This window comes from Amblyomma mixtum, chromosome 3 (assembly GCF_055824585.1).
Source record: "Amblyomma mixtum isolate Tamu chromosome 3, ASM5582458v1, whole genome shotgun sequence".
In the NCBI taxonomy this organism is placed as follows: Eukaryota; Metazoa; Arthropoda; class Arachnida; order Ixodida; family Ixodidae; genus Amblyomma; species Amblyomma mixtum.
In genome coordinates, this window is record NC_143014.1 from 229869912 (window position 1) to 230014090 (window position 144179).

Here is a 144179-nt window from a genome sequence, read left to right on the forward strand (position 1 = left end):
GTTTTCTTCTTGGTTCAGTTCCTCATGTTCGATGTTCGTTCTTGTATCTTTATTTTCGACTTTTTTACCACACCCTATGTAATAACCTCGTGACGAGGGCCTTTAGGGTTTTAGTGGCCTTTAGATATAAAATAAATAAATATCCTCCCACCGCTTGGAGAAAAATAGGGAGGGGACACTTAATACCCACCTTAAGGATATGACACCATAGCGATAATTGAGTTAATGACCATAATATCCAGAGGTCCCTGGCAGTCTTTCCTTACATTTTATTTTTCGTCCATTCTGTCCTGCTGCTATGATAGTGAACGGAAGTTGGGGCCAGTCAAAGTGGCTTCATTGCAGCTTTCTCCGCTTGGTTTCCATCACAACCTTGTACCTCCTTGTTTATGGAAATAAATCAAATCAAATTCTCACACCACTCCTTCCGCAGTGGTGCAGCGTTTACGGGATGCACGCTGCCCTGCTGAGGCGGGTGCTGGCACCGGTGGGGCTTGTTCTGACCCAGCGTTTCCTCCCAAGCAACCTGTCTCGATCGACCATTAAAATTAATTTCCAGCACCTAAGTGGTCCACCTAGGTTTCTTCTCCTAGATGTGGCCACCTGGGCCACCTACGCAACATCATTTTTCGCTCACAACGCCTATAAAGCCGGCTCCGAATTTTCTGGGTAACGACGCGTGTAACGTTATCGCGTTCAAAAGAACGTGCGCGCGAATACTAGACGGCCGTTCCGCCGGAAATGTCTGGCTTCAAACCTTTTATAAGACTTTCTACTAACGTGTACCATTCTACTGTGAATAAACATTTTCTTGCGCCCGCAATATCCTCGTTACAACTCTGCTGCGGATATAAGGGCATGTAGTCGATGGCGAGGTGCCACTCAAGCATTGGGACGGGGAAAAGCAGCCGAGAGCCCCGTCCGAGAACGAGCGTCCGGCATGCTGCGTGTCCTCTTGGTCGGTCAACCTCCAGCACCTTCGTAGGGGGGGGGGGGGGGGGGGGGGGGGTGCTTGCTGGCAAAAGGCTCAGGCGATGTCTCGTTCGCTGAGATCGCGTAGGCGCAGGCAGTTGTCCGCGCAGTGCAAGGCAGACGTCCTACTCCGCCAGTGAGCCGAGCCAACGTTGTGCGCTGCTCGAAAAATGTTAGAGCATGTAGTGTAATGCAGCGCTTGAGAGATAGAATGCAAAGGAAATGTGCACATGGTAAACACACATGTTCAGGAAACAGAATCTCATTCATGCGGCGCAAAAAATATTAAAAGCGCCATTTTTTCTTTTGTCATAAAGCAGTACACTTTAACAACAAAACAACAGTGAATAAAAACGAGAAAATGCATGGCACTGTTCTTAAATATGATACCAGTTGGTACTTCCCTGTGCGTTAAATCTTTCAGCTGGAAGTCAAATAAACGGCGGTGCGTTCAAAACGCTGTTCCCGGGCTCAACACTGTCGGTACAAATATATGAACAACCTAGCACTGCTGATTTCATTTTTAAAATTAATATTAACCGAAAATTACCACTGAGGCTGAACCGTAAATTCGGTGAGGCTTAAGCGTAAATTTGGAAGTGTAAGGTTAGTGTTTTACATTGAGAGCTGCAGCAGCGTTATACAAGTCATTCTGTACAAGCCATGTAACGAGCAATGTAGCGAAAGCCTGTTAAGTCGCAACGTGAGTAGCGAGGAGGACTGGGAGGAAGGGAAAGATGGGGAAGAGCGCCGTGGGTGCAGGCAGGGGGTCGGAGAGAACGAAGAGAGAAAGCTGTACCGCGGCATGCTCGTTGCGGAGGCAGGGTAGATGGAGAGGCTAGCGCGGTATTTAAACGAGGTTAAAATGAGGATGCGTAGACATGGCGGTGGAGTGCATCGCGTAGCACCAGCCGCATGAGGCTTGCGAACGCTGCAAGAAGTCAGCTGCGGAGATCAGTGCCATGTTCAAGAGATGCGAAGCGGAGACCTCGACCGATGTTTGCTAAATGTGCGGGCTGTGTGTTCCTCGAAGATTCGCCATGACTGCGGAAGTGACACATCTCCATTCCGACGGGAAAGTCAAAAGCGGCTTGATGTGCCAGCTGAATGTTCCGCCACACCACTAACGGGGTGGCTGGTTCATAAAACGCAGAAGCGCAGGGGCTAAACGTGCTTTACACAGAGAGGTTAGGGTGAGTACCTAAACGTCCTCGAAACGAACAAGTGAGAGCCAAGTACCTAAACCTACCCGAAGAGAGAGGTGATGGCAGGTAAGTAAATGTGCACAAAACAGAAAAGCGAATTAGCTACCTATGCGTCAGAATGGCGCATGACAAGCATAGAATATCTATCAATATGCTTTTGGCAGCGCTGCGACCCTCGCTACATGCATGCGCCAGAGCGACCTTACCTGCCGGAAAAGCTGCTGATTCCAACTACCTTCGCTGATTAATGTACTAAGCCGATAACTTTAGCTCTATTAATTTTTTCTAATGCAGCACGCAAAATATAGCTCTTTTGCCAATTTAAACCAATGTGAAATTCAAGAAATTCTGTACCAATATTAGAAGAATTTCCTCGATATCTCAATGCTATTGTCTGTGCATAAATCTCACCTCTGAGGTCTCCGATGTTAAAGACCCGAGATGGTGGCCAGGAGGACGGCTGGCGGCCCTGCCAGGCTGGGCGGTCTCCCGCGCGAGCAGCTGGGGTGCCGTGTTTACTGTCGGAGAGTAGGACCGGAACAAGGGGTACCTCGGCGAGCTCGATGGCGGTGGGACACCCATAGGACGGCTGTGCAGAGGGCAAGCTGTGCCCTGATTTCCTGCGGTTGCAGGGCAATTTCTGTTCGGTGACGCTGCGCCAACGTTTTGCAGCCAGGAGTGGCAACGCTGTAGGTGGTGGAGAGACCGGATGGTCAGTTGGAGGTGTCTTGGAAGGGGCACAATGCGTGGCCACACCGTGCGAAAGTAGGAACACTCGGTGGAGTGTTCGAACCATCGAATGATGGATACGCAGGCAGAACGAGTGTGCACGAGTAATTATTCTTTTTATTCTACCTCATCTTCTTCTTGAAGGTGGCGCATATAAAAGTGCTACTAGGACGAGATGGTCAGCGCTAACACTCCAAATGAAATTCCGCAGCTGAGATGGACACGCCAAAGAGTATGGCGTGAAAGAGAAGGCCCGATTTTACAAGTAATAGAAAAACCAAAACAACCCGTGTCGTTATTGTGTCACATGTACTGCTTTTTGACCACGAAACCCAAATATCCTGGCACCTAATGCGTGGTAGAAATCATAACTATTATTTTCTCTAAAACTGCCTTCATTCTAAGCAGTTTTTTTTTATCTCACATAATCCCAGGGGCTCTCGACCTATTATCGGTCATAGCGCTTCCGCTCTCCTTGACCTCAATTTCTTCAGCCTGAACTTTCTCAGACGATGCCAAAAAATATTAGTGTTTTGAAGACATGTTTCTGCATTTTACTCAGGCCAATGAGAAATTGGCATAAAATTGCTCACCTATTCGTATCGATGCCATTTTTATACTTTCAAGTTCATTGTCGAGGTTGAAAACGGCCACTAACACAGCTCATGAAGGAAATCAAGAACGCCCTCTAAAGTCAAAACCAGCGAAATTTCGGTCCTTAATTATTTAAATAAAGTTGATGATAATTTTGAAACTTTCTGAAGACAATGATCAAACTAAATCTTTTTTGCCTTGATTATAATAATGAACAGACGACACCCTTTTTTTTAAGTGTTCCATTCTAACAGTTAGGGCTTGATAAAATTTGAGGTAGAAAAGTCTAGTTCTTAAATTTATTTCATATTATTCCGCAAAATTATTCCTCAAACCCTTTTCGTTGTGAAAACATGCTGGTGTAGATCTTGATCGACGAAGCTGCAAAACATGAACAAAGGTGTACAGGTCAAAAAGACGGAAGGAATAAATGAAGGCTCACAGGTTGAAGCACTAGAAGTTGAAGAAGGGAAATCAAAAAGTTAGCTTTCTGATATTCAAAGCGTCCGTAGAGAACGCGCTGGCAACAGTTGGCATTAACTGTCAACATAAAGACAGCGAAAAGCTAAAACATCTGCACCTCACATAGGACATTGCTCTTCTTAGCGGCCGTGCGAAGGGGATGCTTTGTTTGACCGAATCGACCACTGGCTCTTGCTCCTCACTAAATTGTAATGGTGCAGTGTTTAAAGGATATATGAAATAGAGATCATTCCGAGGAAAAGATGATACTGATAGATTCGTGCTTCAAGTTTAAAAAAAAAGTGTTTCACGGCTTTTCATGCCCACAAAATAGTACTCTAAGCAGCAATCTCGCTCACTTTAAAAATGACGTCATTTTTTTCACATGAATACATTTGTGCGCAGGGCGATGCAGTTAGAACATCTGCCGAGTTTATATGGCAACCCCTAGGCCCTCGGTTCCCCGTGTGAGTGCGAGGTTGCATTTTGAGCAACCGCGCATACGCGTGATATTCCTTTTTTTTTGGCTCCCTGGCTGGAATATGAGCTTCATAAGCAAACAATACAGCTCAGGATTGCGCAGAAAAATTCACGACAATACAAGTTAACGTACGGCCGCTTATTTTCGGCACATAACACAGAGACGGGGCACCTACTAAGAAACGCTGGCGTGTGAAGCTAGTAGAGTGACACCATAAAAATAAAACGATTTAGTGTCCACAAGGCGTATATCTTGTTTGCTGGGCTGCACTAAATCAACCCATGTGCTCTGGACCGTTAGAAAACTTTCTCACACTGCCAGCAAGCTCGGCTGGCCACGCCTCTCGTTTTTCGTAAGGTCTAGGCCTGACTTGGGCGTTTAGTTTTTGTCCGTATACTACTGTACTCGGGCTTGAAACCGCCGTCTCAGAATGAGCTCTTAATAGGGCCTGTTCCAAAGTACTGATTCCAGATTAATAATAATAATAATAATAATAATAATGCCTTTATTTTTCATCACAAGGATGAGGGAGGCAGACAGAAAAAGCTAGGGGTGTAGCTTGACGAGCTCTCGCCTCCCCAAAAATAGATATAACTTGTACAGGGAAAATATGCAGACAACATAACAGCATACCGGCAAAACTTAAAAAAAGAAAGAAAAAAAAAGAAAAAAAGAAAAACGTGGCAGTAATACTAACGAAATAAAGGAAGCATGAACAGAACCTATTTTCTGACACAACTGTAACGCTTTGTAACGCGTAAAAATCAAACGTAAAGGCAAAATTACACAAAAATTACAAATTGCAAAAATTGTAATAACATAAATTTAAACACAATTACAGGAATTACAATTTAGAAGTTACAAAATAACAACCACAAAAATTATACAAAATTACAGAAATTACAATTCAAAGTTACACCCGGTTACATATACTTGAAACAAAGTTTTGCAACTCTTTTTTTTTCGAGTGCTCAACAGTCATGTTGTGACTATGGCAGAGGTTGAGATAGTGCGGTAGACTATACCTAAGCATCTGTTTGCCATACCCTGTTCTGTATGCATAAATGTGCCATATTTCGTTGTTTCTTGTTTTGTACGATGCGTGTTTTTTGCATAATGAAGCCAGTGTGGCAATGAAAGGAGTATTGTTTTTATTTTCGGTTTTGTATTTAAAGAGTAAGTAGTATGCATATAAATCATTAATTGGCATTATGTCCCCTTTCTCGAAAAGTGGTTTGGATGGGTGGTCATATGCTACATTATATACTATTCTAAGAATTCTTTTTTGTTGGGTAAGTAATTTTCGGAGGTTTGTGAAAGATGTATTTCCCCATACCAAGTGACAGTAATTAAGATGCGAGCAGAACAATGACTTATACAAAAGCATTTTCACATTTACAGGGAGAATGTTTTTGTGAGCGTAAATTGTTCCTATGACACGGGATAGTTTAGATGCTATGTAATTTATGTGCTCGTCCCAAGTCATTTTCTCATTGAAAAATACACCTAGTATTTTGAAAGAGCTAACAACATCTATTTTAAAATTATCAAGAAATATACCATCATTATTTTGGATGTTCTTGTTCTTGGGGCGGAAAATAATAGCTTTAGTTTTTGAGGTATTAATCTTGAGGGCATTAAATCTTGTCCACTTTTCAAGTTGAGTAAGCGTTGTGTTTGCTTTTGCAATCATAGATGAGGCGCATGACCCGGAAAAAAGCAAGGTGGTGTCGTCTGCATATATTACAATTTTTGTTTCTTTGTCTATTTGTGTTATGTCATTCACATATATATTAAAAAGGAATGGGCAAAAGATGCTGCCTTGTGGCACACCAGATAAGATAGGTTTGACATCTTATCGGTGACCGTTTAATTCTACATACTAATGTCGATGTCTTAGATAACTGCTCAAAAGTAACAAGGATTGTCCACGGAAACCATATACCTGAAGCTTTTTAAGCAGTAACATGTGGTTAAGATGATCAAAGGCCTTCGAAAAATCTACATATATTCCTAAAGCTAAGCATTTGTCATCGAAAGAGTTTAAAATGAATTCTTTTTGTTCTAACAAAGCGAGTTCCGTTGACAGATTTTTCCGAAATCCAAATTGTGAAGGTGTCATTATATTATGCTTATTACAGAAGTTATTCATCCGGGACAAAATTATTTTTTCAAACCCTTTGGAGAAAACAGGCAATATTGACAATGGCCTATAGTTTGCAAAGTCATTTTTATCTCCCTTTTTGTATACAACTGTTACCTTCGCAGTCTGCATCTTCTCTGGTTGAAGTCCCCTTGGGGCCCTCTAACGCTAAATGTAGCCAAATAAGATGAAAGTGTGCAAATTTTGTAAGCAAGGAGAAAAGTGAAGTCTTTGTTTTCTTTAGTTTTGCGTCTCAATCGTCACCTAAAAAGAGACCACGTTAGAGCTACTTTGTCTTCGCCTGGGCATGGACTTGGTTCTCAATCATACTCCGCCGCCAACTAGGTGTTCTCTGCTGTGTGACTCCCCTGCCGCCCTTAGCCGCCTGCAGACTCCCGGCCGTGGCACCTTGTTGCTGTGCGAGTTACTCGAGCGCATTGCGCGTCTCGCGAAGTGCAGATGCAGTATTCGCGTGCAGTGGGTGCTGTTGCGACCCGGGTAGCATGGCCGGGGACAGGTGATGGGACGAGTAGGATGGGAGACTGAATTAGGAGGAAGGTAACAAAAAACTTTAAACACTTATTTACATTATTTACATAGAGCGACTGAGAAAGACTCTCAGGGGAAGGGGGACGTCTTCGTCAACCCTAGTCGACTGGAGCTAGCAGGCTTCTCTCGGCCACACTCACAGCCGAGTTAAATAGTGTTCGGATTCCCCAGATCCCTGGCTGGGGAATAAAGTTCGAAGAGCACTGTCCAATCGGATGGACCGAAGTAGACGCTGGTGTTATCACCCACGGCAGGGCTGTTCCACTCTCTCGCAGCTGGGTCGATGGGAAGGGGGAGATGCTGACTAATCCAGCCCGCCTGGAAAGAAATCTCCCGCAGTCTTCCAGCGGGTGAATGAACTTGCTTCCCCGCCGGGTGTCGAGAACACGAGTCGGAGACACAGAAGTCTTCAATTAACAGCCAGCGTGACTGGCGCCGCCACGTCGCCTCTGCTTCCGCTGTGGTTGCGCTGACAATACCTCCTGCGCATCTCCTGCCTTCGTCGCTGCTGCCATGGTGACCTGCACTCCGCTGCACTAATCCACTTAGGCTCGGAGGGAGGCATTCCAAGCACCCCACTGCACCACCGCCGTCGCGAGGTCGTCGGCCTCGTCGACTGTTCACGGTAGCTGCTTGATCGGGCCCACGTGGCCAGAAGTACGGTCACGACAGCTCGTCCGCCGCCAGGTAGAGGCCACGAAAGGGGCTACAGCTCCTCGCTGTCCTCTGAAGAGGCCGCATCAGCGAGGCAGGTCCTCTGTTTCCTGGGTCATCCAAGGGTCGGTGTCTGCAGGCGAAGGGTCTCAGGTAGAGCATTAGTGGTCAAATCTGCACAATGCCCCCACCCCGGCAAGGCAAGAGCACCACCCTTCTCCCGAGTGGTGCCAGGCAAAACAAAGAACAAGGCCTCAAGCTGTGCTGCTCAATTAACTCCCCTTTTTGGCTCCCCCCCCCCTCAGGCGGTCTGGTTGGGTGAGCTGCGGACGTGGCCTATGCGGGCGATTTAATGCCACCGCATTTTTCAATTTTGAAACAGGTTTTGTTCTGGAGAAATTACAGCTGCCGTTGCGATTCACAGACAAACGGCCCCGATAGATCAGACGAGAAGATAGTAGAGCTCCACTACTGCTCACGTAATCTCAAGCGCTAATCTATACAAAACACACAAAACCCACACACTGCAACTATCCATTCCAAAACCTCCAATGCTGTCATACAAAAAAAAAGCTCTTTTATGCAGAGAATTAACAAGCTTCTTTTACATCATTACGGCTAGAAAACACGAAGTACAAAATCCCGCACAGGCATAAAAGCTCAACACTTCGTTTGCGTTTTTCTACCGTACATGAATAAAAAAAAAACAGTAACTACAAGAAAGAAGTATTCCAAGAATACACCTACTTCATCCGCGCCCGGCGCGGTCGGGCTGCCGTTCTACTAGCTACGGTTTCCAAAAAGCTACGGGGCTGATTAGTTCCATCTCTTTGCGACTGGCATGCAAAGCCCGGGCAGCGCTGAAAATGCTTTACACGAGAGAGGCGTTTCCTCCTCTCCCGGTTCCCTGCATGTCTCGTCTCTTTCTGACCCGCGCGCGCTCTACGGCGCCCTTTTGTCTGGCTGCCGCGCGCTTCTTTCTTCAGCCTGCAGCAGGTTTCACATGTCTCATGACAACCCCTGCTGCGGTCCCACAATGGAGCAGGTGGTTAACATCCAGACTGCGCACGCCCAGTTACCTTGGCTTTAATGCGACGCCTATGAACTCTTGAGCGCCGCCGTTGCAATTTTGCAAGGTTACAAGGTTGGCCGGTCCTCAAGCTCGCGTGCTTTATGACCCGTACCTTTTTCATTTCAGCGCAACCGTTCACCTTAGTTTTCCTTGCGCGCCGACGCTTTCTCGAGGCTACCCTAGAGCATCTGTATCGTGCGTTTCCGGTTATCGCGGCGCCGTCGCGTGTTAAGCTGCCGGCACTCGCCGCAGCATCAATTTCCAAAGGCCCGTCGTGTTCACGATTTTTCTCGCCGTTCAGCGAAGCCAATTGCGCTTTCCTCGCAGTGCTAGGCGACGGTCTCTCCGAAAAATCCACCGCTCCTGCGATTTCATTCGACCACAACTCGTTTTCGGGTGTTCGGTCGCGAGCGCCCGTTATTCCCTCATCCCTGAAATAACCTTTGTTTTGATGCAGCGCTGATGCGCATTCCTCGCTTACAATCGATCTTTCACTTGTCGCTTTCAGTGCGCGACTGCTTTCTGTTATTGTGGTGCCGTCACGTGTTAAGGTGCCGGCCCTCGCCGCAGCGTCAAAAGCCAACACAGTAATTCCCGGAGGCTCGTCGCGTGCGGAATTTTCCTCGCATAGCAAAACTACCTGAGCCCCACAGTCAGTGCTAGGGAACGACCTCTGTGAAAATTCGCACGCCTCAGCGATTTTGTCTGAGCTCGGTACTTTTTTTCTGGCGTTCTGTCGCGGGCCGCTGCGACTCTGTCGTCATCTACCTTCAAAGAACCTTTCTCGGGTGTCTCACCAGCTGTATTCAGATGAGATTTTTCGCAGTCTACCTGACCCTGAGCTTCCTTTGCCTCGTCCTTCCCATTCAAATCGGCATGGCTCTGAGGGTTCGATATTGCCCTGTGGCAGATTTCTTTGTTTCCAGCGTGTTCAAACAAATCATCGCTAGTGCCTTTGTTATGGCTGGTAGTGCTACCATCCTTTTCCTCTGCCTTTAAATCGACAGATCCTGCCGCTGTTTCTACTGAACTGGCACTTCTCTCTACGCTTATACCTGCCTTCTCTTTCCTGTCTTGCGCAACTGTTGTGTCCCTAGCTGCATCTTCACTTTGACGTTTAGAGTCCACCACCATACGTGTGCCGAAGAAACGGAAGAGGGCACCTTTTGCTATATCATAGTTGTGGGCATCCTCATCGGACAGTCGCGCTAATACGGCGCTGACCTCACAAGGGAGGATAGCCAGCAACATCATTGACCATTCGCCCTGATCTAGCTCCTCTTCCGTACAGACTCGCTCAAAATTCTCGAGGAAAGTTCTGAAGCTCTCGCCTCTTTCAAAAGTCCTCAAACGATCTTGAGCCCTTCGCCATTTGAGAAGCCTTCGCGTTTCTCGCTCCGCTTTCGCTGCTTCTGCCTGAGCTTCAGCTAGCCTCACCTCTAGTTGCTTCATTTCTCGCTCCACCTCTTATTTCCTCTGTTTTCCGCTAATTCCAATTCTTCTTTTCTTCTTTCCGCGAGTTGCTCTTTTCTTCTTTGTTCCTCCAATTCCTCCCAGTGCTCCACTATCTCCTCATCCTCAAAACCGAGGGCCTCTATCGCACTGACAACATGGAGTTTCTTAAAATTTTGCCACAATGAATCCCTAATTCCCCCGATAAGAAGATCAGGTCCATCTTACGCAGCTTTCGCCAATCCATGACCGCCCTTAAGTGCTCGTTAATAATGTTATCGCAAGTCTCTCAAGGATGTTGGTGCAAAGCAAGGTTCAAGTCCGAACAGGCTACTACAACCAACTTACATTACCAGGAAGAGTAGTACAAATGCTAAGCCTGGCAATACTCAAGGAGAGAAGGCAATACACTCACCAAAACCGGAGCCAGGACACCACGCAGACGATCTCACCGCTGCCAACCAGTTGTGCGACCCGGGTAGCATGGCCGGGGACCGGTGATGGGACGAGGAGGATGGGAGACTGAATTATGAGGAAGGTAAAGAAAAACGTTATACACTTATTTACATTATTTACATAGAGCGACTGAGAAAGACTCTCAGTGGAAGGGGAACGTGTTAGTCAACCGTAGTCGACTGGAGCTAGCAGGCTTCTCTCGGCCACACTCACAGCCGAGTTAAATAGTGTTCGGATTCCCCAGATCCATGGCTGGGGAATAAAGTTCGAAGAGCACTGTCCAATTGGATGGACCGAAGTAGACGCTGGTGTTATCACCCACGGCAGGGCTGTTCCACTCTCTCGCAGCTGGGTCGATGGGAAGGGGGAGATGCTGACTAATCCAGTCCGACTGGAAAGGAATCTCCCGCAGTCTTCCAGCGGGTGAATGAACTTGCTTCCCCGCCGGGTGTCCAGAACACGAGTCAGGGACACAGAAGTCTTCAATTAACAGCCAGCGTGACTGGCGCCGCCACGTCGCCTCTGCTTCCTCTGTGGTTGCGCTGACAATACCTCCTGCGCATCTCCTGCCTTCGTCGCTGCTGCCACGGTCACCTGCACTCATCCACTTAGGCTCGGAGGGAGGCATTCCAAGCACCCCACTGCACCACCGCCGTCGCGAGGTCGTCGGCATCGTCGACTGTTCACGGTAGCTGCTTGATCGGGCCCACGTGGCCAGAAGTGCGGTCACGACAGTGCCCGGTCACCGTGGCATCCACGGCAACGAGCAAGCTGACGACGTTGCCATTGCCGCACGTCAGCTTCCTCCCAGAGACGAACCGCTCGCCCTGAACGACGTGCGTGCGGTGACCTAAGACCACCTCAGTCAGCAACACCCGGACAATCGCATCGCGTCAGGAACGCGCTGTTCTGTCGCCGGAGTGGGCTCATTGTCGCGCCTCCAGCGCGCAATGATCATCCGAGTACGCGTCGGCTGCGTGTGTCCCGGGGAAAGACGGGTGCGCCTCGGACTTTTGGCGAGGTACGCGTACGGTGACTGCGGCGCAGTGGAGACATTGGATCACATGCTTCTTTGCTGTATCGCTTCTCCAGTGCCGCGTGACGAGATGCTCGCGGCCTACAGGGCGCGGGGGCTCATTCCGGACGGTCTTGCCGCGCTCCTGTGGTAACGCGGCAGTTCGCGGACCCGTGATTGAGGAATGATGAGCCCATAGCGTTCATTGAGGAGCTGGGCTTGACTTCACACATGCTCTTTGAGGGGTAGTGGACGCGCGACATGAACTCTCCGGGATTGCTACCTCGGACGGTACGTGGCCTGGCGCCCCACTCCTGCCCCCCGTGCAATGTGCATCGCGTGCTATTAGTTCCACACAGGACACTACGTGTGCACGGCTACGTATGTAGTGTTTCTCCCTTTCTGGAAATGATTATGCATACTGGCAGCTCGCGCACGGATATTTTCGGATAGAACCTGTGTGGTGTTCGTCCGTGCAAGCAATAACCACGAAGCTGCAGCAAAGTGCGTCGACGGAATTTCTTTATTCCATCTAACAAAGTTACTGGCGAGCGCCAGCAGAGCTGGGCCGACGTCTATGACAAGCCAGGAAGAAGTGCCCGCGACAGCGCTCGGTGCCGCGGTATATAAGCTCTTATCAAAGGGGCGTGTTCCAGTAGCGCGCGTGTTATCAGTAGGCGCGCAGCCACTACACTCCCCCTTTCTTATTTTCATTCGGGTACATGGAAATGAAACACGAAAACATAGTTCATGGCACATAGCGGTCTGGAGGGCGTCGGTGCCTCTCAGGATAATGGCGCTCTGTCGTGGCTGGCAGTGGAGATGAATCTTGCTGCACCGCCGTCGTCGCTGGATGCGGCTGCTCGGAGTCATGCTGTTCAGGCGCAGAACTCGAGTCCATGCTCATAGCCTGAATGATGTGGTTCTGGTGACGGTTCCAAACAAACACACCTTGAGTGGTTTCCACTCGCAGTCTGTACGATACAGGTCCAGTTCTTGCCACCACAGTCGCAGGTAACCACTTTTCACCGCGTCTGAAATTTCGCACCAGAACACTATCACCCACAGCAAATGCACGTGTACGCTGCTTGCGACGCACTGTCTGGGCGCACTGTCTTGTCGCAACATTCCGCTGCAGCGATGGCTTGACTGCGTCCAGTCGGGTGCGCAGGTGCCGCCGTAGCAAAAGAGTGGCCGGCGCCTCGCCCGTGGTCGTGTGTGGAGTGTTCCTGTAAGACAACAAAAACTCTCCCAACGTTGTGCTTAAGTTTGCGGCGGTACTTTTACGTAATGCCGCTTTCAAGGTTTGGACAAATCGTTCAGCTTGTCCATTACTGCTGGGATGGTAGGCTGATGTGCGCACATGCCGCGTGCCAATGCTTTTAAGGTAATTTGAAAAAGCAGCCGAAATGACTTGCGGGCCATTGTCGGACACCACCACTTCAGGGTAACCAAACCTGCAGAAGATTTCGCGTAGCCGGTTTATAGTGCTTTCTGCGGACGTGTCACGCATCTGGCACACCTCAGGCCACTTGGAGTGAGCGTCGACCACAACCAAGAACATGGCACCCTTGAAAGGTCCTGCAAGATCGATGTGCAGACGTTCTCATGGTCTGGTGGGCCATGCCCACGGGTGCAAAGGAGCAGGGCAAGGCATTGTGCGCTGCGTTAGACATGGATTGCACGAACGCACATGAGCCTCAATGTCACGATCGATTCCTGGTCACCACACGTAGCTGCGTGCTAGTTCTTTCATTCTAACAATGCCAGGGTGTCCCTGGTGCAATTCTTCGAGCATTTGAGGCTGGTATTTTTGAGGAATAACAACACGCATTCCAAGAATGAGGCATCCTAGTTGCACAGAAAGTTCACAGCGCGTGTGAAAGAATGGCTTCATTTCTTCACTCACGACGCGCTCAGGCCAGCCGTTCATTACGTGCTGGCTGACTTGTCTTAGAAGCGAATCTCGGCTCGTTTCACGTGCCACCTCACGATAGTCAATTGGCAGGGACTGCATGCGTAGGAGATAAAACTGCTCATCCGAGCGTTCTTCACTGTCACTCAGCAAAGGCAAACGAGATAAGCAATCTGCGTCGGCGTTTTGAGACGACGGTTTATACTTCAAGCTAAAATTGTAGGCTGACAGAAGTACAGCCCACCGTTGTAGTCTAGCTGCGGCAATGGTAGGGATTCCCGTCTTGGGACCGAAAATTGTCTGCAAGGGCTTGTGGTCCGTAACAAGAACAAACGAACGCCCAAAAAGATAGTAGTGGAAACGCTTGACGCCAAAAACTAGAGCAAGTGCCTCTTTTTCCAACTGACTATAATTTACCTCTGCTGCAGATAGTGTACGCGATGCGTACGCCACCGGATGGCATTCACCGTTTGGCTGCACATAGATGACGGCTCCTATACCGTATGCGGATGCATCACACGTCAACTGCAGAGGTGCACTGGGGTCGTAGTGCGTTAGAACCGGTGGTTGTGAAAGCAGCTTCTTGATGTCCGAGAATGCTGCTTCGCACTCGTCGTTCCAGGCCCAGGGGACGTCGAGCCGTAGCAATCTGTTGAGAGGAAAAACAACGCTTGATAGGTTGGGAACAAACTTGCCGTAGTAGTTTATCAAGCCCAACAATGAACGCAACTGTTGCTTATCCGTAGGACGAGGAGCTTTTGCGATAGCTTCTAGCTTGTCAGTAGCTGGTTCTACTCCGTGCCTGCTAATGACATGGCCCAAGTACTGTAGCTTGTCTTTGAAAAATTCGCACTTTTCGTTCTTTATTCTGATGCCTCTCTCTCTGACAACCGTTTCAGTACCGCCTCCAAATTCTTCAGATGCTCCTCTTCCGTCCTACCGGTGACCATTATGTCATCGATGTAGCAAGTAACTCCGTCAAGACCCTTCAGGACGTTGTCCATGATCTTCTGAAAGATCGCGGGTGCTGAGGCTATGCCGAAAGGCAAACGATTAAGCACATACAAGCCTTTGTGCGTATTCAAAGTCAGGTAGGCTTTCGACTCTTCGTCCATCTCTACTTGCCGATAAGCCCTATTGAGATCGATTTTCGAGAACTTTTGACCTCCTGCCAACGCTGACAAAAGTTCATCCAACTTTGGAAGCGGGTAAGTCTCGACATCTAAAATCGGGTTCAGCGTGAGTTTGTAATCGCCACAAATTCTAATTGACCCGTCGCGCTTCACTACGGGAACAATTGGCGTAGCGTACTTGCTACTGGCGACGCGAGAAATTACTCTCAAATTCTCGAGCTTTTGTAGCTCAGCCTCTACCCCTTCTACAAGAGCGAAAGGTACACTCCGTGCCTTCAGAAAACGGGGCACTTGGCCATCCTTGAACCGGAGGCTTGCCTGCTCTCCCTTTATGGTTCCTAGCTCGTCCTTGAACAGGTCTTCGTTTTTTCGTAGCAGAGTTTCTAATGCTGCCGGCGGACTGCCTGACGTAGCGGACACCTTGCAAAGGCGTTGGAAGCCTGCCCAATCCAGCCTGATATGCTGTAGCCAGTTGCGACCAAAAAGTGGTGTCCCGTTTTGCGGTAGAATGTACAGCGGCAGTAAAGCCTCTTGGTTGTTGTAGCGTACGAGCACATCTATTACGCCAACAGGTTTCACAGTTTCCCCTGTGTACGTCTTCAGTTGCATCTTTGTTCGCTGCAAACGTATACCGGGAAAGTAGACTTTGGCCTGACGATGCGACATGACCGATACTGCTGCTCCAGTGTCAAGCTCCATTTGTGAGATAGTTCCTTCCACATTAACTGCCCGCGAAAAGTGCCCGCGACAGCGCTCGGTGCCGCGGTATATAGGCTCTTATCAAAGGGGCGTGTTCCAGTAGCGCGCGTGTTATCAGTAGGCGCGCAGCCACTACAACCTGGAGATTTGCGTGCGAGCGGCGCGTATTTGATAACTTTTTGTATTTTGTAAATAGTGTACAAAGCTCTACCCTGTTCTATCTTGCTATCGCTCCCGTCTATAATGCTCGATGCCTTCTTTTTCTCTTTCACTTCCGCCGCCTGCAGCTCAGGTTTTAGGATATTAGCAATTGCCGCGACTGGCAACTATCCTTTCCTTTTTTTTTCGTTTTTCTTTAAAATAAACCACTTCCACCCCCACGACCACCACCAACTTTTTTTTACTTATTCTGAAAATGCACTCGCTGACTGTTTAAAAGCGCGACCACAACAAATGCCTTTATAAATCACTTTTAATGAGGTACATCAAAATTTTAAATACGCTATTTTTAATAGCACCACAAATTTCTGGATGAAAAAGCTCCAAAGTGCCACCTTCACCCAAGAGGAAAGCCTATTAGCTTTAAAGCCGGGTGGTGGTTCCTTATGAGAACTGCGTAAACAAAAAAAGAACGCATGACTATAGTTATACACAATCATGATTGCATTGGCAACAGCCGCTCTACGCATGTTTTCGGGATGGACCATTTCGTCATTTATTGTTTTGCAGTCTTGGCTCCTTGCGAAACCTGTCTCTTGTTGTCAGATATCGCGGGATCTTTGGTGTAAGAATATTTATAATTTAGCTCAAAGATATGTACACAAACTGTGCATGTTTTCAATGGAAAAGACGATGTGGGCACAAAAGAAGTTATGAAGGAAAGCGGCCAAAAAAACGACCTCACATTTTTTCGTCAGTTTCGTCGAGCCCTACGTCCGCATCAATGTTTTTGTCAACGCACTTCCGATAGGCAAACAATCATCCCTATTCACCTGCCGTGACAGCTGCTAGAACGCTACGGGAGACCCACCTTGGTCAATAAGCGTTGCCAAAGTTCAAGTGATTACACTAAGATTTCTGGCTGCTCCCGTGGTAGCTCCAGTTCGATGAAGACGTCATATCATAATTTTGTCGATTTTAGCTGACCCTTATGAATTACCAGAACTTAGTATATATACAGACCTACCCCCATAAACACCCACGGCTGTACAGCTGTAGCTGCGAGGCTCAAATGTATACTGCTTTATCTTCAATATTACGTCATAACTAACTCCACAAGCCCCTACTCTTCTCTGCGAAATAGCTCCACATTTAAGTTGTTTTTTTTTATTTCAGTGTGATAGTTTAATTTTCAAACTCACAACAGCTCAGATTTTCCATAAATCTTCAGAGAAAAAAGAAAAAGAAGCGTTAAAAGGTACGAAGCAAGGTTCCAATCCTATTTATATGGCGCACTTCGTTTGGTCTCCAAATCTGCACTCCCTGAGTTTTCTTATCATGCCCAGCTGATTATTTTTTTTCGGTACTTCATTGCAGTCGGAGAAGACACTTGCTCCATTAGCATCTCCAGACGTATTGGACGGATCATTATTTATATCACCCAGTTATTTATATGGAAATAATCAGTGTTATGGTCATTTTGAAAAGAAAATAAGCAATTGGATTTCCTTCTTATCTGAGTTAAAGCGCCCTTTCGTCACCCCTAACGGCCAAAACTTCTTCAAAGCTGCAGACAAGGAATCTGCGAACATAACGCCGAATTAGAGCTGAAGAGGTTTTGTTAAGTGCTTCAATACAGACCTGAGAGAGAAACAACCGATGCTTGTTTGCCACTGGAAAGGAAGGTACCGTAGCTTGAGCGCTTGAGGGGCACATTAACGAGCAGAGAAACCTGGCCGATATCATGTCGTATTGGCACAAAACGGGATAGCGTGTTTCTACGCAGGCACGGCTAAGGGATATTGGAAGTGGATGCACGCCATTTAAAAAAAACTGACAGCGAGTGAAATTTGAGTAAATAACCTGCACCAAAACTTCTAGGTAACTGGTTCTCCGCGAGAGACAAAACGAAACAGCTTCTTCTCCGTCTTGTATTCAGTCGAAAGTAATACGAATGGGAACACGCCAGCGCCGCGGCAGGACCTGCCGACGGCACAGGCTGGCATACCCTGGGCGTTTTCTGGCGTATTGCTTAAGGCACCCACGCTGACATTCTTCGAAAGGTGCCCTGTATTCGCTAGGCAGCACATGGGGCGCGGAGTTCTCGAGTGCTCTCCCTTGTACATCCTGCGACTGCAAGTGCAACACCGTTGGATGCTATTCACGCAGCTTCACGGCGCCCAGCAGAAGCGGCAGCACAGGAAACAGCCCCGTGCCGTGAGCCCTGTGCAGAGCGTCGAGACCCTCCACTGGACAGGACCACTGCCAGCCTGCTCGCAGAGGTGGTGGTGGAGGAGGCGAGATCAGACGATGTGGCATTCCATGGATTAAGAACGCCGCTTGTGGCTATCAATCGACGAACACACAGGCCTCTGCCTCGTGCACCGGTGAACGCCGTCCAGGAGTCTACCTGCATGAGGCAGATTAGGAGATACCGCGTACTGCACCACCTTTGAAGAGCAAAACAGAAGCAATGGCCGTATGGCTAACACTCGTCTACTAAACACAGACATCAGCTCCAGACCGAAAAAATGGGCGCAGTAACCTTCTATTTCATTAAGAGGGAAATTCTGCTGAACGAGGAGAGATATTAGAGTAAAATTATGTCGAGGACTAACCAGAAAATAGTACACACTCTTCTTTTTAAGGCCAGCCGGTGCACACTACTATGCGTGAACGCTTTCGGATGCAGGTAAGCAATTCAGAAAAGTCGTGGGGTCCTTTCCGTGCCAGAAGAAATGTACTCAGGTTGAACACTCTGGCAAGGAGATTAAGGACATTCTATCCTTAGTGAATTTCATTTTACTTTAAATTCAGCACGGCATAGCAAAAATTAAGATTGCACTATTAAGCGGAATGGAAGCAAGAATTAATCAACTTTTATTTACCATTTTATTTAGAGAACTAAATTTTTATTCTAAATGGATATCACGCCTCTGCGGTGGATTGGCTAGAGTGGTCGGTTGCTGACCAGAAGGACGCGCCTTGTATCCCGGCCGCGTTTGCCGCATTTCGATGAAGGCGAAATGTTTTCGATTTTATCCGGAGTCCTCCCCTACTGCTCCCGTTACAACCTGAGTCGGTTACCGACGTTAAGCCCCAAAACAAAACGATAAACCAATCAAGGACGGTAATCAGACACCTTGCTCAACCCTTTCCGGTTGATCACAGATCGATTCTTTGCGTGTCACTGATTGGTTCCCTGTAACAGTTTTGGGGGCTTGGCGTCTACGGAGGTCATCACCTGAAAAAATTGATGTTGGAATGGATCAACAGGGCACCGCGTTGTAATCCCAAAGAGATTACAATAAACGAAAACGGTAAGCCGAAGCTAGAAGACTCGAAGACACCAAATACAGGTGGCGTCATCGTCTGCCAATTTCGCAGGTGAAATATGTGCGTGAACACTAAAATTTGAATTTTGTGCTCGGATCCTAAAAGCTGCCCTACACCGTAATTCTCCTCAACAAGGTGGGTGACAACCCGAACGTTTTGTAAAAGATACTTTGAAATAAACGGTGGGAAGATAATTAAGGCGTGCTAACGTGTTAACGTGTTAACCACAAGGAAAACGTGAACGTAGCCAGAAAAAGCAAAAGAATAAATTTTTACGAAGATAACATTTGCATGTTGTTTTCCTCAGTGCCACTTAAAAAAAAACCCAGCTAGCCGCAATTATTCCAGGGCACTAGACAACGGCGTCTCTTACATAGCTATGTACAAAATTGGGACGTCAAATCACCAACGCAGGACCGTATCACAACATACCACGCTACACCGTACCACATCTCACCGATATATACCATACCAGCTTTTTACTGAAATGCAATCATGGGAAGAAATTAACTCCGCTCCTAACGTTACCTGCTCCCTCTAGGAAAGGCTATACGGGGCAATATCAAGCACACCAAGCTACTTTGAACTTCAGAGCGAGCGGAGTTGAATACGACGTTTCGTCCTGCACCTATAATTGGTAATCAAGTTTAGTCTCTTCCACCACTGAACCGTTTGGATTTTCTCTGCCGTATGCCATTCTCTACTGTTCACATCTTTCTTACGTGAACATGTCGCTGACTTTTCTCAATTAAATACAAGACTTGCTGCATCCATCACACTGTTTCGTACAAAAACTGAACTGACGGCTCCGTGGGTTATTCATCGTGATGAATAACCCTGCATACTTCGTCACATTTGGCCGGGCACAGAAAAGAGATGCTTTTGCAAAGGCACCACTCATTCTCTTCGTCCAATGCATAAGAAAGGACCTGAAGGCGCATTCATAGGTGCTGGGAAGTGCGTGAGACAAGGTCCCCGCACAGTAAAGTATAGAAAACTGCACAGCGTACAGTGCTGAAAAAGTGCTCTATTCAAATGGACTTCCTTTTCTGCAACGTCTGCATAGGTTAGGGTTTGCTAAGCGGAAGCTAGAAGTCATTCTCAAACATAGCCCATAACTGTTTTAACATCTGGAAACTGCTACTAGTCCTTCGCAGCCAAAATTCACTGTTCTGACTGAAAAAAATTCGTAATTACACAAAACTCACCGGAGAAGTCTTCAATACCAAAGCCCTGCGTTGGTAGCTGGGAGGATGGAGTACGGCTCTGCCAACCTGGGCGCTCTCCCACGCACGCAACTTTGTTAGCCACCGCGTTGTAGCGCTGCGACAACGGCCGTCTCCACCTGCCTGTTCATCGGCTTCGCTGCCGCGGAGTCGGACCTGCACGACGAGGCCCTGGACGAGCTGGGTGGCTGTTGTACTTCGAGACGACCGCTCCGGGCACGTCGCGCAGTCACCGCAGCAACCGCTGCAGCAGCCAGATCCTTGCACAGCGGCGACCTGCGGACCCGTGGACGTCCGGAGTCGAGGCAGCGCAGCCGGCATCAAGAGTGTATATTCGGCAGGGACACCGCCCACACGTGCACACTGCATGGACTTTCCTGGAACAAGAAGGAATTCTTCATGTGGCGTCTACGTTAGATTAGTCCAATGCTGTAGGGAGCTGGCAGAACGCGTGTGCGCGAGCAATTCTCGATTCTATTCTGCCTCTTCCTTTTCGTGGGCTTTGGCAACGGTTTTTTTTCTGTTTTAATTTTAATATCTTCAAAATATCTAAAAATTCATTAATAGATTTTCCAGATTCCTTAATTTTCTTGTAAGAGCCGCTTGAGATAAATCTGGATGAATTTTTCTCCTGTTTAGATCTGCAGAAAACAATAGCCAATCCCTCACCGTGTGTATGTACTCTCCCTTTAGAGGCAAGAACAGCAACAACTCAGCTGTAGCAGGATGTCGGAACGACAGCTCGTCTGTCCAAGTCTATGACAAACGCATCTATGGCTGAGAAAATGTCTTAGAACCGGAAAGGAGATTCTAATCGCAGTCGTAAAAACAAAAAGGACTTTGCCTAAAGGTACCAGCCTAAACTTAATGAATCGACAGCAAGACATTTACGGCTTTATATGCTAACAAGTCACACGTTGTATATTTAACGCTTTATAACCACCTTATTGTTTTTCTTGATGAGCCCTAGCAAAATGTAGAATACCGGCAGGTAGGATTGTTGATACATGGAAGAAGTTAAAAGCCGGACAGTACCAAACAGACTCTCAGCAAGGGAAAACTTTAAAAAAGCACTCCCACTATAGTCAAGTCTTTTGGTATATACTACTTAGTACTCAACACGCACGCTGTGCTTCAACTTTTAAAGCAAGGCAGAAAAGCGCGAATAAAATGGCACGGAAGCTGACTGGAGTTCCTTATTTTTTTTTCCTACGTTGCACTAGAGCAAGCAGATACAAGTACAAAAAGGTCACCATTAAATGATATCACTACAGAAAAAACGCATACAGCTGTGTTCATTTGTAACGAACCTAAATGTCGTGTGGAATGCGTTGGCAGAATCAGAAGTTCGTGCTCAATGTGCTTTTCAAACGAAAGCTACAATATGGGACATCGTGCTTCAGTCGCCGGGTGCCTAGATTTGGGTTTCAGCTGAGTTAGAGGGCAAAATATGAAAAGGAGAAAAAGGAAGGTTTGGTTTGGTTTGGTTTATGGGGTTTAACGTCCCAAAGCGACTAAGGCTATGAGAGACGCCGAAGTGGAGGGCTCCGGAAATTTCGACCACCTGGGGTTCTTTAACGTGCACTGACATCGCACAGTCCACGGGCATCGAATTTCTCCTCCAAAGAAATTCAGCCGCCGCGGCCGCGATCGAACCCGCGTCTTTCGGGCAAGCAGCCGAGCACCATAGCCACTGAGCCACCGCGGCGGCAGAAAAAGAAAGAAAATCACAACCAAGGACCGGCACTTGAACCCGCGGCGGCGCGCACAGATCTCGTTTAAGAGCCGCTCAGCGAGACCACTTAAAAAAAAATTAAAAATTAGCCTATCGCCGCAGCCGACGCGCTTCGTGTTAAACTGCACCACACTCTCGCGCTGTATACATCGGAGAGCGACGTCTTCAACAACTATCATCTGCTTCGTGCCGCGGGGACTAAAGCTGGGGACACATGTGCGAAAACGTGGCCGGCGCGCCGCACCGATCGTCGCAAGCAGGGACACACGGAGCGGTGAGCATCGCTGCGCAGCTCTAGCCAAGCTCCGCCCACAACCGAGTTCGCAGTTCGGCACTGCGCAGCAGTGACTGTGCGATCCTTGGCTTGGTGCACAAATCTCGATATAAAATACAAGACTGCCTTCATATCAGAGACTGCCAGCTATATCGAGCAGCGACAAAGCATGCCTGGCTATGCTGCGAGCTTTCGGTAACGGCACGGCTCGCGGGCGCTCCAGGCGACGAACTCTGCTGCTGCCTGGCTGCCCTAGCGTCTGCGCTATGATAAAAGATCTACTCTTCCCATCGCTTTATTGTCAACAGCAATATATCAAAATAAAGTAATAGTATAGTCAATTTCAGTGACGCTTTTGGCAGCGGAGCGAGCGGGCGCCATGCGCCACCTCTACCAGCTAGCAACTCGGTTCAGATATGATGCATTTTGACTTTCATCCAACTCACGGCTTGCTGTATGTGAATTGTCCGTCGGACTTTCTATTCTTTTTCCCATTTAACTTTTTGTATATTACTTCTTTTCATGCCATGTACGCCTTCTTGTTCTCTGTAGTTGGATTTGTGTGTTCTTAGTATTGTTCTCTCTTGCTTGTCGCGTTTTGTATAGTTTTTCGGCTACTCCTCTGTTTGTTTTTACATGTTTTTGTGTTTCCCTGCATGCGATTAAATATTTGTTTTAAACCCGCAACCCCTTGAGTTCATTCTCGATGACTGACGCACCGACACACGTGCACCACGCACGGGCTGACCGACCTCAAAAAAATAAATGTTGCACAACGCTCGCTTTTAGGCCACAGGGGAGCGTAAAGCGGCCCCTGTGCCTCGACGGCTTGCACCAGGCAGCCGGTTGACGGGCGATAGTTGTGACAATAATTGGCCGTATGAACGGGAACAAACAATACTAGCGCGTTTTTCAGACGCCAGCGACCGGCATCAACGCTGGCAGGAAGGCCCGGGTGCGAAGAACGCGCCCTACGTCATCATGACGATGCCGCTCTCCGCTAGCATTGGCTGCCGCTTCCCGTCGTTGTGTTTTCCGCGAGCTGCCCGCCGGCCGTCGTAGCAGGTTGGACGCACACGACGAGCTCCGATCGGACGTTCCGACGCCCATACAACTGGATTTGGTAATTCTATACTTTAGGTTCTTAGATTGCTTGAAGTGCTTATACCACACTTGGAGCTGTGGTACAGCGGTTAAGCGATACACCGCTCCTGTACAGCTGTCTGTTTCAAACGAAGCAACCAGCGGGGCTTACGGGGCCAAGGTTACACTTCTGAGCAACCTCTCACGACCAATCTTTAACTGAACTACCACCTGCCGCGGTGAGCAGCTTGCTCAAAATCTGGTGGGTAGGTTGTGATAACGCCACAAGGTCACATGAGCTAGGTTACACTCCTGCTACCTTACTGTCTCCCTAGGCTGCATTCCGTAGGCAATTTTCGCTCAATCCACCCCAGCAAATAACGACGCTGGCTTTTCCGCATTTTCAGGGTTTTTTCTTAACGCTTTAACTTTAAAACGGACGCCAAGTATCGGTACGTTAGCACGCATATATATTTCGATAGACATACTTATATTGCAACGCTTAATCCCACGGATACTCATTGAGTACACACTCGTAAGCTGCCAAATCATGTGAAAGACCACACGATATATGTAAAAAACTCTGCTTTAACCATACAGCACGAACGTGTCTGCGTGGCCTGGGGATAGTGTTTGGCTCGGAATCTCAAAACTCAGGGGTTCGATACCCCGTTAAATATGCCGAATTTTCTTTCAGATCAGATAATTTACTTTATGTACTTACAAGTCGCAATGATGTTTTATTCATGTTACGACCTAGAGAGCAAAATTTATGTAATATTTTGATCACTTTCGATTCTGCACATCTAATTGTGACGTCACAGCTTTTCAAACAACCCTGAGTATCGCGACTCACCACCAACGCCGAGAGCCTGCGGGACGCGGACAGGACGCCGCCGGCATTTCCGCTGGACGGGACCCTTAACCGGTATCGCGTTAAAATGCACATCCAATGGGACGTTCCTCAAGATTTTCACATAGTCAGAGGTAGTTGTAGCAGCAGAAGTTAAATATGCTAGGCTGGGTTGATAGGTTGAGGTGGGGAAGCTTCCAGAGGATGTCAGCCTGGAAGACGCAGGCCTCATGGTGCGGTTTACACAATAAAAAAATTGAGGTTATCGGTGAATTAATTAGAGACGGCCAATCAGCCCTTACTCCCACCCTGGTAGTTTTCTTTAGCTACTATTTCAAAAGCAGGGCTCACATTCACGCCACTAGACATGCTGCCGCGATCGACCCCTGCGTAATTGAGGGTTCAGCGGTCCGCGCCTTCTATTGGTGTCGCTGTATTCATTGTGCATGCACATGCCTTTAAATACCGGAAGACACGCAGGAGCTCATGGATGTCGCGCAAGCTGTGCCTGGACAACCTATATTGGAGGCAATGGCTGATACCTAGCTCTCGTTCCTCTCCTCAACCTAGTTGTTAATGCTAATTTATTCGCGGTCGTAATGAGTTGCAGACTAATTTTCTTGCGCGTGTGAGATAACGGTCATCCCGCTGAATTCCTGTTGCGCCCCCCTAGTGGAAATGAATGTTGTGTTTTTTGACCGTTTAGCTATAACTCAATAAGCTACAGCCCACTATCGCCCCGGCGCCTCTGACACTTCCCTGTATCACGCAGTTCGTTTTGTACGAGTATTTTTACTAGCAGGAAACATTCGTAAAAATATTGTGTTTATTATCGATTCAGCTTTAAGCCAAACTTACCTATATACATGTGAACTACAATGTAGTGCGATTCTGGTGCGCATCTTTTGCAGAAAATCTAGCTGCGCACGACGTGCACGAACATAAACTCACGCTCGCCAACCTCTACCCTGCTTGCAGAGTCAGCCTCAAACCGCGGCGAGCGGCCAGACTATCGTTGCAGCTGCAGCATCTGATCGGATTTCAGTGCCATTCTATACGCGGTGCGCACGGCGTATACTGTAGCAAGCATTAATTGCAACGAATGATTTTCGTTAAATGCGCCTGTGGGGCTGTTTGCATACAACGGGCTTGGTTACACCAATGCACCGAGTTCCAAAGTCGACACTTGGAGACAAATACGATTAGAAAAATTCTAATTTGAAAAAGAACATTTATAGGAGATTTTAAAGAACAGCGGGCCTCGTGTAAACGCTCATGTTTCGCGGAAAGCGCGCACTGTCACTACCATTTGTCTCACTGTCACAGTCCTAAGAGAGATTAGCGGCACCCCATCGCATGAAGGCTATTCACAACATGACGCACGTAGCTAAGTGGCGTCACTCTGCTTTTAAAAGCATGGCTTGTTACACCATCGGATTCGATATAAAAAAAACCTGAGGAACAGCCTCGATGAAAGCTAATCACTGTATGATGATTTTCCACCATACCAATCATACAGAGCTGGCGCTCCTAAAAAAAATTCGCCCCTAGACTCGGCTACGCGAGGCCTCCTTTGCGACCTCCATATTTTCAGGACAGGAGAAGAAGGAAAGGGAAGCAACAATTCTTGGCCTTCTACAGACTGTTCAGAAAACTGCGCAGTACTATAGAGTGCACCGACTCTGCACCATAGCGCTATAAGGGGGCGGGTGATTCTGGGCAGAGAGTAGAGCCTCACAGAATCTGCAGTTTTGACAGAAACTATTGTCTAATAGAACATGCATGTAGCGCACGCCAATAATTCTAAGAGGAACCGAAAAATGAAACTCGTTTCAGTCCAACCACGTTTTATGTTCAATAAGAGATAATCATTCGCTTCGAAATTAAATTTTAATCAGACCAGTAATCATTTTAAACACGCTTTTTTGTAGTGATAATAAAAAAGATCATGAACAAAAACTTCAAAGTTCCCGCTCCAGAAAGCAGGCTCATCCGGGTGCCGTAGGGAGTTTCCGAAGAACCAAGAGGTTCACCTCGTTCGCACTGCGCAGAAAAAAATGGAGGTCCATCAGGCGACATAAACATCGCATGGGCAGTCTCAAATTAGTTGCCCTCAGACGTTCTCACACTGCGTTATTTATGGCCTATATCATGGAACTGCTGATTTTTGCGTTTTTTAATGCGGAAGCCTTTAATGTCTCATCGTTGTAAGCAGCAGTTGTCGACAGAAAATGTCACGCTTTTCAATTGGTCGAAACGGATGTGACGTCTCAGTGCGCGAATTTCAAACGGGGCCAATTGTACTTTGGCTAGTAACCATGCAACCAATTGAAGGGATCGTAGAGTGATGCTCCAAGTAAGTCGGACTGAGCTTAGTTAATTGCGTAATTACCCAATTAGCCTAATTAACTTTTCTAGTCAGGTCATATAAATAAATAAAACCGAGTGGGAAATTGGTCGAGCTCGGGAATCGAACCCCGGTCTTCGGCGTGCGAGACGAGCATTCTATCCACTCCGCCATGCCAGCTCGACGGTTCGCAATGAACAAAGGCGCGTCTAGTGAATAGGGTGTCTTCGCTCACTCCCATCCTCCTCCCTTCCCTTCCGGCGAGGTTTAGGTGTCCACCGAGATATGAGAGACAGATACATTTCCTTTCCTCAAAAACCAATTTACAAACGAGTGAGGCATAGAACCGAATGGGCAATGGCGTTCTATGGACTAATCTTTACAAGACGCTGTCGCGTTCCACTCCTACAGGCGAAGCTTAACATCTTAACCACACATCAGTGACCACACTCTAGGTCAAAAAAGTGCCCCCCTGAATTTTGACGGGTGTCCACCATGATATGCGAGACAGTTACTGTGTAATTTCCTTTCCTCAAATACAATTTTCATTTTCTTCATTACGGGCCCTCTTTGTCTTCTTTCACTCCCACTTCCTCCGTTCATCTAAGGTGCAGTTCAGGTGTACACCGAGATGACAGAGAATTACTGCGACATTTCCTTTCCTCAAAAAGCCTTGCAGTGGTGGCGTTCAATGGACTCCCTGGCGGCGCTACAACACGCTATCGCGTTCCACTCCTTAAAGCGAAGCGTCATTAATTATCATTTAATTAGTATTCAGGCATTAATCAATAATTAACCATTAATTAGTGATTTGCCATCACTTAGTAATTAGTACTCAATTATATGTGACGCCACCAGTGCCACAGAGGCAGTCAAAGTGGTGCGGAAAACGCTTCCGCCTCTACGCACTTTACACAGTCAAAGTGCCCCCTGAATTTTTTTTTTGTCAAACCACTTTTTTTTAAACTTGACTGTTCAGGTATTGCACTTTTCTTGTTTTGCTTTTTGTTCAATTGCTCATGTTTGATGTTCGTTCTTCTATCTTCATGTTCGAATTTTTCACCCCACCCTATGTAACATCCGGGCCTTTTGCTATTGCCTCCCGCGCTAATTTCTAGTTAATTGTCTCAAAGAAAAAGAAAGAAGGAAAGAGAAAGCAAGAAACGAAGGTGGAAAAAAAAAAGAAAGGCAGAAAGAAAGAGAGAAATAAATAAATAAATAAATAAATAAATAAAGGAATGAAGGAAGGAAGGAAGAAAGAAAGGACTGAAAGAAAGGAAGAAAGAGAGAAAGAAAGAAGGAAGGAAAGAAAAAAGAAGGAAAGAAAGAAAGAAAGGAAGGAAGGAAGGAAGGAAAGAGAAAAAGAAAGAAAGGAAGAAAGACAGAAAGAAAGAAAGAAAGAAAGAAAGGAAGGAAGGAAGGACAGAAAGAAAGGAAGAAAGAAAGAAAGAAAGTAAGAAGGAAGGAAAGAAAAAAGAAGGAAAGAAAGAAAGGAAGGAAGGAAGGAGGAAAGAATGAAAGAGAGAAAGAAAGGAAGAAAGAGAGAGAGAAAGAAAGAAAGAAAGGAAGAAAGAAAGAACAGAAAGAAAGGAAGAAAGAAAGAAGGAAGGAAAGAAAATTGAAGGAAATAAAAGAAAGGAAGGAAGGAAGGAAGAAAGAAAGGACAGAAAGAAAGGAATAAAGAAAGAAAGAAAGAAAGAAGGACGGAAAGAAAAAAGGAAAGAAAGGAAGGAAGGAAGGAAAGAAGGAAGGAGGAAAGAAGGAAAGAGAGAAAGAAAGGAAGAAAGAAAGAAAGGACAGAAAGAAAGGAAGAAAGAAAGGATAGAAAGAAAGAAGGAAAGAAGTAAGGAAAGAAAAAGAAGGAAAGAAAGAAAGGAATTAAGGAAGGAAGGAGGAAAGAAGGAAAGAGAGAAAGAAAGAAAGGAAGAAAGACAGAAAGGAAGAAAGAAAGAAAGAAAGAAAGGACAGAAAGAAAGAAAGGAAGAAAGGAAGAAAAAAGGAAGACAGAAAAAAAGAAGCAAAGAAAGAAAGGAAGCAAGGAAGGAGGAAAGAAGGAAAGAGAGAAAGAAAGAAAGACAGAAAGAAAGGAAGACAGAAAGAAAGAAAGAAGGAAAGAAAGGAAGAAAGAAAGAGAGAGAAAGAAAGAGAGAAAGAAAGAAAGAAAGGAAGGAAGAAAGGAAGGAAGACGACAGACTTCAGGGGTTTACGTGCCTTTAGGGGTATAATAAATAAAAATATTCAGGGGCACTTTGACTGTCTAAAGTGCGTAGAGGCGAAAGCGTTTTCCGCAACACTTTGACTGCTTCTGCGGCACTGGTGGCGTCACATATAATTGAGTACTAATTACTAAGTGATGACAAATCACTAATTAATGGTCAATTACTGATTAATGCTTGAATACTAATTAACTGCTAATTAATGACGCTAGAGCTTCGCCTTCAGGAGTGGAACGCGACAGCGTGTTGCAGCGCTGCCAGAGAGTCCACGGAACGCCACCACCCGTTCGGCGCGATGCCTTTCCCTTTGAACGCAGTGCTTTTTGAGGAAAGGCAGTAATTCTCTGTCATCTCGGTGGACGCCTGAACCGCACCGTAGAGGAAGGGAGGAAGTGAGAGTGAAAGAAGAAAGACAAAGAGGGCCTGTAATGAAGAAATGAAAATTATATTTGAGGAAAGGAAATTACGCAGTAACTGTCTCAAATATCTCGGTGGACACCCGTCAAAATTCAGGGGGGGCACTTTTTTGACCTAAAGTGCCGTCACTGATGTGTGGTTAATATGTTAAGCTTCGCTTCTAAGAGTCGAACGCGACAGCGTCTTGCAACGCTGCCAGGGAGTCCACAAAATGCCATCGCCCATTCGGTTCGACGCCTCGCTCGTCGGTAATTTGGTTTCTGAGGAAAGGAAATGTATATGTCCCTCGTATCACGGTGGACACCTAAACCTCGCCGGAAGAGAAGGGAGGAGGATGGGAGCGAAGACACCGTATTCACTAGACGCCTTTGTTCATTCCAAATCGTCAAGCTGGCATGGCGGAGTGGATAGCGTGCTCGTCTCGCACTCCGAAGACCGGGGTTCGATTCCCGAGGTCGACAAATTTCCTACTCGGTTTTATTCATTTGTATGGCCTGACTAGAAATTTAATTCAGCTAATTGGGTAATTAAGCAATTAACGAAGCTCAGTCCCACTTATCACTGTACGATCCCTTCAATATGTTGCATGGTTACTATCCAAAGTACAATTGGCCCCGTTTGAAATTCGCGCACTGTGACGTCACGACCGTATCGACCAATTGAAAAGCGTGACATTTCTGTCGACAACTGCTGCTTACAACGATTAGACATTAAAGGCTTTCGCCTTAATATGCTCTCACCGCTTATAGAAAAATAGGGAGGGGACACTTAATATCCGCCGCAAGGATATGACACGATAGCTATAATTGAGTTAATGACGATAATACGGGGTATTCGTAACTGTCAACTTTACATCCATAGGTCCCAGGGAGTCCTTTCTTACATATTATTTTTCGTTGATTTTAGCATATTTAAAATGGTTTATATGATTTTGCCTTCGATCTCTCGTTCCTCTTTCCGCCATAGTTTAACAAGTTTTCCTGCCCTCGTGTTGCTGTCATTGTAAACGGAAGTAGGGGCCAGCCAAGCTGCCTTCATTGAAGCTTTTTCCCGTTGTTTTCCATTACAACCTTGTACCTCCTTGTTTGTTGAAATAAATCAAATCATATCAAATCCTCACACCACTCCTTCCGCAATAGTGCAGCGGTTCAGGGATGTATGCACCGCTGCCCTATTGAGGCGGGTGCTGCCACCGGTGGGGCTTTTTGGGACCCAGCACTTCCTCCCAGCATTTTTTTGGGCCGGCCACCTGGGCCACCTGCGCCACCATATTTTTCGTTCACAACGCCGACAACGCCGGCAACTGATTTTCGGGGTAATGCGGCAGGCAACTCCACTGCATTCAAAAGAACGTGCGAGCGAATACTGGACGTGCGAAGCTCCTAAAATGTTTGGCTTCAAATCATTTTAAGGCTTGCTGCTAATATACCACTCCACTGTGAATAAACATTTCCTCTTTGTAGCCGGAAATCCCTCGTTTGAAGCCTGATGCGGATTTAAGGACATGTAGGCGACTGCGAGGTGCCACTCACGCATGAGGACGGGGAAAAGCAGCCGAGAGCCCCGTCCGAGAACGAGCGTTCGACATCCTGTGTGTCCTCCTGGTCGGCCCATATCCAGTAGCATGGTAGTTGCGGCGGTGGTGCTCGCGGAAGGCTCAGGTGAGGTCTGAGGTGAGGCGTGTGTCCGTGCAGTGCAAGACAGAGGTCCTGCTCCGCCAGTAAGCCGAGCCAACCTTGCCGGCTGCGCGAAAAATGTTAGAGCGTGGAGTGTAATGTAGCGCTTGCGAGCTTAAAGACAAAAGAAATTCGCATATGGTAAACTCACATGTCCAGGAAACAGAGTGTCAGTTGTGTAGCGCAAATATATTAAAAGGGCAACTTTTTTTTTATCAGAAAATGGTGAGGTTTAACAGCTAAACGACAGATAATAAAAACGATACAATGCGCGGCACTGTTCTTGAATCTGATACCATTTAAGTCTGCCCTCTGCGTGAAATCTTTCAGAGAGAGGTAAAATAAACGGCAATGTGTTGAAAACGCTGTTTGCGGGCTGAACTTTCTCGCCAGAACAAAATAAACAACCTAGCGTTGCTGGCTTGTTTTTTACAAATAATAGTAACCGAAATTTACCTCTGAATCGTAAGCGTAAACGTTGAAGTGTAAGGTTAGTGTTCTACAGAGAGAGCTGTCGTAACTTTATGCAAGTGATTCCCTACAGGCTATGTAAAAAACATTTTATCGAAAGCCTGTTAAGCCGCGGAGTAAGTTGCGAGGAGGGCTGGGAAGAAAAGAAAAAAGGAGCACAGCGCCGTGGGTACAGGCAGAGGTCGGAGAGAACAAAGAGAGAAAGCTGAGCCGCGGCTTGGTCCTCCCGGAGGCTGGGTAGATGGCGAGGCTAGCCTGGTATATAAACGAGGTTGAAATGAGGATCGCTGGACACGCCGGTGGAGTGCATCGCGCAGCACCAGCCGCATGAACCTTGCGAACGCTTCAAGGTGTGAGCTGTGGAGTTCAATGCCGCGTTGACGAGGTGTGAACAGGCGACCTCAACGGATGTTTGCTAACTGCGTGCGCCGTATGATCCTGGAAGACTCGCCATGCCGGCGGACGTGACATATCTGAGCTCAACATGCCGCCACACTACCAGCGGGGTTGCTGTGTCATAAAGCGCGAAGCGCAGTGGCTAAACCAGCTTTAATCATAGAGGTTATGGTAAGTAACTAAACGTGTTTGAAAGAAACAAGTCAGGATCAAGTAGCTGAGCCTGCCCGTAAAGAGTGGTGATTTCAAGTAAGTAAATGTGCGCTAAACAAAAAACCGAAGCCCAGTAGCTATTTGTACATCAGAATGGCGCATCACGAGCATAAAATGTCTGTCAATATGCTCTACGACCCGTGTTATATGCATGCGCTAGACCGACCCTCCCTGCCTTAAAAGCGGCCGATACCAACACCTTCTTGGATTAATACACCAAACTAATGAGCTCAGCTCTACTAATTGTTTCGAATGCAGCACAAAAAGATCGCTGTTTTGCGAATTAAACCGATGTGCAATCAAATTACTTCTGTAGCAAATATTACAAGAATTATGTCGATGTCTAGTGCTATTGCCTGTCCATAAAACTCACCACAGGGACCTTCGATGTCAGCGCCCCAGGATAGTGGTTAGGCGGATGGCTGACGGCTCTGCCAGGCTGGGCGGTGTCCCGTGCGAGCAGCTGGGGTAGCCACTGAGTCGGAGCTGCGTAGCTGCGGGCGACTTTTGTCCCCTGTACTCCGTGTTTGCTGTCCGAGAGTAGGGCCGAGACGAGAAGTACCTTGGCGGGCTCGATGGCGGTGGGACACCCATAGGACGGCTGCTCAGAGACCAAGCTGTGTTCGAACTTTCCGTGGTGGTAGCACAATTCCTGTTCAGCGACGCTGCGCCAACATGTTGCAGCCAGGAGCCGCAGTGCTGTAGGTTGTGGGTAGTGCGGATGGTCAGTCGGAGGTGTCTTGAAATGGGCACACTCCATAGCCACGCCTTGCGAAAGAAGGAACACAGGGCTTAGTGTCGGCGTCCGAGCCATCGAATGTAGGATGATGATGATGATGATGATGATGATGTCCTCGGGCTGAGAGGGAAGCAGAACGAGTGCGCGCGACCAATTCTGCTTTTTATTCTGGCCTCATCTTCTTCATGGTGCTTCCGCTAAAAAAGCGCTGCTCGGACGGTGTCGTCATTGCTAGTACGCGAAAGAAATTCCTGAGAGGAGGCGGACACGCCAGAGAGAATGGCGTGAAAGCGAAGGACAGATTTTACAAGTAATAGAAAAGCCCATAAGAACATGTGTCATTACCACGTCGTGTGTACAGCTACTTGACCACAAAACGGTAATATCCTGGCACATAATGCGTGGTAGCAATCATAGGCTTTTTTTATTTCTTTAAAACTGTCTTCATTCTTTCAACAGCTTTTTTTTTCCTCAAATCATCACTGGTTTTCCCGACCGAATGTCGGTCCTAGCAGTTCCGCTCACCTTGATCTTAAATCTTAAATGTGGTTGAAAACGACGAAGAACACGGCGCACGAAGGAAATGAAGAACGACCTGGGAATTCAGAACTCGACTGCTTTGTGTCCCTCAACTGTTTGTAATGATGCGATGATTACTTTGTAACTTTTCAGAACACAATAACTCAATTAAAATCTTTTTTCCTTGATAATAATCGTGACTAGATCAAATCTTTTCTTGCCTGTGCTCAATTATAACCGTCAGGGCTTGATAACAATTGTACCTAGAAAGGACTTGTTCTGAAAAGTATTTCACATTATGCTAATTTGTGAAATTTTTCCTCAACCCTTTTCATTGTGAAAACAACCTGGTGTCGATCTGCGTGGCAAAAGAAGCAAAACATGCAGACAGGTGTAGAGGCAGAAAACGTACGTGGAATAAAAGAAGGCTCACAATTAGAAGCACGAGTAGTTGAAGAATTGAAAAAGTGGGCTCCCTCATATTCAACGCGTGTGTAGTGGACGCAATCGCAACAGTTGGCTTTATCTGTCAAAATAAAACCGGCGTAAAGCTAAAATATCACCTGTGCTCCCTGGCAACAACCACGCTTTCCTGAGCGGTCAGTAGACGGGGATGCTTGCTACGACATAATCAACCACTGGGCTCTTTCTGGTCATGACGCAGCAATGGTGCAATGCTTAAAGCATGTATCGGGAAAATAATCGTCAGTCTGAGGAACAGAATGGGTGGGGATAGAGTCATGCTTTCCGTTTTAAAAAATGTGTTTCACGGCTTTTGAAGCCCGCTAATTACTGTGCTAAGCTTCATTTGTACAACAAGAACTGATGGGCAGGTTGGTCTGACATGATTCAATGCTGATTGGAGGAGGAGGCACAAAAACAATGTAAAAAAAGGCCGCCCACCACATCAGAATTCGCTTCCGCGATTGTTCCTTTAAGCTGTTGTGTGAAAAAACCCGAACTGCAGATAAACACAAAGATCAGCTCACAAGAGAAATCGTCGAAGCACCTGAGCTTATAAAGTTAGGTCTTAGTTGCGTAAGCACCTAATCTGTTACTATCACTAAGAAAGAGCCAGAGTTTATAAACCGGTAGATTTGGCTCATGGCACAATTATGCATGCTCAGAGGTATGTACTGTTGATATTCTGCACGCTTTTCTGTTTTTTCAGTGCTGCCGCGCCTTTATAAGCTTTGGGTTCCTGAATGAACTATCTGCTGTTAGTCAGCGCTGTGTTCTGTCCCTTCTCTTTTTGTGGCCACGTACTGCTGCGCTGTTGGACTACAAATTATCTTCATTTGCGCTCAGTTTAATACAGACGTCATCTGCCAAGTTGATATTGCTACAATTACACCCTGGCTTCCCCGTATGGGGGCGTGATGTCATTTTGAGCTCCGGCGCATACCCATGTTATTCCATTTTTTGGCTTTCTCGCTGAAAAAGAAGCTCCATAAGCCAGTGAAATAAAGTTAGGATTGCGCGGAAAAATTCACGACCGCACAAGTTAATACAGTGGCTCTTATTGTCGGCGCATAATACACAAAAATGAACACCTACTATGAACCACTGGCGTGTAAAAATAGGAGAGTGACATCATAAAGTGCAAAACGATAGAATGTCCATAATACCTATATGTCGTCGGCTGGACTCCGCGAAATCATGCTATGTACTCTGTACCATTGAAAACTGTTCCTGACACTGTCAGCAGGCTCGGCTCACCACGAAACTCGTTGTTTCGGCTGGTCTGGGCATGAGCATTGCGTTTCGCTATCGTCTAGCATCTGCTGTCCTTGGGCTTGAAGCTGCATTCTCAGAATCAGCTACGAAAAGGGCCTGTACTAACGTAGTGATTCCTGATTGTCAGGTTGAAGTAGGTGAAGTAAGTAAGCTAGAAATACGAAAGTGAGCCAGTTTTTTGCGCCAGGGGAAACGTGAGAGGTGCTGTATTATTTAGTTTCGCATCTGAGACGCCGCGTAAAGAGCACTCTATATCCGGCGTTTACGTGACCTCGCAGACATAGTAAACTATCCCCGATTACTGCTTGAAACATAGTTCACTGATGTCATTGCACGTTAAAGAACCCCAGATGGTCGAAATATCCGGAGCCCTTCACTACGGCGTGCCTCATAGCTTGAGTCGTTTTGGATCGCTAAACCCCGTAAACCAAACGTTCTAGCTTTAGGGATGAGGCAGTGGTGATCCAACACTTTTGGTTCAAACACGTTAGAGATCACTACGGCACCCGCATTAGAGAAATGCATAAGCAAGAGTTTTCAAACTTCGCGCCACGCTTAGTTTTCAGATTTGGCGTCACGCGCTGGCTCTGCCCACACTTCCGGTCACGTGGTGCCACACTGCAGGCATTTTAAAATTTGGCGCCATTTTCGCTGCAGCCCCGCCAACTTTTTGGACATTTTTGGCTGTAAATCATTATATATTATGCGAAGCATATTAACGTAGGTTTCGGGCCTTCGCGCGACGCCCGGCGGTGGCCACCATTGACCTTCAATTGACCTTCAAGTAGGTCACGGGACATGACGTCACGTGATGGCGCCACACCGACTGCAGATGGGGCCTCATATCGCGCCGTCGGTCGCCTCCCGGCGGTGGCCACCATTGACCTTGAAGTGAGATCACATGATTTGATGTCACGTGATGACGTCACACCGGGTGCAGATGGGGCCTCATATCGCGCCGTCGGACGTCGCCCGGCGGAGGCCTCCGCGCTTCGGTTCGCGCCGTCGCGCGCGACGCGGCGGCGGCGCCACCATCGCTGCATCACGTGATATGTGACGTCACGCCAGGGATGAGGCGGCGCGCGCCCGCCGTCGCGTCAGTCTCTGTGCCCGCAACCGCGCCAGCGTCTTTGCGCCGGGCGTGTATGAGGTCAAGATGCCTCCAAACGCTAAGGACATGCTTCGCATCCACTGGGCTTAAAGGTGCACTGAAGAGGAATCTGAACTCGTCTTTTTGCCGCGGGAACTCGATCTACACGTTCCCAGCAATCTTAGAGACTGCGACTTAATGCCCTGTGTGGCCGATTTCCATAATTAAATCGAATTAACGTCCGGCTCCCGCCTTTTTTTTAAATTCTGCCTCGTACGGTGGGCGGAGTCGACCAACGCGTGGAGTGCCTTTCAGCCAGCTCCGTGGAGGCTTTGCTTTCGCTTCATATTGTTTTTTAGGTTTCCGGGAATAAATAGTTTCATTTGTAGATAATATAACCGCAAAATAAGCACTCAGAAATAAAAATACGCGCGGACTATTTGCTTCTACGGACTACTACGTATTACTCCGCCGATGGCAGAGCGGCAAGCCGCCACGGGACTGGGTGAGAGGCACTCCCCGCGTTGGTCGACTCCGCCCACCGTACGAGGCAGAATTCGAAAAAAAAAGGCGGGAGCCGGACGTTAATTCGATTTAATTATGGAAATCGGCCACACAGGGCAATAAATCGAAGTTTCTAAGAATGCTCGGAACGTGTAGATTGAGTTCCCGCGGCAAAAAGACGAGTTCAGATTCCTCTTCAGTGCACCTTTAACCTTGATAAGCCTCCAATTTTTTGAACTCACCTCCACCGCACGGTTTTCCGTACGAGATTTCTTGATTTTCTGCCGGATGGTAGTGTTCTTTTTCGCGTAACCCCATTCGTTCTGTCGATCGGACAAACACCGCAAACGTAGCCATACATATAGTTAGGCAATAAATTAAAAGCTTTGCGACCCGCGAACGGGGGGTAGCCCTTAGCCCACGGCTCCTAAGGCCTAAGCAGATAGCTGCGACCGGTGAACAGCTGTTTTTGGTCTCCTAGACTTTAAGTCTACAGCACGGTCTCCTACTAGTAGTTCATAGTGTGTGTTTGACATTTTCTAGCCAACCAGCAGGCATTGCCAAGCCCACGTCGTGTGATACAGTGTGGGGTGTTCTGCGCATAGCGGCGTAAGAGGCTGAGATATGGGTGAAGCTGCCTGTAAGCTGAGGCTTCTCACCTCGTTAGCTTCTTTTGTGTTGGTGGGGGTGGGATGGCCAGGTACTGGAATGGCTACAAACGTAATTTATAGAATTGCTGTTGCTGCTAGACGAGTAGACTACGTTCGAGAACGTCCACCATGCTAATTGTTGCGTTATGTGCACGGCTTCCTTAACGCGAGCATTATTCCCGTGCGCGTGGCAGGGGCTTTCTCAACGCCGCTCGGTGGATCTCCTTGTACACACTGACAGCTCCGTGGCGATCGATATCGACGCGCTCGCCGGAGCGGCCACCATCCCCGCCCTGCAGCTGCACCGCCAGCAAAGAGTGGCTTACCTGGGCTCTTCGACCACGGCGGAGCTACGGGGGCTTCACCTCGGCTTAAACTTTGTACTCACCCTTACTTAACCTCACTCCTGGACGACGTGCGTGCGGTGATCTAAGACCGCCTCCGTCAGCAACACTCTGACCCTCTCATCGCGTCAGGAACGCGCATTTATGTCGTCGGAGTGCGCTCATTGTCGCGCCTTCAGCGCGCAATGATCATCCGTGTACGTGTCGGCTGCGTGCGTCCCGGGGAAAGACGGGTGCGCCACGGACTTTCGTCGAGGGACACATAAGGTGACTGCGGCGCAGTGGAGACGTTGGATCACATGCTTCTTTGCTGTACCGCTTGTGCAGTGCCGCTTCGCGAGATGCTCGCGGCCTACAGGGCGCTGGGAATCATTTCGGGCTGTCTCGCGGCGCTCCTGTGGCAACGCGGCAGTTCGCGCACCCGTGATTGAGGAATGGTGAGCCCCTGGCGTTCATTGAGCAGGTGGGCCTGACTTCCCGCTTGTTCTTCGCCAGGTAGTGGACCCGTGAGATGAAGTCTCCGGGAGTGCTACCTCGGACAGTACGCTGCCTAGCGCCGCATTCCCGCCCCTCGTGCAGTGTGCCTCGCGTGCAATTAGTTCGAAACAGGACATTGCGTGTGCACGGCTATGTACGTAGAGTTTCTCATTTTCTGGAAATGGTTGGTTGGTTGGCCTCAATTAGAATGGCACATACCCACTACGGGGGAGTGGCCAAGACACAGGCGGTGAACTGTTTGAATGATTAAGAGTTTTAGAGGTAAAGGAGTATTAATAGGGTATAGGCTGACAGATTGGACGACGCAACGAAAGGGGACCTGTTAGCAGGGAGATCGAAGATGGGAGGACGGCATTATGTGCAAATTTGAATGCAACATATGGAATGGTTCAATTTTGTATTGACTGAAAGAGAGACAGAAAAAATAATAATAATAATAATAATAAATTAAAAGTTTGAGAATCAGAAAAATGAAAACAATAGAAAAAGAAAAAAAAATATTAGCATGGGAGTCGCTGTGTTTCTAAAAGAAATTTTTGAACTGCACAGCGCGCACTCCTGTTGCTTCGTCCAAGCGAAGTAGCGCCAAAGGAAAGAACAACCTCAGAGGACACAGGCAGACCCAGCTGGTGAAACGGATTTTCTAATAGGCGCCTCCTCAAAGAAGAGAATCGGCGGCAGAACAGCAGGAAGTGATCCACTGTCTCAGGCTCGGCACAAAATGGACACAGTGGAGAAACCGCCAGACCAGATCTGTGAAGGTAGAAATTAAGCAGAGGAACTCGGCATCGCAAACGCGTGAAAGAGACCTCCAGTCTGCGCGAACTCCAGTCTTTGCTGCTCCAAGGGTGCAGAAGATGCTTGTATTCGGGGGATGAAGTAAGCGCCGAGGCTGAAAATTCCTGAAATATTGTGTAACTGCGAAACCTCACCGCAGCTGTATATGCGCAGGTTGGCAGGACAGCAATTATTGGGCCACAGAGAGAGGCCCTTGCTAATGAATCAGCAACCTCATTTAACTGAATGCCCACGTGACCCGGTACCCAAAGCAACCTCACCGAATTTAGATGAAGCGGGATCAGCTGCTTAAAGAGGCACAGAGGCCGCTCGCGCGCGCTTATTTTCGGACAGAACCTGCAGATTTGCGTGCGAGCGGCGCGTATTTTATCACCTTTTGTATTTGTAAATAGTATAAAAGCTCTACCGCTCCCTATCTTGCTATAGCTCCTACAATTCTCGCTACCCTCTCTCTTTCCTTTTCACGTCTGAGGCCCCCAGCTCAGGTGCTTAAGATATTAGGAGTTACCGTGGCTGGCAACTATCCCTTTTTTTAATTTTTTTTTTCGTTTTTCTTTAAAATATCCACTACCACCACCACGACCACCACCAACGTTTTTCTTACTTATTCACAAAATGCACTCGCTGGCTGTTCAAAACCGCGACCACAACAAATAGCTTTATAAATCACTTTTAATCAGGTACATCACAAATTCAAATACGCAAGTTTTTAATAGCACTACAAATTTCTGGAACAAAAAGCTCGAAAGTACCACCTTCACCCAAGAGGAAAGCCAAGTAGGAGCTTTAAAGCCGGGTGGAGGTTCCTTTATGAGACCTGCGTAAACAAAAAAGAGCGCATGGCTTTAGTTACACACAATCGTGATTGCATTGACAACAGGCGCTCTAAGCATGTTTTCGGGATTTGCCATTTCGTCAGTTAATATGTTTTACAGTCCTGGTTCCTTGCGGGACCTGTCTCTTGTTTTCAGATATCGCGTGATCTTTGTGTAAGAATATTGATAATGTTGCGCAAAGATATGTACACAAACTGTGCATGTTTTCAATGGAAAAGCCGACATAGGCACAACCGAAGTTCTGGAGGAAAGCGGCCAAAAAAACGACTTTACATTTTTTCTTCAGTTTCGTGGAGCCCTACTTCAGCAGCAATGTTTTTGTCAACGCACTTCCGATGGGCAAACAATCATCCGTAATCACCTGCTGTGACTGCCTCTTGAACGCTACGGGAGACCCACCTTGGTCAATAAGCGTTGCCAAAGCTCACGCGATCACTACTTACACTTCTGGCTGCTACCGCGGTGGCTCCAGTTCGATGAAGATGGCATATCATACCTATGTGCATTTCAGCTGACCATAATGAATTACCGGAACTGAGTATATATCCAGAACTACCACCATAAACATCCAAATCTGCACAGCAGCAGCTGCGAGGCACAAATGTATACGGCATTATCTTCAATATTACCTCACAACTGACTCCAAAAACACCTACTCTTCCCTGACAAATAGCTCTACATTTGAGTTGTTTTCTTTATTTCCGTGTAAAAGTTTAATTTTCAAACACACAACAGCTCAGATTTTCCATAAATCTTCAGCGAAACAAGAAAAAGGAACGAAGCAAGACATCGAACCTATTTATAGCGCACTACGTTTGCTCTCAAAATCCGCACTGCGTGAGTTTTCTCATCATGCCAAGCTGCTTAGTTTGTTCTCGGTACTTCATTGCATTCGGAGTAGTCACTTCCTCCATTAGCATCTCTAGACGTATTGGACGGATCGTTAATTACATCCCCAAGTTATTTATAAATAAATAATCAACGTTATGGTCTTTTCGAAAAGAAGATACGCAATTGGATTTGCCTCTCATCTGAGTTAAGGCACCCTTTCGGCACTCCTAACGGCCAAAATTTCTTCAAAGCTGTAGACAAGGGATCTACGAACATAACGCAGAAGTAGAGCTGAAGAACTTTCGTTAAGTGCTTGACTACAGACCTGAGAAAAAAACAACCGATGCTTGTTTGCCAGTGGAAAGGAAGGTACCTTGATTCGAGCGCTTTAGGGGGACATTAAAGAACAGAGAAACCTGGTCGATATGATGTCGTATTGGCACAAAACAGGATAGCGTGTTTCTACGCATGCATGGCAAAGAGGTATAGGAAGTGGTTCCACGCCAATTAAGAAAACTTACTGCGAGAGAAGTTTTAGCAAATAAGCTGCACCAAACCTTCAACGTAACTGGTTCTACGCGAGAGACGAAACGAAACAGCTTCTTCTCCGTCTTGTATTCAGTCGAAAAAAATACGAATGGGAACACGTCAGCGCCGCGGCGCGACCTGCCGACGGCACAGCCTGGCTGACCCTGGGTGCCTTCTGGCGTATTTCATAACACAGGACGCGCTGACGTTCTTCGAGAGGTGCCCTGCATTCGCTAGGCTGCACGGGGGGCGCGGAGTTGTTGAGTGTTTCTATTTGTACATCCTGCGACTGCAAGTGCACCGTCATTGGAAGCTACTCACGCAGCTGCACGGAGCACAGCAGAAGCGGCAGCACAGGTAAAAGCCCCGTGCCGTGAGCCCTGTGCAAAGCGTCGAGTCCCTCCACCAGACAGGATTCCTGCCAGCATGCTGGCAGAGGTGGTGGTGGCGGAGGCGAGCAGATCAGATGATTTGGCATTCCATGGATTAAGAACGCCACCCGTGGCTATCAGTCGAAGAGCACACAGGCCTCTGCCTCGTGCACCGGGAAACGCCGTCCAGGATTCTACCTGCATGAGACACGTCAGGAGATAAGGCGTACTGCACCACATATGAAGAGCAAAACACAAGCAATGTCCGTATAGCTCACAATCGCCTACTAAACACAGACACTAGCTGCACACCGAAAAAATGCGTGCAGTAACTTTCTTATTCATCACGAGAGAAATTCTGCTGAACGAGGAGAGATATGAAAGAAAAATTATGTCCAGGTAAGACTAACCAGGAAATAGTACACACTCTTCTTTGTCAGGCACGCCGGTGCGCACTCCTATGTTCTCAGGTTGAACATGGCAAGATATTAAGGGCATTCTATCCTTAGTGATTGGCACTTTCTTTTAAATTCAGCACGGCAAATCAAGAATTAAGATTCCACTATTCAGCGAAATGCAATTAAGAAATAATACACTTTTATTCACGATTTTATTTAGACAACTAAATTTTTAGTCTAAATGGATATCACGCCTCCGCGGTGCATTGGCTATAGTGCTCGGTTCCTGACCAGAAGGACGCGTGTTCGATCCCGGCCGCGTTTGTAGCATTTCGATGAAGGCGAAATGTTTTCGATTTTATCCTGAGTCCTCCCCTACTGCTTCCGTCACAACCTGAGTCGCTCACGGACGTTAATCCCTCAAAACAAAACGATAAACCAACCTAGAATGGTTCGCAGACACTTTGCACCACCCTTTCCGGTTGATGACTGATGGATTATTTGTGTGTCACTGATGGGTTCCCTGTAACAGTTTTGGTGGCTTGTCGTCTATGGAGGTCATCACCTGAACAAATTGTTGTTGGATTGCATTAGTAGGGCACCGCGTTCTAATCCAAAAGAGATTCCAATAAACGAAAACGGTAAAACGAAGCTAGAAGACTCGAGGACACGAAATACACGTGCCGTCATAGTCTGCCGATTACGCAAGTAAAATATGTGCGTGATCACGGAATTTTGTGCGCGGATCCTAAAAGATGCCCTACACCGCCATTCTCATTAACAAGGCGGTAATCCGAACTATTCGGTGAAATAAAGTATGAATCAGCCGCTGGGAAGATTGCTAACACGTGTTAATGTGTTAATTTGTTAACCACGATAAACGCGTGGTTGTGACGCAAGGAAAACGTAAACGCGGCCAGAAATAGCCAAGGAATAAATTTTCACGAAAACAACATTTGCAGGCTGTTTTCCAGTGTGTTTTGGATGCGGTGCCGCTGAAATTCTAGAGCACTTGCTCTTTCGCTGCATCGCGTTCGCTGATGCCCGTCGCGACATGCTTGCGGCCTACAGGGCGCTGGGCATTCTCCCAGACACTCTTACAACGCTGTTGTGTCCGCAGGGCAGTGCGCGCACCCGTGAGAGAACAATGGTGAGCCTCTGTGCATTCCTCGAACAGGCGGGCTTGACATCCCGCCTGTTCTCCGCCCGGTAGTTACGTACAGTGACCGAACGCTCCGCGTGTGCTACCTTGGACGATAACAAGCTGGACGCCCCCACTCCACCTGTTTTGTGCTTTGTGTCGTGCGCGTGTGTTTGTACTGTCTCTTGCCAGACCTTCATGCGCGTGCCACCTGTATATATCTATGTTTATCATGTATATATGTAAATAAATCTATGATTAGTGTACCCCTTCCCCTGCCCTTTCTGCTATAACCTCACCCCTTTCTTTTCACTTCTGCACATTGCCTGCTATCCTTTATTTCCGATGCCCCAGCTCAGGTACTTTCAGCCGCGATAGCAGATTCCGGGGCAGCAAAAAATTCTTTCACCTTCCATATTAAATGCAGAAAATAAAGCCACTACTACTACTACTACTTCTACTAATACTACTAATACTACTACTACTACTACTACTGTTTTCCTCGGTACCGGTTTAAAGAAACCCAGCTAGCCGAAATTAATCCAGGCTACCAGACAACGGTGTCTCTTACATAGCTCATGTATATCATGGGGAAGTCAAATCACCTACGCGGGACCGTATCGCAACATACCACGCTACACCCTACCCCGCCTCACCGATATATGCCATACCAGCTTTTTAGTGAAATGCAATCATCGGATGAAATCAACTCCGCTAGTAACGTTACCTGCTCTCTCTAGGAAAGACTATACAGGGTAATATCAAGCACTTCATGCTGCTTTGAACTTGAGAGCGAGCGGAGTTGAATACGAAGTTTCGTCTTGCACCTCCAACCGGTAATCAAGTTTAGCCTCTTCCACCACAGAACCGTCTGGAGTTTCGCTGCCGTAGGCAACTATCTACTGTTCCCATCTTTTTGAACATGTCGCTGACTTTTCTCAGTAAGATATACGACACGCTGCATCCATCACACCATTCCCTACACAAACTGAACTGAGGGCTCTGTCGGTTATTCATCGTGACGAGGGCCCCCTGCATCCTCCGTCACATTCGGCCGGGCACAGAAAAGAGATGCTTTTGCAAAAGCATCACACATTCTCTTCGTGCAATGCATAAGAAAGGACCACAGGGCGCATTCATGGGTGCTGAGAAGTGAGTGAGGCAACGTCCGCGCACAGTAAAATATAGAAACCTGCACAGTATACGGTGATGAAAAAGTGCCCTATTCAAATCGACTTCCTTGGCTGCAACGTCTGCGTGCGTTAGGGTTTGCTATGCGGAGACTACGAAAAGTCATTCTCAAGCCTAGACCCGAAAAGTGTTAACATCCGAAAACTGTTACTAGTCCTTCGCAGCACACATTCACTGTTTTGACTGAAAATAATTTGTAACTCCTCAAAACTCACCGGAAAAGCCTTCGATACCAAAGCCCTGCGTTGGTAGCTGGGAGGACGGAGGACGGCTATCCCAACCTGGGCGCTCAGCCATGCACGCAACTTTGATAACCACCGCGTTGGAGCGCTGTGACAACGGCTGTCTCGACTTGCTGGTTCTCCGGCTTCGCTGTCGCAGCTTCGGACCTCCAGGACGAGACCGTGGATGAGCTTGGTGGCTGTTGTTCCCCCAGAGGACAGCATTGCGGAGATCACGCTGCGGCCCCAGATACTGCTGTAGCAGCCCGATCCTTGCACAGCGGTGCCCTGCGGACCCGTCGACGTCTGGAGTCGAGCCGGCGCAGCCGACATCACGAGCAGAAAGTCGGTAGGGACACCCCCTACACACGTAAACTGCACGTCCTGTCCTGGTAAAAGAAGGAATGCTCGATGTGGCGTCTATGTTCGATTAGTCCAATGCTGCAGGGAGCTGGCAGAACGCTTGCGCGCGAGCAATTCTGGATTCTATTCTGCCACTTCCTTTTCGCTGCGCTTTTGCAAAGGTTTCTTCTATTTTCATTCGAATATCTTCAAAATCTCTGAAAATATGTTAATAGTTTTTCTAGATGCCTTAATTTTTCTGTAAGAGCCGCTTGAGATAAATCTGGATGAATTCTTCTCCTGTTTTTGATCTGCAGCAAACACTAGCCAATCCATCACCGTGAATATGTACTATCGCTTTAGAGGCAAAAACAGCAACAACGGCAGCTCAAGCAGGATGTCAGGGCGGGCATCTCGCCTGTCCAAGACTATGACAAACGCATCTATGGCTGAGAAAATGTCTTAGAACCGGAAAGGAGATTCTAATGACAGTCGTAAAAACAAAAAAGGACTTTGGCGGAAGCTACCAGCCTGTACTTAATGAATGGACGGCAAGACATTTACGACTTTGCATGCTAACAAATCACACGTTGTATATTTAACGTTTTATGATCACCCTATTGTTTTTCTTGATGAGCCGTAGCAAAATGGAGAATACCGGCAGGTAGGACTGTTGATACACGGAAGAATTTAAAAGCCCGACAGTACCAAACAGACTCTCAGGAACGGAAAACTTTAAAAAAGCACTCCCGCTATAGTCGTCTTTGGGTATATAGTACTTAAGACGCACTCTGAGCTTGAACCTTTAAAAGAAGGGAGAAAAGCGCGAATAAAATGGTGCGGAAGCTGACTGGACTACCCTATTATCTTTTTCTACGTTGCACTGGAGCAAGCAGATACAAGTACAAAAAGGTCACCATTAAATGATATCACTGCAGCGAAAACGCATACAGCTGTGTTCATTCAAAACGAACTTAAATGTCGTGTGGAAAGCGTTGGCTTAATCAGAAGTTCGTGGTAAATGTGCTTTTCAAACGAAAGCTATAATATGGGACATCGTGCTTCGGTCGCCGGGTGGCTATATTTTGCCTTCAGCTGAGTTATAGGTCAAAAGATGAAAACTATAAAAAGAAATAAAGTCATAACCAATAACCGGCAGCAGAACCTGCGGCGGCGCGAAAAGATCTCGTTTAAGAGCCGCTCAGAGAGACCGCTAAAAAAATAAAAAATAGGCTATCGCCACAGCCAACCCGCTTCGTGGTAAACTGTACGACACTCTCGCGCTATACAGCCTGTGTCAAAAGTTTAGAGCCCAGCGGGTTTGCTTCTAAGCACTATTGTGGCGCTCCTGTAGCACTAACGGAAGTCCTACGCATCGGAGAGAGCAGGACCAAAAATCTTCTTACTTTCAGGAGATTTCGGATGCTGTGGACGCATTACGAGCAAAGCAATGTGGCCCAGAAGCAGACCCCGGAGCTCTAAACGTTTGACGAAGGCTGTACATTGGAGCGTCGTCTTCATCAAGAACCATCTACTTCATCCCGCGGCGACTAAAGCAGGGGCACATGTGCGAAAAGTTTGCCGGCGCGATGCATCGATGGTCGCTTGCGAACTGCCGCTCCACTGCAAGCAGGCACACACGGAGCGGTGAGCATGGCTGCGCACCTCTACCCAAGCTCCGCACACAACCGGTGTAGCACTTCGCCACTACGCAGCAGTGCCTGAGCGCTCCTTCGCTTGGAGCACAAATCTCGCTAGAAAATACAAGAATGCTTTGTTATCAGAGACTGCCACCTATATCGAACGGCGACAAAGCATGCCTGGTTATGTTGTGTGCTTTCGGTAACGGCAGCGCCCGCGTGCGCTCCAGGCGACGAACTCTGCTGCTGCCTGGCTGCCCTGGTCGTCTCTAGGCTTATAGCCTGCCGGCTAATGGCGGAATTCGGCTGCGCTATGATTAAAGGACTACTCTTCACATCGCTTTAGTGTCAACATCATCATATCACAAAAAATAATAGTATAGTCAGTTTCCGCGACGCCTTTGGCAGCGGAGCTAGCAGGCACCACTCGAGCCGGACCCCACCGGGCCAGCGGCAGCTGCAAGGCGGTTGTGGAAAGAAATTTCCTCCTAGCGCAGTTGCAACTTGTACCAGCAACTCAGCATTGGGCAGCGATCCTCAAAGATGATACAGTGTTCACATTTCTTATACCAGGGTTTATTTTTTGCCACAAGAACGATCTTCAGCTCAATTTTGCGACGCCGGCGACGAGATCCAGTCTGGCTGACAGGCCTTCATGCTCGCCGTACTTCACGTTTGCACAAGAAAATACGAAACAGCCATGCTACCACAAAGTCTGTCTCCTAGAATGGAGCAGCGACAGCATGCCTGTGCAAGAGTGGAGCTTTCGGCGACGACGCCGCCTGCAGGAACGCCGGGTGACAAACTACGAGCTGCTCCCTGACTGCCCTGCTGGTCGCTAAACCTAGCTGGTTTCGCATCGGTGCCGTAGCTGAGAGCAGTACGGGACTGGCCAGCGCTCAAATAAAGGCGCTGCATTCGGCACCCCTTTACTGCCAACCTGTCCAAAAATAAAAGATACTTTGGATTTCCACGAGGCCTTCAGCAACGGAGCTAGCAGACGGCAGGCGAACTGCACCAGGGAGGAGCAGCACCAAAGCGCCTATTCGATGAAATTTGCTTGTATCGCGGTGATCACCTCTACCAGCAACTCGGTATTACAACGTTCGTCAGATATGATGCATTTTGACTTTCATCCAACCCAGGGCTTGCTATGAACGTGAACAAACAATAATAGCGCGCTTTTCAGACGCTAGCGGCCGGCATCAACGCTGGCAGGAAGTCCCGGCTCCGAGGACCGCCCCTACGTGATCATGACGATGCCGCTCTCCGCGCTAGCTTTGGCTGCCGCTTCCCGTCGTTGTGTTTTCCGCGAGCTGCCCGCCGGCCGTCGTAGCAGGATGGACGCAGACGACGAGCTTCGATCGGACGTTGCGACACCCATATAACTGGATTTGGTCATTCTATTCCACACTTGGAGCTGGGGTGCAGCGGTTAAGCGATACACCACTCCTCTACAGCTGGCTGTTTCAATCGAAGCAACCAGCGGGGCTTGCGGGACCCAGGTTACACTTCTGAGAAACCTTTCACGACCAATCTTTAACTAAACTACCACCTGCCGCGGTGAGCAGCTTGCTCAAATTCTGGTGGGTAGATTGTGATAACGCCACCAGGTCACGTGAGCTAGGCTACCCTCTTGCCGCCTTGCTGCTTGCCTAGGCTGCATTCCTTGGGCAATTTTCGCTCAGTCCACCCCTGAAAATAATGACGCTGACTTTTCCGCGTTTTCCGGGTTTTTCCGTAACGCTTTAACTTAAAAGTATTGGTAGGTTCACACGCATATACATGTATAACTCGATAGACATACCTATATTGCAACGCTTAATCCCCCGCACACTCATTTTAGCACACAGTCGTAAGCTGCCAAATCATGTGAAAGACCACACAATACAGGTAAAAAAACTCTGCTTTAACCATACAGCACGAACTTGTCTGCGTGGCCTGGGGTTAGTGGTTGACTCGGAATCCCAAAACTCAACGGTTCGATTCCCCTTGAAATATGCCGAATTTTCTTTCAGTGCAGTTAATTTACTTTATGTACTTACAAGTCGCAATGTTGTTTTATTCATGTTGCGACCTTGAAAGCACAATTTATGTAATGATTTGATCACTATTTGATTCTGCACCTCCACTTGTGACGTCACAGCTTTTCAGATAACGCTGAGTATCGCGACTCACCACCAACGCCGAGAGCCGGTGGGACGCGGACAGGACGCCGCCGGCATTCCCGCTGAACGGGACACTTAACCGGTATCGCGTGAAAATGCACACCTAAATGGACGTTCCTCAAGATTTTCCCATAGTCAGTGGTTGCAGCAGCAGAAGTTAAATATGCTCAGCTGGGTTTATAGGTTGAGGTCGGGAAGCTTCCACAGGATGTCAGCCTGGACGATGCAGGCCTCATGGTGCGGTTTGCACATTAAAAAAAATGAGGTTATCGGTGAATTAATTAGGGACGGCCAATTAGCCCTTAGTCCCACCCTGGTAGTTTTCTTTAGCTACTATTTCAAAAGCAGGGCTCACATTCACGCCACTAGACATGCTGCCGCGATCGACCCCTGCGTAATTGAGGGTTCAGCGGTCCGCGCCTTCTATTGGTGTCGCTGTATTCATTGTGCTTGCACATGCCTTTAAATACCGGAAGACACGCAGGAGCTCATGGATGTCGCGCAAGCTGTGCCTGGACAACCTATATTGGAGGCAATGGCTGATACCTAGCTCTCGTTCCTCTCCTCAACCTAGTTGTTAATGCTAATTTATTCGCGGTCGTAATGAGTTGCAGACTAATTTTCTTGCGGGTGTGAGATAACGGTCATCCCGCTGAATTCCTGCTGCGCCCTCCTAGTGGAGATGAATGTTGTGTTTTTTGACCGTTTAACTATAACTCAATAAGCTACAGCCCACTATCGCCCCGGCGCCTCTGGCACTTCCCTGTATCACGCAGTTCGTTTTGTACGAGTATTTTACTAGCAGGAAACATTCGTAAAAATATTGTATTATCGATTTAGCTTTAAGCTAAACACACCTATATACGTGTGGACTACAATGTAGTGCGATTCTGTTGTGAATGTTTTGCCGAAAATCTACCTGTGCACGACGCGCACGAACATAGACTCACGCATGCCCACCTCTACCCTGCTTGCAGAGTGAGCCTCAAACCGCGGCGAGCGGCCAAACTATCGTTGCAGCAGCAGCAGCTGATCGGATTTCAGTGGAATTCTATACGCGGTGCGCACGGCGTATACTGCAGCAAGCATTAATTGGAACGAATGATTTTCGTTAAATGCGCCTGTGGGGCTGTTTGCATACAACGGGCTTGTTTACAGCAATGCACCGAGTTCCAAAGTCGACACTTGGAGACAAATACGATTAGAAAAATTCTAATTTGAAAAAGAGCATTTATTGGAATTTTAAAGAACAGCGGGGCTCGTGTAAACGCTCATGTTTCGCGGAAAGCGCGCACAGTCACTGCCATCTTGACTCACTGTCACAGACCTAAGAGAGATTAGCGGCACCCCATCGCATGAAGACTATTCACAACGTGACGCACTTAGCTCTGAGGCATCACTCTAATTTTAAAAACGTGGCTTGTACCACCATCGTATCCGATATACAAAAAAGCTGAGGAACGGCCTCCAAGGAAGCTAATCACTGTATGATGATTTTCCACCATACCAATCATACAGAGCTGGCGCTCCTAAAAAAATTCAGGGGGGCACACTGTTGACCTAAAGCGCGGTGAGGCGAAATCCTTAAGCGCAGTGTTGCTGCTTGTGTCACGGATGTGTTGTTAAGATGTTAAGCTTCGCCTGTAAGAGTGAAACGCGACAGCGTCTTGCAACGCACCTAAGGACTCCACAGAATGCCATCGCCCCTTCGGTTCTATCGGTAAATTGGTTTTTGAGGAAAGGAAATGTGTCTGTCTCGCATACCTCGGTGGACACCTGAACCTCGCCGTAACGGGAAAGGAGGAAGATGGGAGTGAACGAAGACACCGTATTCACTAGAGGCGCCTTTGTGCATTCCAAACCATCGAGCTGGCGTGGCGCAGTGGTTAGCACGCTCGTCTAGCACTCCGGAGACCGGGGTTCGATTACCGAACTCGACGAATTTCCTATGCGATTTTATTTATTTATCTGGTCTGATTAGAAGGGTAATTAGGCTAATTGGGTGATTAAGAAATTAACGAAACTCATTCCCACTTATTTGAAGCATCAGTATACCATCCCTTTTATTGGTTGCATGGTTACTAGCCAAAGTACAATTGGCCCCGTTTGAAATTCGCGCACTGTGACGTCACGACCGTTTCAACCAATTGAAAAGCGTGACATTTCTGTCGACAACTCCTGCTTACAACTCTGAGGCATTAAAGGCTTCCGCCTTAAAAATTCGCCCTGCGACTAGGCTACGGCAGGCTTCCTTTGCGACCTCCATATTTCCGGGACAGGAAAAGAACGGAAGGGAAACAACAATTCTTGGCCTTCTACAGGCTGTTCAGAAAACTGCGCAGTACTATAGTGTGCACAGACTGTGCACCAAAACGCTATAAGGAGGCGGGTGATTCTGGGCAGAGAGCAGAGGCACTTCTGCCTCACAGAACCTGCAGTTCTGTCAGAAACTTTTGTCTAACAGAACATGCGTATAGTGCACGCCAATAATTCTATGAAGAATCGAAAAATGAAACTCGGTTCAGTTCAACCACGTTTAATCTTCAATAAGAGATAACCATTCGCTTCGACATTGAATTTTAATCAGACCTGTAATCATTTTAAACACGCTTCTTTCCAGTGATAATAAAAAAGATCATGAGCAAAAAATTCAAAGCACCCGCTCCATAAAGCAGGCTCATCCGGGTGCCGCAGGGAGTTTCCGAAGAACCAATAGGTTCACCTCGTTCGCACTGCGCAGAAAAAATGGAGGTCCGTCAGGCGAGATAAACATCGTACGGGCAGTCTAAAATTAGTTGCCCTCAGACGTTCTCACACTGCGTTATTTATGGCCTATATCGTGGAACTGCTGATTTTTGCGTTTTTTTTGTCAACCCACTGTTTTTTTATACTTGACTGTTCAGGTATTGCACTTTTCTTGTTTTGCTTTTTGTTCAGTTCCTCATGTTTGATGTTCGTTCTTGTATCTTCATGTTCGAATTTTTTACCCCACATTATGTAATATCCGGGCCTTTTGCTATTGCCTCCTGCGCTAATTTTAGGTAAATTGTCTCAAACAAAAAGATAGAAAGAAGGAAAGAGAAAGGAAGAAAGGAAGGTGGAAAAAAAGAAAGAGTAAATAAATAAAATAAATAAATAAACACAGAAAGAAAGGAAGAAAGATGGGAAGGAAAAAAGGAAGGAAGAAAGAAGGAAAGAAGGAAAGGAAGGAAGGAAGGAAGAACGAAAGGAAGGAAAGAAGGAAGGAAGGATGGAAGAGAGAAGGAAAGAAGAACGAAAGACAGGAAGAAAGGAGGTAAGAACGAAAGAAAGAAAGAAGGAAAGAAGGAAAGGAAGAAAGGAAGGAAGAAGGAAAGAAGGTAAGGAAGGAAGGAAGGAAGAACGGAAGGAAGGAAAGAAAGGAATAAAGAGAGAAAGGAAGAAAGAAAGAAGGAAAGAGAGAAAGAAAGAAAGAAAGGAAGAAAGAAAGGAAGAAAGAGAGAAAGAAAGAAAGGAATGAAGAAAGAAAGAAAGAATGAAAGAAAGGAAGGAAGAAAGAAAGAAAGAAAGAAAGAAAGAAAGAAAGAAAGAAAGAAAGAAACACGAGAGGCTTCAGGGGTTTAGGTGCCTTTAGGGGTATAATAAATAAATATGCTCTCACCGCTTGGAGAAAAATAGGAAGGGGACACTTAATATCCGCCGCAAGGATATGACACGATAGCGATAATTGAGTTAATGACCATAATACGGGGGATGCGTAACTGTCAACTTTACATTCATAGGTCCCAGGGAGTCCTTTCTTACATTTTATTTTTCATTGATTTTAGCATATTTAATCTGGTTTATACGATTTTGCCTTCGATCTCTCGTTCCTCTTTTCCGCCTTAGTTTAACAAGTTTTCCTGCCGTCCTGTTGCTGTCATTGTAAACGGAAGTAGGGGCCAGCCAAGCTGCCTTCATTGAAGCTTTTCCCTCATGTTTTCCATTACAACCTTGTACCTCCTTGTTTGTTGAAATAAATCAAATCATATCAAATCCTCACACCACTCCTTCCGCAATAGTGCAGCGGTTCAGGGATGTATGCACCGCTGCCCTATTGAGGCGGGTACTGCCACCGGTGGGGCTTTTTGGGACCGAGCATTTCCTCCCAAGCGACCACTCTCGACAGAGCGTTAATTTAATTTCCACCTCCCACGGTGCTCCGTTTCCTCGCTATCCGGCGGGCACGTGCTTTTCACAACACAAGGTCACGTGACTTAAGTGGAACGCCTATGTTGCTTCTCCTAGGTGCGGCCACCTGGGCCCCCTACGCCACCTTACTTTTCGCTCACAACGCCGACAACGCTGGCAACTGATTTTCTGCGTAATGCGGCACGCAACGCTACCGCATTTAGAAGAACGTTTGAGCGAATACTGGACGTGCGGCGCTCCTAAAATGTCTGGCTTCAAATCTTTTTAAGGCTGGCTGCTGATATATACCACTCTACTGTGAATAAACATTTCCTCTTTGTAACCGGAAATTCCTCGTTTCAAGTCTGCTACGGATATAAGGCTAGGTAGGCGACTGCGACGTGCCACTCACGCGTGAGGACGGGAAAAAGCAGCCGAGAGCCCCGTCCGAGAACGAGCGTCCGGCATGCTGCGTGTCCTCCTGGTCAGTCCACATCCAGCACATTGGTGGTCTTGGCGGTGGTGCTCGCGGAAGGCTCAGGTGAGGTCTGAGGTGAGGCGGGTGTCCGTGCAGTGCAAGACAGACGTCCTGCTCCGCCAGTAAGCCGAGCCAACCTTGCCCGCTGCGCGAAAAATGTTAGAGCGTGGAGTGTAATGTAGCGCTTGCGAGCTTAAAGACAAAAGAAATTCGCATATGGTAAACTCACATGTTCAGGAAACAGAGTTTCAGTTATGTGGCGCAAATATAATAAAAGGGCAACTTTTTTCTTTATCATAAAGCGGTGCGCTTTAACAACTAAACAACCGATAAAAAATGGCTGAGGCTTAGCTAAGGTTAAGCCTAGTCAAATGCGAAGCATATTGATGGCTAGGCTTGGTAATGCATGGCTTTCCTTGGTTGACGTTCATCCCGCTCTTCATCGGTCTCTGTGGCGCGCTGAAGCTTTCGCTTCTCGTTCAAATCAGCCCTGCTTCTAGGCGGCATCCCAACACCTGGCCGCCTCGTAAGTGCCCGGAGAGCGAGGTAAGCTCAGCTTTATACCCCTGCTGTAGCGTCACGTGGTCAGCTGCAGCGCCTCTGATGTGGAGCCTCCACCGCCAAGGCCGACCGCGTGAGCCGGCAGCCCATCTCTCCTCTGCTGTGACGTCATGTTGTCACGTGGTGTCATGTGGTCACGATAAAGGTCAATGGTAGCTCCACCGCCGCGCTCGACGGGTTGTAGTGTAGCTCTAGTAATATGCTTCGCATAATAAAAACGATACAATGCGCGGAACTGTTCTTGAATCTGATACCATTTGAGTCTGCCCTCTGTGTGAAATCTTTCAGAGAAAGGTCAAATAAACGGCAGTGTGTTGAAAACGCTGTTTCCGGGCTGAACTTTGTCGCCAGAACAAAATAAACAACCTAGCGTTGCTGGCTTGCTTTTTACAAATAATAGTAACCGAAAATTACCTCTGAATCGTAAGCGTAAACGTTGAAGTGTAAGGTTAGTGTTCTACAGAGAGAGCTGTCGTAACTTTATGCAAGTGATTCTCTACAGGCTATGTAAAAAACATATTAGCGAAAGCCTGTTAACCCGCGGAGTACGTAGTGAGGAGGGCTGGGAAGACAGGAAAAAAGGAGAACAGCGCCGTGGGTGTAGGCAGAGGTCGGAGAGAACACAGAGAGAAAGCTGAACTGCGGCTTGGTCCTCCCGGAGGCTGGATAGATGGAGAGGCTAGCCTGGCATATAAACGAGGTTAAAATGAGGATCGCTGGACACGACGGTGGAGTGCATCGCGTAGCACCAGCCGCATGAAGCTTGCGAACGCTTCAAGGTGTCAGCTGTGGAGTTCAGTGCCGCGTTGACGAGGTGCGCACAGGCGACCTCAAAGGATGTTCGCTAAATGCGTGCGCCGTATGACCCTGGAAGACTCGCCATGCCCGCGGAAGTGAGATATCTGAGCTGAGCGTGGCGCCACACCACCAGCGGGGCTTCTGTGTCATAAAGCGGCGAAGCGCAGTGGCTAAACGAGCTTTAATCATGGAGGTTAGGAAAAGTACCTAAACGTGTTCGAAACAAAGAAGTCAGAACTAAGTAGCTGAGCCTGCCCGAAAAAAGAGGTGATGCCAAGTAAGCAAATGTGCGCGAAACAAAAAACCGAGACCGAGCAGCTACTTGTGCATCTGAATGGCGCATCGTGAGCATAAAATGTCTGTCAATATGCTTGTGCCAGCTTTACGACCCGTGTTATATACATGCGCCAGACTGACGCTGCCTGCCTTAAAAGCAGCCGATACCAACACCTTCGCGTATTAATGCGCTAAACCAATTAGCTCAGCTCTACTAACTTTTTCGAATGCAGCACAAAAAAAGATCGCTGTTTTGCGAATTTAAACCAATCTGCAATCAAATTACTTCTGTACCAAATATTACAAGAAATTTGTCGATGTCTAGTGCTATTGCCTGCCCATAAAACTCACCACAGGGACCTTCAATGTCAGCGCCCCAGGATAGTGGTTAGGAGGATGGCTGACGGCTCTGCCAGGCTGGGCGGTGTCCGGTACAAGCAGCTGGGGTGGCCACTGAGTCGGAGCTGCGTAGCTGCGGGCGACTTTTGTCCCCTGTACTCCGTGTTTGCTGTCCGAGAGTAGGGCCGAGACGAGAAGTACCTTGGCGGGCTCGATGGCGGTGGGACACCCATAGGACGGCTGCTCAGAGACCAAGCTGTGTTCGAACTTTCCGTGGTGGTAGCACAATTCCTGTTCAGCGACGCTGCGCCAACATGTTGCAGCCAGGAGCCGCAGTGCTGTAGGCGGTGGATAGTGCGGATGGTCAGTCGGAGGTGTCTTGAAATGGGCACACTTCATAGCCAAGCCTTGCGTAAGAATGAACACTGGGCTTAGTGCCGGCGTACGAACCATCGAATGTAGGAGAGGGAGGCAGAACGAGTGCGCACGAGCAATTCTGCTTTTTATTCTGGCCTCATCTTCTTCATGGCGCTTCCGCAAGAAAAGCGCTGCTCGGACGACGTCGCCATTGCTAGCACGTGAAAGAAATTCCTGAGAGGACGCGGACGCGCCAAAGACAATGGCGTGATAGCAAAAGACAGATTTTACAAGTAATAGAAAAGCCCATAAGAACATGTGTCATTAACATGTCGTGTCATTAATATGTCTGGCACATAATGCGTGGTAGCAATCATAGGCTTTTTTTTATTTCTTTAAAACTGTCTTCATTCTTTGCACACCTTTTTTTTCCCTCAGATCATCACTGGTTTTCCCGACCGAATGTCAGTCCTAGCGGTTCCGCTCACCTTGATCTTAAATCTTAAATGTGGTTGAAAACGACGAAGAACACGGCCCACGAAAAAAATCAAGAACGGCCTGGAGATTCAGAACGCGACTGCTTTGTGTCCCTCAACTGTTTGTATGGATGCAATGATAATTTTGTAACTTTTCAGAGCGCAATGACCCAATAAAAACCTTTTTGCCTTGATAATAATCATGACTAGATCACATTCTTTATTGCATGTGCTCAATTATAACCGTCAGGGCTTGAAAACAAATGTACCTAGAAAGGACTTGCTCTTAAAATTATTTCAGATTATGCTAATGTGTGAAATTTTACCTCGACCCTTTTCATTGTGAAAACATCCTGGAGTAGATCTGCGTTGCAAAAGAAGCAAAACATGCATAAAGGTGTAGAGGTAGAAAACGCACGAGAAATAAAAGAAGGCACACAAGTAGAAGTACGAGTAGTTGAAGAATTGCAAAGTGGGTTTTCTGCTATTCAACGCGTGTGTAGTGGACGCACTCGCAACAGCTGGCTTTATCTGTCAACATAAAGGCAGCGTAGATCTAAAATATTACCTGTACTCCCTGTCAAGGACAACGCTTTTCTGAGCGGTCAGTAGATGAGGATGCTTGATATGACCTAATCAACCACTGGGCTCTTTCTGCTCATGACGCAGCAATGGTGCAATGCTTAAAGCATGTGTCGGGAAAATAACTTTCAGTGCGAGGAACAAAATGGGTGGGGATAGAGTCGTTCGAAAACAGCGAAAAAAGGACACGGACGACACAGAAGTGGACAGGACAGGTGCTGTGTCGAAGAACTGTTACCAACTAGCCCAAACCTAGCTACTGATAGAGCCGTGCTTGCCGTTTAAAAAAAAAATGTGTTTCAAGGCATTTGAATCGCGCTGATTGCTATGCTAAGCTTCATTTGTAGAACACGAACTGATGGGCACGTTGGTCTGACATGAATGAATACAGATTGGATGAGGGGGCACAAAAACAGTGTAAAAAATGCGGCCCACCACATCAGAATTCGCTTCCGCGATTGTTCCTTTAAGCAGTTGTGTGAAAAAACCCGAACTGCAGATAAAAACAAAGGACAGCTCACAAGAGAAATCATCGAAGCATCTCAGCTGATCAAGTTAGGTCTGAGTTGCGTAAGCACCTAATCGGTTACTATCACTAAGAAAGAACCAGATTTTATAAACCGGTAGATTTGCCTCATGGAAAAATTATGCATGCTCAGAGGTATGTACTGTTGATGTTCTTCATGCTTTTCTGTTTTTTCAGTGTTGCCGCGACTTTATAGGCTTTGGGCTCCTGAATAAACTATCTGCTGTTAGTCAGCGCTGTGTCCTGTCCCTTCTCTTTTTGTAGCCACGTGCTGCAGCACTTTTGCACTACAAACTGACTTCATTTGAGCTCAGTTTAATATAGACGTCAGCTGCCAATTTGATGTTGCTACAATTACACCCTGGCTTCCACGTATGGAGGGCGTGGTGTCATTTTGAGCTCCGGCGCATACCCATGTTATTCCATTTTTTGGCTCCCGAGCTGGAAAATAAGCTCCGTAAGACAATAAAATAAATTTAGAATGGCGCGGAAAAATTCACGACAGCAGAAGTTAATTACAGTGCCGCTTATTGTCGGCGCATAATACACAAAAATGGACGCCTACTATGAACCACTGGCGCGTAAAAATAGGAGAGTGGCATCATAAAGTGCGAAACGATAGAATGTCCACAATAGATATATGTCGTCGGCTGGACTCCACTAAATCATGCTATGTACTCTGTACCGTTGAAAACTGTTCTTTACACTGTCAGCAGGCTCGGCTCACCAAACACTCGTTGTTTCGGCTGGTCTGGGCCTGAGCAGGCAGTTTCGTTATCGTCTAGCATCTGCTGTCCTCGGGCTTGAAGCTGCGTTCTCAGAATCAGCTCCGAAAAGGGCCTGTACCAAGGTACTGTTTCCTGATTTTCAGGTTGAAGTAAGGTGCACTTGCGGCCCTCTAACGCTATATCAAGCTAGAAACACGGAAGTGAGCCAATTTTGTGCGCGAAGAGAAACGTGATAGGTGCTGCATCATTTTGTTTCGCATCTCAAACGCCCGGTAAAGAGCACTCCATCAGCAGTTACGTGACCTGCGCAGACATACTAAACTATTCTTGATTACTGCTTGGAACATAGTTCACTGATGTTATTGCACGTTAAAGAACCCCAGGTGTTCGAAATATCCGGAGCCCTTCACTACGGCGTGCCTCATAGCCTGAGGACCGTTTCACAAGCATGCGATTCTCGCATGCGACGCTTCGAATTTTGTCGGTCTGCAACTGGGGAGGGCCGTCGGTCTAGCCGCAGACGGCCTGCGACCGAGTTCCGTCTGGTTGGAATTCAGTCGCAGCGTCGGTGTGTTCGCTCTGCGACTGACCAATGGGCAGCGCCGAGACGGCGCGTGAGGTGGGGTCACGTGGGAGCTGTTGCCGCGGCTTAAGCAAAACTGTTTATTCTAATCAAAACATACGAAATATTGTCTTGCATCTATAAAAACACGCTGGTCCTAACATAAACACATTCCGTGCAGCGTGTCTGTCGCGTTTAATCACGGGTTGCTCAGGCGATCATCGAGCAACCTTGCGTGTCCCTACGACCGAATTCGCTGGGTACGGGTTGCATGTGAAACCACTGAGAGAAAATCGCACTGCGGCGTCACCGACTAGGCCGACTATTTTCGTTCCAGTCGCAGCATGTGAAGTGGCCCTGAGTCAATTTGGGTCGCGAAACCACCATAAACCAAACGTTCTAGCTTTAGGGGCGAGGCAGTGGTGGTCCAAAACTTTTGGTTCAAACACGTTAGAGATCACTACGGCACCCGCATTAAAGAAATGCGTAAGCATGAGTTTTGAAACTTCGCGCCATGCTTCATTTCCAGATTTGGCGCCACGCCATGCTCTGTCCACACTTCCGGTCACGTGGTGCCACACTGCAGGCATTTTAAAATTTGGCGCCACTTTGGCTGCAGCCCCGCCAACTTTCTGGACATTTTTGGCTCTAATTCATTAAATATTTAACTCACCGCCACCCAATGGATTTCCGCACGAAATTTCTTGATTCTCTGCCCGAAGGCACTATTCTTTTTTGCCTAACCCCATTCGTTCGGTCGTGCGGACAATCTCCGCAAACGCAGCCATACGAATAGTTAGGCAATAAATAAATAGCTTTGCGATTCACGAACTGGGGTCAGCCCTTAGCCCACCGCTCCTAAGGCCTTAGCAGACAGCTGCGCCCCGTGAACAGCGGTTTTTGGTCTTCTAGGCTTTAACTCTGCAGCACGGCCTCCTACTAGTAGTTCATAGTGTGTGTTTCGCATTTTCTAGGCAACCAACAGGAATTGCCAGGCCCACATAGTGTGATAGTGTGCGGTGTTCTGCGCATAGCGGCGCAGGAGGCTGAGATGTGGGTGAAACTGCCTGTAAGCTCCGGCTTCTCACCTCGGCAGCTTCTTTTGTGTTGCCGGGAGTGGGATGGCGGGGTACTGGGATGGCTATTAATGTAATTTATAGAATTGCTGTTGCTGCTAGACGTGTAGACTGCGTTCGAGAACGTCCACCATGCGGTAATTGTTGCGTTATGTGCACGGCTTCCTTAACGCGCGCATTATTCCCGTGTGCGTGGGAGGGGCTTTCTCAACGCCGCTCGGTGGATCTCCTTGTATACACTGACAGCTCTGTGGCGAGCGAAAGCGATGCGCTCGCCGGAGCGGCCACCATTTCCGCCCTGCAGCCGCCCTGCACTTACCTGCGCTCTTCGACCAAGGCGGAGCTACGGAGGCTTCGCCTCGGCTTAGACCGTGTGCTCACGCTTACTCCGCCGCCAGCCAGGTGTGCTCTGCTTTGTGACTCCCCTGCCGCCCTTAGCCGCCTGCAGACACCCGGCCGTGGCATCTCGTTGCTGTGCGCGTTACGCGAGTGCACTGGCAGTCTCGCGGAGTGTAGATGCAGTATTCGGGTGGAGTGAGTGACCAGTCACTCAGATATCCGCGGCAACGAGCAAGCCGACGAGCTCGCCATGACAGCACGTCCGCTTCCTCCCAGTGACGAACCACTCGCCCTGGAAGACGTGCGTGCGGTCATCTACGACCGCCTCCGTCAGCAACACCCGGACCCCCTCATCGCGCGAGGACCGCTCTTTTCTGTGGTCAGAGCGCGCTCATTGTCGCCCCTCCCGCCCGCAATGATCATCCGAGTACGCGTCGGCTGCGTGTGTCCTGGGGAAAGGCGGCAGTGCCACGGACTTTCGTCGTGCGTCGCGCGCAGTGACTGCGATGCAGTGGAGAGATTTGAGCACAAGCTCCTTCGCTATACCGCTTCTGCAGTCCCGCGCCTAGTGATGTTTGCGGTCTACAGGGCGTTGGGAATCGTCCCGCACAGTCTCAAGGCGCTCCTGTGGCCGGGCGGCAGTTCGCGCACCCTTGATTGAGGATTGGTGAGCCCCTGGCTTTCACTGAACAGGTGGGCTTGACTTCCCGCATGCTCTTTGCCAGGTAGTGAACCCGTGACATGAAGTCTCCGGGAGGGCTACTTCGGACGGTACGCGGCCGAACGCCCCACTCCGGTCCCTCGCGCAGTGTGCCTCGCGCAAGATTAATTCGAGACATAACGCTACGTGTGCGCGGCTACGTATGTAGAGTTCCTCATTTTCTGGAAATTATTATACGCATTGACCGCTCGCGCGCACTTATTTTGCGGAGAGAGCCTGGAGAGTTGCGTGCGAGCGGCACGAACTTGATTACTTTTTGCTTTTTGTAAATCGTCTACAGAGCACTACCCTGTCCTAGCTTGCTATCACTCCCTTCTATAATTTTCGCTATCCTATCCCTTTCCGTTTCACCTTCGTCGGCTGCAGCTCGGATGCTTAAGATAACAGCAATTGCAGCGGCTGGCAACTATTTTTTTATTTCATTTATTTTTCTTTTTCTGTAAAATAAACCACTAGCATCACCACCACCACCAACTCCTTCCTTATTTATTCACGAAATGCACTAGCTGGCTGTTAAAAAGCGTGACCAAAACAAATATCTTTACAAATCACTTTTAATCAGGTACATCACAACTTAAAAGACGCAGTTTTTTAATAGCATTACAAATTTCTGGAAGAAAAAGCTCCAAAGTACCACCTTCACCCAAAAGGCCAGCCTATAAGGAGCTTTAAAGTCGGGTGGAGGTCCCCTTACGCGACCTGCGTAAAGAAAAAAAGTGCGCATGACTTTAGATGTACAAAATCCTGATTACATTGCCACCAGCCGTTCTAAGCACGTTTTCGGGATGGACCATTTCGTCAGTTATTATGTTTTACAGTCTTGGCTTTTTGCGACACCTGGCTATTCTGGTCAGATATAGTATGATCATTGGTGTGATAATATTTACAATGTAGCGCAAAGATATGTACACAAACTGTGCATGTTTTCAATGGAAAAGCCGACATAAGCACAAACGAAGTTCTAGAGGCAGGAGGCCAAAAAAACGACTTCACATTTCTTCTTCAGTTTCATCAAGCCCTACATCCGCAGCAATGTTTTTATCGACGCACTTCCGATGCCCAAACACACCTCCGTAATCAACTGCTGTGACAACTGCTTGAACGGTACGGGAGACTTACATTGGTCGATAAGCGTTGCCAAAGTTCAAGCGATTGCTACTAACCCTTCTGGCAGCTCCAGTGGTGATGAAGACAGCATAATATACCCATGTCGACTTCAGCTGACCTTAATAAATTAGCAGAAGTGCGTATACATCCAGAAATGCCTCCGTAAATATCCACGGCCGTACAGCAGTAGCTGCGAGGTATAAATGTATGCGGGTTTTCTTTATGATTGAGCACCACTGCTGACATTTTCATGTGAAAATACACTAGCTCTGACTTGATTCTAAATGAACCCAATAGTGATTGAAAACAAGGTAAGCACAGGGTGATGTGTTTTTAATAAAAAAGCTAACAAAGAAATTCATGTATGCCTTCTTTGTTTATGCTTACTGTTGGATATCTTCAAGTTTACGTCTAACTAGCCCCAATAAGCCCTCACTTTTCTCTGCCAAATAGCTCTAAATTGGAATATTTTTTCATTTCCGTATAAAAGTTTTTTGTCAAACACATATTAGCTCAGATTTTCCAGAAATCTTCAGAGAAAAATAAAAAGAAGATGCGTTAAAGGAACAAAACAAGGCGGCGAACCTATTTATGGCGCACTTCATTTGCTCTCCAAATCCGTACCCCGTTAGTTTTCTCATCATGCCCAGCTGCTTAATTTGCTCTCGGTACTTCATTGCATTCGGAGTAGTCATTTCCTCCGTTAGCATTTGTGGACATATTGCACGGATCATTAATTATATCACCCAGATATTTGTATATAAATAATCAGCGTTATGGTCTTTTCTTAAAGGAAGGAGCTCTTTCGGCACCCCTAGCGGCAAAAATTTTTTGAAAGTTGGAGACAAGGCACCTACAAACATAACGGAGAATTAGAGCTGAAGAGGTTTCGTTAAGTGCTTCACTATATACCTGAAAAGCAAACTCCGATGCTTGTTTGTCAGTGGAAAGGAAGGTACGTTGGTTCGAGCGCTTGAGAGGCACATTAAAGCGCAGAGAAACCTGGTCGATACGATCTCGTATTGGCACAGAACAGGATAGCGTGTTTCTATACGCATGCACGGCAACTGGGTAATGGAAGTTGCTGCAGGCCACTTAAGAAAACTGAAAGCGAGTAAAATTTGAGTAAATAAGCTACCTCAAACCTTCTACGTAACTGGGTCTCAGCGAGAGGCAAAACAAAAGAGCTCCTTCTCCGTCTTGTATTCTGTCCAAAGAAATACGAAAGGAAACATGCAAGCGACGCGGCGCGACCTGCCGACGGCGCAGTCTGGCAGACCCTGGGCGCTTTCTGGCGTATTTCATTAGACACTCCACGCTGACATTTTTCCGATGTGCCCTGTATTCGCTAGGCAGCACAGGGGGCGCGGAGTTCTCGAGTGCTCTCCCTTGTACATCCTCCGAATGCAAGTCCAACTCCGGTGGGTGCTACTCACGCAGCTGCACGGCGGACAGCAGAAGCGGCAGCACCGGTAAGAGCCCCGTGCCGTGAGCCCTGTGCAAAGCGTCGAGACCCTCCACCGGACAGGATCACGGCCAGCATGCTGGCAGAGGTGGTGGTGGGGGAGGCGAGCAGATCAGACGGTGTGGCATTCCATGGATTCAGAACCCCGGCTGTGGCTATCAGTCGAAGAGCACACAGGCCTCTACCTCGTGCACCGGTGAACGCCGTCCAGGATTCTACCTGCATGAGAAGCATTAGGAGATACCGCGTACTGCACCACCTTTGAAGAGCAAAACACAAGCAAGTTCCGTATAGCTAACACTCGTCTACTAATATTAATGCGGAAGCCTTTAATGCCTGATCGTTGTAAGCAGGAGCTGCCGACAAAAATGTCACGCTTTTCAGTTGGTCGAAACGGTCGTGACATCACAGTGCGCGAATTTCAAACGGGGCCAATTGTACTTTGGCTGCTAACCATGCAACCAATTAAAGGGATCGTAGAGTGATGCTCCAAGCAAGTTTGACAGAGTTTAGTTAATTGCGTACTTAACCAACTAGTCTAATTAACCTTTCTAGTCAAACCAGATAAATAAGTAAAACCGAGTAGGAAATTGGCCGAGCTTGGGAATCGAACCCCGGCCTACGGGGTGCGAGTCGAGCACGCTACCGCTCCGCCATGCCAGCTCGATGGTTTTGGAATGAACAAAGGTGCGTCTAGTGAATACAGTGTCTTCGTTCACTCCCATCTTCCTCCCTTCCCTTTACGGCGAGGTTTAGGTGTCCACCGAGATATGAGGGACAGATACATTTCCTTTCCTCAAAAACCAATTTACCGACGAGCAAGGCGTATTTGTCCGCGTTTCAGATTGGTCGAAATGGTCGTGACATCACCGTGCGCGAATTTTCACGGGTGCCCACCAAAATATGTGAGGCAGTTACTGCTCAACTTCCTTTCCTCAAATACAATTTTGGACTAGTGTCTACTGAGATATGTGAGACAGTTACTGCGTAATTTCGTTTCCTCAAATACAATTTTCATTTTCTTCATTACGGCCCCTCTTTCTTCTTTCACTCACACTTCCTCCCTCCCTGTACGGTGCGGCTCAGGTGTCCACCGAGATGACAGATAATTACAGCCCCATTTCCTTTCCTAAAAAAGCGTTGCGTTCAAAGGGCAACGCATCGCGCCGAACGGGTGGTGGCGTTCCTTGGACTCCGTGGCAGCGCTACAACACGCTGTCGCATTCCACTCCTAAAGGCGAAGCCTAAGCGTCATTAATTGGCAGTGAATTAATTCACCAACGAAATGTGCACTGAACAATCGCGTAGCAGAATGCAGCACTCAGGCTTTCGCCTTTCACCACTTCAGCCGCTAAAGTTCCTCGTAATTTTTTAGCTCCACTCCGAAAAAATGCGCGGAGTAACTTTCTCATTCATTACGAGGGAAATTCTGCTGAACGAGGAGAGATATGAAAGCAAAATTGTGTCGAAATAAGACAAACCAGAAAATAGTGCACACTCTTCTTTATCAGGCCAGCTGGTGGGGTCCTGTCCGTGCCAGAAGCAATGTTCTCAGTTTTAACACTCTGGCAAGGAGATTAAGAACATTCTATCCTTAGTGAATGGTACTTTCTTTTATATTCAGCGCGACAAAACAAAAATTAAGGTTGCACTATTAAGCGAAATGCAATAAAGAAATAATCGACTTTTATTGACGATTTTATTTTAGAGAACTGAATTTTTAGTCTTAAATGGTTATCACGCCGCCGCGGGGGATTGCCTATAGTGCTCGGTTGCTGACCAGAAGGACCGGCGTTCGATCGCGGTCGCGTTTGTCGCATATCGATGAGGGCGAAATGTTTACAATTCTATCTGGAGTCCTCCCCTACTGCTTCCGTCGGAGAATGATTCGCTTACGGACGTTAAGCCATCAAAACAAAACGATAAGCCACCCTAGAATGGTTATCAGGCACTTTGCGCAACCCTTTCCGGTTAAGAACTGATGGATTATTTGTGTGTCACTGGTTTGTTCTCTGTAACAGTTTTGGCGGCCTGGCGTACACGGAGGTCACCTTCAGTACAAATTGGTGTTGGATTGCATCAATAGGGCATCGCGTTATAATCCAAAAGAGATTCCAATAAACGAAAACGGTAAAACGAAGCTAGAAGAGTCGAAGACTAGAAACACAGGTGCCGTTATCGTCTACCAATTTCGCAAGTAAAATATGTGCATGAACACCGAATTTTGGCCGCGGTTCCTAAAAGCTGCCCTACAATGTCATTCTTATCAACAAGTTGGCAACCCGAACTATTCGGTGAAAGACTGTTTGAATTCACCGGTGGGAAGATTGCTAACGCGTGTTAACGTGTTAATTTGTTAACCACGATAAACGCGTGGTTGTGATGCAAGGAAATTGTGAACGCAGCCAGAAATAGCCAAAGAATCAATTTTCACAAAAACAACATTTGCATGTTGTTTTCCTCAGTGCCACTTTAAAAAAACCCAGCTAGCCAAAATTATTCCAGGACACTAGACAACGGCGTCTCTTATGTAGCTCATGTACAACTTTGGGGCGTCAAATCACCTACACTGGACCGTATCACAACCTACCATGCTACACCGTACCACGCCTCACCATTCTACACCATACCAGCTTTTTCTTGAAATGCAATCATCGGAAGAAATTAACTCCGCTCCTAACGTTACCCGCTCTCTCTAGGAAAGGTTATACGGGGTAATGTCAAGCACACCAACCTGCTTTGAACTCCAGAGTGAGCGGATTTGAATACGATGTTTCGTCCTGCACCTCTAATTGTTAATCAAGTTTAGTCTCTTCCATCACTGAACCGTCTGGATTTTCTCTGCCGTATGTGACTCTCTAATGTTCACACCTTTCTTAAGTGAGCATGTGAGTGAGCATGCCGACTTTTCTCAGTTAGATACAAGACATGCTGCGTAAATCTCACTGTTTCCTACAAAAACTGAACTGACGGCTCCTCCGTCGGTTATTCATCGTGATGAGGGCCCCCTGCATCCTTCGTCACATTCGGCCGGGCACAGAAAAGATATTCTTTTGCAGAAGCACCAATCATTCTCTTCGTTCAATGCATAAGAAAGGACCACAAGGCGCATTAAAGGGTGCTGAGAAGTGCTTGCGACAACGTCCGCGCACAGTAAAGTATAGAAAACTGCACAGCGTACAGTGCTGAAAAAGTGCTCTATTCAAATGGACTTCCTTGTCTGCAACGTCTGCATAGGTTAGGGTTTGCTAAGCGGAAGCTAGAAGTTATTCTCAAACATAGCCCATAACTGTTTTAACTGGCCGCCGCGGTGGCTCAGTGGCTATGGTGCTCGGCTGCTGTCCCGAAAGACACGGGTTCGATCCCGGCCGCGGCGGTTGAATTTCTTTTGAGGAGAAATTCGAGGTCCGTGTACTGTGCGATGTCAGTGCACGTTAAAGAACCCCAGGTGGTCGAAATTTCCGGAGCCCTCCACTACGGCGTCTCTCATAGCCTTAGTCGCTTTGGGACGTTAAACCCCATAAACTAAACTAAACTAAACTGTTTTAACATCTGAAAACTGCTACTAGTCCTTCAAAGCCAAAATTCACTGTTCTGATGAAAATTATTCGTAAGTACACAAAACTCACCGGAGAAGCCTTCAATACCAAAGCCCTGCGTTGGTAGCTGGGAGGATGGAGTACGGCTATGCCAACCTGGGCGCTCTCCCACGCACGCAGCTTCGGTTGCCTCCGCGTTGTAGCGCTGCGACAACGGCCGTCTCGACCTGCCTGTTCAGCGGCTTCGCTGCTGCGGAGTCGGACCTGCACGACAAGGCCCTGGACGAGCTGGGTGGCTGTTGTACTTCGAGATGACCGCTCCGGGCACGTCGCGCAATCACCGCAGCAACCGCTGTAGCAGCCCGATCCTTGCACAGCGGCGCCCTGCGGACCCGTGGACGTCCGGAGTCGAGACGGCGCAGCCGGCATCAAGAGTGTATATTCGGCAGGGACACCGCCTACACGCGTAGACTGCATGGGCTTTCCTGGAACAAGATGGAATTCTTGATATGGCGTCTACGTTCGATGAGTCCAATGCAGCAGGGAGCTGGCAGAACGCGTGCGCGCGAGCAATTCTCGTTCCTATTCTGCCTCTTCCTTTTCGATGCGCTTTTGCAAAGGTCTTATTTATTTTCATTCGAATATCTTCAAAATGTCTAAAAATTCGTTATTAGTTTTCTCAGATTCCTGAATTTTTGTTTCAGACCCGCTTGAGATAAATCTGGATGATTTTTTTTTTTCTGTTTCGAACTGCAAAGAACAGTAGCCAGTCCCCCACCCCCCAGTATCTACTATCGCTTTAGAGGCAACAACAGCCACAACGACTGCTCTAGCAGGATATCGGAGCCACCAGCATGCCTGTCCAAATCTATGAAAAACGCATCTATGGATGACAAAATGTTTGAGAACCAGAAATCAGATCCTACTGACCGTCGTAAAAACATAAAGTACTTTGCCTGAACTTCGCAACCTGTACTTCGATGACAAGAAATAGTCGACTTTATATGCTAACAAATCACACGTTGCATATTTAGTGCTTTGGAATGGCCTTAATGTTTTTCTTGATGAGCCCTAGCAAAATGGAGAATATGCACAGGGAGGACTGTTGATACACGGAAGAATTAAAATGCCCGACAGTACAAAACAGACTCTCAGGAAAGGAAAACGTGAAAAACCTCTTCCACAATGCTTAAGTTTATTGGGCATATACTACTTAGTACTCAACACGCAAGCTGAGCTTGAAACCTTTACACAGAATTGAGAAAAGCGTGATTAAAATTTCACGGAACCTGACCGGTGTTCCTCCTCTTATTTTCTACGTTTCACTAGAGCAAGCAGATAAAACTACAGAAAGGCGACCATTAAATGACAGAACCACAGAAAAAACGCATACAGCTGTGTTCATTTATAACGAACATAACGGAAGTGTGGAATGTGTTGGCTGAATCTGAAATGTGTGTCAAGTGTCGTTTTGAAGCGAAAGCTTCACTATGGGACCACGTGCTTAGGTCGCCGGGTGCCTTGATTTAGCCTTCAGCAGATTTATAGGACAAACCATGGAAACGAGAAAAATAAATAAATTCATAAACAATGATTGGGAGTTGAACCCGCGTTGGCATGAAGAGATCAAATTTAAGGGGCGCTCAGCGAGATCACTAAAAAGAATGGGCTATCGCCGCAGCCAACACGCTTCTTGTTGGTTGGATGGCCTCAAATAAACTACACACAAATGCACCGCACTCTCGTGCTGTGCATCAGAGCGCGTCGTCTTCGTCAACTTCCATCTGCTCCATCCCAAGGCGCTGCCTGCTCGATGTCGCATTCTGCGTAGCACAAATCCGTGATTTCGCTCTGACTCGAATGTATTAAAAGTTATCTGTGTTTTTTTAACATTACAAAATAATACAAATTGACACAATAGCGGCGCTTTGTTATGTAGATAGACCGTAATGCGCATCAGGTTATTTAAAGCAGAACGGCGCTTTCCAAGTTCTTAGCGAGGTAATGTGCTCTTCGACATCCTATCTACCAAAAAGACGCCTGATACACGCGAGAGAACTAATCTGGCTCAAAATCTATACTAGGGCTGGTTGTAAGTCACCCACTTTTTCAGCGTCATCATCGGACTCCTAGCAGTTGGCAAATGCTTGCACTTCGTATACAAAGGCTACATGAGCACATGGTTCTGCGATGTCGGCACCATCGATCGCACCATTGCAGTGATCGAAGGGGCCATCATCTCTGGCCACCTGTTCACAAGCGATGCGTTGCCTCATATCCACACGTACGTCATCATGTAGGACTTCGTCGGCTTCATCTGCGGCTGCTAAGGCCTAGGTTTCTCGCCCCTAGGACCAGCAAGCAACAGACGCGTGCGCTCAACATAAAAAAACTCCATATCTACGCGCCTATGTACAAGTGGTATCAGTGCAGATGTTGAAGAGCTAAGTGGGCAGATGCCATATGCCATATGGACACCTGGGCCAGCAAGGGATAGAGGGAAATCTAAAGCCAGGAAATGAAGTTCGTTCCGCTGCGTTGTCCCCATCATATTCAGAAAAGTCTTCCCAGGGCTGAAATTTTCGTTAATCATTTAGTTTGTTTTCGCGTTTATTGAAAAGAACACTCTTGCAACTGATTTTCATAAGCTCTCTTGCACGCTAAACAGCTGGGAAAATCTTTAGTTTGTAGCTGGTGCAAAGGAAAATATTCTACTGGGCGGCTTATCTTTCACTGTAATAAATCGAGAAAGTGGCTATCTTTCGATCATCAAATCATTAGGTTGTACTTACGCGTACCACCGGTAACATAAGGTAGCGACTCGTCTTTAAGGCCGCTGGTTTAGTTAAAGAATGTAGAAACTATTTACCGCCGCTGTTAAAATAAAAATTTCGGACATGAAGCAAAGCATTACCATGACTAAACGCCTTAGAATTAGTACACAGTTCGGAAAGCGCCGTTGTATTGGAGTTTAAAAAGTCTTAAAGTAGCCAATAGCTTCGAAATCTACTTTAATCATTTCGACAGTTCATTTGAAAGGCATATTTTTTTCGATGATACAAACTGCTTCGGCTCATTTCTGCAAAGTGCCACCATAACCGAAGCCGTAAGTCCAGCCGCTGGCCGAGGCGTAAGGAACGCCTCGAAGAGTGACCTCGTGCACACTGCGCAAAGCAAAACGAAGAAAAAAACCTTTAAGAGGCTAAAGGTGCACTTCGGGATGCACGGCTTAAAGCCACTGCGAAATCTTTTACTTAGAAACCACAATTCCGTGTTTCCGATATTTATAGTGAACTTCAGTGCCAGTGTTCAAACATTTTTTGCTAAATAGCTGCCCAGATATCTTCCCGGGAGCTACTGGATGCCCGCCGCGATCTGTGTCGCCGAAATGGAGTTTACGGGTCGCTTTCCTGGCCTTGCGTGCGAAGAATGCTGTGCTTCCATTGGAACAAAATGAATGCGTACGAGTGATTCGAAATAACGCTGAACTGTCTGTCCCCTTGAATGTCCCCGGATATCTGGGTGTAGCCCTGGAGTAAAAGGAGCCACTTCATTCCGATGGCGCAAATAACCTAACGCGCTGCCCCTACCCGAAATACCATATTCCAACGCGTGAATTTTACCTTTTTTTTGCAGGCGCAGTAAAGAACTGGCAAGGAAGGCACGCAGAAAGGATTTCCAACAAATATTTCAGAAAATTAAAAAATAAGCTTTTTTCTGTTAGAAAAATACTTTCCTCGACATAACATTGTTCGGGGTGTAGAACATAAGAATACAGTTAAGACGTGCTAACTAGTAGCCTGATTAACTGTTTTTTTTATTTTTATTCATTTAAAATCATATCGAGTCATTCCCGAACAGAGTTTTTAAAGAGGTGGGTGCACTTAATCAAAATACAACGGAATATCTGGCCAAAGAGCGCCATGGCACAAGCTTTCTCCTACTCAATGTCGCTTCAAAGACCTCACGCCTCGCATGTGGGAGGTGCGGCGTTCGATTCCATGTGCTGCCGAAAACCCACCGGTGGTAGAATGGGTAAAAGCTTTCGTTTGCCTGGCTCTCGGCTTCTTTAGGGTGAAATGCTTGAGCAATAAGCCTAATCATCCCCAGATTCCTTCTTTATTGGTGAGTACCATTCGGGATTGGCAGTAGTCCCTTGCTCCGTTTTTCTCGTGAAAGAAATGAGCACAAGTTATAAGGAAAGGTTTCGTTTAATCTACCGGATTAGCACCGTGACAGGTATCACACGAATCATGCACGGACATACAATTACAACTATATAATTAGAGTGGACCTTGGTTCAGGTGCTCTATGAGCACATTAGTGAGAAAAGAAACGTCACAGTTCTGCTCAGCATTGACACAGCACAAGACATCTTCCTACGTATACTCCACAACTGCGGTATTGCTGCTGGCAGGGCGTAAATTGAGAGAAAGAAGGGCAAATAGAAATTTGAATAAATAAGCTGCGAAAAATAAAACTGCGGAGCTGAACTTAAAGCTTCTCCACACTGCGGCGTCGATGCTGTCGGCGATTTTCCGGCCGTTTGAGGGGCGATTCAAGAAATATTAATTATATACCTCTAAGGAAACATACATATCTCCATCGTCACTGGCGCTAGCCTCTAGGCTCCTTCAACCCCTTTCCGAATTAATCCAATCAGAGGCGTCTCTCTTACTTCCGAAGACGCCTTCGGAATGCAAATAAAAGCTTAGGGTTAACCGGCGATGTCTCAAACCACGCGAAGAACTGGGACACGCTGCTTGGTCATTAGGGAAAGTTCGGTCCACCACACTCGGAGTTCAGGCAAAAGCCGGCGCTTCTCGGCGAATCCAGCGAGAGAGCTCCGCCGGGGAGCGAATTGCATCAAAACGACCAGTGTAACACGCGAACTCGATCCCGATCGACCATTAGAATTCTCATTCGGCACCACCTTCTCCGAATTAATAAGTGGAATTCGCCCTTAGCAAAACGTCGATCGATTCCACTCATGCAGTTTCACGATGGCAATCAGGAACAGCAGCACAGGTAAAAGGTCTGTGGGGCGAGCCCTGAGCTTCGCGTTCAATCCGTCCGGATGAAGCACCCCCAGGCGACTTGGTGGTGATGGAGGAGGTGGCCATGTCCAGCCAATAACGGATTTCACGGCTAATTTCGCGGGTACGTTTGCTTAGGTTTTTGGTGATGAAATTGCATTCTTCATAAATCGTTTCACAATCTTCACAGTTCCTGCAGTGTACTTAAAGAAAGCTTCTTTTTTGTTTTACATTGTAACGATGCTCGCGAAGACGTTCGTTCAGGCACCTTCCACTATGACCTACGTATATTTATTTCCTAAATATATACCTATAGATATTTCTTTCTGCATGTAAATGGCATGCTGTACACTCTTGATTCCATACATTCCTCCAACTTAGTTAGATACTTCGTGACACACCGACCTTTCTCGCAGGGCCAGGTGTTGTCAACTTGCAGAATTTCCGCAGCTGTTCAGGAGCTGAAAAAACTACTGACTATGGCAAGCTGTGCACTCTTTTTCAAGCGATGGGACGAGCCGTAAATGTATGGAATAATAGAAACTTTTTGCTTGCTCGCTTAAAGAGGAGCTGCGAAATCTAGAGGGGAACAGCTTTGGTTGAGAAGGATTTCGGCAATACTTGCTAGGTCACCCATAGGAAGCCCGTGAAATTGTCGAAGCAGAAGCCAAAGATAGCTTAGGTGACTTGTGCACCGTGCAACCGTAGGTTGCATTGTCTCGAAAGGAACAAGACTATGTGAGAAAGTTTTGAAATTGTTTGCCCTCCTGCGCCTCGGAAATGTATCGCAACGTCGTGTATATATGCCGCCCTGCGGTTCACAATAAACCGTTGGAAGTGAGCGCTCGTGTGTGTCCTTCCTTGTCCCTGTTCTGCCCTGCGCTATTTTTTATATATGGATCGCTCTAGCCACGCGTAGCTCTTCCCTTCTCTTAGGTGGACGCTCCATGTCAAGCAGAGTGGTAAAGAGTAGTGGCCAACGGGTGGGATGCGCGGTAGTAAGACGCCGCGAAAACAGTTTGGAAAAAAAAAAACGTAAGCAGAAAGGCTAGGCTCAGCTACCGTCGTACTTCTTGCTGGACAGCTGAATCGCTCTATAAAAAAAGGATGGAGGAGGGAGTGAAAGGAAGAAGAGAAAGAGGCGCTGTAGTGGAGGAATCCTGAAAAATTTCCGCCACCTGAAGTTTTTTAAAGTACAACTGACATTGCACAGCATACGAGTGCTTTTAGCGTGTAATCTCGCGTCCTCCTCACAAAACGCTACTGGTACGCTCTGGCCTCTTCATGAAAGGGGGGGGGGGGGGGCGCAAGTAAGCAGTTATAACGAAATGCACGAATGAGCTTATAGTGCGTGCCCACCCGGATCAAACCGTGGAGCCATATTAATGAAAATTAATGGGACAGACATTATATTGAAAAGAATGTTTCTGCCTCATTTTAACGAAACGTCACGTAGTTTGCCATAAAATGTCGCCACGTTGCATTTCTGAGTCATTAAAGTTGACTGCTCTCTTCTTCTCTTGTACAGGCGCCGCAGAACGAGAACCGTTCACGTAACGCCACATTTTTCCATCATCTGAATGCTATTACTAGTCTTTCGGAGCGCACGTTTACAGCAGTGCCTGAGCTGCCACGTTTGAATAACGTAGAAGCTTCACGAATACTATGGCCAAAACGTGTGGAGAACGTCTGACATTCCTAAGTGCTCTTTCTTGTCTGCCGAATAAGCTCCCCGGAGAAGCCTTCGATGTCACCGCACCATGGTGGTCAATGGGCAGACGGTTCACGGCTCTGCCAGGCTGACCGTACTCTCGTACATGCAGTCTCCATGTCCTTTTACTTGCAACGAAGTGACGGCGGCTCTCTCGACCTCCGTCTTTCTCCGGGTTCGCTGCCCCAGAGAAGAACTGAGACGACGAGGCCCCGTACGAGCTCCATTTCTTGTAGCTGACCAGATAACCGCTTTGCGGAATCTGCGCTCTGGTCCCAGATGCCACCGAAGCAGCCCAATGCTTGCTCAGTGGTGCCTTGCCAACACGTCGAAGCATCGAACCGCACTGGCGCAGCCGGCGTTGCAAGCAGAGGACCGGGAGGGACACCCTTGACAGACATACAGTGCATGAACACTCGTGGTAAAAGAAGCAACGCTTTACGGTGGTGTCTACCTTCGAATCATCGAATGTGGCTGGAGGGAGGTGTAGGCTTGCGCACGAGCAATTATTATTTTGTATTCCGCTTTTTCTGTTTCGTCATATCCGCACATGGGCGCCGCCAAATCGGCTGACGAAATACAAAACAGACGCGTCTTTTTTTTTTTGGGGGGGGGGGGGATGTGTAGAACAGGGGAGGTGACTCCCAGGACATTTCAAAAAGCAATAAAGCATTCCGGCACGGTGCCAGACAGAACCTAAAGATACTTTCTTGAAGACGAGACAGTACATTTGGGGGCTTAAATGCGTAGAAATTCCTAACAGGATTTTTACGGGGAGGACTGGTTACATAGTAACGACATCAGAGCCCAATATTACCAATTACATTACCAATGGCCTGTCCTTTCACTTCCTTCCGTGTCCTCGACTTTAAACGTAGCGTTGCCTTATGTTTTCTAATAAGAATTAGCTAATAGATCTTGAGAATACAAAATGCAAAAAGGCACTTTTAACTCGACAATGCTCTTGCCAGCACGGCACAGAATATTAGGAGTGACTAGCGCATTGAACCCAAAACGTGTGAAAAGAGAAGAGAAAAATTCGAGAACGAAATTGTCCGGAGGTTAATGAGAAATGTCTTCTGGTTGGCTACGCTGCACTAGCGAAACGAGATAGAGTGGAAAAACTGAAGGGGATGCTGAAGTTCCTCCCTAAGGGAGTGACAAGACTACCTTAATCTGTCGATGGCCATATAAGTGCATTTGGTAATTCTGTACTTTTACGTTCTTGGATCGTTTGGTGTCTTTATACCGCTCTTGGCGATGTGGACCTGCTGTTCAGCGATACACCGCTCCTCTACAGCTGGCTGCAAGCAACCCGCGTGGCTTGCGAGACCCAGGTAACCATAGTGAGCAACCTCTCACGACCAATTTTCAACTGAACTACCACCTTCCGCCGTGACCAGCTTGCTCAAAATCTGGTGGGTAGTTTGTGGTAACGTCAAAAGGTCACCTGTGCTAGGTTACCCACCTGCAACTTGCTGCCCCCTTAGGTTGCTTCTCTGGGCGATTTTCGCCCAATCCGACGCTGCCAATAATGGCACCGGGTTTTCCCCGTTTTCCGGTTTTGCCTTAACGCTTTAGCTTTAAAACGGACGGCAAGTATTTATAGGTTCACGCGCATACAAAATTCATTAGACACACTTGTATTGCCAGGTGACATCTCTACTGATTGTTGGCTTATATAAGGGGTCGAAGGCAGTTGTGCCCCACAGATCAGTGACAGCAAGTTTCAGGTATCTCACCATGCCGAAAGATCAGGAGTTCAACTGACAAATACTCTCCGAAGAATATGCCTAGTAGTTCTAAATGACAACAAAATGTAGATAAAGTGTGACGGCTCCTTCGCATCAACGTGACCGAAGCTCTTTCTTGAGCTATTAAAAAAAAAACCTCAGTTTCAGCGGAAGTCTAGCATTTTTTAACCCAGAAAACATTCCTTTCGCTTTGGCTGGAGTCGTGAACAGAGCACGCTTGCCAACTTAGCGTGTACGCAGTACTCGAAAGAAATTAATCATTCAGTCCTGGCCCTGTGACATCTCTTGAACTGCGTTTATTCGATGTCCAGCATTGAAGAACATAAAAAATGAGTCAGAAGTGTTCATTTTATTTCTACGAGGATCATTATCATTAACACTGCTTGCTTATTTTAACAACGTGCAGACCAGTAGGTGCCCGTGGTTCTAGAAAATCTGTGAGAATTTAGAAAATCAGCCGAAGCTCAAGTTACGTATAAAACAGCCAGCCTCTCATGTTAGCTCCTTCTTGGTTAGTAAATAGGTTGTTCCATGAGTCAGCACTTACTAACAGCATCTAACCTATAATCTGAATCAACCCCTTGGCCTCCCACTTTAGACGTCCTAAAATCTTAACAATATGCCCGCCAGAGGTCATTCCACATTAGCTCCACTGGCAACTCGAACGCAAATTAGAGATTGTGTAACATGCTCTCTGTGGCATTTACTCTTTCAGTTACCTGCTCTTCAGTAGTTCTCCCCTGTTTCCTTCAACGCCTTCAAACTGGAAATTAAAGATGAGAGGAGCAGAAGGTCAACTAATCAGTTATTGAAATTGTTGAGGACACATAAGCTCCGTCTCTAACTGTACGACATGATGGCATTAATGGGTGCCGTCAGCGATTCCGCTTGATTGCAGTCGTCGGTTAACCGCTCATGTGGTCTGATAATGTTACAATATCTGATATATCAATGTCACGTGTCAGTAGGACACGTTTGTTTCGTACTCTCCTTCCAAAGACATGTGCTTTGCTACTCGCTTAATCAATGCTCACTTAGTGCCTCTTAATCGCACGCATATTCACTAAGCCCAAAGTCGTAATCGGGTAAATCATATTAAAGACCACACGATATCCGGATAAAACCGTTTTAACCATGCCCCCAAGTACGCGTCTACTTGGTCTGGGGTTAGTGTCTGACTCGGATTCCCAAAAGGCAGGGGTTCGATTCCCTTTTCATTATCGCAATTTTCTTTCACGTTACGTACTTGCAAGTCGTAATGATTTATTCATGTTGCGACCATGTAAGCACAATCTATTTAAGGTTTATCACTTTTCGATTCTGCACCTCTACTTGTGACGTCACAGCTAATAACTCTATGATGGAAGTAATTAACTGTATAATGATTTTCCATCATACCGCACACACAGAGCACGCGCTCCTAAGGAAAATTCGCCCGCAATCCCGGCTACGCGAGGTTTCCTTTGCCACCTCCATCTTTTCAGGACAGGCAAAGACGGAGCAGGTAGCAACAATAGTTGGCCTTGCACAGGCTGCTCAGAAAGCTGCGCTGCACAAAAGAGTGCACAGACTCCGTACCGAAGCTCTATCAGGAAGCGGGTGATTCTGTAAGGAGAGCAGAGGCACTTTTATAGAAAATCAAATGCGATGTCGAACTGACGATGCCACACAGCCAGCTGCTGTAAGCGCGAAAGGACATGTGTACAGCGCTCCAAAAAATTCTAAGAGGAATAGAAAAATGAAACTCGTTTCAGTTCGACCGCGTTTGTTGCTCAATAAGAGATAATCATTCGCTTCGGAATTGAATTTTAATAAGTCCAGTAATTATTTTGAACACGGTTTTTTCTAGTGATAATAAAAAAATCATGAACGAAAAATTCAAAGCACCCGCTCCAGAAAGCAGGCTCATCCGGGTGCCGTAGGGAGTTTCCGAAGAACCAGGAGGTTCACCTCGTCCACACTGCGCAGAAAAAAGGGAAGTCTATCACCCGAAATGGACATCATACGGGCAGTCTAAATTAGTTAATCTCACATGTATTCATTCTGCTGCGTTATTTATGAACCATATCGTATAACTGCTGACGTTCGCATTTTTTGTTAAGCCACATATTTATTCTTGTTGACTGTTCACGTATTGCGCTTTTCTTGTTATACTTTTTGTTCAGTTCCTCATATTTGATGTACCTGTATCTTCATGTTCGAATTTTTTACCTCACACTATGTAATATCCGGGCCTTTAGCTATGCCTCCTGAGCTAATTTCTCATAAATTGTCTCAAATAAAAAAGAAAGAAAGAATGACAGAAAGAAAGAAAGAAAGAAAGAAAGAAGGAAAGAGAATGAAAGCAAGGAAGATGGGAAAAAAGACAGAAAGAAAGAGAGAAATAAAGAACGGATGAAAGTTAGAAAGAAAAAGAAAGAGAGAGAGAAAGAAAGAAAGAAGGAAAGAAAGAAAGAGAAAGGAAGGAAGAGAAAGGAAGAGGGAAAAAAAGAGAAAGGAAGGAAGAAAAAGAAAGGAAGAAAGAAGGAAAGAAAGAGAGAAAGAGAGAGAAAGAAAGATACAGAGAAAGGAAGAGAGGAGGAAAGACAGAAAGAAAGAAAGGAAGAAATGAAGAAAGAAAGAAAGAAAGAAAGAAGGAAAGAAAGGAAGACATGAAGAAAGAAAGAAGGAAAGAAAGAGAGAGAGAGAGAAAGAAAGAAAGAGACAGAGAAAGGAAGAGAGAAGGAAAGACAGAAAGAAAGAAAGAAAGAAAGGAAGAAATGAAGAAAGAAAGAAAGAAGGAAAGAAAGAGGGGGAGAGAGAGAGATAGAAAGAAAGAAAGAGAGAAAGGAAGAAAGAAGGAAGGAAAGAAAGATGGAAAGAAAGAAAGAAAGAAGGACAGAAAGAATTACCGAAAGAAAGAAAGAAAGAAAGAAGGACAGAAAGAATTACCGAAAGAAAGAAGGAAAGAGAGGAAGAGAGAAAGACGAGGGCCTTCAGGGATTTAGGGGCCTTTAGGGGAAAATAAATAAATATCCTTTCACCGCTTGAGAGAAATCGGGAGAGGACACTTAAAAATTCAGTGGGGCAGTTGACCTAAAGTGCGGTGAGGCGGAAGACTTAAGCACGGTGTTGCTGCTTGTGTCACTGATTTGTGGTTAAGATTTTCGCCTCTAAGAGTGGAACACGGCAGCGTCTTGCAACGCTGCCAGGGAGTCCACTGAGCGCCATCATCCGTTCGGCTGATCGCCTTACTCGTCGGTAAATTAGTTTTTGAGGAAAGCAAATGTATCTGTCTCGCATATCTCGGTGGACACCAAAACCTCGCCGTAAGAAAAGGGAGGAAGATGGGAGAGAACGAAGACACCGGATTCACTAGACGCGCCATGGTTAATTCCAAACCATCGAGCTGGCATGGCAGAGTGGTTAGAGTGCTCATCTCGCACTCCGGACACCCTGGTTCGATTCCCCAACTCGACCAATTTCCTATCCGGTTTTATTCATTTATCTGGTCTGACTAGAAAGGATAATTAGGCAAATTGGTTAATTAACTAAACTCAGTACCACTTACTTGGAGGATCACCATACATCCCTTTAATTGGTTGCATGGTTACTAGCCAAAATACAGTTGGCCCCATTTGAAATTCGCGCACTGTGACGTCACGACCATTTCGACCAATTGAAAAGCGTGACATTTCTGTCGACAACACCTGCTTACAACGATGAGGCATTAAAGGCTTCCGCCTTAATATCCGCAGTAAGAATATGACACGATAACGATAATTCAGGTACTGACCGTAAGATGGGGACTCGCCATTCTCAACTCTACATTCATAGGTCCCCGGGAGGGCTTTCTTACATTTTAGTTTTCACCTGTTTTTGCATATTTTAAATTGGTTATATGAATATCCCTTTGGTCTGTCGCTCTTCTTTTCCGTCTTCATTTAACAAGCTTCCCTGCTGTCCTACTGCTGTCCTTGTAAACTGAAGTTGGGACCAGTCAAGCTGCCTTCATTGCAGCTTTTTCCTCTTGTTTTCCATCACAACCTTGTACCTTCTTGTTTGTTGAAATAAATCGAATCAAATCCTAACCCCACACTTTCCGCAATGGTGCAGCGGTTAAGCGATGTACCGCTGCCCTGTTGAGTCGGGTGCTGCCATCAGTGGGGAATTTTGGGACCCAGCATTTCCTCCCAAGCAACCTGTCTCGATCAACCGTTAATTTAATTTCCACCTGCAACGGTGCTTCTTTCCCTCACAATCTGGCGGGCAGGTTGTAATCACGCCAAAAGGCCGCGTGACCTAACGGAACACCTAGGCTGCTCCTCCTAGAGGCGGCCACCTGGGCCGCCTACGCATCTCATTTTTCGTTCACAACGCCGACAACGCCGGCTCCGGATTTTCAGGGTAACGTGGCACATAACGCTATCCCGGTAAAAAGAACGTGCGAGCGAACAGACGGCGGTCGACGCTCCTCAAAACTCTGGCTTCAAAGTTTTTTTAAGGCTCTCTGCTAACGTACACCCCTCTACTGTAATAATGATTTCCTCTCTTTACCCACAAATTCCTCGTTTGAAGTCTGCTGCGGATATAAAGTCATGTAGGCCACGGCGAGGTGCCACTCACACATCGGGGCGGGGAAAAGCAGCCGAGAGCGCCGTACGAGAACGAGCGTCCGGCACACTGCGTGTCCTCCTGGTCGGTCCCCCTCCATCACCTTGGTAGAGGTGACGGGGGTGCTCGCGGAAGGCTCAGGGGATGTCGAGTTCGCTGTGATCGCGAAGGCGCAGGTAGATGTCCGTGCAGTGCAAGACACAATTCCTGCTCCGCGAATAAGCCGAGCCAACGTTGTGCGCTGCTGGAAAAATGTTAAAGCATAGAGTGTAATGTAGTGGTTGCGAGATCAAAGGCAAAGGAAATGTGCACATGACATATGTTCAGGAGGCAGAATGCCAGCTATGCGGCGAAAAAAATATTAAAAGCGCATTTTTTTGTTTATTATAAAGCGGTTCACTTTAACAACAAAACAGCAGAGAATAAAAATGACACAATTCAATGAACTAGTTGTTCTTGAATCTGATACCAGTTGAGACTACCCTCTGCGTGAAACAAGCTTTGAGCACAGAGGGTAGGGTGAGTGCCTAAACATGCTCGAGACAAACAAGTGAGAGCCAAGTAGCTAAACCTGCCCGAAAAGGGAGCTGATGCCAGGTAAGTAAATGTGCAGGAAACAGAAAAGCGAAGCCAAGTAGCTACCTATGCGTCAGAGTGGTGCATGACAAGCATGGAATATCTATCAGTATGCTTGTGGCAGCGCTGGGACCCTCGTTATATGCACGCGCCAGACCGACCTTACCTGTCGGAAACGCTACCGATTCCAAGGACCTTCGCTGATTAATGTAATAAGTCGATAACTTCAGCTCTACTGATTTTTTCTAATGCAGCACGCAAAACATCTCTGTTTTGCCAATTTAACCCAATGTGCAATCCAATAAATACTTGTACCAAATATTCAATGGTCAATGATATGATGCTCAATCGATATCTCAATGCTATTGTATGTCCGTAAAACTCACCACGGAGGTCGCCGATGTCAAAGCCCCGCGATGGGGGCTAGGAGGACGGCTCACGGCCCTGCTAAGCCGGGTGGTCTCTCGTGCGAGAAGCTGGGGTGGCCATTGTCTCGGACCTCTTTGGCTGCGGGAGGCTGCTGTCCCCTGTGCTCCGTGTTTGCTGTCCGAGTGCACGGCCGTGACGAGGGGGCCCTCGGCGAGCTCGATGGCGGTTGGCCACCCATAGGACGGCTGCGCAGAGGGCAAGCTGTGTCCTGACTTCCTGCGGTGGCAGCAAAATTCCCGTTCGGGGACGCTGCGAAAGCGTCTTGCAGCCAGGAGGCGCAGCGCTGTAGGTGGCCGAGAGTGCGGATGGTCAGTTGGAGGAGCCTTGGAAGGGGCACAATGCATGGCCACGCCGTGCGAAAGTAGGAACCCTCGGCGCAGTGTTCGGACCATCGAATGTTGGAGATGGAGGTAGAGCGAGTGCGCACGATGAAGATGATGATATTAACAATTCTGCTTTTTTTCTGCCTCATCTTCTTCTTGTGGCTGACGCATGAAAAAGTGTGTGCTCGGACGATATGGGCAGGACTAACACACGAAAGAAATTCTGCAGTTGACGCAGACACGACAAAAAGTGTGGCGTGAAAGAGAAAGACCGATTTTACAAGTAATAGAAAAACCAAAACAACCTTTGTCGTTACTGTGTCGCGTGCAGTCCTTTTTAAGCACAAAACTTCAATACCCTGGCATCTAATGAGTGGTAGCAATCAAAACCTTTATTTTCTCTAAAACTGCCTTCATTCTTTTAACAGCCTTTTTTTTTTATCTCACATTCACCCCGGTGTTCTAGACCGAACATCGGTGATAGCGCTTCCGCTCTCCTTAACCTTAATTTCTTCGGCCTCAACTTTCCCAGACGGTGAAAAAAAAAACAGATAGGCAGGCAGTCCGATCTGATCTCGGACTGCCTGCCTATCTGCTTTGGTTCCTGGTGGTGCCGGGCGTTTCTGTTTGGTGAGGACGTTCCACGTTCGGGGGTTTTTTGGTCAGGATTCAGGGTAGCACTGTAGATTTGAGTAATGTGAGGTTGCCTTTGCGCCGGCTGTAGGCATGGCTTTCACCTCCCCGGGTGGGGGCTCGGCAGCCTGGTTCGCCAGTCTGCCGGTCGAAAGCTTGCCTCTGACTTCATTTGGGAGGAATGGTGTAGATGCAATTCCGGTGGCGCTTGTACCGTTAGGTGATGGAGTACTAAAAATGAAGAATTCCAAAGCGATCCAGCACGAACTGAAGAGTCTGTCAAATCACTATCTCGACATCTCTGAAGTGCGACCTTTCGGGAGGCGTGGTATTCTTTGCAAGTCGGCAAACACTGAGTGTGTGTCGGATCTGCTCCGGTGTCGTACTTTTACTGCAGTTCCGGTTAAGGCCTTCATTCCGGATCAGCTTGCGTGCACCAAGGGTATTGTCCGTGGAGTGGACCCGTCATCTTCCGCCCAAGAAATTCTGGAGGAATTCCAGGACGCAGGAGCCGGGGTTATTTCTGTATACCGCTGCTCGCGCGAGGTCGCAGGAGTGCGTGTTGCTACAGAGTCGGTAATTACAACTTTTGCTGGTCGCACCTGCCCCTCTGAGCTGAAAATATGGCCTATTGTATATCGCGTGGACCCGTTGCAACCTCGTCCTCTGCAATGCACAAACTGTTGGCGATTTGGACATAGTGGTAAAGCCTGCAAGTCGGCGACTAGATGCCGGGTGTGTGGTGAAGGTCACTCTTCCGACAGCTGCACTGCTGGTGAACCTGTCTGTTGCTTGTGCAGTAACGCCCACAGTGCTGATGATGGCACTTGCGAAAAACGGTCACAGGAGCAGAGTATATTGGAATTAATTGAGCAAAATAGATGTTCCCGAGCAGACGCTCATGCGCTCCTTAACCGCAGAAATCACTCTTACGCCAGCCTTGTGCGTTCCTCTACTCCCGACCTTGAAGCCACGCTGTCTGCCAAGATTGTGTCAAGCGTCGAAAAAGCATTGTCAGCTGTGGTAGAGCGTATGCTCAGCAGCTTTACTCAGGCTTTGTCTGAGATTGCTGCGAGTCAGGCAGTTTGTCATCTCCCACCTGCAGTGCCGCCAGTGGCAACTTCCCTTCAACCGTGTGCTGAAAGTTCGATTGGACCATCATCTTCCAATATACCGACTCCCGTGCCACCTCTCGATAGCGTCCCAGTTAGTCTTCCTCGCAGCAGTGTCTGTACTACTGATGTGGAAATGACCTGCCCTACACAGAAGCGTCGTGCTTCCACCTCTCCCTCTAAGACCTCCGTTCCCCAGCTCAAGACTAGAAAAGGGCCTGCTAAAGTCTCCTCGAAGTCTGATGTGCTAAAGGAGGCTGTTTCGGCCTCTATTCTCGACTAGTTAACATGGCTGGTGTAAAGGTTCTACAATGGAACTGTCGATCTCTTGCTTCTTCTCTTACAGATTTAAAACTTCTTTTATCTTCTCATAATCCAGATATAGTGCTCTTACAAGAAACTTGGCTCTCATCTGTAAAATCATTTTCATTAAATAGGTTTCGTGTTTTTCGAGCGGACCGCATACATGGTAGGGGCGGTGGGTTAGTGACCCTGATTTCTTCAAAACTGTGTCACCGCGCATCAATTAATAAAAAGGTTATGCTTCCCGACTGCGAGCTCTTAGCTGTTGATCTTATTTTACCGCACTGTGCTCCTGTCACAGTTGCTAACGTATATTATCCAGCAGGAGTAAACAGAACAGACCACCTGGACAGTTTGCTTGGCAACTCTAATAGGGTCATTATTGCTGGAGACTTTAATTCACATCACGTTGTCTGGGATAACTACACTGACTCTCATGGTCAGATGTTATGGTCATGGATGTCGGCAAATAATGTGCGCTGCTGCAATTCTCGGGCCATAACCTTCATCCGTGGAAATTCGAGTTCAGTTCTCGATTTGTCTTTGGCAGCAGGTGGGGTAGGTATAGGGGCATGGTCCACAGTTGACAGTGGTACGTCTAGTGACCACTTGCCAATTATTTTCACCATCTTGGTGCGCTCACTCCATGGGCAGGGTTCTGCCCGAAAGTTAGTTAATCTTGCAGCCTACAAATCGTCTTTGCGCGCTTCCCTTTCATCTGATGTTTGTTCCAACGGAAACGACAGGGCTCAGCGAGTGTTTCATTCTGTTTTGAAGGCTACAGAGAGTTCCCAGTTCATTGTGCGGTCGGGTGTCAGCAATAAATCACCATCCCCATGGTGGAACGCTGCGTGTGAGACAGCCTTCCGCCGTAGGAAAGCAGCATGGAAGAGCCTTTCGCATAATCAGTGCCCTGCTAATTGGATCAACTATAAATTTTTCTCGGCCTCGTTTAAGAGAACAATAGCAAAGGCAAAGGATGACTACAATCAAAATTTGAATGCCTATTTGTCAGCCCCAAACAATAGGAAGGCTCTGTACCGTTTTATGGAACGGAATATCCACTCCTCATCAATGCAGTTAACAAGCTCGGCTGTACTGTCCCCACATGAGGCGAAAGATGAGTTAGAGCGAATCGCACAAGGGCTCGCGTTACGCTTTCAGGAGAAGCGCAGAGTGCCCTTGTTCGACCCCTTCCCCTGCTCAGACTATGTGGCGGTTGATAAATCAGAACTACTAACTGTAGTTTCTGCGATGCAATCTTCGGCTCCGGGTTCGGACGGTGTTACGGTCGGTATGTTGAAAATCTTAGCTGAAGAATTCACTCAGGACCTTCTCGATCTGGTCAACGCTTCATTGGAAGCTGCATGGCTGCCGCACTCCTGGAAGGTGGCGAAAATAGTATTACTCTTAAAAGATTCAAAAAAAGGATTCCATCTTGATAACATTCGGCCGATAGCTCTAACATCCAATTTGGTAAAGCTCGTGGAAAGAATTGTGCACAGCCGCCTGTCAAAGCATGTTTCAGAAATTAATGCATTGTGTCCAGCCCAGATTGGCTTTCGCCGCGGATGCTCAATATGGTCTGCCCATGTTGATTTAGAGAGCAGAATCCGCCTTGCTATGCGAAAAAACGAAGTCCCAGCGTTAGTGACGCTTGACATTGCTAAAGCGTACGACAGTGTTGAACATTCTATCCTTCTCACGAAATTGTCAACACTACACCCGCCGTACTACGTTTATGCGTGGATCCGCGAATTTTTAGCGGGACGGCAGTTTTTTTGCACTGACGGCTCCTTCAATTCAGACACCTACGCCCAGACCAGAGGTGTGCCACAAGGTTCTGTGCTTTCGCCACTCCTTTTCAATATTCTATTGTGTGACATTCCCATCCACCCTGACGTTACAGTTTACGTTTATGCAGATGACATTGCCTTCTTTGCCTCGGCAACCGACATTCATGCCCTGTATCGTTGTCTTCAGGCTTACCTCAATGCTCTCGAGGTTTGGCTGAATAACATTAATCTGGTGTTAAATGTGCATAAAAGCAGTGTGTTAGTTTTTCAATCTAACATGCCTTTATATATATCGTTACAATATCGCACGGACATTATACCGCAGGTGGAATCCTTGCGGTATCTAGGCGTAATTTATGATGGTAGTATGGACTGGCGGCCCCACATCAAGAGTATCGTTGAGAAAGGAGAGCGTGCGCTGGGTCGGCTACTTCGAATAAGCAATAGGAGATTTGGCATGCGTCGGGACACGCTCCTACTCCTTTACAAAGCCTACGTCAGACCCACTTTGGAATTTGGCTGCATACTCTTTTCTGGGTCCGCCAAATACAAGCTCCGTCCGTTGCTGCTGTTAGAAAGGCGTGCCCTGCGCCTCTGCCTCGGCCTCCCTCAGTCAGTTTCCACCGCAGTTCTGTACCTGGAGGCTCGTATTCCCGACCTTAACTCTCGTTTTCAGCTATTAACTGTCAGGACTTTCTTACGAGCATTTGAGTCTGCTTCTGGTGTGGCTACACCTATTTTTGTTTCCCACCCGGCTCTCTTTTTTAGTCATCATTGGCCAAGGTTTCGCCTCCCTCAGGTCGTTTTTACTCAAAACCTTTTATCGGTCATTGGTGTAGATCTCAGTTCTGTGTGTAGAGTAGGTTCTGCAACGTCCCCTGTGGATATTGCTTTTGATTATATTTTCCCACCTAATTCAAAGCATCTGCCGTCCAGGACCCTACTTAGTCTCCTCTCAGAACACCTTGACTCTTTCCCCCACCACAGCGTGATTGCTACAGATGCGTCCGGGGCTGGCCAGAACGCAGCCGTTGGCATTTTTTCTGAGGATCTCTCTTGGAGTTATTCACTTCGAGTCCCGGATTACACTCCCATATTTCTAGCGGAGTTTATGGCTCTTGGGCTGGCTGCTTTAAAGATTCCCCCCAGTGTCTCCCAAGTGATATTTCTGTCAGATTGCCTCTCTGTGTTGTTGGCGCTGGATTCTAAACGGGACGATCTATTGAGCCGCTCATTGAAGTATTTCATTCCTGGATGGGTGAAAGAGGTGCGCTTCGTTTGGATCCCAGGTCACTGCGGTATTTCTCAAAACGATGCAGCAGACTTTTTAGCAAAATCTGCTCTCAATGCACCGGTCGCCTGTAGCGTCCCTAATCTGATCCTTTTCGGAATGTCTCGCTTTCAGCGCTTTCAGCATATTACCACTATGTGCAACGATCCCTTGCTGTCTACTATTGACTACCACCATCTCATGTACCCATGGAAGGTTCGTGCTTGTAAATCCCGGCAGTGTGAGGTTGCAATGACACTCCTGCGGTGCAGAATTCCCAGCTTAAATCTTTATTTATGCAGATGCGGGTTCAGTCCCTCAAACCTTTGTGCGACTTGCGGAGAGGTGGAAACACTGGAGCATTTCCTACTCTTTTGCCGGAGGTTTGCACTTCAGAGAAGGACGTATCTCGAAATTCCAATTTCTCGAATGGGACTCACTTTGTCGGTTCCGCTTCTTCTGTCCTTCGGTGCTAGCGCCAGAGGTTTTGCATTGCATCAAGTTTGCGATTTCCTCCACAATTACATAATTGCTACCGGCAGGTTCCCTTGCTAATGGTACCCAAAATGTCCGCATTGCAAAATCCTTCAGAATTTTTCTGGTATTCAGTTCTCTAATCTTTATGCCGGTTTTTTTTTTTTTCATTCATTTCTTCCCGTAATTTCTTTTTATCCATAATTCCATCTTTAATTCCTCGCAATACGTACCCAAAGTTAATCATTAGCTTGGCCCCAAAAGGTAATCCATTAGCTTGGTACCAATTTGCCTTTTTTGGGCTCTCCTCACTGAACCCTGGCCAATCCCCCGTCGTGGGTATGTGCCATGCCACCAAGGCAACAACAACAACAACAACTGCATATTACTCAGACCAAAGAAAAATTGGCATGAAATTGCTCACCTATTCATATCGATGTCATTTTTGCATTTTCATGTTTATTGTTGAGGTTGGAAACGACGACGAACACTGCGCACGAAGGAAATCAAGACAAGCACTGGGAAGTCAGTACGAGCGAGTTTTTTGATACTTAACTACTTAAATGGACGCGATGATAATTTTGTAACTCTCCGAGGAAAATGACCAAACCAAGACTTTTTTGCCTAGACTATAATAATGGCTGGACAACACCCGGTCTTACATGTGCTCAATTCTAACAGCAGGGGCTTGATAACAAGTTGAGCTAGAAAAGACCCGTTGTTAAAATTATTTCTAATTATTGTAATTCTAATTATTTCTAATTATTTTCTAATCAATTTTCTTTAACTACGAAGTTTCTGAGAAAGCTGTATAGCGCTCCTTCGTAGCCGTATGGCTGCTCTTGGGTGGATGCCATTCAGTAATTACTCCCTTATTACAAATTCACTCCACCTTGGGGGCTTCCCCTCAACATTTGACCAACATATTACGTCAGAATCCTTTAATTGTGAACAGATCCTGGAGTAGATCTGCATAGTAGAAGCTGTAAAACATGCATAAAGGTGTAGACATAAAAAAGGCGTGACGAATTAAAGAAGCCTCACAGGTAGAAACACTGTAGTTGAAGAAGGGAAATCGAAAAGGGAGCTTTCTCATAATCAACGCGTACTTAGCGGATGCGCTGGCAGCAGTTTGCATTGTCTGTCAACATAAAACTAGCCGAGAGCTAAAATATTACCTCTTCACCCAGCCAAGGACGATGTTTTTCTTGGCGGTCGGGAGACTGAAATGCTTGGTACGGACGAACCGACCACTAGTTCTTTCTGCTCAAGAAGTTGTAATGGTGCCATGTTTAAAGGCTATATCGCAAATAATGATCAATCCGAGGAAAATAATATACGGAAGGATTCGTGCTTGAAGTTTAAAACAAAAAGTGTTTCACGGTTTTTTATGCCCGCAAAATACTCCTCATAGCTGCATTGCGCTCAGTTTACGAATGACGTCACTGTTTTTTCGCATGAAAACATGTGTGCGCAGAGAGGCGCTTTTAAAAGAACACATACCGAGTTGATAATGTTACCACTGGACACTGGCTTGCCCGTATGGGGGGCGTGGTTGCATTTTTAGCGCCGGCGCATACGCGTGATATTCGAATTTTTGGCTCCCTGGCTGCAATACAAGCTCCATAAGCCAATAAAAACAATTCAGGATTGCGGAGAAAAATTCACGACAGTGCAAGTTATTGTACGGCCGCTTATTGCCGGCACATAATCCAGAGAAGTGGCCACCTACTATGTTTCACTTCCGTGTAAAGGTAGGAGAGCCACACTATAAAATGAAAACGCTTGAACGTCCACTGGTTGGCTGGACTGCTCTAAACCATCCCGTGTACTCTGCCCAGATAAAAAAATTGGCTGTGGCTTAGCTTGGTTAAGCCTGCTAATTGCGAAGCAATACGTGGTTCTGCTGCTGCTCTTCTCGTTCTTCTTCTGTCTCCGTAGCTCGCTGATGCTTTCTGTTTGCAACCTGCCGAAGCGTATAGGCTGGAGGCGGCATCTCTTTGGCTTGATGAGAAGAGCGCAGTCAGGCCGCGGCCGTGACTATGCGCCGCGCAAGGCAACGGCGTAAGATAGGGCCCCGTTTTTAAGCAGATGGTATGACGTCACATAGCGCGCAGTGCCCCTGGTGAGAGGAGCGGGAGTCAGGCCACGGCCGTGGCTATGCGCCGCGCAAGGCGACGGTGGGTGTGAGATGGGGCCCCGTTTTTACACAGATGGTATGACGATGGATGGATGGATGGATAGGAGCGCCACCTTTGAAACGGGGTGGTGGCAATTGCCACCATGCTCAGCTTTTCTTTATTTATTATTTTTTTTGTTTACTGTGTTGGCAATTCTCATTAAGATTCTCCATCACCTTTGCCTACGGTTTCCTACTATTCTAACCTTATGCCACATCTCTGCTTTTCAGCCACCAATCCTCCAATCGCTTTTTGCTGACTTCCACTGCAGATTTATTTACATGACCATTGTTATCTTTAAACCCTAGGGCCTCAGAAAGAGTGACTGTGCCTGCATCGACATCCGGATGGATACCATCACATTTGATTATGAGGTGTTCAGTTGTTTCCACAGATCTACCACACACTGCACATGTGTCATCTTCTTCGTTAAATTTCTTTTTGTAGCTGCGCGTTCTAAGACACCCTGATCTAGCTTCAAAAAGTAGGGCACTGCCTCTTGAGTTATCATAGAAAAATTCTTTCCTGATCTGCCTTTTCCAGAATCGATATAGTTCTACACTATGTTTCTTTTCCATTGAATTCATCCAATTTTTAACTTCCGCGTTTTTGACCTGTCGTTTAATGCTCTTTCTTTCTCCGTCCTCATGACCGGCATACTTACTGGTTAGTTTTCTAGTTCTTTTCCGCCACTGTGAGTCAACGTTCTTTCTGTATAAATATTTAAATACCTTAGCTGCCCATCTGTTATCGTCCAATTTCCTCAGGCGTTCTTCATATAGTATTTTACTCTTAGCTTCCCGCGCCTCGAACGATGCCCAGCCCATATCCCCTTGTACTGCCTCGTTTGTGGTTTTGCCGTGGGCACCTAGTGCTAATCTTCCAACAGCTCTCTGATTTACGTCTAATCTCGACTGAACTTCCGCCCTTAAGCACAGAACCGCATTGCCGAAAGTAAGTCCCGGCACCATTATTCCTTTCAAAATACCTCTTAGTACTTCATATTTGTTGTACCCCCATAATGCATTATGTTTCATTATCCCGGCGTCTCTTCGTCCTTTTGCCCTAAGAGCCTGTTCATGCTTTTCCGTGTATATCTGCCCTTCGTTTAGCCATATCCCGAGGTATTTGTATTCGGCCACTTTGGGTATTTCGTGGCCTTGTATTGTAAGCACCTGATCAGTTGTATCGTTAAAAATCATCACACCTGATTTAGTTGCGCTAAAACTGAATCCTAGAGCGTCTCCTTCGTCTCCACAGCAATTAACCAAAGTTTGTAAATCTTCCTGGCTATCTGCTAACAGTACAATATCGGCCGCATACATTAAACCCGGGAGTCGCTGCTCAACTACATTTCCGCCTAATCTGTACGATAGATTATAACCCAGATTACTTTCTTCTAGCCTTCTTTCCATATTTATCACGTAAAGCATGAACAGCAGCGGTGATAGAGGGCAACCTTGCCTTAATCCTTTGTGCACCCCTACAGTTGTGGTACTTTTTTTCCCTTCCCATGTAATTTCAACTTCATTATCTCGGTACATTTCCTGTAGAAAATCAATTACCTCATCACCAATACCTAAATCTTTCAATATGCTCCACAGGAGTTCCCTGTTCACGTTATCGTATGCACCGCTTATGTCTAGAAAGGCTATAAACAGAGGTCTATTTTCCGCCTTAGCTATTTCTATGCATTGGGTAAGCACGAACAGGCTATCATCTAACCGCCTACCCCTTCTGAACCCATTCTGAAGTTCTCCGAGTATCCTATTCCCTTCTACCCATGACTGCATTTTTAATTTCACCGCCTGCATTGCCAGCCTGTACATAACAGATGTTATCGTAATCGGACGGAAGGATTTTATGTTCATCTTATCTCCTTTCCCTTTATAAATCAAATTCATTTTACTCTGTCTCCAGCTGTGCGGAATTTGCTGATTTGTTATGACTGCCTCCAATGCTTTTATCAGCGCGTCCTTGCTTCTTGGGCCAAGTTCATTAATCAGCTTAATTGGAATTTCGTCTATCCCTGCGGATGTGGTTTTAGGAATATTCGCTTCCGCCTTTTCCCAGTTAAGACTAGTCAGTTCTAAGCTGTTCTCTTTTGTGCTGTCCTGTGTTGCCGCCTCACTTGGGGAGATTACCCCATTGGCGTCGCTAAAAGACGCAGCTATAAATGACGTAATGTAGTCCACAGCATCGTCTCCCTCCAAACATTTTCCCTCAGCATCTATAATCTGTTCCTGCTTTCTTTGATTTGTTTTTCCCAACCAGCTTATATGGTTCCAGAATTTTCTTGGCCCCCCTTTATTTGCCTCGCGAACTTCAGCCAGCCATTTATCAGAGGACTGCTTTATTTTAGCCTGGACTAGGACCTGAACTTGCTGTTTCTTTTGTCGATAAGATTCCCATTTTTTTCCTATTTCCTCTACAGATAACTGCGCCCTCTTTGCTTCTCTGTGTTCCCTTGAAGCCACCCGTCGTTGTTCGATGGCCTCCTTAATTTCCATACTCCACCAGCTTCGTGGCTTCCTCTTTCCTCTCCAGCGGTTAACTCCTTTCACTTGTTTCATTTTTGTAGCGATGAGCAGTTCCAACTGATTATAATCCCAATTTTCCATGTGGCGTTTCTCAATTACTTCTTCTATATCGGCTGATATTAGCGCTATTTGTTCATCATTTAATTTTGCGTTGTCTTTTGGACTTCGTTGCATTTCTCTTTTGACTAGGGCTCCCAACTGTAGACTAATACGTTTATGATCACTTCCTAGGCTTTCCTTCCCCTCTTCGTCTATTTCCATTATTGCGAGCTTGCTATAGATGCCCTGCGACATTAGACAGTAGTCAATGGTTGTTTGCCTGTTACGGGATTCCCACGTGATTTGTCCCTCACATTTAGTTTCTCTATTGACAATAACTAAGTTGTGCCGCTCACACAAGTCTAGCATTAACTTCCCGTTACAATCTGTGTATCCATCCAGATCCTCGATGTGGCCGTTCATGTCTCCAAGCAAAATAATATCGACACCGTCTCCAATCTGCTTTATATCGTCATTGAGGCACTTAACTAGATCCTTGTTTTCTTGCCTGCATTTGTCCCCGGTCCCTAAATAAACTACCCCTAGCCATGTCCTTTTGCCAGCAATTGTACCTGATACCCAGACATGTTCTTTGCAAGTTGATTTTATTCTTTGCCAATTTGTTCCTTGATGTATCAGCATACCTACTCCTCCTCCCTTCTTCTCCGTTGTTGTTCTGTTGCACCCTTCCCAGACATAGCCATCGATGAAAGGTGGATCTTCTAGATCCCTCAGATGTGTCTCGCATAGAGCGTACACACCTACTGCTTCGTCCTTTAACTGCTGTTCTATTTCTAGCCATTTCGCTCTCTTTCTACCCCCTTGCATGTTTATGTAACTGATCCTGGCGTTAAATTTCTTTTTCGTAGTTTTCTTTCTGGGCCTCCTAGTGGCCATTTTGTTGGGATCAGCCGCCATTGTTACATTTACATCGCTTCTACCTACACCTACGCCCTGAGCCACCGTGGACCCCCTAAAAAAGCTACCGCTCGGCCTCCCAGGCGCCTGCCTATCTCTTCTCCTACCCTTCCACTGAAATGGATGCCATCTCGTCCAAAGTCTCTGCCCGAACCTGCCCTGTGCACTTCCTTGTTTATTTCTACCACCTCAAAGCCTTTCTCGAGGCCTAACTGCCTTATCTCGCGATTAAGATTCACAACGTCTTTAGCAACCTCTGCATTCCTTCCTTGTACCTCCGGCACTGTACACACCACGATCTGCGCTTGCTGTGCTATCGCCCTTATACCGTCAACTCCCTCAGCTAATGTTTTCCCTACTTGTGCGGCGTTACCATTCAGGACATCATTTAGCCCCGCCGCTACCACTACCAAGTTACGCCTTGCAGCCTTCTCGGAAAGTTCACTTTTAGTCGCTCTCAGGACATCGTCCATTGTCTTTCCTGGAAACACCCCGACTGCTACCCGCCTATCACCCTTCACCCGGTCCAGAATAGCTCTTTTGCAGCGCCCCATGTTTGAGTCACCAGCGATAAGCACTAGGGTACTCTGCCACTCCCTCCTAACTTCACATAGCGCGCAGCGCCCCTGGTGAGAGGAGCAGGAGTCAGGCCGTGTCTATGCGCCGCGCAAGGGGACGGCGTGAGATGGGGCCCCGGTTTTACACAGATGGTATGACATCACGCAGCGAGGTCACACGAAAGGTCAAGGGTGGCTATGCGGCCGCGGCACGGCACGGGCTGAGGTGGTAGCGAAAATAGTATTGCTTCGCAATAAAAATCTTTGTGACAGGGCCAGCAGGCGAGCTCGTGTTTCGCCAGGTCACGAAGCTCGTGTTTCCCCAGGTCTAGGCGTGACTAGGGCGTTTTGTTGTCGTCCGGATTCTGCTGCACTCGGGCTTAAAACCGCCCTCTCAGAATGGGCTCGGAACAGCACCTGTTCCAAAGTACTGATTCCTGATTCTTGGGTTGAAATCGGTGCACTTCGAACCCTCTAACCGTAAATCTAGCTAGAAAGATGAAAGTGGGCCAATTTTGTGAGCGGGGAGAAAGGTGAAAGGTGTTTCTATTTTTTAGTTTTGCCTCTCAAACGTCGCCTAAAGAGCGATAACGGCGGAGCTACTGGGTCTTCGCCTGGGCTTATACCTGGTGCTGAACCCTACTCCGCGCCGCCCAGGTGGGCTCTGCCGTGTGGCTCCCCTACCTCCTTAGCGGCCTGGAGACTTCTCGCCGTGGCCCTTGTTGCTGTTCTTGTTACGCGAGTGCACTGAGCTTCTAGCGGAGCGTTGATGCAGTTTTCGCGTTCTGTGGGTTCCCGGTCTCTGCGGCATCCGCGCTTACTAGCAAGCCGACGAGCTAGCCATCACCGCACGTCAGCTTCCTCCCAGAGACGAACCACTCGCTCTGGACGACGTGCGTGCGGTCATCTACGACAACCTCCGTCAGCAACACCCGGACCCCCGCGTCGCGCGAGGAGCGCGCTTTTCTGTCGCCGGAGTGCGCGGACTGTCGCGCCTCTAGCGCGCAACGATCATCCGAGTACGTGTCGGCTGCGTGTGTCCCGGGGAAATATGGGAGCGCCACGGACTTTCGTCGAGCGACGCATGCGGTGACTGCAGTGCAATGGAGACTTTGTAGCATATGCTACAGAGAAGTACACACAGAGAAGTGCACACCTACTATGAGCCATTAGCGAGTAAAAATAGGAGTGACACCACGAAGTGAAATGATAGAATGTCCACAAGACGTATATGTCGTCGGAAGGACTCTATTAAATAATCATATGTACTATCTCCCGATGAAAACTGCTCCTGCCCCTGTTAGCAAGCTTGGATCGCCATAAATCTCGTTGTTTCGCCTGGTCTAGAACTGAGTTGGGAGTTTCGTTATTGTCTTCATTCTGCTGTCATCGGGGTTTAAACCGCAGTCTCAGAATAAGCTCCGAAAAAAGTCTGTTCCAAGGCACTGCTTCCTGATTCTAAGGTTGAAGTCATGGGCACGTGGGGCCTTCTAACGCAAAATGTAGCTCCAAAGACGAAAGTGAGCTAATTTTGTCGGTGAGGAGAAAAGTGAGACGTGTTTGTATTTTTAAGTTTTCCATCTCAAACGCCGCGTAAAGAGTACTCTAAATCCGGCGTTTATGCGACCTCTGCCGACAAACTAAATGATCCTCGATTACTGCTTCAAACATACTTCACTCCTGAGCTTTACGGGTGGAGAAGTGGTGGTCAAATGCTTAGGTTCAAAAAAAAGCTGTGCGACCCGCGAGCTGGTAGGCGCCCTTAGCCCAGTGCTCCTACGGCCTTAGCAGTTTGCTGCGCCCGGTGAACAGCTACATATAATCTTCTAGGCTTTATCTGTTCAGCACGCCCTTCTACTGTTCAGAATGTGTGTTTGGAATTTTCTAAGCGGCCTACATGCTTGTGAAGCGCACACAGTGTGATACAGTGTGGGATGTACCCCGCTTAGTGGTGTAAGAGCATGAGATGTGGGTTGAGTTGCCTCTAAGCTACGGGTTCTTACCTCTTCAGCTTCTTCCGTGGGGATGGTGGTGAGATGGTGGTGTGTAGTAATAGCTAAAATCCTAATTTATAGAAATCGCACGAAATACAAAGGCTATGGGCGCTGGGGCAACAACAACGTAACTACCTGACTGATGGACGTAATCCTGTTCTACTTGTTCGATATTGTTGCACAGTTCGTTAGGAGTCGCTAGATTGTATGATACACTGCCAGTAATTTAATGAATTATGCGTCGCGAAAGACGAAGGTTCGTCTTTTGTTCTACCATGAGCTGTGCGCTGTCCATTTCCCGCGTAGCCGCTACCTAATGGCCCGACGTGGACGGATGCTACAAAATCTGTGGGCCTTCGCGAGCTTTTTCAGTTTCTTTTGTACATCAGAGTGACCATCACATCTTAAATATCTACCTCTGTGGGCAGCGGATAATTTTTTTTTCCACCTCACATCCGTATATTTTCTTCCTCCAACTGTGTCACGTTCATATTCCTTAAAACTCGCCCTCTCGCAGTTGGAGGCACGAAAAGATTCCGAGAAAAACCAAAGAATCAAAAACTGGTTCTAACTCCAAATCAGTAACTGGCTGAGCATTTCTTCTGACCTGGTTGCGCCGCAGCGCCCCGCGACCAGTGCTGTCCTTACACAGCCGAAGTCATGTCCCAGTTTGGACGCCAGTGTCCGCCGCTCCGGATGATGGCCCGTGCAATGCGCTCTTCAGAGCGGCGGAACTGAACGACGCGCTGCGACGCTGCACCCGATCTTCAGCGCCCAGGCCAGACGAGGTAACCTACCAGATGCTGCGCAACCTGGACGCGGAGCAACGTCAAGTCCTCTTGCGGCAACTCAACCTGGTGTGGCAACGCAAGGAGCCACCTGAGGAGTGGCGCACAGCGGTGTGCTGCCCGATGCCGACGCCAGGCCGCTCTCCACGGAGCTCAGCGGATACTGGCCAGTGGCGCTAACGTCGGCGGCATGCCAGGTAATGGAAGAATATTGCGCTCAAACACTAGCGTACGCGGGCCGCGGATTAGGACTTGTTTGAAAGGCGTCTGGCAGGCTTTCGCGGGATGCGCTGCGCGGCAGATTCAATCACGGACGTTGTCTCCGCGCTCGAGGATGCCATGGTGGCGCGGCTGGTAGCACTGCTGTTGAGGCTAGACATGACGAGCGTTTTTGACAACGTTCACCGTGCGTTAATTCTCGCGAGGCAGAAAGAGGCAGGCGTAGCCGGGCCTCTGTTGCGTTATGTGCAGGCAGGGCTTCCTGAACGCGCGCGCTATTTGCGTGCGCGTGCTAGGGTCTCTGTCTCAGCCCCGCCCGGTGGATCTGCTCGTATACACTGACGGCTCCGTGTGAGCTAAAGCAGCTCGCTCGCCGCAGCGGCCACCAAACCTACCTTGCAGCTGAACCACCAGAAAAGAGTGGCTTACCTGGGCCCTTCGACCACTGCTCCTGCGTCTTCCCCTGGGCTTGGATCTATTGCTCCCCGCAGCCAAGGTGTGCTCTACTGTGCGACTCTCTGCCGCCCTTAGCCACCTGCAGACTCCCGGCTGCGGCACTCCGGCGCGCACTGAGCGTCTCGCGGAGCGTAGATGCAGAATTGGCGTGCAGTGGGTGCCCGGTCACTGCGGCACATGAACGCTCCGTGAGCGCAACCTCGGACGGTATTCTGCCGGGCTTCCCACTCGGACCGCTTGTGCATTGTGCCGTGCGCGGGATTTGTTCGAAACTGGACGGTACGTGCACGCGGCTATCTATATACAGTTTATTCCGCCTTCTGTAAAGGATTATGGACCGTGGCCGCTCACGCGCAGTAATTTCGGACCGAGCCTGGACATTTGCACGCGAGCGGCGCGATCTTAGTAACTTTTTGTAGTTTGTAATTGCTGTACAAAGCTCTCTCGTGTCCTCTTTGGCTATCGCTAACTTCTATACTGCTCCCTATGCTCTCCGTTCCCTTTCACTGGCAGCTGGGGTGCTTAAGGTTACAGGTAGCAATTACCGCAGAAGGGACCTAGCTTTCTTTCCTTCACTTTTTCCTTTTTTTTTCGGTAAAATAAACCACTACCACCAACACCCCAAAATCCATTCCTACTTATTCAAAAAATGCTCTAGCTGGTTGTTTAAAAGAGTGACCAAAACAAATGGCTTCATACACCACTTTTGATGATGTACATTAGAATTTTAAAAACCCAATCTACGAATACGGTATACGCAAACGCAAATACGCAATATAAATTTCAAATACGCAATGCGACACTGCGTAAAAAAAAAAAGAGCGCATGAGTTCAAATATACACAATCCTTATTGCATTGGCATCTAAATATGTTCCTTCGTTGGCCAGTTTCGTCAGTTATGTATTAAAGTCTTGGCTCATCAAGAAACCTACCTCTTGTTGCCAGATATATCGGCATCTTTCGTGTGAAAATACTGATAATGTAACGCAAAGATATGTACTCAAACTGTGCATGTATTCCAGTGGAATAGGTGAAATAGCCAAGGCCGAACTCCTAGAGGTAAGTGGCCCGAAAAACGACCTCATGTTTTTTCCTCAGTTTCGTCGAGCCCTACGTCCGTAGGAATGTTTCTGTCAACGCACTTCCAATGGCCAAACAACCATCCGTAATCACGACCCGTGACTGCTGCTTGAACAGTACGAGAGACCCACCTTGGTCAACAAGCATTGCCAGAGTTAATGCGATCGCTACTAATATTCCCGTCTGCTGCTCCCGTGGTAGCTCCATTTCGATGATAGTGGCATATTACACCTATGTCGATTTCAGCTGACGCTAATGAATTACCAAAAGCGAGCCTACATCCAGAACCGTCTCTATAAATATCCACATCAGTTACATATGGAGCTGAAAGATATAAATATACAAGGTTTTTGTTACGATTCAACACATTAGCACCGAGCACCGCTGCTAACAAAAATTTCATAGTCAAATGCGCTAGCTTCACCTTAATTTTAAAGGAAGCTAACAGTCATTAAAAGCAAAGGAAAGCATAGGGTAATGTCTTGATTAAAATGTAACACATTACCCTATGCTTTCCTTGTTTTCAGTTACTGTTGACTATATTCAAATTTCTGTCAAAACTCCCCGCAAGCACCTACCCTTCACGGCCGAGTAGCTCTACATCTGCATTTTTTTTTTTCATCTCAATGCAAAAGTTTCATTTCCAGAGGCATAACTGCTCACAGATTCAATTTTTAAAATCCTAAATTAACTTTCTTCAATAGCAACTCTAGAGGCATTCCACAAATCATTTAAAGACACCGAAATAATTATATCCGATTAATCTGGGTAACGGTTCTTTAAAAAAAAATGAGCAATTGGATTAGCTTCTAAACCGTGTTGCGGCGTCCCTTCGTCACCGCTAAGGGCCAAAAGTTCTTCAAAGCTACGGACAAGGGCTCTCCGAACATTACACAGAATTAGAGCTGAAGAGGTTGTGCGAAGTGTTTTTGCTTGCCTGCCGAAAGGAAGGTACCTTGGTTCGAGTGCATGATGGGGACATTACTGAGCAGAAAACCAGGACATTATGCTCTGGTATTGGCCCAAAGCGTGATAGCGTCTTTTTACCAATGTACACAAAGCGGTATTGCAATTCGTTGCACGCCAGTTAAGAAAATTAACATCGAGAGGAAGTTTGACTATACAAGCTACCTTAAAGCTGCTACGCAGCAGCTCATCCGCGAGAGACAAATAAATACGAAAGGGAACACGCAAGTGATTGATTGCCGACGGCACAGCCTGGCAGACTGTGGGTGTTTTCTGGCGTATTTCATAACACAGCTGTATTCGGAGGCAGCACGGTGGGCGCGGAGTTCACACCGGTCGACTGAAACGCACTCGATGCTATTCACGCAGCTGCACGGAGCTCTGCAGATGCGGCAGCACAGGCAGATGCTCCGTGCCGTGAGCCCTGTGCAGAGCGTCGAATCCCTCCTCCAGAAAGGAGCACTGCCAGCCTGGTGGCGGTGGGGGAGGTGAGCAGGTCAGCCGATGTGGCTCTGCATGAATTCAAAACGGCGCGCGTGGCTATCACTCGAAGAGCAGGCAGGGCTCTGCCTGGTACACCGGTGAACGCAGTCCAGGATTCTACCTGTATGAGCCACGTTAGGAGAGAACGCGTATTGCAGCACCTTTGAAGAGCAAAACACAGGCAAAACCGCATAGCTAGCACTCGTCCATTAAACACAGACTTTAGCTCCAGGTCGTAAAAATGCGAGCAGTAACTTTTTCTTCCATTGGGAGGGAAATTCATCTGAACGAGGGGAAATATTAGACTAAAAATTATGTCGAGGTAAGCTTAAAAAGGAAATAGTGTACACATTTCTTTATAGCGCTAGCCGGTGGACACTCCTACCCGTGTAAGCTTTCGGATGGAGCTAACCAAATAAGAGTCGTGGGGTGCTGTTGGTGCCAGAAGCAACGTTCCCAGGTTTAACACCATCGCAAGGGGATTGAGGACATTCTATGCTTACTGAATGACACTTTCTTTTAAACTAAGCACGCCAAACCAAAATTTAACATTGCGCTATTAAACGAAATGCAATTTAGGAATAATCGGCCTTTGTTTACGATTTATTTAGAGAACTCAATTTTTAGCCTTAAATGGATATCACGCCTACGCGGTGGATTGGTTATGGCGCTCGGTTCCTGACCAGAAGGACGTTTGTTTGATCCCGTCGGCGTTTGTCGTAATTCGATGAAGGCGAATTCTTTTCGATTTTATTCGGAGTCCTCCCGTATGGCTTCCATCAGAGCCTGACTAGCTGATGGACGTTGAGCCCCCCAAAACAAAACGATAAACCAATCTAGAATGGATATCAGACACTTTGGACAACCCTTCCCGGTTGATCACTGATTGGTTCTCTGTAACAATTGCGGAGGCTTGGCGTCTGCGGAAGTCATCATCAAAGCAAATTCATGTTGGGTTGCGTCAATAGGGCACCGCGTTCTGGTCCCAAAGAGATCACTATAACCGAAAGCTATGAACATAAGCTAGAAGAGTCGAAGACACGAAATAAAGGTGCAGTATCGTTTGCCGATTTTGCAAGCAAAATATGTGCGTGAACACCGAGTTTTGTGCGCTGATCCTAAAGGCTGCCCTACATCGTAATTCTGATGAAAAAGGTGGAAACCCGTCCTATTCGTGAAAGATAGTTTTAATCAACCGGTGGGAAGATCTTTAATCCCATTTTCTCGGCGATAAACGCGTTGTTTAGATGCAAGGAAAACGTGGACATAGCCAGAAATAGCCAAAGGATAAATTTTCACGAAACAGTTGCATGCAGCTTTCATCAGTACCCCTTTAAAGAGACCTAGCTAGCCGAAGTTAGTCCAGGGCACTAAACAATGGCCTATCTTATATAGCTTATTTACAACTTTGGGACGTGAAATCACCCACATCGTGGCGTATAATATACATATCATGCTACACCGTACCACGCCTTACCGTTCCATACCATACAAGCTTTTTACCGAAACGCAATCATCGGAAGAAATTATCCCCGCTCCTAACGTTACCTGCTTCCTCTAGGAGAGACTATACGGGGCAATATCAAGCAATCCATGCTGCTTAGAACATCTAAGCGAGCTGCGTTGAATACGGCGTTTCTTCCCGCAGCTCTGATCGGTAACTCCTTTAGTCTGTTCTACTGATGAATCGTCTGGATTCTCGCTCACGCTTGCAACCGACTGCAGTTGAGATCTTTCAAACTTCAAGATGCCGCTGACTTTTCTCAGTTAGATACAAGACATGCTGCACATGCTGCATGCTCACTGTTTCCTACAAAAACAACTGACGACTCCGTGAATTATTCATCGCGATGAGGGACCCCTGCATCATTCGTCACATTCGGCCAGGCACAGAAAATGGATGCTTTTGCAGAAGCACCACTCATTCTCATCATGCATTGGATAAGAAAGGACCAGAAGGCGCATTCATATGGGTGATGAGAAGTGCGTGCGACAACGTTCGCACCGAATAAATTATAGAAAACTCCACAGCGCACAGTGCTGAAAAAGTGCCCTTTTCAAATCTACTTCCCTGACCCCAGCGTGTACCCACGTTCGGGCTCGCTGAGCGAAAAGTTCGAAACATCATTCTCGAACCTAGCAGCGAAAAGCTTTAACTTCTGAAAATTGTTATAATTCGTAACTGCACAATACTCACCGGAGGATCATTCGATACCCAAGCCCTGCGTTGGTAGCTGCGAAGACGGAGTACTGCTCTGCCAATCTGGCCGCCCTCCCATGCACGCAACTTCGGTAGCCACCGCGTTGTAGCGCTGGAGGGCTGGAGGTCTGTTGTTCGCCCAGAGAACCGCTTTGCAGAGATCGCGCTGCGGCCCCAGATACCGATGCAGCAGCCCGAGCCTAGTACAGCGGTGCCCAGCTTACCCGTTTGCCCAGCGGTGCCCAGGAGAACGCGTGTGCGCGAGCAATTGTTGATGATGATGATGATGTCCTCGGGCTGAATGGCACATACCCACGGCGGGGGATTGGCCAGGGTGCATAGCGGATACAAACGCACTCATGTACAGGGAATGGAGTATAATTAAATCTAAAATTTGGGACACAGAGCTAGAATTTGTACAATACAAAAACTACGGAGAAAGAAAAGTTGTGAATTCACATTCTAGCAGAGGAATCTACCAGATGAAATTATATAATTGTGAATAGAATCGAACACTGGTTTCAGGGCATATCCCTTGGCGCTTGCCCCGAAGGATAAGAGAATCGGAATAGATAGAGGAAGCCCAAGCCGAGTGAGGGGGATCTCCAAGCAAATTCTACGGAGAGCAGCGAGCCGCCGGCAGGAGAGGAAAAAATGTTCTATAGACTCAATTTCGCCACAAGACTCACAAAGGTTGGATATCGAAAGCCCCGATCGGCGTAAATAAAGATTTAGCCGCGGTATCCTGCAGCGCAAAAGGGTCATGGACACCTCACATTGCCTCGAACTGCACATCCGCACACTCCAAGGAAATGCCAGGTGTTGAAAATCCGCTGCAGCGAGGAGAGGCTCATGGCTCAAGGTGTGGAAACGCTGGAATCGCTGAAAGCGTGCTAGAGTCAAGTAAATAGTATTTGGGACGAAAGGGACAATAGGACCATCAAGGGCAGACTTTGCTAAAAAATCAGCCCTCTCATTAGAAACAATGCCACAGTGCCCAGGGACCCAGTGAAAGCGAACTTCTGAAACATGTGGAGGAATAAAAAATTGAAGGGAACGGCTCATAGGAGTATCACTCGAGGTTTCGAGCGCTGCCAAAACAGAAAGGTTGTCTGAGAGTATAATAACCCGAGTGATACTGCAGGGAATCCTTATTAAGGCCAACTTAATGGCCAGAAACTCAGCTACAAAAATAGGGGTATAGTCAGGGGCCCGAAATGAGTAGCTCCAATCAAGAGCCCTTGAGTAAATACCAATAGCGGCCTTTTCGTTTTGCTGGGAGGCATCTGTATAGACGGCAATATGGTTAGAAAAATTGTCTAGGTACTCCTCTATGAGCCCATTTAACATATTGGCGGGCAGGTTCTTAGCATTCCTTGGGAGGGTGTTGTCAAAGAAGACCGCCGTGTCAGCCCGCCTGTGGTTGACCAGTACTAAAGATCTCACTGATACAGAAATATTTGACAGCAGGGAGTTAGTGAACACCACCTGAGGGAGCTTATACCGAGGCCAGGGAGTACCAAAGAAGAGAGTTGGGTTCGTTGTAAATATAGGGTTAGCCAATCCAGGAACAGGCTCCAAAGACCTTAAAAATGTCCGCACAGTGATAAGCTCAAACCGGGAATTGAGATCAGGTATCCGCGCCTCCAAGTACAATTCTCGATTCTATTCTGCCTCTTCCTTTTCGCGGCGCTTTTGCAAAGGTTTCCTCTATTTTTATTCGAATATCCTCAAACTCTCTAAAAATTCGTTATTCGTTTCCTCAGATTCGTGAATTTTTATTAAAAAGCCTCTTGAGATAATCTGGATGAAATTTTCTCGTATTTGGATCTGCAGCAAACACTAGCGAATCCCTCACCGTGTGTATATACTATCGCTTTAGAGGCAACAACAACAACGACAGGTCTAGTAGGATGTCGGAGCCGCCAGCTCGCCTGTCCAAGTCTATGAAAAACGCATCTATGGCTCAGAAAATGTCTTAGGACCGGAGATGAGACACTAACGACACTCGTAAACACAAAAAAGATTTCCCTGAAAGTGCCAGCCTGTACTTAACGAATCGACGACAAGACATTTACGACTTTATATGCTAACAAATCACACGTTGCATATTTAACGCTATGGAATTACCTTATTGTTTTGCTTGATGGGCCCTAGCAAAATGGAGAATACCACCAGGTAGTACTGTTGATACACGGAAGAATTAAAAAGCCCGACAGTACCAAACAGTATCTCAGGAAAGGAAAACTTTAAAAAAGCACTTCCACCATAGTCAAGTCCATTGGGCACATTCCACTTAGAGCTGAACACGCACGCTGAGCTTCAAGCCTTTACACAGAAGGGAGAAAAGAGAGAATAAAATGGCGCGGAAGCTGACCGGAGTTCCTTTTCTCTTTTACGTTGCACTTGAGCAACAAGATATAAGTACAAAAAGGGCATCATTAAATGATAGCACTACAGAAAAAACGCATACAGGTCTGTTCATTTATAATGAACCTATCGAACGTGTGGCATGCGTTGGCTAAATCTGAAGTTCATATTAAGGTGCTTTTAAAGCGAAAGCTATAGGACCTCGTGCTTCGGTCGGTGGGTGCCTAGATTTCGCCTTCAGCTGACATAGAGCCAAAACCATGGAAACGAGAATGAGAAATAAAATCATAACCAATGACAGGGAGTCGAAGCCGCGGCGGCGCGAGAAGATCTCGTTTAAGGGCCGGTCACCAAGACCACTAAAAAAAAAGGCGAACACCGCAGCCAATGCGCTTCTTGTGAAACTGCACCACACTCTCGCGCTGTGCATTGCAGCTTGTCGTCTTCATCAACTTCCATCTGCTCAGTCCCGGGGCGACTAAAGCATGGGACACATGTGCGAAAACTTGGCCGGCGCGCCGCTCCGATCATCGCTCGCGAACTGCCGCCCCATTGCAAGCAGGGTCGGCGCTGGATGCTCTGCATGCGTTGCCTCAATCTGAAGTTCGCATTGAGGGTGCTTTTTATATTTCAAAAAAATACAAACTGGCACAATAGTGGCACTTAGTTATTTAGATCGAGCGTTATACGCATCAGATTCATTAAAGCAGAAGCGCTCGTTCCAAGTTCGCAGGGAGCCCATGCGCTCTTCGAGACCCTTTCTACTAAACATCCCCGTAAGAGGCGCGGGAGAACTAATTTGCTTTAAAAGCTACAGTGTGGCTGGTGGCAGGGCGCCCACTTCGTTACCGTCCTCATCAGACTCCTAGGAGTTGGCAAATGCTCGTACTTCGTATACAATGGCTACGTCAGCCCATGGTTCTACGATGTTGGCACCATCGACCGCACCATTGCAGTTATAGAAGGGGACATCATGTCTGGCCACCTATTCATCAGCTATCCGTTGACGCATATCCACACGTGTCTAATCATGTAGGATTTCGTCGGAACACCTACGGCTCTTAAGGCTTAGGTCTCTCGCTCCTAGGCCCAGCAAGCAGCAGCCGCGTGCGCTCAACATAAAAAATTGGCAGTGGTTAACCTCTGGTTAAACCTGGAGGATTGCGTAAAAAAACGAGGAGACAGAGAAGCGATGGAGAGCGCGTGGCAACGGGGGCGGTCCTGGCAAGCTAGCTATGCGCCGCTACTGTGCATGCCCAACTGGCGAGCGCGGCGGCGGCACCTCTGAGTCAGCCGCTGAGCGCCGGCTGCATGCCCAACTGGCGAGCGCGGCGGCGGCACCTCTGAGTCAGCCGCTGAGCGCCGGCGGCGGCGCGCCAGCTGCACGACATGTGTCGTCACCTCTGCTCGCGCATGCGCGGTATGGCCTTGCCTTAGCTAAGCGAAATGGCTCGGCGACTCGCGTATTTCACACAAAAAAAACAACAACATATCACCACGCCTGCGTCCCCGTGGTACCAGCGCAGAAGTTGAAGAGGTGAGTGGGCAGACGACATATGCAACATGACAACATGGGCCAGCAAGGTGTACGACGTGACTGTTATTTAATCTTCACAAATTTCTTGCGTTGCTTGACCGCTGACCATCCGCTCAACTTATTTAAAGCTGCCCGCCTTTCACGCCACCCTCGACAAATACGCTTCAGTTTGGGCCTTTAGCACACCTAGCACATAACCATGCACTGCTTGCAACCTTCTCGGCACACATTTCACCACCGACTCTCCACTTTCAATACAGCATTTTATCGCGTTTTTGGCATGGCCATGTTCTTTGCTAGTCGGCTTCATGGACGCTATGAGCGGCTGTTCGATCTCCACGATTGGGGGAGCGAGAATTCTTAAACTGCGTCGGTAAGTTTACAGCGCCTTCTCCTCGCTACAACCGAGCAGCGCAACCACAATTTTTTTTTATCTAAGGATCAGTCTCATTCCCGTAATACATATTTTGGCTGTAACACCACCATCGTTCGTTATAAGCCAGCGTTCGTTATAACCGCGTGTGTTATAAGTGGGCAATAGTCTAAATTAAAAGCCTGAAGCGGTCGTATTCGTAGGCTTTTCTATGAGTATAAATCGCCAAGGACGCCTGTGTTTCTTCATGCCAGGCCGCATAATTTCATACGCAAGAATGACCTTAAGCACAGCCTTGAACCTCCTTACCGGTGAGAGAAAGCTTCTTCGTATGACCTTTCCCTGGCCAATGACGTGGACTAAAAGCTCATGCCGGTACCTATATGTCGCTATGAATTTCCCTTGACGCGTAATCTGTGTTCGAAAGCAGCTTTCGAATACTATCAACGGTCTGTTTGCAAAAAATCACGATACCCTGACTTTGAACACACCTCATATTGCTGCATATCGTCCTCCCAATTGCAGCTTGATTTCTGGTCGCTTCGGGGACAACGTCATTGCAGTGGGGTGAAGTCTGAGTCTTCATTCTTGTCTCCCTCTTTTCTGTTGCGTCACCCCTTAATTTTGTTCCTTTTTTGCGCCAATCATGACGGTTCCGGTATACACGCCATATTTCATGAGTACATAGGTCGTTCCTTGCAGACTTGGCCTCCTGTAGGTTTCATATGTGGTTCACTAGCACTCCGTTTTTGTGGCACTGAAAAAAGGTTTTCACCCAATTTGCACTCAATATTGTACTCTCAAGTAATAACTTCCGATGGAATTCCGTCTGGTAACGATGCACAATCATACCAATACGAAGAAGGAAACAAATAGAAAATTACATTTCAGATGCAGTATGGGAGACGTTTTCACCATAAAACTGTGTTAATTAAGGGGTGGCTGATATTGCGCTCTGGATCCTTCGTAATCTCTTGCCATTGAGATGATGGTGTACCATGATTCCTGTTCAATGCGTTCCGCGTCGTGTGAAGATTAAGGAATCTGGATGCAGCCTTGTTACCGTGTTTCTTTCTGTTGCCACCACTCACGCCTTATTCCAGAATGTATGTACGTGCTCTGTCTGGATATGTGGCAACCGCATTCTTTGATGCACGGTTGTTCCTGACGTCGCGTTGATAGTCTCTGACAGCGAAACCGCACAATGAAGTAAGGATGAAGGAGGGAGCGAAAGAAGGACGAGAAAGACGCGCTGTAGTGGAGGAATTTGGAAAATTTTCGACTGCCTGAAGTTTTTTTTAACCTGCAACTTACACTGCACGCGCAGTTACACTGCACATTGCACGCGCAGTGAGCAGTTAAAACGAGAAGCTGAACTGATTGTGAGTGCACACCCAGATCATAACTTGAAGTCTTATTAACGAAGAGTTATTGGGACAGATATTTAAATAAAAACAATATGTTTATGCTTCCTCTTAGCAAACGTCGCGTAGCACCCTCAAAAATGTTGCCGCGTTCCTTCTCCAATCATTAAACTTGACTGCTGTCTTTTTCTCTTGTGCTTGTGCCGCCGAATGAAAACTGTTGACGAAACGCCACATTTTCCCAACATTCGAAAACTATTTCTAGTATTTTGGAGCCCACATTGACAACAGTGACTGAGCTGCCAAGCTTGAATAGGATGCAAGTTTCACGAATGCTTTGGGCAAAACATGAGAAGAAAGTCTCGGATTCCGAAGTGCTGTTGTCTGTCCGATAAGCCCATCCTAGAAGCCTTCCATGTCACGTCACCGCGGGGGTCCATGCGCGGACGGTTGACGACTCCGGCAGGCGGCCGTTCTCTCGTCCATGCAGCCTCGCTGTGGTTTGAGTTGTAGGGCTGTCTATACCTAACTGTTGTCCGGGTTCGCTGTCGCCGAGACGCACTACGACGACCAGGACCCGGACGAGCTCGATTTCTTGTAAATGACCGGATGACCGCTTCGCGGAGGCCGCACTATCACCTCAGATTCCAGCGCAGAAACCCAATGCTTGCTGAGTGGTGCCTTCCCAACACGTTGAAGTCAAGAACCGCAGCGGTGCGGCCGATGTTGCGATCCCAAGACCGGGAGGGACACCCTTGAGAGAAGTGCAGACCATAGTACAGTCTCGTGGTAAAGGAAGGAACGTTTGACGTGTTATTTACGTTCGAGTCATCGAATGTGGCTGGGCGGAGACGGAACGCGTCCGCACGTCCAATTCTTATTTTGTATTCATCCTCTTCCTTTTTGTGGTTTTTCTATCTGAACATAGGCAACGACAAAACGGCAGATGATATACAATACGGACGCGCCCATTCGAGGAAAAATAGAGCTGAACAGGGAAGGACGAAGAGGGGCACCTTTGACAGACATACAGTGCGTGGTACAGTAGTCGTGGTAAAAGATGGAGCGCTTACGGGATGTCTATGATCTAATCATCGAGTGTTGTTATTGTTCACCTCTTAGAATGGCGCATACCCTCACAGGGGGATCGGCCAAGAAGAGGGGTGGCTGGACGGAAGCGGAATACATGCGCACGAGCATTTCTTATTTTAAGGCGGAAGCATTTAATGCCTCATCGTTGTAAGCAGGAGTTGTCCTCAGAAATGTCACGCTTTTCAATTGGTCGAAATGGTGGTGACGTCACAGTGCTTGAATTTCAAGCGGGGCCAATTTTACTTGGGCTAGTAACCCCGAAAACATTTAAAGGGATGGTATTGTGGTGTTGGAAGTAAAATAAATAAATAAATAAATAAATAAATAAATAAATAAAAAAATCGGCGTAGGTTAAGGGAGCAACCGGAGGGACTGGATGTGCAGTAGGAATAGCCTCGGCAACTTCATGGCGGATGACCTCCTGCAATGGCGCCACCAGAGGAGTCACAGCGTCGTGACTGGAGGGCATCAACGAGAGCTGACGCGCGACTTCCTCCCGAACAAACTGCTTTATCTGCGGTGACAGTTGCGCCGGGTCGGTGTCAGATGTGAGGGAAGCAAGCGATTCCTGCTGCGAGAGCGGAGAACGGGTGAGGATGCGTCGCTTCCGAAGCTCGTCAAAGTTCTGGCAATGAGTAATGACTTCGGCGACTGTGGTGGGATTGCGTGCCAGAAGCATCTGGAACGCATCGTCGTCGATTCCTTTCAAAATGTTCTCAATCTTGGCGCGCTCAGGCATAGAGGCATCAACTCGTGTGCACAGGTTCACAACGTCCTCTATGTAGCTGGTGAAATTTTCACCAGGCAGCTGCGCCCGACTCCGCAGGCGTTGTTCCGCGCGCAGCTTGCGCACCGCAGGCCTGCCAAATACATCAGAAAAATTGGACTTGAAAGCTGACCACGTGGGGATGTCGGATTCGTGGTTTCTGAACCATAGGTTCGCAACGTCCGAAAGGTAGAAGATGACGTTGTTAAGTTTGAGTGCATCGTCCCACTTGTTATGGGTGCTCACCCGTTCGTACGATGCCAGCCAATCCTCGACGTCATCGTCGCCGGTGCCACTGAAGAAAGCGGGATCACGCTGCCGCAGCGCTCCAGCGCACAGAACGGTCGGGGTGGGTGGTGCAGGACTGGGCACGGAGTCCTTAGGCATTGTGAGCGGCGGGAGAAGACGGCTGCGAAGGTCCAGGGCGTCAGACGACCGCAACCTCCACCAAATGAAAGGGGGTTCGCGTACTAGTGACCTCAGCTATACAGTTCGCCAAACAGCTGAGCGGACGGCAGCAAAATCACAGTCAGTCTACACAGCCAGAGAGCTGGAGCCGCGCGCGCCGGCACACTTCGTCGTCAACTTCTTCGTCTGCCATCGAGGCAACCTGAGGCGCATTCATAATAGTTCAGGCGCGTTAATTGTAATTCACTACAAAATAAATAAATAAATAAATAAACAAATAAAACAGAGTAGAAAATTAGCCGAGTTGGGGAATCAAACTATAGGGTCTCCGGAATGCGGGACGAGCGTGCTAACCACTCCGTAATGCCAGCTCGATGGTTCGGAATGAACAAAGTAGCGTGTTTCTCCTTTCCCTTACGGCGAGGTTCAGGTGTCCACCAAGATATGCGACACAGATACATTTCCTTTCCTCAAAAACCAATTTACCGAGGAGCAAGGCATAGACCCGAACGATCGATGGCGTTCTGTGGGCTCCCTGGAAGCGTTGCAAGACGCTGTCGCGTTCTACTCTTAGAGGCGAAGCTTAACATCTTAACCACACATCAGTGACACAAGCAGCAACACCGCGCTTAAGGTTTTCACCTCACCGCATTTTAGGTAAACAAAGCGCCCCCCCCCCCCCCCCCCTGAATTTCTGTATTCCGCTTCTTGCTTTTCGTGGTTTTTCTATCGTGGTTTTTCGTGGTTTTTCACCGCAAAACGGCAGACGAAATACAATACAGACGCACCCACTCGAAGAAAAATGGTGCAGAAAAGAGAAGGTGACTCTAAAGAGAATTCAAAGAGCAATATAAAAGCTTTGGCTCTTGGTGCTCACCTGGACCTAATTATAATTTCTTCAAGACGAGACAGTGTATTTGAGGGCTTAAATACGAAGAAATTCTAAGCAGCGTTTTCACAGGTAGGACTGCAGAAACAGTAAAGAATTCAGTGCCCAAAAGTGAGAGTCAGAGCTCCATCTAGGTTGCTTCTCTATCAAATTTTCGCTCAATGCGCTGCCACCGACCACGCCGGATTTTCCGCGTTTCCAAGGTTTTCCATTAACGCTTCTACGTTAAAAAAGACGCCAAGTATTGATAGGACCACAAGCATATGCTCTTTGAGAGACATACTGTCTAGTACTGCAACGTGACTTCGGGAGTGTTGTCTACTAGCTATTGACTTTTGTCAGCAGTCAAAGGGCTTTGTGCCCAGAGAACAGTGTGAGTATGCTTGAAGTATCTTACCGTGCCGAAAGTTCAGGTGATCACCTAACAAACGCCTAGCGATAAATATGCGTCGGAGTTCTAAGCGAGCACGAAGGTTAATGATTCGTGATCGCTCCTTCGCATCAACCTAATTGAAGCTCTTACTTGCGCTATTAAATAAAAACCGCATCTTAAACGGAAGTCTCTAGCATTTTTGCATTTTTCACCAAGAAAACATTTCTTTCGCTTTGGATGAAGTGATGAACACAGCATGCTTCCGAATGCTGTGTATACGCAGTAGTCGAAAGAAGTGCACCTTTCAGTGCTGCCAGTGTGACTTCTTTTGAAGAATATTTATTCGATGCCCTGCATTGAAGAATATAAAAAATCGGCCAGGAATGTTTGTTTCATTTCTACGTGGATCATTCATATCCGCACTGCATGCTTATTTGAAATACTGTGGAGGACACTCGGTACGCATGGTTTTAGAGGCTCCGTGGGAAGTTAGCAAAGGCAGCCGAAGCACAAGTTATGTATAAAACAGCGAGGCTCTCATCTCAGTTCCTTCTTGGTTATTAATTGTGAATTCTTGGTTAGTAGAATGTGAATGTATTAGGTTTTCCACTCCTGTAATAGCCTGAGAAAGGCAGAAAGTATCAATGAATGAATGAATGAATGAATGAATGAATGAATGAATGAATGAATGAATGAATGAATGAATGAATGAATGAATGAATGAATGAATGAATGAATGAATGAATGAATTAGGCTGTTCCACGGCTGAGAACTTAATAAGAGCACCTAATCTACAACCTCATCCAACCCCTTGGCCTCCCACTTTAGACGTCTGGTACCAAGAGCCTTAACAATATTCCCGCCAGAACTCCTTCCGCTTTGACGCCTCTTGCGTCAAAGCACTTTGCTTGTTGCGCCATAAACTAAAAGATTCGCCACTTCAGGTTAAGAGACTCGCATATGAAACCTTTATAAGGGCTAAATTGGAATATGCGTGCATTGTTTGGGATCCGTATACTCTCACTAGCATAAAAGCACTTGAGCGGATCCAAAGGAAAGCTGTGCGATTCATGTTTTCGCAATACAATTGAACTGCTTCCGTCTCTGCATTAATGCAGTCGAATTCCATACCAACCCTTCAGTCCCGGCGCAAGTTTCTTCGGTTGAAATTCTTATTTTTGTTATTTAACCATAAACTTGGAATTAATTCTTCGCCGTATCTTAATCTCCAGAACACCAGACCAACCCGAAACTCCCACCCCCTTTCTCTGACCCCGTACTTTGCAAAGACTAACTTAATTCAGCACTCTTTCTTTCCGCAAACCATCAGTGACTGGAACAGCTTACCAGGTTCGTGTGTACGGTTTCTTCACCTGATAAGTAACCATTGTTAGTTTGTTTTTAGTTTGTTTTGTTAGTTTCTTTTTCTTTTCCATGTCATTTCGCGCTGCTAGTTTTCAGTTTGCACTTTGGTATTATTGCTCAATTTGTTTTCTGTTCTGTATCCACTCCTGCTTGGGCCTCACGGCCTGCAGTATGCCATAAATTAAAAAAAAAATAAAAAATAAACTCGGATGCAAATTAGAGATTGTGTCTAATAAGCTCTCCGCTATCTTTAGCCTTTCCTTAATCAACACTTCTCTAGTTCTCCCCTGTTTCCTTCAAGGTCTTCATACTAGGAATTAAAGATGGGCGGAGGGGAAGGACAAGAAAAGATTTAGGGAACTTGTTGGAGACACTTAAGCTCCACCCTTAAGTGCATGACAGATGGCGCTAATCGGTGCCGTCGGCGACTCCACATGAGGTCACTAGTACGTTAAATGCTTATATGGTCTCCTATTGTTAAAAGGCTATCTGATATACCAATGTAACGTCACACCAGCCTGAGTGAGTTTGCGTGCTCTCCTCTCACAGACTTGTGCTTTGCTACCGCTTGATCACTGCTCACTTAATTAGCGCCCCTTGATCCCGCGCATAGTCATTGAGCACACAGTCGTAACGTGCAACATTATGTGAAATCGCATTACGTGTACCGCCGCGGCTTTGTTTACAGGAATGCACCAAGTTTCAAAGTCAGCACTTATAACAAAATACGATTAGAAAAATTTGAATTTCAAAAAGAAAATTTGTGTATGTGTGTAAGCTTGTGTAAGCGTTCATGCCTCGAGGAGAACGCACATAGTCACTGCCATCTCGCCTAACCGTCAAAGGCATAAAATACTTTAGCGTCACCCTATAGCACGAAAACTATTCACAACGTTAGAGATTCACAACGTCACGCACTTCACTTTTGACTTGTCACTATGCTTTTAGAAGCATAGCTTGTACCAGCATCGGATCCGATAAACAAAAACTTTAGGAATGGCTTCGATGGAAACGAATAACAGTATGATGATTTTCCATCATACCGCACACACAGAGCAGGCGCTCCTAAAGAATATTCGCCCGCAGAGACGGCTACCCCAGGTCTTCTTTGTCACCTCCATCTTTTCAGGAGAGGAAAAAGAGAAGAAGGAACCAACATTTCTTGACCTTCTATAGGCTGTTCAGAAAACTACTCAGTACAATAGAGCGGACCGACTCTGTACAAAAACGCCATAAGAGGGAGGGTGTTTCTGGAAAGAGAGCAGAGGCACTTTTGCCTGACAGAAACTGCAATGCGATGTCGAGCTGGCGATGCCACACAGCCAACTGCTGCAAGGGCAAAAGAACAAGCGCACAGCTCATGCAAAAATTTGGAAGAGGAGTCGACAATTCAAACTCGTTTCAGTTCACCGACGTTTGATGTTCAATGACAGAATCATTCGCTTCTAAATCGAGTTTTAATCAGTTCGGTAACCATTTTAAACACGCTTTTTCTAGTGATAATAAAAAGAAATCATGAACGAAATATTGCAAGCATCCCCTCCACAAAGCAGGCGCATCCGGGTGATGTAGGAAGTGTCCGAAGAGCCAGGAGGTTCACTTCGTTCGCACTGCGCAGAAAAAAAGGTAAGTGCATCACGCGATATGAACACCATACGGGTGGTCTCAAATAAGTGTCCCTCATACGTTCTTACTCTGCTGCGTTATTTATGGCTTATATTATGTAACTGCTGTTTTTTGCGTTTAGCTGTTAAAACACATTCTGATACGTGTTGACTGTACAGGTATATCGGTTTTCATGTTTTGCTCTTTGTGCAATTCCTCATGTTAGATGTTCGTTCTTGCTTCTTCATGTTCGACTTATCTACGAGGCCCTATGTAATACCCTCGTGACGAGGGCCTTCAGGTGTTTCTTGAAATGAATCAAATACCCTCTCATTGTTTGGAGAAAAACTAGAGGGGACACTTAATCTCTGCCTTAGGGATATGACGCGATAGAGATAATTTGATTAATCACCATCATACGGGGGATTGGTGATGGTCAACTTTACATTCATAGATCGCCGGGCGTCCTCGCACCACTCCTTCAGCAGTGGTGCAACTGTTAATTGATGCACCGCTGCCCTGTTAAGGCGGGTGCCACATTCGGTGGGGCTGTTGCGACCCAAGTTTTTTTCCCCAAGCCGCCTGTCGCGATCAATCATTAATTTCATTTCCACCTGCACGGCGGTGGGTTCCCTCGCAATCCGGTGGGCGGAATGTGATCGCGCCACAAGGTCACGTGGCCTAAGTGGGCCACCTAGGTTGCTAACTCCTGCGGGTGTTCACCTGGACCACCCTACGCCACCATATTTTTCGCTCAAAACGCCGACAATACCCGCGCCGGATTTTCTGGGTAACGGGGCATTTAACGCAACCGCGTTAAAAAGAGCTTGCGAGCGAATAATGGAAGGGCCGGCGTTCCTCAAGAGTGATTACTAGCGTTGTAACAATTCAGATTAACTCTGAACGCCATTAAATATATATTAAATATATATATATATATAATATATATTTGGGACGAAGAAAAAAATAGCAAAGTTCCTATGTAAAAAAGGACACAGAATTCAGCCCTCGAGTGACTCGTCAGAAAACTCAGTCAAAGACTTGCACATCATAAACATAAATGCAAGAAGCATATTGAATAAAACACAGTCACTTGAAAGCCTCTTACTTTGTCATGAACCACACGTAATTGGAATCACCGAAACATGGCTTTCACCTGAAATTTCAAATCACGAAATCGCTCCACCGAACTATGCCGTCATCAGAAAAGACCGTGGTTCACGAGGAGGGGGCGTGGCAATACTGATTAAGAAGCAGCTACCTTTCGTTATTCTCCCTGAAGTTCCTTGCGCGGTAGCTGTTTTCTGCAAGATAATTTGTAAAGATACAGACATAGTTACCGGCTGCATTTACAGAAGTCCTTCTACCGGACATGAAGCCATCACTACAATTCAGGAATTCCTTCAGAACCATGCCCGAAATTCACGGATTATTATCATGGGTGATTTCAACCTCCCCGACATAAACTGGACAACAATGCACTATACATCAAGAGCTTCAGAGGCCCTCATCGATTTAATGTTCAATTTTAATCTTCATCAAATCGTTTCAACACCCACACGTACCCACGGAACAATTGGTAATATCCTAGATTTGATACTAATCAGTGATCACTTTCCTGAAAACCGTGCTCTGGTTGACGTCATAGAAGGCATCTCGGACCACAGTATACCTACCTGCCGATTACCATTACAGAGCAGTATAGCATATCAGAAAAGCATGGAGATCGTAGCCAATTTTGCTAAAGCAGACGACACTAGCATTGTAACACATCTTGCGCACGAATTCCAATCATTTTTCGACATTGCTTCACTTGAGACCACTGATGTGAACACCTTGTGGGAACAGTTTAGAAATACGGTAACTTATTGTGTAGGTGCATTTGTTCCAAGTAAAATAAAACGGCCTAAGCAAAACAACCCGTGGATCACAAGGGACGTAATTCACGCACAACGGCAAGTCAAGCGGCTCCGTAGATCAATTAAAGAAAAGGGGCGAAATGCTACCAAATCATTAAAACTAACCAGTGCAGTCGCAAGACTAAAAGAAATATCAAAGCTTGCAAAGGAACAGTACTTTAACGTGACCTTCCCTACACTTCTTAGGAATAATCCCCACAGATTCTGGAAATATTTTCGCAAAGACAATACAGCCACATCCAACCTGTCCATGGAGGAAAAACAGACGAAAGCTAACATGCACAACGATTTTTTTAAATCTGTTTTTACAAAAGATAACGGCATTCTCCCTAACAGTTTCTGCACATCTACGCCATGTATCGGTCCTCTCCACATAACAGATGATGGTGTTCTCAACCTGCTGCTAAACCTAGACATAAAGAAAACAAGTGATCCAGACGACATCCCAAATCAGTTCCTTAAACGATATGCAGAATGGTGCAGTAAATATCTCGGCATCATTTTTCGTAAGTCTTTATCAACTTCGAAGTTACCCGACGACTGGAAAAAAGCAAAGGTTCTACCCATTCATAAATCCGGAGATACCAACTCACCCTCCAACTATCGACCGATTTCACTTACCAGTACGTTGTGCAAAATCATGGAGCACATTGTAGCAAAATACTTAAAGCACTTTCTGGAGACCGAAAACTTATTATCACCCCATCAACACGGCTTTCGTCGTGGCTTATCAACTGTCACCAAACTAACAGAGGTTGTGCATGACCTAGCTCTTAGTATTGACGACTGCAGTCAAACAGATATAATACTACTAGACTTCTCTAAAGCATTTGACAGTATCAGCCACAACAAACTAATATCTAAACTACGCATCATAATTGGAGAGGGCCAAGTGTTACACTGGATCACAGATTTTTTGACGAACCGCTCACAATTTGGAACTTTCGAACACGTTCAATCAAGACCAGTTCCCGTTACATCAGGAGTCCCGCAGGGATCTGTTCTAGGACCAGTGTTGTTTTTAGTTTTCATCAACGATATTACCAACAATATTGACTGTAAGATAAAACTTTTCGCTGATGATTGCATTCTGCACAAAACGATAAAAAATCCTGAAGACTACCTCATTCTAAGCAGCTCTCTTTACAAAATTGTTGAATGGTATAACACCTGGCAGATGACGTTATACAAAAAAAAATCCGTTTGCATGACAGTCACCAGGAAAAAACAGCCATATAACTATGACTACAGTATCAATGATTCAACGCTTTCAAGGGTCTCTGAACATGAATACCTAGGATTAACTTTAACTTCTGACCTAAGATGGGACGCGCATATCGCTAATGTTACATCTGCTGCCTTGCGAAAGCGGTTCTTCCTTAGAAGATGCTTACGTTTGGCCCCTCAAAATACCAAGCTTTTTGCCTACACTACCTCGTAAGGCCAATCTTGGAATACGCAAGCACTGTTTGGTTCCCGCATTCTATCACTAACACCACTCGGCTTGAGAGAGTGCAACGAAAAGCTTTAAGGTTCATTCATAAGACATACAAACCCTCTGACTCCCCTACCGATCTTGCAGCATCATCTGGCCTTCCATCACTATTATCTAGGGCAAAAGAATCGCGCTTGAAGATTTTATATCAATTATTACACAACACCTACATTATAGACGTGTCTAAATATGCATCCTTCTCACAGTCACGGCAATCCCGGCACAAGCATGCGCACACGCTGACGGAATACTCATGCCGAACGAACACACTCAAGCATTCTTTCTTTCCTTTAGCCATCAGCGAATGGAATCAGCTCGATCCATTGATTACCATGTCGGACTCACTATCTTCCTTCACCTCAAGGTTAGTAGAATGTAACAAGAATCAGTAAAATATCAATAGTCCTACATTTTACCTGATACTGCCCAACAGCTACTTATCGACATTACTCGACATGTTATTTTTAAGGATGATTGCATGCCTATTGCCACCCGTTACCTTCTTTTTCGCTTCCTTCTAGTTTTTATTGTATAATACTTCAATTACTAGCATGTTTGCTGGAATGAACGACTCCTGCTGTACTTGATTTCTTTTTGTTTCAGTTCTGAATTTTCAATGTATTGTTTGCTAACCTGCCTACTAGCCTAGTATTCGGAGGTCGTGGGTTCGGATCCCACCGGCGGCATGTGGTTGTTTTTTCTTCTGCTTTTCTATTCAATTAACTTTAAGCGATAACATATTCAGTAATAATCTAAACTGATCAACACCACAAAAATAAATAAATTAATTAAATATCCCCTGTGCCCCTTGGTTTCTGTGGCTGTTGGCTTTTGTCATATTTATAACGAGCCCCTCATTCCCCTTCGCTTGTTTGCTTAATTGCTCAGCGAGGGCCTCGGTTCTGGCAGCCTTGATGCCATAGGAAGCATAAGAGGGTTCTCACGCAGCTTCCACCCTCTTCGTTCGATGACGTTCTACGTCACACCTGCGGTAACTCAGGACGATCCACGTCCGCCGCTTATGAACGTGGGTGGCGCTGATGAACACTCTCAAGGTTAGGTTATTTGTAAACATAAATACCCCCGAAAGCAGAAGATTTGACAGCCGTCGCCGTAGCTCAGAGGTAGAGCACCGGACGCGTAATTCGGAGGTCGTGGGTTCGGATCCCACCGGCGGCATGTGGTTGTTTTTTCTTCTGCTTTTCTATTCAATTAACTTTAAGCGATAACATATTCAGTAATATTCTAAACTGATCAACACCACAAAAATAAATAAATTAATTAAATATCCCCTGTGCCCCTTGGTTTCTGTGGCTGTTGGCTTCTGTCATATTTATAACGAGCCCCTCATTCCCCTTCGCTTGTTTGCTTAATTGCTCAGCGAGGGCCTCGGTTCTGGCAGCCTTGATGCCATAGGAAGCATAAGAGGGTTCTCACGCAGCTTCCACCCTCTTCGTTCGATCACGTTCTACGTCACACCTGCGGTAACTCAGGACGTTCCACGTCCGCCGCTTATGAACGTGGGTGGCGCTGATGAACACTCTCAAGGTTAGGTTATTTGTAAACATAAATACCCCCGAAAGCAGAAGATTTGACAGCCGTCGCCGTAGCTCAGAGGTAGAGCACCGGACGCGTAATTCGGAGGTCGTGGGTTCGGATCCCACCGGCGGCATGTGGTTGTTTTTTCTTCTGCTTTTCTATTCAATTAACTTTAAGCGATAACATATTCAGTAATATTCTAAACTGATCAACACCACAAAAATAAATAAATTAATTAAATATCCCCTGTGCCCCTTGGTTTATGTGGCTGTTGGCTTCTGTCACACAAGCAGTTATATAACACTTATGTAAGAGTTCTCATTTTTTGTTGATCTGTTTGTAATTTATCTGTATTGTACTCTATATTGTACTGATGCCCACCTGCTACGGTCTCTTACTGAGACATGCAGTATTGTAAATAAATAAAATAAATAAATAAAAATTGGCGGCAAGGAAGCTAGCAGAAATGGACGCAAGGAAGCAAGCCAACAATCGCGCGAAAAACCTAAAAAAATGTTTTTATAACGTGTGGTTTCTTTTTATGTCCCTATGTGAGAACAACGTACATCGAAAATCTCGGTTCAGGTCTGGTTTCGTTTACGTATATCAAATGCCACCGAGTCGCTGACATTCCCGTCCGACAAAAAAATGGGCAAGAAGTTTTTCACCGCTCCTACATTGGGAGCGGTGTCGCTCTTGCCCTTTACTCTGTGGGCGTCTCTCATAGCCTTAGTCGCTTTGGGACGTTAAACCCCATCCATAAACCAACCAACCAACCTTTACTCTGTCTCAAGCCGGGACCCTGATTCAAGAAAACAATTTGCTTCGAACATCTTCCAAGGTTTTCTTCTAGTCTATATCACTCTACTGTCCAAAAAACATTTCTTCTTTGTGTACTCGAACTCCTCATTTCAAGTCTGCAGCGGACATAACAGTCTGTAGGCGCCAACGCGGTGCCACTCACGCTTCAGGACGGGGAAAAGCAGCCGAGAGCTCCGTCCGAGAAAGAGCGTTCGGCATCCCGCGTGTCCTCCTGGTCGGTCCACCTCCAGCACCCTGGTAGTGGCGCTGGTGGTGCTTGCGAATAGGTCAGACGATGGAGAGATCGCTGACATCGCGAAGGCACAGGCCGGTGTCCGTGGAGTGCAAGACAGACATCCTGCTCCACCAGTAAGCCTAGCCAACGTTGTCAGCTGCTCGAAAAATGTCAGAGCATGGAGCGTAATGTAGTTCTTCCGAGTGAAAAGGCAAAGGAAATGTGCACGTGGTAAACACATATGCTCAGGGAACAGAACGTCAGTTATGCGGCGCAAAAAATGTTATAAGAGCCATTTTTTATTTATCATACAGCGGTTAACTGAAGAACAAAGCAACAAAGAAAAAAAACGAGACAGTGCGCGGCACTGTTCTGGAATCTGATACGAGCTGGGACTGTCCTACGCGTGAAATTCGCGGAGAGAGCTGAACTAAACGGCGCTGTGTTTAAAACGCTGTTGAATTATTTTTAAATAACGGAAACGCTGCTGAATTCATTATTTAAAAATAATATTAACCAAAAATTACTTCTCAAACGTAAGAGTGAATTTTGAAGTGTAACGTTGATTTTTTACAGAGAGAGCTGCCGTAGATTTATACAAGTCATTCTGTACAACCGATGTAAAAAGAATGTAGTGAAAGCCTGTTAAGCAGCAGCGTGAGTAGCGAGCAGGACTGGGAAGAAATGAAAGATGGGGAACAGCGCTGTGGTTGTAGGCAGGAGGTCGGAGAGAACTAAGAGAGAAAGCTGTACCGCGGCTTGGAGGTCGCGGAGGCAGCGGCGCTGGAGATGCTAGCGCGGTATTTAAACGAGGTTAAAATGAGGATGCGTAGACATGGCGGTGCAGTGCATCGCGTAAGAGATGCCGCGTGAAGCTTGCGAACGCTACAAGGAGTCAGCTACCGAGTTCAATGCCGTGTTGACGAGGTACGAAGAAGAGGAGACCAGGATGCATGTTCGCGAATTGCGTGCGAGGCATCATCCTTGAAGATTCCCCATGCCACCTCATGTGATAGTTATCAGTTGTGACGGGAAAGTCGAAAGCGCCTTGATATCCGAGCTGAACGTGCCGCCACGCCACTAACGGGGAGTCTGGGTCATAAAGCGGTGAAGCGCAGTAGCTAAACGAGCTTTGAGCAGAGAGTTTAGGCTAAGTAACTATAAGTGATCGAAACAAGTTAAAGCCAAATAGATAAACATGCCCTAAAGGAGGTTCGAATCCAAGCAATTAAATGTGCAAAAGAAAAGGGAAGCGAAGTAGCTATTTGTGCGTCAGGATGGCGCTTCGTGTGCTTAATTATCTAAATATGTTAGTGCAACCGCTACCGCCCTTGTTACAAGCATGCGCCAGACCAACCTCACCTGCCGGAAACGCTCCTGATTCCAAGCAGCTTTCGCTGACAGCAGGTAAGCTCTGCTCTACTATTTTTTTCGACTACAGCATGCAAACTATCGGTCCTTTGACAATTTAATCCAATGTGCAATCCAATATATTCTGTACGAAATATTCCAATAATTTTCTCCATATCTCAGTGCTATTGTCTGCCCTTAAAACTCACCTCTGAGGTCTCCGATGGCAAAGCCCCGCGATGGTGGCGAGGAGGACGGCTGAAGGCCCTGCCAGGCTGGGCAGTCTCCCGCGCGAGCAGCTGGGGTGCCCACTCAGTCGGAGCTCTCAGGGTGCGGGCGTCTGCAGATACCTGTACTCCTTGCTTGATGTCCGAGAGTACGACCGAAACGAGGAAGCCCTCTCCGAGCTCGATGGCGGTCGGCCACCCACAGGACGGCTGTGGAGAGGGCAAGCTGTGTCCTCCTGGGTTCCCGCGGTGGCAGCCAAATTCCTGTTCGGCGACGCTGCGCCAACGTTTTGCTGCCAGGAGGCGCCGCGCTGTATGTGGTCCAGAGTGCGGAAGGTCTCTTGGAGGGGCCTTGGTAGGGGCACAATGCATAGCCATGCCGTGCGAAAGTAGGAAAACTCGGCTCAGTGTTCGAGCCATCGAATGTTAGAGACGGAGGGAGAACGAGCGCGCACGAGCAATTATGCTATTTATTCTACCTCATCCTCTTCTTTGGGCTTGCGCATGGAAAAGTTCTGCTCGGACGAGATGGGCAGCGCTAACACATGAAAGAAATTCTAAGGTTGACGCCGGCACAACAAAGAGTGGGCTGTGAAACTGAAGGACTGAATTTACAAGTAATAGAGAAACCAAAACAACTTGTGTCGTTAATGTGGCGCGTATTTATTCATTTATTTATTTATTACAGAGATCTGCAACGCCCGAAGGCATTATTATCTGAGGGGGGCGGAAACACAATCGCTTCTGCTCCTTTGGCCGAAAGTACCACACGATAGCAAAAATACAAATACAATGACAAAACTAATAATACATGACGAAAAGCACGCACTGAAGGTGGACAACCATGTTCCATAAATACAATGGCACCAATGAAATGAAAGACATGCTCAAGAGAACTGCGTGCCATGTCACACATCAGATAGGAATGCGTGGAATCAGTCTTCTGTGCAGCACTCAGTGGCGCCAGCTGGCAGCCTAATCCATTCATTGATCATCCGTGGAAGGAACGAGGTTTTGTAAATACCTGTCCTACATTTATTCTCTCTGCTCTTCCACTGATGATCAAGTTGTCTAGAAAAAAAAATTAGGTTAGGCCTTTGCGCCCAGCTATGTGCCCAATGCCCAGCTTTGCCAAATAGATGCGATGCATGATTTGCGACCTCAAATGTTTCCTACAGTTAGATATAGGTCCCCAACAAAGGTGGTTTTTAGCAGGCATGTCACTAGTTGAGAAGCTGTAACTATTGGACCCAAATCTCGCAGCATTATTGTGGACATGCTCGAGAATGTCAGATAAGTAAGGAAAGTATGAGTCCATACAGGGCACGCATCTTGATGAAGTGGTCGTATTTAAGTGAAATACAGGAGTTGTTTGACATTAGACTGTGCTTTACTGAAATTTCGTTTAAAGAAATTAAGCACTCTGCAGGCTTTGGATGCAATACACTCAACTTGCCTCGTCCACGTTAGGTTGGATGTAATATAAACGCTCAGATACAAATATTCAAGTACTTTCGCACGGGAAGATTCTGTAATAAATAACTTGTTTGTAATGAGGATCGTTTTCGAGTGGAAGAGATAAACTGGCATTTTGTAGCGTTCAAAGACAGTTGCTATTTTGAGCACCAGCACTGTATTTAATCCAACTTTCGCTCAAATTATATTGCATAAGAATCACTTTCCAGAACATGGTAGATGACTCGGTCGTCAGCATATAGCCGAACTTTGCAGGTAAGATCCGAAACAATATCATTGATATAAATCATAAAAGGAAAGGGTCCAAGAACGCACCCCTACGGTACACATAAGGAAACATTTACATAATCTAAGTGCGAACCATTAATCAAAACACGCTGCATGCGTCCCTGAAGATACGAATGAAGCCAGTCCATAACAGTGGAGTGCAGACGAAGACAACTAAACTTATGTAATAATAGTAAGTAAGGTACTGCGTCAAAGGCTTTCTTAAAATCTAGAAATGCGCAAATTTATTTGAGAGCCATGGTCAACGAAAGAACACACATAATTACTAAACTCAAGCAACTGAGTAGCACAGGAAAAACTTGTCCTAAAGCCATGCTGAATTTCTGTAAATTCTCATGAGAGTTAAGGTGTTTAATGGCTCCGTCATATATTATGTGCTCCAACGTTTAACAGCACGCACTGGTTAAACAAATCAGTCGATAATTAACAACAGAGCTTTTTGAGCCACTTTTATGCACTGGTACCACATTACTATTTTTCCAGTCAATTAGCAGAGACGCCTAGTTAAGAGATGCTCGGAACAAGATGACTAAGTGATGAGATATTCCATTCGCGCGTGATTTTAAAACCAAGTATATCAATATCACTAGTAATAACTTCTCCATCGAGGTCAAAATTCGGGATTCCGACTGGTTCATGTCCGTTGTGTTTCAAAATCGTCCTAAAATTCCCTTGGATAATTACGCAGTTTAGATTCCAAGTAATTAAAATAGCTATGCTTAATAGCTTTAATTTCAGTGTTTAGTGTACTGCCAAGAGCTGCAATCGACTGCAATACTGCAGGGAGCCGATTTTTTTTTGTATGATTTTAGAAAGCGATGTTTTTTTCCTGATAAGCCGCCTGGTCTGCCGCGTGACCCATGGATAGTCGCGGCGCCGCTTTCCAGAAAGACTTTCAGATGGGATATATTTATCAATTAGGCATTCCAGCTTATTCTGAATACTTACGAAAGGAAACTACAATCTAAATTGTGGCTTAGATTAATAAAGTCAGGAAGGAAAGACGCAAGGTTTTTCTTCATTGATATTATAGTCACCCTTAGTAAAAAATAAAACTTTTCGAAGTCGACCTCTTGGAATAAAATGAGGAAAATGCCGAACATTAGCGACAACGCAATTGTGGCCGTTTGTTGCTGGTATCATCACTGATATGTACTGCTTTTTGACCACAAAACCTTAATATCCTGGCCCCAAACGCCTGGTAGCAATCATAACCTTTATTTTCTTTACGAATTCCTTCATTTTTTCAACATTTAAACAGCTTTTTTTATCTCACATATACCCTGGTGATCTCCACCGGATATCGGTAATAGCGCTTCCGCTCTCCTTAACCTCAATTTCTTTGGCCTTAACTTTCTCAGACGGTGACAGAAAACACTGGTGGTTTGAAGCCTTATCTTACTGCGTATTAGTCGGACCAAATAGAAATTGGCACAAAATTGCTCACCTATTCATATCGACGCGATCTTTACGTATTCATGCCTATTGTTGAGGTGTAAAACGACGACGGCGAACACGGCTCACGAAGGAAATCAAGAACGCACTCGGAAGTAAAAACGACTGAGTATATTCTTCCTTAACTACTTGAATAGACTCGGTGATAATTTTGTAACTTTCTAAAGGCAGTGACCAAACCGAAACCTTTCAGCCTAGATTATAATAATGACTAGACAGCAGCATTTCTAACATGTGCTCAATTCTAAGAGTTAAGGCTTGAGGTCAGGAGGGGGCGATGCTTGGTATGACACGAATCGACCACTGGCTCTTTCTGCTCAACGGGTTGTAATGGTGCAGTGTTTCAAGGATATATCGGGAATCAATCCAAGGAAAAGAATATACGGATAGATTTATGCTTGAAGTAAACAAAAAATGTTTCACAGGTTTTCATGCCCGCAAAATATTACTCTTAGCTGCATTTTCGCTCAGTCCAGTTCGATCAGTTTTTCGCATGAATACATCTGTGCGCTGAGAGACACAGTTAAAAGAACATCCGTTGAGCTGATAGTGCAACCATTAGGCCCTAGCTTCCCCGCGTGATTGCGTGGTTGCATTTCGAGCACCCGCGCGTACGCGTGATATTCAATTTTTTTGGCTCCCTGGCTGGAATATAAGCTCCATAAGCCAATGAAAACAATTCACGATTGCGCAGAAGAATTCACGGCAGTACAAGTTAATGTACGGCCGCTTATTGCCAGCACATAATACAGAGAAGTGGACACCTACTATGATCCACTTTCGTGTAAATGTAAGAGAGTGACACTATATAATGAAAACGATTGAATGTCCACAAGGCATACATCTGGTTGGCTAGATTTCATTAAATAATCCCGTGCACTCTGGCTCGTTAAACAGTGTTTCGCCAGCTATAGGCCTGACCAGGGCGTTTCGTTGTCGTCTGTATTCTGTTGTACTCGGGCTTGAAATCGCCGTCTCAGAATGAGCTAGGAAAAGGGCCTGCTCGAATGTACTCATTCCTGATTCTGGAGTTGAAGTCAGTGCACCTGCGGCTCTCTAACGGTAAATCTAGCTAAAAAAAACGAAAGTGGGCCAATTTTGTGAGCGAGGATAAAAGTGATAATTGTTTGTATTTTTTAGTTTTGCATCGCAAACGTCACCTAAAGAGCGACCACTGCGGATCCACTGGGTATTCGCCTGGGCTTGGACCTGGTGCTCAACCTTACTCCGCCGCCGCCAGGGTGCGTCTGCTGTGTGGCTCCCGAGCCGCCCTTAGCCAATGCAGACTGCCGGCCTTGGCACCTCGTTGCTACGCGCGTTACGCGAGCGCTTTGAGCGTCTCGCGAAGCGTAGATGGAGTATTCGTGTGCAGTGGGTGCCCGGTCACTGCTGCATCCGCGGCAACGAGCGAGCCGACGAGCTCGCCACCGCCGCACGTCAGCTTCCTCCCAGCGATGAACAGCACACCCTGGAAGACGTGCGTACGGTGACCTACGACCACCTCCGTACGCAACACCCGGACCCACGCATCGCGCGAGGAGCGCGCATTTCTGTCGTCGGCGCGCGCTCATTGTCGCACCTGCAGCGCGCAATGATCATCCGAGTACAGGCGCCCACAGACTTAACACGAAAGACGGAGCGCGTGGCTTGGACCGCCGTCAGCGCCGCGAAGCGATAGCCATCGGGTGCGAGATAATGCTCACGGTATGTTTACGGCGGCTAACGACAGGCGGTGCGCAGCTCGCTTTCACTGCTTTCTCGCCTGTGGCTGGTCGCCGTGTAGACAACGCTCTCGAAGGGGGGTGCCTCCGCATTTTATTTATTAATTTATTTAGAGATACTGTCAATCCACTGGGGATTTTAACAGGAAGGGCGCTGGAACAAGGCACATCAAAGTATGAACTACAACAACGTCATGAATAATGGACACAAAGAGTGAACAAGAAGAAGGATTGAAGGGAAATATAAAACGACTACAGTGTCGCACTTAATTAAGGTTCAATACATAGAAGTCCCGGGTACAGCAATAAGATCGACGGATTGTACAGTTAGTTCAAGACAAGATAACATAATCAATACATGGAATATATATGACATTAGAAACGAACAAGCAATAGTAAGAAAAATAGCAAGGCAATAAAAATGAAGTTGTCAAGAGAGGTTCAGAATTCAAGTGTGTTTACGAGTGAAGATAATTTGGTACTGACTGTGTGAAGATATCTAGTGATGTGCTGCGGGTAATGGAGTGGTCAAGGGTGTTCCATTCTCTTATTGTAAGTGGAAAAAAGGAGTATTTCAGGCAGTCAGTACGAAATGTGTGCTCTTTTAATGTTTCTGAATGTCTGTGACGTGTAGGTCTTGTCTCTGGGGCCATCAGGTACCTAGTTTTATCAAGGTTAAGCTGATTATGGAGTAACTGGTAAAGTAATTTTAGTCGTGCTAGTTTAGCTCTATTCTCCAGAGTGAGAATGCCGGCTGTCTTGAGTAGTTCGGTGGGTGAGCCAGTAGGCCTGTGAGCCAGTAGGCCTGTGAGCCAGTAGGCCTGTGAGCCAGTAGGCCTTTCTTTGGATAGCTTCTAATTTTCCTATGAGATATTTAGTATGCGGAAACCATGCAACGTTCGCATATTCGAGTACCGATCGTACGAAAGCGTTGTATGCAATTAGTTTTGTTGGAGGAGGAGCTTGTTGAAGATGCCTTTTGAGGAACAGGAGTCTTTTAACGGCGGCTCATGTGACATAGGTGATATGCGAATCCCATCTGAGATGATGGGATATTATTATCCGAGGTATTTATAGCTGTTAACTCGAGTGAGGGGGGCGTTGTTGACAACGTAAGTGTACGACGACTGATGTTTTTTTCTGGTTATTGTGAGGAGAGCGGACTTATTAATGTTAAAGGTCATCTGCCAGTCTTTACACCACCTAGATACGGCTTCTGCAGCGAGGTTTAGGGCCATGTGGTCATCTGGTGTGTTAATTTCGCGGTAAATTATACAGTCATCAGCAAAAAGTTTAATATTAACATTGACATATGAGGGCAGATCATTCATAAAGATTAAGAATAAAACTGGAGCTAAGACGCAACCCTAAGGTACTCCTGATGTTACACGTTCTAATGAGGAAGGCTGGTGGTTAATCACAACATATTGGGGGCGACCAGAGAGGTAGTCCCCAATCCAGTTAACAATGGGGCTGTTACCAAGTGTGCATTCCAATTTTTTGATTAATTTTTTGTGTGAAACGCGGTCGAATGCTTTCGAAAAGTCGAAAAAAATCATATCTACCTGTTTTTGGTTGTCAATGCTCAAAGACAGTTCATGTACTAGTTCCAGGAGCTGAGTTACTGTTGATAAGCCACTTCTAAAACCATGCTGGAGGGGGGATAGAATGCGTTCTTGTTCAAGGAATGTGGTTATATGCTTAGTAATGATGTGCTCAAGAAGTTTACATATTGTGCAGGTTAACGATATGGGTCTGAAGTTAGAGGGTTTGTTCTTGTTTCCAGATTTGTGAACAGGGATAACCTTGGCGATTTTCCATTCTTTCGGTAGAGTGCAAGTCGATAATGATTTGTTAAATAGTAAGTATAAGTACTTAGCGATCCATTCGGCATATCGTTTGAGGAATATGTTAGGTATGTTGCCAGGGCCAGGCGCTTTTTTTGTGTCTAAGTTAAGTAAAAGATTTAACACACCTCTTTCGCTTATACTTATCGGTGTCAAAGGTGTTCTATATACAGTACTTAAAGGGGGGATAACACCATCATCAACAGTAAAAACAGATTTGAAGTAATTATTCATAGAATTAGCATAATTTATATCTTGTTCTTGGGAATTAGGGTTCTTACGTCCTTTATTAGGCTTTAGAAAATTCCAAAATTTTAAGGGAGAGCTTTTTAGAAAATTGGGCAGTGTTTTCGAGAAATAAGTGGTTTTTGTTGACTTAATCTTTGATTTTAAATCACTAATAGCCTTGGCAAGGCGACCATTGTTTCGAGGTTTGCTTTTTGTCTTCAACGATTTTCTCAGCCGTTTTACTTTGCGTTTGGCATGAATCACATCGCGTGTTATCAAGGGTTATGTTTCCTAGTTCTTTTTGTTTTAGTTGGTACGTAGTTACGGACGCAGAGGAGTACGGTATCTTTGAACAAGGACCATAAAGATTCAATGTGTGCGGAGGTCTTCTCATACATTTCTTCAAATGCCGCGAATTCATCAATGAGGTGATTGATTATGTCAGAATCTTGAGCATTATTGTAGTCGAGGTATGTAATTTTCGAACTTGGAGGAGCATCTTTTTTAGATGTAGGGATAGCGCTTAGAACTAGCTTGTGGTCTGATATGCCATCAATGATTTCGAGTTCTGCTGTGTGTACTGAAAAGTGATCACTTAAAAATATAAGGTCAAGTATATTAGACGTTGTTCCCAGTACACGTGTAGGTTCGCTTACTATTTGGTAAAGATTGAACTGAAGCATAATATCTAAAACGACTTCAGAGCTAGGGGAATGAAACTGCAACGTTTGCCATTCTATATCTGGAAGATTAAAGTCACCTAGTAAGATAAGCCTTGAACCTAGCGTGTGACGCTGCATATAGTTATACAATGAAGTCATAGCGGAATGGTCAAATGAAGGGCTACGATAAACACACCCCACTGTGATAAAGTGCGAGCCAAGCTTCATCTTGCAAAAGATTGCCTCTGCATCCTGAACTTCTGGCAGAATAGAGAAGGGAATGTGCTTTTTATTATAATAGCCAGTCCTCCGCCACGTGTTGGCCTGTCCTTGCGAATAATTACGTAATTCGGAGGTGTAATCTCGGTGTCCAGGATATCAGCCGTTAACCAAGTTTCTGTTATAGCCACAAAGTCTGGCTCGATACCAAGAAGTAACGCTTTGAGTGAATCAGATTTGTTCAAGATGCTGCGGGCGTTCACGTTTGCAAAACTTATCTGCGATGATGTTGCGGCCGTCGTGGGCGTAATGCGGGTCCCTCGCCTTGTTTTTCTTGCATGTTTTTTTTTTGCTTTCAATGATGTCAGTTTCAAAATTGGCCTTGGTCGTCTAGCATGTTTTTTCGGCTGTCAGTATTGTCACTTTCAAGTTCCATGTGTACTGGAACACCTTTCGTGTTATCCCAGCGATATAATTGCCCATTTAGGCGTAGTTTGTCATACGTTAATGACACCTTGTCTCCCTCTTCCTTATTCTCTTTTGCCCAGTTCCACAACTTTTTTCTTACTTCCCTCACACGTACCGAGAAGTCCTCGCCTATCGAGTAATTAGAACCCTTCAACTTACGACAATTTCTTAGCACAGTTACTTTGTCTCGGTAGTCCAGTAGTTTAAGTATTATCGGCCTGGTTTTATCTTTCACTGGCCGACCTAACCTGTGTATCCTTTCAATGGAAACTGGATCAATTTTAAGAATTTTCATCGCAATTTTTTCATTCATTAGCTTATCGAGTGATTCGGTATTTTCTTCTGGGTTTTCTTGGACACCGTATACTATCACATTCGAGCGTCTAGAACGATTTTCTAGGTCCTCCAGTCTTGATTCGAGGAAAGTGACTACCTTCTGCAGGTTAGTAACTTCATTAACACACTCTGATAATTTGCTGTCCAGAGCAGCTAGTCGTTCCAACTTCGCGTCGATGGAAGCTAAGCGCCCATCCTTAATTTCCCTGATATCTTCTGAAATCTCTTGCAGTTGGCGTATGAGTTGGTGATTATCGGGACTGAGGTTCGTCTCAACGTCACCGGACAGCAGCAACACTTTCATAGCAAGACAGGCTAAATCATATGCAAGCGTACAGAGCAGGCCAGGGCACAGCAGCACAACCAAACACACGTCGTCTGAACGAAAGCATTTTCCGTAACGTTTTCTTACCTGCACGAAAAAGACGAGCGGGTTATCGATCCGCATACTGGTCGTGCCGCCGCGCCCATTGGCCCAAGGAAGGTCCGGTCCCGGATTTATGCAAGAAGAATGCAGCTTGTCCACCGGGGTAGCGCCGTAAGCCACGTTGATGCTGAGTGTCGCCGAGACGTGGCGGCCTTGTCGGAAGTTCCAGCTATCCAGAATCGGTGGCGTTGTCCGCACGAGTGAGCTGTGATTGTAGATCAGCTGTGTCGTCCAAGCTTCAGTCGGTTGGAATGATCGCACATGCCCCGCCGGTGTCATCAGCAGGACGGCAATAAGCTGCATGAAAAAAACGAGCGGGTTATCGATCCGCATACTGGTCGTGCCGCCGCGCCCATTGGCCCAAGGAACGTCCGGTCCCGGATTTATGCACGAAGAATGCAGCTTGTCCACCGGGGTAGCGCCGTAAGCCACGTTGACACTGAGTGTCGCCGAGACGTGGCGGCCTTGCTGTGGGATGCGGCCTCGCACGCCCGTGAAACGCGTGACAGTTTTCTTATCGCGGGATACCGAAATTGCGCGCTTAGCGGCCGCTGCTCGCGCGCCTTGGGAGCTTGGTCAAAGGCTGCCGATCTAACTAAATAAATGTTGTGAGTTGTGTGGTGCGCTTTCAAGTTCATTCCACAGGAGGTGACAGGTATTCTGTCGTACTGAGGCAGAAATAATAAGCAGTTCATAAAAGGGCTAGTGCAGCCGGTAAGGTTTGATAGAAAATAAACCTCTTGCATAAAATTTTCATGGTCTTCCTCATTTCCTTACTCTTCAACACAGCGCGTCGGTTTTCTTTGCCAGAGCAATATATCGGCGTCCCGCTTCTACGCCGCTCTGAATTCGCGCAATTTCGGTATCCCGCGTTAAGAAAACTGTCACGCGTTTCACGGGCGTGCGAGGCCGCATCCGATAGCAAAATGCGGAGGCACGCCCCCTTCGAGAGCGCTGTCTACGCAAACGTTGGTCTACGCGGCGACCGGCCACAGGCGAAAAAGCAGTGAAAGCGAGCTGCGCACCGCCTGTCGTTAGCCGCCGTAAACACACCGTGAGCATTATCTCGCACCCGATGGCTGTCGCTTCGCGGCGCTCACGGCAGTCCAAGCCACGCGCTCCGCCTTTCGTGTTAAGTCTGTGGGCGCCTGTACGCTTCGCCTGCGTGTGTCCCGGGGGGAAAGACGGGTGTGCCACGGACTTTTGTCGAAGTAGGCGTGCGGTGCCTGCGGCGCAGTGGGGACATTGGATCACCTGCTTTTTTGCTCTACCGCTTCTGCAGTGCCGTGTCGCGAGATGCTTGCGGCCTACAGGGCGCTGGGAATCATCCCGGACAGTCTCGCGGCGCTCCTGTGGCAACACGGCAGTTCGCACACCCGTGATTGAGGAATGGTGAGCCCCTGGCGTTCATTCAGCAGGTTGGCTTGATTTGCCGCTAGCTCTTTGCCACGTAGTGGACCCGTGACATGAACTCTCCGCGAGTGCTACCTTCGACAGTAGGCTACCTGGCGCCCCACTCCGGCCATTCGTGCAGGGTGTCTCGCGCGCGATTAGTTCGAGACAGGACGATACATACGCGTGGCTATGTGTGCAGAGTTTCCCATTTTGGGGAAATGATTGTGCACAGTGGCCTTTCGCGCGCATTTATTTTCGGACAGAACCTAAAAATAGTGCACAGACTCTAACCGAAACGCTATAAGGGGGTGGGTGATTCTCGGAGGAGAACAGAGGCACTTTTGTCTGACAAACTGCAGTGCGATGTCAAACTGACGATACCACACAGCAAACTGTTGCAAACGCAAAAGAACACGTGTACAGCGAATTTTATGAAAGTATCTCTTCCAAGTTTTGGCGGTACCTCAATTCGAATTCACGTCAGGACAGTAATCTACCACCCGCCGAGGCTATCGCGAAGGCTACAGACTTCAATGATTACTTTATATCAGTATTTACGCACGAAAATGGAAAAAAAACCTGACCTCGAATATCCTCCGAGTAACTCAGCAAAAATAGACGATTTGATCATAAATGAATCGGACATTCTTTCCCTCTTACTGGAAATAGATCCTAAAAAATCGGGTGGTCCCGACAACATACCAAATGCACTTCTTAAGCGTTACGCGGAATGGATGTCAAAGTTCTTGCTGATTATTTTTGAAAAATCACTCCAAACAGGCGAAATCCCGGAGAAATGGAAAATTGCTAAGGTCATTCCTATACATGAATCGGGCGACATTACCAACGCATCCAATTAGCTGTGACGTTCCGTGCGTGAGCTACCAGGGCCCATATCCTCGGCGGAATTTTCTCTGTGCTCAACCGTCCTACTCCCTTGTCTCCCCTTAAACGGTCCGCGTTCGGCGGCGCCGCCTAGACGGAGCCCCCAGCGGCGGCAAAGCCACTGAAGGGGTACGGTCCGCGTTCAGCGGCGCCGCGTTGACGGAGCCCCCAGCGGCGGCAAGCCACTGAAGGGGTACAATGGTACAAAGGCGCCGGCGGGAGGGAAAGCCAGCCCAATTAGGCTGCCTGGCCGTACAAGGACAAGAGAAGAAAGCTGCCGGCGGGAGACAAACGACATTCCAACGAGGGAGGTCGGGGGGCCGCAGGCGCCGCCGTGGAAAGGAGGAAGAAAGAAACATTCCAGTCGGGAAGACAGGAGATCGGGTGTGGCCGGCGGAGCAGATATAGCTGGCGAGTGCGGACGAAAGGCACGCAGAGGACGAGATCGTTCACGAAAAAGGGTCCTTCAGCGCCGAAGCCGGACGGCGCGCAGCTTCTGCCAGCCACCGACGGATCGCAACTCCGGAGACCATCCATCGCCCCCATGACGGCGTCGCCACGTAAGCTCGGACACCCCAGCCTCTGATGTACCATGTATAATTATTGATTACATCATTTTGTTTAAACTGAGCCATACGGTGTCTTCTTGCCTCTCCGTCCCGTGTGGACCTGCGCATAATGTGGGGTCGTCACAGTGGTGTCAGAAGTGGGGTCTCAAAAGCAAATGTCCTCTGAATGCTGCGACATTCATGACTTCAAAATTGTAATCAAAGGGGAATCACGGGACTGATTGTGGGACTTCGACCCCCATTTGAGAGGCTTGAGGCACCGGAGGGCTGGAGCGGTAAAAATGTCTGTAACTGACGGAGCTCCCACTCCACAGCCGTCGCTCGGAGCAAGCATGCTGGCATTAGGAAGCGTCATTCCGACGTTTACGGGAGATAAGACAGGGGTTCCAATCTGCGACTTCTTTTCCATGCTAGAAGAGATTGGGAAAATGGGGGGATGGTCCGATGCTCAAATGCTGGCAATGGCGAGGTGTAAGATGGCAGGAGCTGCTCATGATTTTGCTTGGCGAGACGAAAAAGTAAAATCCACAAAATCATTTGCGGAATTTAAGAAGCTCGCGTTCGAGCATTTCGACACTGAACCACGTCATGTGCGGGTACAGAGGTTCCGTGACGCCGGACAGATGGTAGGGGAGGACGTGCGAACATTTGCGTCGCGGCTTCAGCGCCTAGCGCGCGATACGCTGAGTAGGGAGGAGGAAGGAGACCAGCTAAAGAAGAAATACGCGGAGGAACTACTTAAAGAGGAAATGACCGCTTTGTTTGTGGCTGGTCTGCAAGACCCCGTGCGCCGGTTCGTGCTCTCGCGCAAGCCGAGCAATTTCGACCAAGCCGTGGCGGCCGCATTGGATGAGGAACGAAATGAGGCGCTAACGGCGGCCGCAGCGAGAGTTCGCGTCATAGAGAGAGCGGTGCCCAACCCTGAGGTTGCTCTCTTGACAGAGCGGTTAGATCGCTTAGAGCAGCTGCTATCTCAGCAGGTGGAACGCCAGGTTGAAGCGGGCGCTCAACGGCGCCCATTCGCTGGAAACCGGAGACCGCCACAAAGCTACAGGCGCGGTATGCGAGATTTTGAAGAAATCGCGTGCTTCGCGTGCCAGGGTCGCGGACACATCGCAAGGTTCTGCCCAAACGTGCGCCGTGGGGAGCCACAAAGAGAAGCAGGCGAGACACGCCCTAAGCAAGCCTACAGCGAGGCTCCAGATACAGGGACAAAAAACTAGCTCCCCATCCTGATGAGTGTGGGGAGGGAGCAGCAGCTAATGAGGTGGTGGTGGTTTGTGTGGCCGACGACGCATGCCCTGTTGTGCGTTGCAAGTTAAATGGTTGTTGCATGGAATTGTTGATAGATACGGGGTCAAAGGTGACCTTGCTTAAGGAAAGCAGCTTCAACACGCTTCGAAGGAAAGGGGATCACGAGGTGTTGGAAGCGTCTGGTGGTATGGCAACCAAATTTGTAGGCATAACGGGGGATCCTCTTGGCATAAGTGGGCTCTACCGGTTACACTTCACTCTCGGCGGAATTGCATTGGAGCACCCCTGCTACGTATGCCCGGACACGGTGTCTCTGCCAAACGGAGTGTCAGGTATATTAGGGCAGGATTTTTTGAGAAAAGGGAAGGTAGTAGTCTCATTCTCTGAAGAAGAAGTTAATGCGGGGGGCTCAAAAGTTCCGTTTTTGAACAGGAGCAGGGCTGAGGTTCGCAGTACCGATATTGACACCCGTCAAACAGTGGGATCATTAGAGAAGGTATATTCGCGGGTTGCCGTAAAGCTGGTCGATGAGGCGGTCGTCCTTCCGTGGTCGGAGCACATTTTGTACGCTTATGTGCCTGCAGATGTAGAGAGCGGCGCCGTGGGAGTGCTTGAACCGGTCGACTCTCTTAGTAATGGCCTGAAGGCAGCCGCGTGCCTCGTGACTGTTAATGACGCCCACAGAGTGCCTCTACGGGTGGTTAACTGTAGCCAGCAGCCACTGAGCCTTCCCAAGAACAAAACATTGGCTTTCTTCACCTCTGCGATAGAGAAACATGAGCCCACCGATACGGTACTCGCAACTGTAGAGCATGCTAGTTCTTCGGCTCCTCCAAATGCGTTGTTCGATCTTTCCCACGTAAAATCCAGGGAGAGGGAGGCTCTGGCTGGTTTGCTGAACGACTACTCAGAGGTATTCGCCGCGTCCAACCTGGATTTGGGCTGCTGTGGCGTTATAAAGCACAGGATAGAAACCGGCACTTCATCGCCCGTTTACCAACGTGCGTACAGGATTCCTTACTCCCAACGTGAGGAGATGGAGCGGCAGGTGCAGGACCTTACTGATCGCGGCATTGTCGAACAATCAAAGTCACCATGGGGAGCACCGGCACTATTGGTGGAAAAGCCAGATGGCTCGTATCGATTGGTGATGGACTACCGCAAACTAAAGGCCGTAACTCGCATCGATCCATACCCCATTCCCAATATACAGGAGACGCTTTCTCAGCTGGGCTCTGCCAGGTACTTCACGGTAGTGGACATGGCGGCGGGATTCTGGCAGATAGCAATGGATCCGGCAGATGCTGAGAAAACGGCATTCAACACGCCCTCAGGGCACTATGATTGGAAAAGAATGCCGATGGGTCTGGTCAACAGCCCTGCTGTCTGGCAGAGAACCGCTGATGTTATCCTGGCGGGTCTTCTGGGGAAGCTGTGCTTCGTGTATATGGATGACATAATCATATACAGTGACAGTTTTGAGAAACAGTTGCGCGATATTGAGCAGGTTTTGGTGCGACTAAGAGGAGCTGGTCTCAAGCTGAAGCCTTCTAAGTGCCAATTCCTCAAAAACGAGGTGAAATACCTCGGGCACGTTGTTTCAGCTGACGGCGTGCGACCGGACCCTGAGAAACTAAGGTGTGTCTCGGATTTTCCATCCCCGACTAGTGTCCGCCAGGTCCGGCAGTTTCTCGGCCTGATCGGTTACTACCGAAGAGACATAGAGGAGTTCGCCAAGCTCGCTAAGCCGCTCACTGCCTTAACAGCCAAAAATGTCGCCTTTCGCTGGTGCAAAAACGAGGAGGATGCTTTTGGGGCCCTGAAGAGGAAGCTAATGAGTGCACCGCTGTTGCGCCACCCGGATTTTAATTTGCCCTTCGTTTTGGCCACAGATGCGTCAAAGTTCGCAGTTGGTGCTGTGTTATCTCAGGTTATCGAGGGCAAAGAACATCCCGTGGCTTTTGCTAGCCGACAGCTGATCCCCACAGAGCAGAAGTACGGAGCTACAGAAAGGGAGTGCCTCGCCGTTGTCTGGGCAGTAAAGCACTTCAGATGCTACCTTTACGGCCGCCAATTCAAGCTAGTCACAGACTGCCATCCTCTGAAATGGGTGATGAGTGTCAGGGACCCTAGCTCGCGACTCGCTAGATGGAATCTACAGCTGCAGGAATACTGCTTTGAGGTGGAGCACAAGTCAGGAAAGACACATCTGAATGCTGATGCGCTCAGCCGTACAGCTGCCGTGTCAGCTATAGATGAGTTTGTCCCCGTAGTCGACACCGCCGAATTACGCACAGAGCAGTGCAAAGATCCTGACCTGAAGCGAATAATCGAAAGCTTAGAGGGCGCACCATCTCACCCCGAACAGCTAGGTTATTTCATTGGCAAAGACGGCACCCTGTGTCGGCGCACGAGGCCAACCAGGAAAGGGAGACCAGAGAAAACCGCTTGGGAGAGAGTCGTCATACCTCGGTCGTGGACAGAAAGGGTTCTTCGCGCGTTCCACGATGCGCCGTGCGCCGGTCATTTTGGCGTAGCGAAGACACGCAGGCGCTTCGAGCGTTTGTACTTTTGGAGTGGCATGCGACAGGATGTTAGAGACTACTGTGCGAAGTGTCATTCCTGTCTCGAAAGAAAAACATCCAAGGGACGCAGGCCAGCACCAATTCAGCCGTTCCCTGAGGTTTCCGCTCCTTTCGAGCGGACAGGTATGGATATAATGGGCCCATTGCCCACGACCACTTCTGGAAACAGGTACATTTTAGTATTTGTCGATCACCTTTCAAAATACGCTGAAGCGGTAGCACTCCCAGATCAGAAAGCAGACACGGTTGCAAGAGCATTTGTCCAACAGATCGTGCTCCGACATGAATCTCCGAGGCAACTCTTGACAGATCGGGGAACGAACTTCGTGTCGCAGCTAATGCGGAGAGTTTGCGAGCTGCTTAAGATCACTAAGAAGCAGACAACACCGTACCATCCGGCTTGCAACGGCGCGGTGGAGCGACTGAACCAAACCGTGGCCGGGTTCCTGTCGCATTTTGTTTCGCGCGACCAGCGGGACTGGGACTTGTGGCTCCCGTATGCAATGTTTGCCTACAATTCCGCAGCACACGAGAGCACGGGCGAATCGCCATTCTTTCTTCTCTACGGCCGAGACCCGGACCAGCCTAGTGAAGTGCCAGAGGGCCCCCGTCGTGTCCCATACGCTTCACTGGACGACTATAAGGTTGAGCTAGAATCGCGCTTGCAAGTGGCGAGGGACATCGCAAAGGAGGCCTTAAAGAAAGCGGCGAAGCGCAGGAAAGAGGTGCACGATCGCGGTGCTAGAGACGCGCCGTTTGATGTGGGGGACAGCGTGTACATCGAAAACTGCCAAAGACAGATTGGGTTGGCTCGTAAGTTCCAGACGAGGTGGAGAGGACCGTGCGAGGTTGTCGAGAAGCTTTCTCCGGTAAACTTCAGGGTCCGAGACGTGAACCGCCGCTTGATAAGGATACACGCAAATCGCCTCAAGTCGGCACCGGTTCAGTATTCACGAAATGAGGAGGGGGAAAGCGCAGATTTTGATGGGGAGCGAAGTGAAGCGGAGCGCGCAGATTGTTCTCAAGAAACGCCCTCTCCTGCATTTGTTCGGCAAGCGCCAGAGGTTACGGCAGGAATGCCACCGGATTTACTTCATGCATTGCTGGAGGAAGGAGCGCGCGAGGTTGCCGCGCAGATAACGCCAAGAGAGGCTCCTGCCACGAGCCCTCGCGAGTCTCAAAGCAGACAAGGGGTCACAGAATTACTTGGTACGACTCATGAACGCCGATATCCGCTTCGAAATCGGAAAGCTAAGTCGGACTAATGGCGTAAACAGAGCGGAGTTGGGGACTGGTTAAGACTGTGTAATGCTGCAGCTCATAACATTGCTATGTGCTTATGTGTTAAAATATCGGAGTTGCTAGTTAAGCCTTTCTGTCATTAAGTAACACTTTTACACAGGATGCAGAACATGCCCGACTTCCTTTCGTTATCTATATATTTTTTTGTCTGTGCCGTGATTGTGCTGGAAGTGGGAGCTCCTTTGTAACTGTGGTAAATTTATTTCGTCCAGTTTGGACTAGCAAGGAGAGGCTTGGGTGCTGAGTTTCATGTTTGTCTGTGAAAAAAGATCAGTGCTGCCCCTGGAGACGCCAGTTATGACAGCTGCGGCATATGGTTAAGTGTAGTGGTGTTGTGTGCAGCGAAATGTGTTTTGTCGGACGGAATGTGCGACGCGATTCAGAAAAAGAAGGGGAGCTGCCTGGACTCAAGTGTTCGGAGAACATTCTTCTGGAGGGTGAGCGAGTGTGACGTTCCGTGCGTGAGCTACCAGGGCCCATATCTTCGGCGGAATTTTCTCTGTGCTCAATCGTCCTACTCCCTTGTCTCCCCTTAAACGGTCCGCGTTCGGCGGCGCCGCCTAGACGGAGCCCCCAGCGGCGGCAAAGCCACTGAAGGGGTACAATGGTACAAAGGCGCCGGCGGGAGGGAAAGCCAGCCCAATTAGGCTGCCTGGCCGTACAAGGACAAGAGAAGAAAGCTGCCGGCGGGAGACAAACGACATTCCAACGAGGGAGGTCGGGGGGCCGCAGGCGCCGCCGTGGAAAGGAGGAAGAAAGAAACATTCCAGTCGGGAAGACAGGAGATCGGGCGTGGCCGGCGGAGCAGATATAGCTGGCGAGTGCGGACGAAAGGCACGCAGAGGACGAGATCGTTCACGAAAAAGGGTCCTTCAGCGCCGAAGCCGGACGGCGCGCAGCTTCTGCCAGCCACCGACGGATCGCAACTCCGGAGACCATCCATCGCCCCCATGACGGCGTCGCCACGTAAGCTCGGACACCCCAGCCTCTGATGTACCATGTATAATTATTGATTACATCATTTTGTTTAAACTGAGCCATACGGTGTCTTCTTGCCTCTCCGTCCCGTGTGGACCTGCGCATTATGTGGGGTCGTCACATAGCGACCAATCTCGCTTACTTGTACAACCTGCAAAATCCTCGAACATTTAATTCTTAGACATATCCTATCATTTCTAGAAAATAATAACATAATTGTGCCCAACCAGCATGGCTTTAGAAAAGGTTTGTCTACGACTACTCAATTAATAGACACAATTCACGTCCTAGCGTTTACAATAGACAAATGTGGCCAAGCAGATATGATATTCTTGGACTTCTCGAAAGCGTTAGATCGGGTCTCCCACCCTAAGCTCCTCCAAAAACTTTCCCATTATCTCGGTGACAATAACATTACAAAATGGCTGAGTGTTTGCGATCAGGGGGTGGTCACAGGCCGCTCGATCGGGTCTCCCACCCTAAGCTTCTTCAAAAACTTTTCTATTATCTCGGTGACAATAACATGGCAAAATGGCTGAGTGTTTGTGATCAGGGGGTGGTCACAGGCCGCCTGTGACCACCCCCTGATCGCAAACACTCTCTACCTCTCTTTGAGCGAGCCTCCTCTCCTTCCATTCCCTCCTCGAAATTTTTCTCTCCCGCTCCTCGTCGAGTAGGCTCGGGAAGGCAAAATCACCCCTTCCTTCTCCGATGTAAGCCGGAGGCGTGGTGTCTGTGGAGTGCGCCACATGGCTACGTCATGGCCCCGCCTTCAATAGAATTCTTTTCTTGGTTTTTGCTGCTGGGTCTGTTCGAGGGGAGGGGGGGGCGCTGCGGGTTTCCTAACACCCTCTCTGTTTTGCTCTTTGGGTCTCCTCGCGGTGTTTCGCCGCGTTTTTTTTTATTTGTCCTTCCTCTCCCCAGTTGCTGTTTTTTTTCTGTTTGAAGCTTTTTTTTTCATCTTCGCCACTCCATTCCCTGCCCTTCCTGGTTGGGGGTGCAACAAAACTGCTCCACCCCTGTTATCGGCCTGTATTCGTCCCTCGCTAGACTTGTTAGCGAGCGCATCCTTTCATACATCTGTTTGTCATTCCCACATAGCGAGCCACCTTTTCATTTTTTTAGGCCTCCCCACCGCTTCACGAGAGAGGGGCGGAAGTCGGTTTTGTTCGACACTCACGGCGAAGTGCGGACCCGGCAACCGCCCGTTTGCTTTTCTTCATGTGTGTTTGTGTTCTCTATGTTGTGTCTTTTCTCCGTTCCGAAGCCCATGTCGTTCATTGGAGTCAAGGCGTACGCAAGACGCATGAAGGATAAGCGGTGTGTGTGCGGAGCGGTCAAGTGCGCGAGCGAGGGAAAGGCTCTGCTGCACTAGTAATTAAAACCTTGTTTTGGGGGGCTTGCATAGAAGAAAAAAAAGCTGAGAAGGGAGCGCGCACGCAGAGCGTCTCGTGACGTGATAACGGCGGGGGGGGGGGCGAACGAACTCCCTCAGTTTTAGTATTTTTTACTTTTTATGGCTAGGGTTCAAGGCTGTCGCCGCACGCTCCCTCCGCAGTTTTTTTTTTGTTCCTTCATACGGGTTTGTAGGCATGAGCCAGGACTGAAGGGGCTGCGGGAAGCGTTGTGCTGACGACGCGACGCCAAGGCTACGCCCAACCTTCTCCCGTCAGTCAGAACGATGCACCAATGGAGTGTCTTTCGCGAAAGTAACCCCCCGTGACGTCAACGGGGTTCAGAGTAGTGGGGCGGGGCCATTTTTGTTGAAGGAAAGAACGAGCAGGCTTTGATTTGAATTTTCGCAGCTTTTCGGGGCACGCATGGCTCTAGTATTTTGCAGACGTTATCTTCGATGCCTCATCTATGCAGTGGGCTTATTTTCAAAAATATCCGGACCATGGTCAGTGGCCCTTTAAAGGCCACTCTTCAGATTGCGGCGATGTGATGTATGGCGCGCCACAAGGCTCCGTTCTGGCCCCTGTCCTCTTTCTTCTTTTTATAAGCGACCTGCACAAAAACACTAACGTATCAGTAAGAATGTTTGCAGACGACTGCATCATTTACAAAGAAATAACCTGCCATGCAGACCAAGCAATTCTAAACAGTGCCCTTGAAAGCATAGCACAATGGTGTGAAACGTGACAGATGGCGATTAATGTAGAAAAAACGGTTTGCATGACAGTAACAAATAAGAGAGCGCCAATAAATTTCCCTCATTACCTACAAGGACAGATGTTAAGGAAAGTGGAAGAATATAAATATTTAGGAGTAATAATTTCCTCGGATCTCAAATGGAACAAGCAGGTAGCATATTGTAACGTACTTGCTGACGAAGGGGGGGCTTTATTAGCAGGCACGAAAGGGAAGGCCAGGCAAGCTGGGGCAACAATAGCGACAGACTCCACACGGCGCGAGCCCTACTTCGTCGTCGTCGCCCTACTTCGTATGCGCCACCTGGCAATACTAGGTGGCATTATTCCCCCCTTATGAAGAAAGAAAAAGAGCGCTGTCGCTGTCGACGTAAGGGTGAAACAAAAAAAAAACAAGCAAACTGCCGCAACTGAAGCGCGCGAAAACATCAGCACTGTTGCGTCACCGTGTATAGTACGGCTTAAGCCGCACAACGTGCACAGTGTCAGAGTCGGGCTGTCGGCGTCGCGGTTGCGCAGCACCGTCCGGAACCACTTCATAGTTAACTTCACTCACACGCCGTACCACTCTGTAAGGGCCAAAATAGCGGGAGAGCAGTTTCTCGCACAAGCCTTGGCGACGAACAGGAGTCCACACCCAGACTTGGTCACCGGGTTTGTAGTCAACCTGTCGGTGGCGAAGGTTGTAACGGCGCGCATCCGAGCTCTGCTGTTGCCCGATGTGCACGCGGGCCAGCTGACGGGCTTCTTCAGCACGTTGGGCAAACTGTTGGGCGTCTGGGGCGATTTGGTCATCCTCTGCGCACGGGAGCATGGTATCAAGCATGCTCTGGACTTCGCGTCCGTACACAAGGCGAAACGGGGAGAAGCGCGTAGTTTCCTGCAGGGTGGTGTTGTAGGCAAAGGTGACATACGGCAGGACCTCATCCCAAGTTTTGTGTTGAACATCTACGTACATGGACAACATGTCCGCAAGGGTCCTGTTTAATCGTTCGGTCAAGCCATTGCTCTGCGGATGGTAGGCCGTGGTCTTGCGGTGTGTTGTGGAGCTCAGCCGAAAGATGTGGTCGATTAGTTGCGCTGTAAACGCCGTTCCTCTGTCTGTAATCACGTGCGAAGGAGCGCCATGTCGCAGGACGATGTTGTGCATGAAAAACTCTGCGACTTCTGAAGCTGTGCCACGAGGGATCGCCTTGGTCTCGGCGTAGCGAGTCAAATAGTCGGTAGCAACTATGATCCACTTATTGCCGCCCTGCGACAAGGGGAAAGGGCCGAGGAGGTCCATGCCGATCTGGTCGAACGGAGCGCGAGGGGCAGTAACGGGCTTGAGAAAACCCGCCGGCTTAAGTGGTGGCGTTTTCCGGGGCTGGCATTCTCGGCAGCTTTTAACGTATCGTTTGACATCAGCAGAAAGTCCAGGCCAGTAATACATGTTCCGCACTCTGGCGAGCGTACGTGAACAGCCCAAGTGGTCAGACGTGGGCTCATCGTGGCAGGCGAAAAGAACGTCAGATCGGAGGTCGGCTGGAATGACGAGAAGGTAAGGTCTATCGTTGCCTCTCGAGTTCTTCTTGTACAAGAGACCTTGCCGCAAACAGAAGGAGCCAAGACGTCGAGAGAAGTGGCGAGGTATAACCGTATCACTACCTTCAAGGGCGTCAATGAGAGGGCGAAGGTCCGAGTCCGCCCTCTGCCGAGTCAGTAGGTCGGAGGCGGTGAGAGTACCGAGGAAGCCGCTGTCGTCATCGGGCGCTGCGTCGGCAGGATCAACTGGTGCACGCGACAGTGTGTCGGCGTCTTCGTGTCTGCGGCCGGACTTGTAAACAATAGTAATGTCAAATTCCTGGAGCCGTAAGCTCCAGCGTGCCAGGCGTCCAGATGGGTCTAGCAAATTTGCTAGCCAGCATAGGCAGTGGTGATCGGTGACCACTTTGAATGGGCGGCCGTAAAGATAAGGGCGAAACTTCATGGTGGCCCACACGACCGCAAGACATTCTTTTTCAGACGTGGAGTAATTGCTCTCGCCGCGGGAGAGAGTACGGCTAGCATAGGCGATAACCCTCTCAAGGCCCTCTTGGTGTTGAACAAGGACCGCGCCAAGACCGATGTTACTGGCGTCGGTGTGGACCTCGGTATCGGCATCTTCGTCGAAGTGCGCAAGAACGGGAGGTGTTTGAAGGCGCTGGCGGAGCGTAGAGAAAGCGGTCTGTTGATCAGTGGTCCAGACAAAGGAGGTGGTATTCCTGGTGAGGCGCGTCAACGGCTCAGCAATCGTAGAAAAGTCCGCAATAAAGCGCCGATAATACGCACAGAGACCCAGGAAGCGCTGGACAGCTTTCTTGTCGGTCGGAACGGGAAAACGTGCGACGGCGGCAGTCTTTTCGGGGTCCGGCCGCACTCCCTCAGCGCTCACAACGTGACCCAGAAATCTGAGCTCTTCGTAACCGAAATGACACTTCTGGGGCTTCAGGGTAAGGTCTGCCGAGCGGAGGGCTTCGAGGACAGCCCGCAGGCGCTGGAGATGTTGGTCAAATGTTTCCGAAAAAACTAGGACGTCGTCCAAGTAAACAAGACAGCTTTGCCACTTGAGGCCTGTGAGGACGGTGTCCATCATCCGTTGGAACGTAGCCGGGGCGGAGCACAAACCGAAAGGAAGCACTTTAAATTCATAGAGGCCATCTGGAGTCACAAAGGCGGTTTTTTCGCGGTCTCGTTCGTCTACTTCAATTTGCCAATAGCCGCTCTTTAACTCAATGGATGAGAAGTACTTAGCGCGCCGTAATCTATCCAGCGAGTCGTCAATGCGCGGCAACGGGTAGACGTCCTTTTTGGTCACACTGTTCAGTTTGCGATAGTCGACACAAAACCGGAGAGTGCCGTCCTTCTTCTTAACAAGGACTACAGGTGAAGACCACGGGCTTTGAGAAGGTTGAACAACGCCATCGTCAAGCATTTCCTGAACCTGAGTTTGGATAACCGCCCGTTCTTTAGCAGAAACACGATAAGGCTACTGTCGTATAGGGCGAGCGTCGTCATAGGTGATGATGCGGTGCTGCGTGATGGGTGTTTGACGAACCTTCGAGGAGGAAGCGAAGCACGACTTGTATTCCTTCAGCAGCTGTTCCAAAGCCAGGCGTTGCTCCCGAGACAGGTGGCAGTTTATGTCGACGTTTTCAAGGGAAGGTTCGTCAGTGCCTGCTGCCGCGGACGCAAAACAAACGTGAATATCGGTAACAG